The sequence below is a fragment of the Lepidochelys kempii genome, chromosome 24 (genome assembly GCF_965140285.1).
Source record: "Lepidochelys kempii isolate rLepKem1 chromosome 24, rLepKem1.hap1, whole genome shotgun sequence".
NCBI lineage: Eukaryota > Metazoa > Chordata > Testudines > Cheloniidae > Lepidochelys > Lepidochelys kempii.
The window spans coordinates 9,722,133-9,865,552 of record NC_136403.1 but is presented as its reverse complement, the minus strand read 5'-3'; the positions used below and the strand labels follow the sequence as shown (position 1 = coordinate 9,865,552).

At 48.8% G+C, this 143,420-nt stretch overlaps 3 protein-coding genes and 1 pseudogene across 7 annotated transcripts in view; 1 reads left to right on the top strand and 3 right to left on the bottom strand.

Annotated features, from left to right (window-relative positions):
- Positions 1 to 49,918, top strand: part of KCNJ10 (potassium inwardly rectifying channel subfamily J member 10) — a 68,349-nt gene extending 18,431 nt beyond the window's left edge. The window contains exons 2-3 of one of the 3 annotated variants that reach the window (XM_073323463.2): positions 37,305 to 38,269; positions 48,528 to 49,918. In XM_073323463.2, coding sequence (XP_073179564.1) covers positions 37,305 to 38,269; positions 48,528 to 48,537 — 975 coding nt within the window. In that variant the 3' untranslated portion in view covers positions 48,538 to 49,918. Of the gene's footprint in view, positions 1 to 37,304; positions 38,531 to 46,537 lie in introns of those variants that run through there. The other 2 variants (XR_012156135.2, XM_078850542.1) reach the window with 2 other exon arrangements.
- A 6,884-nt stretch (positions 49,919 to 56,802) lies between these two features.
- LOC140902915 (intelectin-like protein) lies at positions 56,803 to 76,680 on the bottom strand (annotated as a pseudogene). The gene is made up of 8 exons (XR_013635005.1): positions 76,531 to 76,680; positions 68,454 to 68,515; positions 67,530 to 67,688; positions 64,581 to 64,828; positions 64,021 to 64,179; positions 63,130 to 63,250; positions 59,062 to 59,165; positions 56,803 to 57,056 (listed from the first exon to the last, which is right to left on the bottom strand). The product of XR_013635005.1 is annotated as an intelectin-like protein (transcript).
- An 8,402-nt stretch (positions 76,681 to 85,082) lies between these two features.
- LOC140902765 (interferon-inducible GTPase 5) lies at positions 85,083 to 87,309 on the bottom strand. Its single transcript, XM_073323206.2, has one exon. It carries the CDS (start codon positions 86,649 to 86,651, stop codon positions 85,344 to 85,346), a length of 1,308 nt encoding a protein of 435 aa, XP_073179307.1. The 5' UTR covers positions 86,652 to 87,309; the 3' UTR covers positions 85,083 to 85,343.
- A 4,007-nt stretch (positions 87,310 to 91,316) lies between these two features.
- F11R (F11 receptor) lies at positions 91,317 to 140,377 on the bottom strand. Of its 2 annotated transcripts, XM_073323465.2 has the most exons (10): positions 140,007 to 140,159; positions 113,714 to 113,773; positions 104,706 to 104,819; positions 101,355 to 101,510; positions 98,516 to 98,718; positions 98,328 to 98,430; positions 96,911 to 97,018; positions 96,196 to 96,205; positions 94,839 to 94,887; positions 91,317 to 92,538 (listed from the first exon to the last, which is right to left on the bottom strand). In XM_073323465.2, exons 1-10 carry the CDS (start codon positions 140,062 to 140,064, stop codon positions 92,503 to 92,505), a joined length of 897 nt encoding a protein of 298 aa, XP_073179566.1. In that variant the 5' UTR covers positions 140,065 to 140,159; the 3' UTR covers positions 91,317 to 92,502. The 2 variants fall into 2 exon arrangements, with proteins under 2 accessions (XP_073179566.1, XP_073179565.1); XM_073323464.2 differs by lacking the exons at positions 91,317 to 92,538; positions 140,007 to 140,159 and adding an exon at positions 140,219 to 140,377 and having other exon boundaries at positions 94,840 to 96,205.
- Between the last annotated feature and the right edge of the window lie 3,043 nt (positions 140,378 to 143,420).

The window sequence follows — 143,420 nt, the reverse complement described above, 5'->3', positions numbered from 1 at the left end:
CCTGCCAACCCTCAAAGTAGTAACTGGGAATGCTTAAGCAATCGATATAATTAGGACATAATCTAAAGACTGGGCAACAACACACACAGAAAGCTCCCACCATACACACCACACACTCCCAAACATACAGAGCTCCCCCACCACACACACACCACACCACACCCAGAGAGAGCTCCTACCACCCAGCGCTCCCATCACACGCACCATCCAGCTTCCACCAAACACACTCACACACACAGAGCTCCCACCACACACACTGTAGCCCAGTGGGCTAGCTTGCCTTTCTTAGATTCACTGCTTTGCATTATATTCAGCTTTGCATTATATTCAGCAGTAACACAAGGAACCTACAGGCCTGTATCCTGTAAAACACTAGCTTAACAAGTTAGCATAAGGCTTGAGGTTTATCAACTTTGCACAGGTTAACCGCCCAACGGAAAACCCCGAGTATTGGGGAGCTGAAAATAAAGTGTTCAAGGGGAAGTTTTAACCACAGTTACATTATTCAGCCACAAAAGTGTTATGGCAAGAAACTGACGTACATCACAGGTTCATAAGATACCTTCATAGATACCTAAGCACAAAAGGGCCATAGTAACAAATTAATGTATATGAGTTAAAATCATTGATATGCTAACCTATAAAAGAAAGACACCCCAAAATTAGTAAGGTAAGAATATACAAATAAGAAAAAGGGGGGAAATCCCCTACTAAACACTCATCAAACACAGTAACGTCAGTGTAACATATTATAAAAGTTGCATCCCTGCCTATGGGCGGGAGGAAAAGGAAACGTGGTTCTTGGAAGGAGCCAAAATGATATCCCCTGGTAATGATGGGGAAGGTGATGGTGAGGAGGAAGATGATGGCTAACATTTCTGGTTGTTCTACAAGGGATGGGGTGAGGAGATGGACGTGCAGATATACATTCTGTAGTCTCTCTATCTACCTTACTAAGCTGGGGTGTTTGTGACTGTGCTAAATGTACTAATAAACTATACTTGTAAATATAAAAGAGTTCCCCTAGTGTGAGTGTTGCCAATGTGCAATCGCAGTTCCCAACTATATAATAATTTAAATAATACTGGGCCTGATCTTGGAACAAGAACCTGCCAACCCTCAAAGTGATAACTGGGAATTCTTAGGTAATTGATATAATTAGGACATAATCTAAAGACTGGGCAACAACACACACACAGAGCTCCCACCATACACACCACACACTCCCAAACATACAGAGCTCCCCCACCACACACACACCACCACACAGCTCTCACCATACACACACACACCACACCACACAGCTCTCACCATATACACACAAACAGTTCCTATCACACAACAGAGCTCCCATCACACACACCATCCAGCTCCCTCCACACAACCCACTACTCCCACCACATGCACCCCAGTAGCTACACACACCACACACTGCTCTCACCACACACACACCCCTACTCAGGCCACACACACTCCAGTGGCTACACACCCCACACTGCTCATGCTTCACATGCACCACGCTGTTCACACCTTGCACACAATGCTGGGTGTGAGGATTTTGTATGTGTGGTGGGAGCAGTCACTCCCCATGCACAAAATCCTCACACCCAGCATTCCACACACACACAAAACCCTCACACCACATGCCTGCACGCCCCATGACCTTTACACAATCCTCACACCATATATACACCCAACAACTCCATGCACTACATGCTTCTCCCCTGTATACCACATTCATCCCTCTCCATCACACAAATCACACAAAGCTGGCCCGCCACCCTCTCCACCCGCACACCACCCCTAGCTCTCTGGAATCCCAAAGGCCCAGTGCCATGGGGCTCTTGTGCCAGACACCCCCGTCCCATCCCCCAGAGGCTGCCTTGCTCCCTTTGGATGCTCCAGTATCTGTTCCCCTGCTGCAGCCTGGCTGGCTGGCTCTTGGGTATAGTACGTCTCCTCTCCGTGGGCATCAGCTGTGCCCTTCGTCCCCTGACAGCCGAACACAGGGTTTAACAAGCTGGCTCTTGTTGCCGATACCAGAATGTTGCCCTGGAGGCGGAAACATGTTTTCGACCTGGTCGTTTTAATCATCACTCGGGTTACAGTTTAACCCTGCTCCCCGCAGGCTAGGAAGACTGTGTGTCACCGGTACAAACATGCAGCCAGAGCTCCCAGCTCCCGCAGCAGAGAAGCGTTCACCCAGACGGTACCTCTCCACCGCGGGCCAAGGGCTCACTAGGAGCAGGGTGCTGGCGCTTCACAGACCAGGGCTTAAATTCTCATAAAGTATTTCCCAGAAGCCCCTGCCTCCCAACACACTGTGAAAACTCCAGGGGGGGGTTGAAAAGCTGGTTGAATTTAAGCCCTGGCCCACAAGACAGTCCCTGGCCCAAAGAGCTCCTGATCTAAACAAAGACTGGGAGGAGGAGCAGAGAGGAAAAGTGTTTTTGCCCAGGGTCACACAGCAGATTTGTAGCAGAGCTGGGAAGAGAACCCCGGAGTCCCGAGTCTCATTCCAGGACACTAAAACCACAAGGTGCTGGAAAGCACCCCCACATGTGAGAGAGAAGCCTTATAAGGTATGTATACACTGCACACTAAGTCCAAGCTCTCAGTCAGGTTTAAGCCCAACCCCCCCACCCTTCACACCCAAATCAGTGACTTGGGTCAACAGGCACTCGGGACCCAGGCCCTACTAGGCAGGTGGGTCAGAGTCCAAGTCCAGCTGTGACTCATAATTTTGCAGTGAGGACGCAGCTCAAGCCACAGACCTGAGTCAGAAGGCCTATGAAGTGCAGTATGGATGCATTAGCACAGCTGTCAGATGCGGGTACAGCAATTGTAAGCCCAGGTTTACAGTGCAATGTGGATGCACAAGGGTGGTCTTAGAAATGGCGAGTCCACAAGCTCAGGTCCCACTGGATTTACAATGCAACGTAGACACACCCTAATAGTGGGCAACTGGTCCTTAATACAAATCACTTCCTTTGCCTGGAGAGCTGCTTGCAAAGCTATATGAGGCAGTGCGCTGGGACTATGAGGTCGCCAGTCCAGTGCTGACAATGTTCAAGGAGGGACAGGGATGCCAGAGATCAGGTCTCACAGCCGATCTGCAGAGGAGAAAAAAAAAGCTGGAGGTTTGTGCCTTTGTTTGCTTCTCTGTGACGACTAATGAGGGTGAGACGAGGTTGGGAAAGGGGTTTCCTCCTGCTTGTTTTTACGTTATAAATATCTGCAATATCCAGGCTTATCTCCACGGCGAAACTTATTGGCAGTCTCAGAGATGTGGCTTGAGAGCTTCCTCCCACCTTTAAGTGAAGGGGTTGAATCTTTAACAGTCATCTGCTTTCCCATGTGTTTATTCGGCATTGGAGTTAAATAGTTGCTAACAAAACAAAGGGTTTTAAAAGGCTGATGGAAAATTGCTTCCCCTCTGGACTGGTCAGGAGGGTGAGTGAGGTCATAGTTTCACTGGGTCTTTAGTCACCCATTGGGCCGGAGTATGTACAAAGATTGCGTTTCTAATGTGAAAAAACAGTAGGAAAAAAATCTCTCTGTGACATTCGCCAGGGTACAGACTGGACAGTTGAACAGCTGGGCCCTCTCAACCCTCCAACCTGGGGTGCCTTTCACACTGCTTTACTGTGAGAACAACCACTGTTCACCTGGTCACACACAGCCTCCAGCATGCAAAATCACTCCCACCTGAATGATATGAGTCAGTCGCTCCTGAGTTCTATTGCAGGATGACACCAGCAAATTCTCAGTCCAGACTTGTACCCAGAAATGTGCATCTTGCACTGCCCAGCACCGTCTTGGACAACACAAGTTCATGGAAACTCTCAGATGAAGGTTATCTCAAATGAAGGTTCCCAAACACTTCAATCCAAACACACTGGTTTAGATCAAACAATAAAACAAGTTTATTAACTACAGAAAGATGGATTTTAAGTGATTACAAGTAATGAGGCATAAAAGTCAGAATTGGTTAAAAAGAAATAAAAAGTAAAAGGCAAACTAATGCCTAACTTAACCAGCTAAGTGTACTTAAAGCAACAGGATTTCTATCACCTCACAGCAGCCTGGCTGGATATTTCAGCCAGGAGTCCTCCCCCAGTTCAATGATGCTCCTTTTGTCTTTCAAAGGTTGTTGATGGTGTGAGTAGAGGTGAGGGGAGAGAGGTGATTTGTATCTTCTGTTCTCCTTTCTTATAATATTTCTCTACTTTGAGAATCATCTCCAGCTGGGGTTCACGGGACAGTGAAGCCTGTCTGCCGAGGTATAAATTTCTCACTCACAGCCTTGTTCCTGCCAAAGAATGGCCACTTAACCACTAAACCATTTGATTATATTGACACCTGGCTGAGGTGCTGGCTTTTGTCTCTGCAGAACTGGTTTGAAGCTGTTTCTCCAGACTTGGAACATGTCTTATACAGTAGAATTTTATAACTTTACATACAATGTTGCCACAAATATTTCACAAGGACAATAATGATCAGCAAATTATGAGTTTTCAAAGGCTACCTCTTAAGGAATACTTTGTACAAGATTTATCATAGTCTTGTAAAAGTGGTGAACATAAGGTTACAGTCTGTCACACCCTCCTAGTTCTTCCCTTATTAGAAAGGGCATGTGCCTATTAGCCCTGCCCAGAGCAGGTCACCTTGAAATCAGCATAGAACTGTGGTCTAGTGAACAGGGGACAGGACATCAAAACATCTGGGTTCTTTTCCTGCCTGTGCCATCAACCTGCAGGGTGGACCTTGGGCAAGTCACTTCCACGCTCTGTGTCTCAGTTTCCCCATCTTTAAAACTGAGCTATTTATTATTTGTTTTACAGCAGCACCTACCAGTTGCATTTCCCAGACATATAGAGAGACAGGCCTTGTCTTGAAGAGATTATAAACTGAATAGATAAGACAATAGGTGGAAGGGGAAACTGAGGCACAGATAGGCAAACCAACTTGCCCAAGATGATACAGCAGAGCTGAGAATAGATCTCATGTTTCCTGACTACCAGGCCAGCAGGTTGTCTATTGACTCAGTACAGTGCCTCTTAATCTAGTGATACTGCCTGGCACTATAATGCCAAGGTAGGCTGGGTGATCTGCTGGGTTTAACTCTTCCAGCTGCACAAGGAATTAAATAGCATTCTCCGCTTCCTCCAAATCCGTAATACACCGAGTGCTGTCACACCAGCCAGCAAAAGCAAGGGAGAGACAGAGACACAGAGTGCACTTTGAAGACCCCCACTAAGGAAATGAAAAGGGGACAGATCCTGTTGCCCAGGTCTCTGGGGCTTCCCTGCCCATGTAAAAACATTAGAATGGCCCTACTTGATCAGCTAGCCCAGTGTCCTGTCCTTCCGTAGCGGCTGGTGCCAGCAGCTTCAGAGGGAATGAACAGATCAGGTCAATTATCAGGTGATCCATCCCCCATCGTCCAGTCCCAGCTTCTGACAGTCAGAGGTTTAGAGACACCCAGAGCATGGGTTGCTTCCCTGACCATCTTGGCTCATGGGCCTCTCCTCCAGGAACTTGGCTAATTCTTTTTTGACCCCAGTTATAGTTTTAGCTTCCACAGCATCCCCTGGCAACAAGCTCCTCAGGCTGACTGTGCGGTATGTGAAGAAGTATTTCCTTCTGTTCCTTTTAAACCTGCTGCCTGTTGTGTATTGTGTGCGATTCAAATTCCACCAAGATCCCAGGTACCTTCATTTCACTTTCCAGCCCTCAGGTAGCAGGATGGCTGCTAGCAAGTGGCATGCAGCTTCCCCTAGCCTGAATCCACAGGCGACGCGTGAACCACCAGCTGGGGAAGGCTAGTCCCCAACCCTGCCCCTTCTGCCCGAGGCCCCGCCACTTCTGCCTGAGGCAACCCCCTTCTGCAGCCCCCCCGCAGAGCCCAGAGCCCCCCCCCCTCACTGCGGCCACCGGCCCCTACTCCAGGCCCCTACTCCCCCCAACCCCGGAGCTCCAGGAGGGCGGGCAGCCCAGCCCCAGCCGGGGCCAGCACTGGGGGACTGGAGCCACACACAGAGCGGGAAGCAGGAGCAGGAGGCTGGAGGTGGAGCGTGGGTGGGGCCACACCTGGCCTTTTAGGGAGGCACGGCTTCCCCCAGCCTATGGTACCCAGCGCCCGTGCCTGGATCACTCCATTCAGGTCCGTTCAGAGCCGGGGTCTGGAATGAACCTCACCCAGCGTCTCTGGGAGAAAGGGGGGATTGTCCGTCACACCAGAGAGCCGAGGGGTTACATTTTCCATGCCAGCCCTTTAAGGGTTCGGTAAGAGGCACAGTCCTATATGGGGAAGGCATTCTCCGGTGCAGGCAGTCAGGCTGATACCAGTTTCTTTCTCCAGGCCACATAGCAGCGCTGTGGCTTGATGCGCTGGGGCTATGGCAGCTGTCTAGGCATTGCAGCCAGCCATAGGCACTCACTATGCCCTCTGGACTGGTCAGGAGCGTGAGTCTATGGCACACTATGCCAGCAGCGTGAGTCTCCCGTGTCCCAAAGCTCTGTTGTCATTTACAGCCGGGTACAGTGGGTGTAAAAACACAACCAAAGCCACAGATCTCTATTCGCTGTCGCTAGCATTTGACACAATGCCCACACATCAGACAGGGCCAGTCTATGTGGGATTCAGGGCTTTGTTACAGCTGAGTGGAGAGGAAGGATTACCCAATAGTTTGGACACTGACCCGGGATTTGGGAGACCTGGGTTCAAGCCCTTGCTCCACCACAGACTCTTTGTATGACCTTGGCAAGTCCCTTAGTCTCTCTGTGCCTTGGTTCCCCATCTGCACAATGTGGACAGCAGCACCTAGAGGCTATCAGTCGAGGCCCTGTTGTGCCAGGTGCTGCACACACATATAATGAGACTTCCAAGCAGCTGAGACATCAGATGCGGAGAACAGTGAGGCCGCTGGAGTTAGTCTCATAATCAGGGGGGACAGTTCAGCCATTTTTGGTCATCCCAGATGATCCTCATGGGTGGAGTGGAGCTGGGGGTGATGCCTGGATCCTCTGTATGAAATAGAAGGTGGTGCGGGGCTAGAGCAGGAAGGGTTAAAAGAGAAGTGACTTGGGTTCCCTCTACAAAGCTGTTATGTTGCGAAAGAAACCCTGTGAGCCAAACTCAGGCCACTGGGCTGGTGAGTGAATCTCCTGCAACTGGGAGCAGAGCCGATCAAATGTCATGTAAAACAGATCCACTGAACGACCTATGGCTGCTACTGAGGGGATAGGGTGACCAGATGTCCCGATTTTATAGGGACAGTCCTGATATTTGGGGCTTTTTCTTATTCTGTCTCCTATTACCCCCCACCCCCACCCCCTGTCCCGATTTTTCAAACGTTCTATCTGGTCACCCTATGAGGGGACGATTTATTCAGCGAATAGTTATTCCACCAGCAGCTGAGTAGATCAAATCCCTCCCGAAGAGGCAGCTTCTCCATCTTTCCATGTCTTCCGGTCCAGGCTGGCTGCCTTTTTGGAAGATGCGTTTGTCGAACACTAAGTATTGGGCTCTATACAGATGCAGCTGGGTGACACTGACTGATCTGTGTTATGCAGGGCGTCAGACTAGAGGCTCTAATGGTTCCTTCTGGCCTTAAACTCTATGGTTTAGAATACAGTATGAGTCAAAGTGTGAAATACACTGAATGATCATAGAGTCATAGCAACGTAGGGCTGGAAGGGACCTCAAGAAGTCATCAGATCCAGCCCCCTGCACTGAGGCAGGACCAAGTAAACCTAGAACATCCCTGACAGGGGTTTGTCCAACCTGTTCTTGACAACCTCCAATGAAGGGGAGCCCACAACCTCCCTCGGAAGCCTGTCCCAGAGCTGAACTCCCCAAACCTAGATCTCCCTTGCTACAGAGGAAGCCCATTACTTCTTGTCCTGCTTTCAATGGCCCTGGAGAACAATTGATCCCCATCCTCTTTGTAACAGCCCTTAAAATCTCTGAAGACTGTTCTCAGGTCCCCCCCAGTCATATTCTCTCAAGACTAACCATACCCAGCTATTTTATCTTTTCCTGATAGGTCAGGTTTTCTAAACCTTTTATCATCTTTGCTGCTCTCCTCTGGATTCTCTCCAATTTGTCTAGCTCTTTCCTAAAGTGCATTGCCAAGCATAGGACACAGTATCTAGCTGAGATCTCACTAGGGCTGAGTAGAGCAGGACAGTTACCTCCCGTGTCTTACGTACAACGCTCCTGTTATTACACCCCAGAGTGATGTTAGCCTTGTTTGCAGCTGCATCCCGTTGTTGACTCATATTCAATTTGTGATCCACTCCAGCCCCTGGATGTTTTTCAGCAGTCCTGCCGCCTTGCCAGTTATTCCCCATTTTGCAGTTCTGCACTGGGTTTTTTTCCCTTCTTAGGGGCAGTGCTTTGCACTTGTCTTTGTTGAATTTCACCTGGTTGATTTCAGAGCAATTCTTTAATTTGTCACGGTCGTTTTGAATCCTAGTCCTGTCCTCCAAACTCCTTGCAACCCCCCCAGCTTGGTGTCCTCTGCAAATTTGATTAGCTCCACTGGATCTTGCAGACAATAACCTTCCTTCCTGTCCAGGTGGCTCTGCCCCATCCCTGACCATTATACCTATTACAGTAATGATGTTTTTACTGGAGAGGAACCAACACCAGAGCATGATCCCCTCACAGGCCTGTTGAGAGAAATGTGGAGTCCCAGTATATCACCTTCACAGAGGCCTCACTCGCCCCCTCCCATTTCACCCCAGTTACAAACATTTGGGGGGCCCTGAGCCAAACCGCAGGAGACTTACTGAGCTCAGTCACTTCAGAGGCCTCCATGCCACTGCTCACTACCCAGTTTACTGGGCTGGTTTTACAACTGGACTGGGCCACCCCTTGTGACCCCTGCTCAGAGGGGGCGGTGCAGCCGCTCTGCCACTCCTTAGCAGGATGCAGGGGGCACCACCCGCCGACGCCAGCTAGCTCCTTGCTCACGCCCCCTCTTCTGCCCCTGTCTACAGGCCAGGCCCAGAGTCCATCGCTCCCACCTGCCTCCCATTAGTAATAATTTGCACTTCCACAGACCTCACTAGGGCAGGACCTCATGGCATTTTGTAGAGGTTAATAACAGGGGATGTAGATATGTACCACAAGGCATAACAGCACTGAGTTCACGTGGGTAACCAAGGCGCAGAGAGGGGAAGTCACTTCCCAAAGGCAAAATAGTGAGTCAGGACCAGAACGCAGGAGGCCTTGCACCTGGCCACTAGCCCACACGTCTTCCCAAAGCCGGCACTAGAGTCTGGATTCTGACTGGCATCCCTTCTGCTCTAACCACTAGGACTTCCCAGAGGTGTGACTAGAGCCCTGGAGTCCTGACTCCCGGGTGCCTTACACTACAGCATACTCCCTTCCCAGAACCAGGAATAGAACCCAGAGTCCTGATTCCCAGCCCCCCACTCTACCCCACTAAACCCCACTTCCCTGCCTGCTCCTTTCCAAGCTAGGCTTAGAGACAGCTCCCTTTGAACAAGGCACCGCTGATCTCATTTCAGAGCCCAATTTTCCTCTGCCCCACACCAGCCTGCTTCTCTCCCTGCTTGTCCCTCCCTGTAAATTATTGACACGACTAATGCAAATTCCTGGAGTTGAGGTTAGAGCAAATATTCCAAGCACAGCTGTTGTGTGCAGGATCCCCTGCAGTCTGTCTGGGGACTGAATAGTACTGGGGTTGGCCGCTGCTCAGACACAAAGTGAGAGACAGTCTCTGCCTCAGCTCATATCTGGCTTCGGTTGTGCTGGGCGCTGCAGACACAGACAGTCCCTGCCCAACAAGCTCACAAGCTAAACAGACAAAAGGCAGGAGGGGAAATGGGCACAGGGAAGCAAAGTGATTTGCCCAAGATCACCCAGGAGTCAGTGGCAGAGCGGGGAATACAGTATCGCCAGCCCTGAGCCCTTGCAAATCATGAGTCGTGCCCAAAAAATCATGAGATTTTTTTAAATTATAAACGTGGTTTCTTTGCCTCCTGGTTTCTGACCTGTCAGGGGGCACCTGGGTGCCATTCTCAAGCTTTTTCCTGCAAGCAAGATAGCTAGAACCGTCCTTCTGTTTTTAAATGGAAGCTGAGACTCTCACATCTTCCCGTGACTCCAGGAGCTGAGGATTTAAGAAATAAAATGATCCCTGGAGCTGGCAGCTCCAGGCATAGAACCCGGTGCTCTCTAGAGCCCTCCCCACTGGGCCCCCCCAAGGGCAGATGTTATATCTTATCTTGTTGAGCATCCAGGAGTGCTGGAAGCTTTGGGAATGTGTGCTTGCTGCCGTCACCCTCACTGACCTGGCTTGGCAGCCTGAACTAGGAGGCCAAGGACTGACCCAACTCCCTCCTCACCCCCTGCCCATTGACCCTGGGGAGCGCATGAGAAAAGGGGAGCGCTCGCTACCAGTGACTGGGCTGGCTGTGGGACTGAGGCCTTCCCCTTGCAAGGCTGGAGGGGGCTGTGGCTCAGACACTAGATTACAGTGAAGTGCATTAAACCAAACGTCAGTTGGCAGCAGAGTCTGTATGTACGCCTCGCGCCCCCACCCTCAATGGCCATCCCTGCCTTGATGCTCTACCGGCCATTGGGTATTACCCAGACAGACTGGGTTTTGGCTTCTGTGTCCAGGTGCCATTTAGGGTTGCCAGGTGCCCGGTTTACAGCCAGAAAATCCGGTGAAAAACGGGGACAGCCCAGCAAGTGACAGCGGGTGGGGAGGAGAGGAGCAAGCAACAGGGGCGGGACCTTGGGGAAGGGGCAGGGCCTCAGGGGAAGAGGCAGAGCAGGGTGTGGCCCTGAGGGAAAGAGGTGTGTCAGGGGGCGGGGCCTCGGGGGTCCGGTTACCAGCAATTAGAAAGGTGGCAACCCCAACTGTCCATCCCCTTCTACCAATAGTCCTCTGCCCATAAAGCTCTCCATTGCTCAGCCCCTTAAGCATTCAGGAACAAGGCTGCCTTTGGTCCCTTCATGTCCCCCAGCCACCAGTCTAGCAGCTCTCCAAGTCCCTTCCCCATGCCCATTTCTCCACCCCCTCCCCAACTCTCCCCCTTTCGGACTCTCTGGGAAAAGGGAAAATAACCTTTGGCCTCATTTCCAGTCTCACACAGTTTGGCCCTTTTTCCTTGGCACAAGCATTCCCATTGTGCTGGCCAGTCCCGCCCACCAGGCCGCATGCCAGTGCATCCCCTTCTTCCTCCCAGCTTGGTGTGCAGCAGGGCATCCCAGAACACACTGCCCTGCATCCTGCTGGTGCCGCTCTGTGCACATGTCCCTGGGTTCTTCATCCCCGAGGCGCTTTGGGAGAGGGGTGTGGATTTTTCCCATGATGCACCGCTCAGGCAGCATGATCAGTGTTGGCGCGCAAAGGCAGGCAAGACGGGGATGTGTCATGCCAGAACTTGCCCTGTGCAGCCAACACAACAGCATCTGTTGTCATGAGGTTGGAGGAAGGTATCACCAAATGAAACATGAGGACAAAACAAGGGAGGCCTTTCCACTTATTGTACATGCATGTAAAATGTGTGTGTCACACCCCCATCTAGTGGCTTACACATGCAGAGGATAACAACCTACTACTTCAGCATCCAGCATCCTCTTTGGAGCAGGGACTGTCTTTTTGTTCTGTGTTCGTACAGGGTCCTGAGCCATAATGGAGGTCATACAGTCTTTGGTCATACAGTCTTGCAAATAATAAATATTAATGACGTTGCAGCTACCGGTTAAGGAGGTCGCTCCTTTAGCTCTGTGTTTACCGCTGAAGGTCCCAGATTAAGCCCTGCCCCTACCAGCAAGTCATAACCCTAGCAATAGTAATTCAAGTTCTGCTTTCAGGCAGGTACCGGTATACAGGTCAACCATGGCACGAACTGGGCAGGGTGCCAGCCCTTTTACAAACCCCGCCAGCATCTGTAGGTCCCAAGCGTCCAACCCGCAGCCACCCAGAGCACCCAGAGCAGAAGACACAGACCTGCTGCTTGGCTGCTCATTGCATAATAGCCCCCTGTGCTTATCTCCAGGCAGTTACAGGGGCCTGGTGTTGTCTATTGCCCACGCTGGGGCACCTCGAAGGTGGGAGCAGCAATTAGCACTTTGTTAGGCAGGCTGCGTGCCTGGCTCCCGAAGCCGCCGTCAGGGCTGTTTTCACCCAGGTAGAATTCCTAGCATAGCAACAGTGTATTTCAATAGCAGCCCTGCGTGCCAGTCTCTGGCTGGCTGCTCCAAAGCTCACCTTCCTGTCACAGCCTCCAGCATAGACACCGACCCACGGTCCCCTGCCCCATTGCCCCAGTGGTAGGGTGACCAGATGTCCCAGTTTTATAGGGACAGTCCTGATAGTCGGAGCTTTTTCTTATATAGGCACCTATTACCCCCCTCCCCTGTCCTGATTTTTCACACTTGCTATCTGGTCACCCTACCCAGTGGCAGCAGGAAGGGAGGGGACCCAGATCTGTCTATGGGTCTTACACAGCCCCAAGCATAGCCTGTGAGTGCCTCACAATCTTCAGCCCTGCCTCCCACCCCCATGACAGAGGGCAGCGCTATTATCATAGCTCAGTGCTTTGAGCATTGGCCTTCTAAACCCAGGGTTGTGAGTTCAATCCTTGAGCAGGCCATTTGGGATCTGGGGCAAAAATTGGGGATTGGTCCTGCTTTGAGCAGGGGGTTGGACTAGATGACCTCCTGAGATCTCTTCCAACCCTGATATTCTATGATTTGACAGAGTCTATCTGCACTGGCGACATAATTTCCAGCTAGGACGGGCATCCCTGCACTAGCTCTGGGCAAGCTGGTGTGCTAAATACAGAAGTGTAGCCATGGCAGGACGGGCGGGTGGGATGGGCTGAAAAAAAACAAAACAAACATATTTTTAAAAAAGTTAACATGTCCCATCTTGATTTTTCACTTTGAAATGGTGTTTTGGTTTCCAATCTGGCTATTGAAACACACACGCTGAAAAACACCCTGAAAACAGCTGAATCAAAAAAAAAAGAAAAACTTTTAAAAAGTTTTGTTTTGAGTCAACCCAAAATGTTCTGATCAATTCAAAAAGTTTTCCCGTGTTTTTCGATTTGATGCAAATTGTTGGAAAAATTGGTTTAGCTTCAAATTGAACTGGATCTTTTTTTTCCCCAGATTTTTTGGTTTGGCCCCTGAACTAAAAAATCCATTATTCGCTCCGCTGCAGTCAAGTCTCATTAACTCCGTTCAAAAGAAGGAGAAACTGAGGCACAGACTGAGTGCCGCAAAGCAGCAAGGGAGGGGGTGGCAGCGCGAGGATCAGCACGCTAAGGGCTGGCTCTGAATGGGGGTCATTTAAATTCTCTTTGTAGGGGTGTAAGAGATTGCATGAGGGGCAGGACACTGGCCCTCGAGGCCCTAGTCTGGTTGCTACACCATCAGCCCACCCCTCCACCTGCTAAAAATGGTAAGGGAGAGCTCTCGCCCGTCGGCTTACAGCATCATTAAAGTGCTACTGTGGCAGTGCGGCTGTGCCGATCCCAGGTTTTAAGTGTAGACATGCCCTTATCTGGCTCCTGTTAATATCTCAGGGCCGGTCTGCGCTACAGAGTTCAGCTGACGCAGGGAAGCTGATGCCGACCTAACTATGGAAGTGTCCACCTTAAAATTTCACTCCTGCCAATGTAGCTGCCCCAGCCTAGGCCGATTTCATAACTCCCCCGCCCTGAGCAGCGTAGAGTCCCGGGCGATGTAGTTAAGTCGGCGCAGCGTCTGTGTAGACGCTGCATTGCCTACATCGACTGTTACTGGCTTCCAGAAGCCATCCCACAATGCCCCACACTGGCAGTACAATTGATATGAGCACTCCTGCTGAGGACGCACACTGCTGACACAAGGAGCAAAGGGTAGACCCGCACCTGCGCTGGAATTGCTGCGGCGGCTGTATGCCAAAGTAAGGTAGGTCGACTTAATTTTGCAGAGTAGACATGACCTAAGTGACTTGCCCAGGTGTGCGGTAGAACAGGGACTTGACCTGGGTGCCAGGGGTCCTCTATTTCCAAAGGCTAGGCTAGTGGGCAGTCATCTCCAGAAGGAAGGGCTGGGAGCACCCTGGCCGGAGACATTTAAAACAGCACCTGGGTCCGTGCTCTGCACACAGACTTTTTGTCCCAGAATCACGACGCAGGGTTATTTTTTAACGCTACAATTATAGCAGTTCACCCCCTAGTGTATTATCCTGGTACATACCGGTGTGTTCTATTGGTACAGAAAGGGACCATGTACCAGTCTCATTTATTCCCCTTTTCACAGTGAAGTTGCTATAGCAGGATAAACACTTTTCTACTGATATGACAGTGCCCCTCTTACACTATGTCTGCACTTTAAAACGCTGCAGCTCTAAAATGTAGACATGACCTATGCCGATGGGAGGGGTTCTCCCCTGGGTGTTACCACATCCCTGAGAGGCGGTGGCTAGGTCAACGGAAGAATTCTTCCAGCGATCTAGCACTGTCTATGCCAGGGACTTAGGTCAGCTTAACTATACTGCTCAGGGATGTGGCTTTTTCACACCCCCAAGTGACATAGTAGGGTCAGTCTAATTTTCTGGCATTAACCAGCACTTAGGAATGTTGCTTTGCTTTATCTAGACCAGCACAGTTAAATCAGTACAACTTGTGTGTGTAGACAAGGAACAATGCTGCCCTGCCCTTGGGGGTATGGGGCTGGAGGAGTCTAGCTGGAATCTACCAGGCCTTTTTCCAGCTCTCGTTTCCATGAGCCTGTTTTTTGTTTGGGTTTTGTGACACTTTTTATTAAACCAAAGTTACAATAAACCATTAACATCCTACATTTATGTTACTTATTCAGGATCAAGTTAATATTCAAAGAACCTGGCTAGATTCTGGTTTGCTGGCTGGGGAGCCCTTCTCCTCTGACAACGCTCGACAGGGCGACCAAACTTCTAAATACCTATCTTCTCTTTGGAGCTTCTCTTGTGCCCGTTCTTGGGGTGAAAGATCTTCCATTACAAGGCCAATCCATATTTTATTATGCCCCAGTTCCATAGGAGAGTCACATTTTTCCAACCCAGAGTCTAGCTGCTAACAATAAAAAAAAAAGAAATGAATGTGTTGTTCTGTTTACACTGCAGATCCTTCCCTGGATCATTAAGTAAGCAGATCAGGAGACGGTGAGGAAGCCGGTATTTTGTCATAAAAATCAATCTCTTTAATAATTTCCTCTCAAAACGGTCTAATTCCTCTGTTCCCCTTTCCCCACAACCGCTCCAAAGAAGCACCTTCCTAGTAGCAAAAACAGCTGGAGTCAAATGCCATCTAGACAGTAATAAATACAAATGTTCTTCAGGAGCATGTATTTAAGAGGCAGCTCTGTGTGCAGCTCAGTAACAATCAAAGAAATCCCCCAGGCCTGCACCCACCCATTACTTTTGATCTCTTTAGGGTTTTATTCTCCAAGATTTAGTGGAACAATGGCCCATTAAGATAGTGCCAGGAGCACTGGGACGTTAAACTGCAGGCAAGCACGCTGAATGCCATCACAGGGGTGTGTGTGGCTCTGTGCCACTAGAGGGTGTGTGTGTGTGTGTGTGTGAGTGAGTGTTTGTGGGATTTAACCCTTCGAATGCTGACATTTTCCACACTCCTACACCAAATCAGCGCTTAGGAAAGAGAGACCAAACAAAGGTGGTCAGGGTGCTTACGGCCTGGTGTTTTTGGCAGTCAGGGTGTTACAAAACCTTTGGGGGAAGCAGGAGCGGCTCTACCAATTTTGCCGCCCCAAGCAGTCGCCGCCAAATTGCTTCCGCCCCCAGAAGAGCAGCGGAGCTGCCGCCGAATGGCCACTGCGGGACACGGCCTGCCGCCCCATTCTCATTGCCGCCCCAAGCACCTGCTTTGAAAGCTGGTGCCTGCAGCCGGCCCTGGCGGGAAGGGGGATTCATAGATTCCAAAGCCAGAAGGGACCATTGTGATCATCTGTCTGACCTCCTGTGGAGCAGACACCAGAAAACCTGCCCAAATGAATTCCCGAGGGCAGAGCTTTTAGAAAAACATCCCGTCTTGATTTTAAAATGGTCAGTGGTGGAGAATCCACCACAATCCCTTAGCAGGTTTTCCAACGATTAATTACTCTCGCTGTTAAAAATGTACACCTTAGTTCAGGTCTGAATTTGTCTAGCTTCAACTTCCAGCCATTGGATCATGTTCGACTTTTCCTGCCTAGACTGAAGAGCCCATTATTAAATATTCTTTCCCCACATAGGTACTTATACTCTGTGATCATGCCTTTATTATTCCATGTTTCCGAACCACAAGCAGGGGCCCCTTGGGCTAGGCCCCGACACTGCTACTCAAAGAGTTTATAATCTAAAGGGACAAGAGAAGGATTTTTAGCCCCACTTTTACAGCAGGCAGCTGAAGCACCAAGGGTCTGTCTACGCAACAACTAGACACCCGCAGCTGGCTCGTGCCAGCTGACTCGGGCTCACCGGGCTGTTCCATTGCTGTGTAGACTTCCAGGCTCAGGCTGGAGTCCGAGCTTTAGGGCCCTGCGAGGTGGGAGGATCCCAGAGCTTGGGGTCCGGCCTGAGCCCGAAAGTCTATACAGCAATGAAACAGTCCCACAGTCCGAGCCCCACGAGCAGGAGTCGGCTGGCACAGGCCAGCCGCAGGTGTCTAGTTGCTGTGGAAACATACCCATAGTGACTCGCCAAGGGGAGCGACGCTGGAGTTGGGAATTGAACCTAGCTCCTCTAGCACTCCCTAACCCGAAGGTCTGGCACCCTTCCTTGTGCGCATCTCTACAATCCTGCCTCCAGCCTCAGTTCTGCAAACACCATCTTTTCCTCCCCTATGCTTCGGAGGTCATCATGGCTGTTCCCTGGCCGTCCCAGCTCCCAGAACTATCGGAGAGGGGCCCCTGCTGCCCGGCGCGCACACTCACCTTTTGTGACTCCAAAAGCTCCGAGGCCCTTCCAGAAAATTGCTTGGAGAAGGTCCCGGGAGTGAGGTTACATGGAACCAGATCTGCTGGCTATTCACCGCGGCGGCAGATTGTCAGCTCAGATTTTGCACCGTCTGCTTTTGGATGAATGATGGCGGGCAGCGTGGGGCTGCTGCCTGGGGAGGGGAGCCCAGTTCCTGCCATTTCAGCTCCAACCAAGGGCACCTGCGGGGCTGTGTTACCTGAAGTGTGGAGGAGGGGGGCCCATCCTCTGATGGGCTCAGACAAGCCTCTCGATTGTTCTCCAGAGTCTCCACAGTCATTTAAAAAAAGAACAAGCCAAGTGTCTAACTGCTGTGGTAATGAAGGACCCCTGGAAAATGGGCTCCGAGTGGAACTGGTGCACGGGCGCCTGCCTGAGCTTGCAGAGAGCCTGAAACAATCCCTCCAAGGTGAGAGTTACCCCGTGAGTCTCCATGGGGGCAGACTCAGATGCCCTTGAGGGTGCTTTTAATGTCACCATTGTTAACTATTTCACTGCACACCATGAGAGAAACCAGAGGGGAGCCCGGCTCCTGGTGCATGCCAGCCTTTCCCTTTCTGTGTTGGCAGGGGAATGTAGCGGCCTAGCCGTGCAAAGGGACTGAAGAAGTATGTATTAAGATGTACAGGACTTCAACAACACATGGCAGGGCACTGGGGGTAACCGCTGGTTTCATGTTCCTGACGTGGGGGCCAGCTTCCAAAGGTCAGAGTAATGCTGCTTTAGGTGAGCAGTTACTGTTGGGAGCTCCCAGCTACTCCAGTCCTGGTGTGACCCAGCAGGGGGCACTGTGGGAAGCAGGGCAGGAGCACTGCCCATGGGGGAAGAAGGGGGCGGCATTCCTGGCTACTCCAGCCCCAGCCTCTCCCAGCAGGAGGTGCCGTAGGGAGCGGGGTAGGAGCACTCTGTGTGGGGGGAGTTCCCAGCTACTTCAGTCCCAGTCTCTCCCAGCAGGGGACGCTGTGGGGAGTGGGGCAGGAGCGCTGGCTGTGCAGGGAGCTCCCGGCTACTCTGGTCCCAGCCTTTCCCAGCAGAGGCCGCTGCGGGAAGCGGGGCAGGAGCGCTCGCTGTGGGAGCGTGCCGGGCTAATCCAGTCCTGGCCTTTCCCAGGAGCACATATGTTGGGCAATAGTATGTTAGGCCACTCCTATCATGTGATTTGCCACCACTATTTTAACAAGGGGCTCCTACACAAATAGCCACCCTTATGCCACAACAAGCCCTGTGTCTCAGAGGTGTGTGCACAGCAGAGGGTGTTGATTCCTCTCTGGATGCCCCTCGCCCCCAGCTCACAACCTCCTAAGTAGAGGGATGTGGCCAGAGGAATGGAGGTGCTCCCCAACCCTGGGGCTCTGTGCTGGACCTAACAGTCAGGGCCATAGGGGCGGGTGAGAGCATAGCACAGGGAGATGGGTGTAACAGGAGGAAGGATAACCTCGGGTGGCATAGTGGTTAGGGACATGGGGCTGCAATGGGGGCGACCTGGGTTCAAGTCCCCCGTGTGTTGGTGATTGTGGGTGACTTTGGACAAGTTGCTTATTTCCTCTGTGCCACATCTTCCAAGTCTATAAAATCGTGATAATACTTTGCTAGCTCATTAGGTGCTGGGCAGATGACTGTGGAGTCACATAACTACTGTAAATCATGTACTGCCCTCGCCAAGTATTCAAAAACTATGAGCAAGCCCTGTCAGAAATTCTGAGGTTGTGTTAAAAATCAGGGGGTGATAATAGTGCGGTCTCCAGGGCTCACATTTTCCAGCTTCTCTCTTCAACCTGGAGGCACATAATTCCATGGCTCCAGGAGCTGGTGCTTGAAAGAAAAATAGCAAATATTGCGGGTCTCACAATAAGACCACAATAACTGGCGATGCTGGAAGAGGGGGCTTGGGAGGAGGCCCTGGGGGGAAGATTTTTTCCAAAAAACCTGTCACTGTGAGTGCAATCTGATCCACTCAGAAGGCCAAAAATAAAGGTCATCTGCTTGTCAGCATCCTTCTTGGTGAGGGGGTGGGAGAGATGTCAGGCAGGATGAAAGGCACCGGTGACAGGGAATGCAGCCTAACCCTTTGTACACTGCAGCCAGGTAGCAGAATATTAACACAGGGCTTCCCTGGGGCATGGCCAGCTGATCAATGCTCCAGCCTCTCTCTTTCTTGGATGGCCACATGCATTGGTGATTTGAGGGGACCCTCAAAGGAAAGAGACGCCGTCCTTTGAGGAGAGTGTAACAAAGGGGAAGCATGGACATTTTGATGACTCAGCCAAAGACGGGGGCCAACTCTGACAAAAGAGACCCAAAATGCCACCTAGGGTCCCCCACCCTCAGATCCATCTTAGATCTGCACCCCATCTGAATTATAACGAAGGGAGATTTATCCTGGCACCTCTCCTCCTACCCAGGCCTGAGGAGAGAAGCCCGGTGTTGCCAACAGCTGGCATATTAAGGGCAAGGAACGTTCTGCCTTCTTTCTAGCAGCCGGAGAGATGGACAGGCGCACAAAGCCTGTCTGGAGCGAGATGGGCGATCAAGCGAATGGGGTGGATACATAGAATGACACTTCCTGGCCCTTTTGCCCCACAACACCTCACTGTCGCCCCCCCCTTTCCCCAGCCACCGGAAACGCCAATGAAACAAGAAAGGGCGGTGCAGGGGCCATGTGACTCCAGTGGGGGGAGGATGAGGATGAGCCAAGCTCTTCGCTTCCAGGACAAGTTTCCAAACATTGACGCGAAGATGAAAAGGGCCTTTCTTGTTCCCTCCCGGCTTGTTTTCTGTTTGCAGGGAAGGAGACCGGGGCTGGGGGAAGCAAAGGGTTGGGGCGGGGGGAGCCTGGCCGTGACTCAGTCAGAAACACACATCGCTTTCTTCCCCGGCGGGTTTTGTCTCTGTCTGGTTCCATTTATCTCCCAGGCTGGGGATTAGCAAGGGGAGAGAAAGCCCTGCTTTTGGGGCCTTATGTAAGATGGCAGGGCCCCCTCTCCTGCCACCTTCCAGCCCCACTTTCTCCCTTCATGCATTTGCATCCCATCCTGCCCCAGTCTCTGGAGTGGAAAGACTTGCTCCTTCAGTGCAGCCCTCCAGCCACACCGAGGCAAGCAGGGGGCAGATGGGGGCCTCCCCAGAGCATGAGGTTGTAGTCACACTCAAGCAAGTACCCCCATTTCTATGGGGACAACAGGGGGGAGGGAAGTGGCTTCTAGTCACGTAACGGGTAGGTCTGTTATATTTGGACCAAGTAGAGCAGCAGTTAGACCCAGACCCAGAGGGAGCTGATAGAGACTCAGCTATCTGCATTATTCAGGCAGCAAAACAACAGGAAAATGGGGCTTTTCACTGGGTTGGGGGAATATGCTGACATTTAAAGGGACAGGACTTCACATTCCTCCATCCTACTTTAAAAGACTTACCAAGCATACATTATGCTTTACATGGCTATCGTAAAACACTAACAAGAAGTTGTGGGTGGACCGAGGGATTATTCTGCCCTGGAATAGCAAAATATTAATTATACAATTTATAAGTGCAGGCATACCCCTGGTTTTCACGCTGTGTCCTGAACAACAGGTGCAGTCAGTGGTAAGCAATCAGCTGGCTCTGGTATGGGATCAACTGGATCTGGTACCAAAGTTTCTGCCAACAAGTCACCAAAATTAGGAGTTGTAATGGAAGAAGGTTTGACTGGAAGAGCAGAAAGTCCTGCTGAAACATCACCAGACTCTGGTACTTATTGAGGCCACAATTGGTCCATATGTTGTTTCCGTAAAATACTGTTGGCTAGTTTCACCACAAATAAAACTGGACTCATGCATCTCACAAGTTCTCCAGGAATCCATTTCACTCCACTGCAATAGATGCGAGTCCAGACTAAGTCTCCTACTTGAAAAGAATGATTATGCGTCTCATGTCGTCAATCAATTTGCAGAGCTTGGGATTTGGCTACGCATGAGAGGCAACATCAGGAGGAAGCCGGTCCCAATAGCTATGCAAAGATGGCTTCAAGAAAAGAGTTGCAGGTGACTTCAGGGTAGTAGTGTGTGGTGTGTTCCTCCAGACAAACAAGAAATTGTCCAATTTCTGCTGAGGACTCAAAATAGACTTGTTAGCTTTTAAGACGTGCTTGAGCATCTGTACAAAGCATTCCACTAGTCTGTCTGTAGCAGGATGGATGGAGCAGAGCGTACCTCTGAAATTCTTCAGAGCAGAACTGAAGTCCATTGTCCAACTGTAACAATAAACAAAATTGGCTAAACAAGGTATGAAGAGTCCCAGTTGTCTTGGTAGAATCATAGAATCATAGAATATTAGGGTTGGAAGAGACCTCAGGAGGTCATCTTGTCCAATCCCCTGCTCAAAGCAGGACGAACACTGTAGTAGAAGTCATTCTGAGAACTTCTGACCATTTCCAATGGGCATTGACTACAACCAAGAACATATAACATTCTAATGGTCCAGCAAAGTCCATGTGAATATGTGTCCATGGAGCCTGAGGCCACAACCATGGGTGTATCTGAGCTGGGCCAGGATCATGCTGAATTTGCTGGCACATAATACAGCACTTTGCCTTCCTCTCAATATCATCGTCATTCACTGGCCACCAGACACGACTCCGAGCTATGGCCTTCCTCCATACAATGCTCAAATGACCTTTGTGAAGAGCTTCCATAATCTGAGATTGAAGTGATTTCAAAATGATCACTCACTTTCCCTATAAGATGCCACCATGATTCACAGATAATTCATGTTGATGTGACCTGTGGTGTGTAAACTGAGGATTCTTTTGATCCTTATGATACCATTCCCTTCACAAGAGAAATAACAGCATCCTCAGTGGATTCTTTGTTGATGTCTGTGCTTATGAAGGGCAACCTATCCGTCAAACTGAGATAGAACACTTTGTCCAAGTTTCTTTGCATTGACGGGAGCTTGAGCATGGTAAGCATGACAGCCAAATTGAATAGTATGGAAATGAGCTGAAAGTTGTAATGTCCCTCACTGCATACGAGCAGCAACTAATGATGGAATTCCACATTTCAATCCAAAATTGAAGGTAACAGGTGATGCTACAAAAAAGAGGCTTACAAGAAGTGGAAGATTGGACAAATGACCAGGGATGAGTATAAAAATATTGCTCAGGCATGCAGGAGTGAAATCAGGAAGGCTAAATCACACCTGGAGTTGCAGCTAGCGAGAGATGTTAAGAGTAACAAGAAGGCTTTCTTCAGATATGTTAGAAACAAGAAGAAAGCCAAGGAAAGTGTGGGCCCCCTACTGAATGAGGGAGGCAACCTAGTGACAGAGGATGTGGAAAAAGCTAATGTACTCAATGCTTTTTTTGCCTCTGTCTTCACGAACAAGGTCAGCTCCCAGACTACTGCACTGGGCAGCACAGCATGGGGAGGAGGTGGCCAGCCCTCTGTGTAGAAAGAAGTGGTTTAGGACTATTTAGAAAAGCTGGATGTGCACAAGTCCATGGGGCCGGATGCATTGCATGCGAGAGTGCTAAAGGAATTGGCAGATGTGATTGCAGAGCCATTGGCCATTATCTTTGAAAACTCATGGTGATCGGGGGAAGTCCCGGAAGACTGGAAAAAGGCTAATGTAGTGCCCATCTTTCAAAAAGGGAAGAAGGAGGATCCTGGGAACTACAGGCCAGTCAGCCTCACCTCAGTCCCTGGAAAAATCATGGAGCATGTCCTCAAGGAATCAATTCTGAAGCACTTAGAGGAGAGGAAAGTGATCAGGAACAGTCAGCATGGATTCACCAAGGGAAAGTCATGCCTGACTAATCTAATTGCCTTCTATGATGAGATAACTGGTTCTGTGGATGAAGGGAAAGCAGTGGACGTGTTATTCCTTGACTTTAGCAAAGCTTTTGACATGGTCTCCCACAGTATTCTTGTCAGCAAGTTAAAGAAGTATGGGCTGGATGGATGCACTACAAAATGGGTAGAAAGTTGGCTAGATTGTTGGGCTCAACGGGTAGTGATCAATGGCTCCATGTCTAGTTGGCAGCCGGTATCTAGCGGAGTGCCCCAAGGGTCGGTCCTGGGGCTGATTTTGTTCAATATCTTCATTAATGATCTGGAGGATGGTGTGGATTGCACCCTCAGCAAGTTTGCTGATAACACTAAACTGGGAGGAGTGGTAGATACGCTGGAGGGTAGGGATAGGATACAGAGGGACCTAGAAAAATTGGAGGATTGGGCCAAAAGAAATCTGATGAGGTTCAGCAAGGACAAGAGCAGAATCCTGCACTTAGGACGGAAGTATCCAATGTACCTAGACCGAATGGCTCGGCAGCAGTTCTTCAGAGAAGGACCTAGGGGTGACAGTGGACGAGAAGCTGGATATGAGTCAACAGTGTGCCTTTGTTGCCAAGAAGGCCAATGGCATTTTGGGGTGTATAAGTAGGGGCATTGCCATCAGATCGAGGGATATGATTGTTCCCCTCTATTTGACATTGGTGAGACCTCATCTAGAGTACTGTGTCCAGTTTTGTTTAGTCTATGGAAGAGAAGAATGAGGGGGGATTTGATAGCTGCTTTTAACTACCTGAAAGGTGGATCCAAAGAGGATGGATCTAGACTATTCTCAGTGATAGCAGATGACAGGACAAGGAGTAATGGTCTCAAGTTGCAGTGGGGGAGATTTAGGTTGGATATTAGGAAAAACTTTTTCACTAGGAGGGTGGTGAAACACTGGAATGCGTTACCTAGGGAGGTGGTGGAATCTCCTTCCTTAGAAGTTTTTAAGGTCAGGCTTGACAAAGCCCTGGCTGGGATGATTTAGTCGGGGATTGGTCCTGCTCTGGGCAGGGGGTTGGACTAGATGACCTCCAGAGGTCCCTTCCAACTCTGATATTCTATGATTCTATGATCCGTCAGCAAGGTAAAATGTCCACAATGGAGATAGACATGGAATTTCCAAATTCTGAAGATAATGTTGAGAGCTTCTTTCTCTATTTTCACATAGTTCTTCTCAGGCATGGCAAGTGTTTGTGATGCAAAGGCAATTGGTTTCTCCATGCCATTAGGAAAAATGTGCATGGAAAGAACTGCAATCGCTCCATTTTGGTGAAGCTTCACAATCCAGCTGCAATGGTCGCAAAGCACGAAAGTGCGTAAGAACTTTGGCTGATGTCAACAGGTTCTTTGCTTCCTAAATACACACTTACATTCTTTAGTCCATTTCCATTTTTTCTTTGCTTGTAATGTTTCATGTAAAGGTGCCAGTACCGTCACCAGATTGAGCAGAAATTTACTGTATTAGTTAAGCAGTCTGAGGAATGAACATGACCGTGACATGTTCTCTAGCGGTGGCACTTCAAAAACTGTCTTCTCTTTCCCCGTAACGTCAATTACATGTCCAAGGGATTCAGCTGAAGGTTTGAAAAACTCATATTTGTCTTCACGTACTCTCAGTCCATCGTCTTCCAAACATTGCAAAACAGCATCCAAATTTTGAAGATGAGCCTCTTACTCCTTTCCTGTAATAAGGATGTCATCCAAATAGCACTGAACTCTATTCAGTCCCTTCAGAATCTCATCCATGGCTTTCTGGAACAGGGCAGGTACCAGTGTGATACCAAAAGGCATCATGTTGTAACAAAATGCACCTTTTTGTGTGTTGATTGTGAGATATTTGCGAGATGCCGTCTCAATCTCCATTTTTGGCATGCGCAGAGCAAATTCAATTTACTGAAACCCTGTCCACCACGAATAGTAGCAAACAAATCTTCAATACGAGGTTGTGGACATAGTCTGCATGTAAAACTGGATTCAGCGTCACTTTGAATCTCTGCAAATTCGGACTGAGCTATTCTTGATCACTGGTCTGATGGGTGGGGTCCACTCACTGTGTGAAACTGGTGACAGGACTCCAATGTTCACTAAACAATCCAAATCAGCTTCTACCAGAGGCTTCAGAACATAAGGCACAACTCTGGGCTTGCAATATTTTGACTGGTTGTCATACTTAAGAGTGACCTTCATTAACATGTTTCTTACCTGTCCAAGCTCTTTTTAAAACATTGTGGAGTGTCTGTCCAGTATTTCTTGACGATTTCAAGGTGCTTTCATGATCACCTTGATCTCCATCCAATCCATCTTGAGCTTCTCAAGCCAAGATCTGCCAAATAATAATGGATACTTTCCTTCAATCACATACAAGGGTAAAACAACTGGTTGTCCCTCTAGTTGAACTTCTACCTGGAGTATCCCTTTTGGGAACAACTTTTCTCCAATTTAAGTCTTCAAAACTGTGGAGGTCTCTTCCAGAGGAACTTGTGACAAAGTCTGGTGATAGGTAGATGCAAGAATCAGTGAAACAGCAGCTCCAATATCAAGCTCCATTCTTATAGAAACTCCTTCAATCAAGGGCATGATCCAGAGTCTGGTGATAGGTAGATGCAAGAATCAGTGAAACAGCAGCTCCAGTATCAAGCACCATTCTTATAGAAACTCCTTCAATCAAGGGCATGATCCAGATGCCATCTCTCACTCCAGCTTCTGATAACATGTGTAGTGCTAGATTTTGGTCAATGTCACTAGAGCTCTTGTTTTTTCCCACATTATGAAGTCCTGACTTTCCTCCTTTCTTAGGTTCAATCTTCAGAGGTGTCGTCTTCGCTGGACGGTTACTCTCTGTTGCTCATCAATGAACTGTGTGACAGGTCACGGTGATGTGTCCTTTCTTCTGGCACATTCTGCAAATAATTTGGCATGTCCAGCAATCCTCTCAGCATGCGTAGTTTGTGCACAACGGCCTCACAGAAGTTCTTTACGTTCCCATAATCCTCTTTCTCACCAATGCAGGAAGTGAACTTCTTGGTGCACACTAAAGTCCAGAGAACCCTTCTCTACAATCTTCAGGGCAACTGATACTTCAACAGCCTTCTTGAAAGTAAGTGCTGATACAGTTGATAACTTCTTCTGGGTCGGGTCACTGTGTAGTCCAGAGACAAATTGCTCATGCAGGACATCACTTAATGGCTGTCTGAACTGACAGTGCTCTGACAGCTTCCTTAGAGCTTCAGCGAACGGTGCTACTGACTCTCCACTTCCCTGGTGTCACTCATGGAACCAATATCATTCTGCTACCATTGCTGCAGTAATCGCAGTGTATGTGGCCGTTCTGGGCACAGCTGGAGACACTAGGTCACGCAGCAGTCCATGTGCCTTCAGACCCATCGCTGTCGGCAAGGCTGAAACTCGTTGTCCGTCTGGAATGGGGTCGCAAGTTACAAATTACTCAAAACGTTCAAGGTACGCTACTCAAGAGCTGCAATTGTCATCAGCTTCACCGACACGCTCCAGAAAAGTTGCCATTTTCTCTCCTCTGCTGTTGGACTTCACAGCTCCTGGACGTCCCTCGCCCCAAAGAAACTGTCTTTTTTGGCCCGGCACAATCTGCACTTGACCTGCCTCTTCTGGCTGTGTGCCATCGCAGCTGTCCGCAGTATTCTTCCTTCAGCTGTGCTTGGGCTCCCTCTGCTAGCTATAGACCCTCCGTGCAGGCTGAGCTGTTTCTCTTTCTCTGCCTGCTTGCACGAGGGCAACCAAAGGGCTGCTTACTTCCCCCTCACTGTTATGTTTGCAGGAGCTCCAGGCAGCAGCTTGTTCCTGTGGTCTGTTGTTAATTGCCAATTCCCCGTCGCTAGCTGGCTGGTTCTCACTGTCCCAGCAGCAAAAGCAGCAGTTGGCCACCTTGTACCTCTAGGTGAACTTTCCCCCTCTTTTCATAGTATTATTAGCGTACATTTTCCTCTTCTTCTTCAGGCAGAGGCAGCGCTGGGCACTCATGGGCTAGAAATCTTTTTCACCAAATGTTATATCTGGACCCAGCAGAGAAGGGCTTAGACACAGACCCAGAGGGAGCTGGTAAAGAGACCCAGCTCTCTGCTCTGGTGGTAGCTTTATTGTTCGGGCAGCAAAGCTGAAAACAACACGAAACTGAGGCTTTTCACTGGGGTGGGAGGAAGTATTCAAACGTTTACAGGGACAGGACATCTCAGGGTAGATGGCAGTAAAAGGTCCGGTGGCACCAGGGTCCCATGGGATTGTGGGATGCCAACAAAGACACAGCCACCCTCAGTTGCTGTGTAGCGGTGCTGGCTTTCAGCTGCATGGCAGAGAGGTCGGGTTAGCAGCTCTGGAGGGAAGCGCTCTCAAGGTCTGTGCTTCAGGGGTGTCCCCAGAAATTTGTCACGTGATACGCAAAACTGACCCTCTCTTGTATCCACCTCCTCCCCGCTGGCTGCCCCAGGTGGGCAATCACCCTAGCTCCCCGGACTTGTAACTGGTCTTGAGGCTGGCACTGAGAGCATCCTGCAGGCAAAGCAGAGAGGACACGGACTGCTGGAAGTGGGGCTAGACCAGGCAGGAGCCCTAGGGCAGGAACCAGCCCTATGGCAGAGGTGAGAAGGAAAGGCACTGGGCACCCCACGGCCCCCTATCGTTTGGGCCCCATGGTTCCTCTGTCAAGAGATAGAGTGGGGGGGAGGGCGGGGGCTGGGAATCAGGCCTTCTGGGTTCTGTTCCCAGTTCTAGGGATGTATCTACTAGAGGGAAGCTGGCCTTGGTGAGTCTCATGATTTATAATGGTGGGTTTTGAAGCCCCAAATGCTAGACCCAAGAAGGTGCAGGAGAATCTCAGTCTGCACTAAAGGAAGGGTACGTGTCTAGCCCTCGTGGCTGTGGAGAAAAATTTGAAAATGTGATGGGAGGCTCAGAAACCAGGAAGTAAATAGATAGTCCTCAGCATTTATTAGTTTTAAAAAAAATCATGATTTTTAAGCCAATCTCGTGATTTTGGAGGGGAGGGGGAACTGGCTCACATGCTTTGAAAAACTCAGGGTTGGAATAGAACCCAGGAGTCCTGGCTCATAGCCCCCTACTTTAACCACTGCCCTCCCCAACCTGGGACAAGAATCCTAGAGTTCTGACTCATAGCCCCCGTCTCACTTTAACCACTAATCCCCACTGCCCTCCCCAAGCAGGGAATAGAACCCAAGAGTCCTGACTCCTAGCCCCTTACTTTAACCACTAGACACGAGCTGTGGGGTACAGGAGGCAACAGGGGGGCAGAGTGCCTGGGTTCTGTTCCCAGCTCTGGGATTTTACCTGTGGAGTTAAAGCAGGGGAGTTGGAGCCAGGATGCCTGGGTTCTGTTCTAATCTGGGATGAGAGTGGGTTTTTTGCATGGACTTAAGTGAGTCACTTCTCTTCTCCATCCCTCAGTTTCCCCTTCTGTAAAACTGTGGGTGCTGATGCTGCCCTTATTTGGCAAAGTGTTTTGAGGTCAATAGCTGAAACATGTGAACATGTGCCCCATGTGCCCGGCAGCCTGGTAAGTAGCTGGTGATGGCACCAGGCGAGGGGCATGGGCCTGTTGTTTTGCACATCACAGCCAGATATTTCCTCTTGCTAATTACATGTGCCCTATGCCGTCAATCATTACCCCCAACCCTTTTCACCGGAGGATCCCAAAGCACTTTATAGACACCTGTCAGCCTCACAGCAGCCCTGGGAAACTGGTCTCCCGTGGTGCTGATGGGGAAGGCAAGGCCCAGAGTGGTTACAGTAGTGGAGCCAGGAACAGAACCCAAGCATCCAACCCCCCAGTCCTGTGCTTTAGCTACAAGATCAGCTGTAAACTCCTCTACAGTAAATTCTGGAGCTGCCTTTGTGCCCGGCCTACTCTTCCGTTCCAGTGACTGGAGCTGTCTTCCCCGGTTACTCCTCAGCCGTGCAGTGAGACAGGATTTTAGTATGCAAGGCGTTCTGGGTGACAGGCCGGTGCACCTGCGGGGGATTCGTGCTCCCGCATTCTCATGGCCCAGCTCCTCCTCTGGAGCACTGAGGACAAGTGACGGTAATGAAAGGAGAGAGAGAGAGGGAGAGGGAGGGAGGGAGAGGTCCTAGGCTGCCCGCCCTGGCGAGGGGAGGCCTGATCTAGTTAGGGCATCTTGCAGGCCGGTGCTTTATGGGTCCTGGTATCGGAGGGTCCCAGAGCATGTGACAAACCGAAAGGCACCCAAGGCTCTCTGGGGAGGAGGGTAATTAGCAAGTAACTGATGTGGCCCATCAGACACACCCACCCCCCTTCCAAAAGGGGCTCGGACATGGCAGGAGGGATGGAGAGGGAGAGAGAGAGAGGTGTGTATGGGGATAGTTAGAGGGACAAATAGATAGATGGGGGAAGTGTCTGGGGATAGATCGATAGGTTTTTGCAGGCTGCACAACGCTGCATGCAAATCCTAGTCCTTCTCCCAGAGGCGAAAGGAATGACCAGGCCTGGGCAGTGGGCACGTGAAGGAGAGGGAGGCTGTTGTGGCCAGTTGCAGGTGGCAGGAGTTGCAGAGGAGAAGACATGTGTGCCCCCAGCAGAGAGGTTGTGGGGAAGCACAGGGAGGAGGCTGGGTGCAGCCAGGAAGAGCAAGAGAGAGATAAGGTCGAGAGGGCCACAAGCACATCCGTGGCAGGGGTGGTTTAAGATCAGGGGAGGCCTTTATAGCTGTTGGGTGGTCCCCGGGGGTGAAACAAGTTTGTCGGGTCTCAGGCTGGCTCCTAGTGGGCGAATGGCTCCACCACAAAAATCATCTTCCCAGGCAGAAACCAGGTTTGCTCCCTCAGCAGGGACGGCAAGAGCCAACCAGGTCAGAGGGACTGAGCTCCCCCTTCAACCCTGGGGCTGGTCTCTCCAGCTCATGGTCAAGGTTCACTGGCGGAGGGGGGTGAGTGGCAGCTGCTGCGGTTGGGGAAGATATCGTCACCTCTAGGAGGAGAGATCAGGGCTCCAGAGACTGAGGACTTTTTAGAGTAACTCATTCATTTACACTACATGCACCAGTCCTGGAACAGCAGTGTCCCAGCCAGCAGGCCAGCAACCCCCCTCTCAGGCATCTCAGGCCACGCCCGGTCCCCAAGGCGCAGCTCTGCCCCAAGCGCCGAATGTAGTTAGAGAGATTCCACCAAACTGCCTGTTGCTTGCAACAGCTCCCCCAGAATACAACATCACCCCAAACTAACACCACTCCTATGACTGTGCAAGAGCGCCACCTGGTGACCCCTGCCAAAACAACATCAATCTCGTTAAAACCAGGCCCTAGACCAGAGCAGTGGAGTGGAGCAAACACTGTACTTGAGCCTGATTCCCCATCACCCTGCACCTGTGTACCTCAGGTCTGTGTTTACACCAGTGCAATATGGGGGGTAAATCAGAAGAGCAGTGATCTGCACTCATGTAAATGATGACAGTGATGGAGAGTAAGGCCCACTATCTTTCAGGATGCCCCTAAGAGTGATTCTGGGAACTGCAGGCTTCAGTACGGATACACTGGTCGGAACAATAATTAAAGAGACATAACAAAGAATCCAAAATAGTTCACAGGCTGAAAAGCCAATGGGAAATTTTGTGATCGCTGCCCCTGACTGGCTAAGAACTGCATGCAGCTAATGGTTATCTTTGGTTCTCCATGTGCCTTCCTGCCCCCTGCATCCTCTCTCCAGCCGCTTCCTGGTTGTGCCCACCTGTTTTGCCTTGTCTTAGACTGTAAACTTCTTGGGGTGTTACTATGTGTTTGTACCAAAATATTGCGGTTTTCATAGAAAAAAAATTTAAAAACCGGTTTTCCATGGCTGAAAACTGAAAAAAATTGCAGGGTGGTTTTATTTGGTTTTGTTTTTTTGCTTTTCAATGAAAACCTGGAATTTTTATAGGGGGGAAAAAATCATCTGCCAGCCAAGCTATCGTTTCCAAACTGATTTAGTTTGAGTCCCTTGTGTGGATGCTGTTAAATGAGTTTGAGTGGCTTATTGCTATCCAGAAACTTGGGTTTGAACTGGCAATTTAGGGATGAAAGGTTCAATGGGCCAGATTAAAGCCCTGGTGTAACCCCTTGAGTTCTACAGCATGATAGTAGGGATGGGATTGCCTCTGTATCACCTCACATCCATCCTGTTTTATTGGTCGCCTCCACTGATCACCCAGGTCATGCTGTTCACATGGATCCCAGTGATCATGTCAATTACAAGTGGTCACGTGGATTTCTGTGAAGCTCTGCCTAGTACACGAAACCGGACATAGGCGGGGTAGAGTTTTGCCAAGCAATTCTCCCCACCAGCAGGAAATGAGCATTGATGTGGATTAGCGAGGGTGAGGGCGAGAGGAAAAAGCAAAACATTTTCTTTTCACTGCAAATTTCCGTGCCGGCAAAATGGCATCGAGCCCCGGCTGGGAATCTGTCAGCTCTTCCCAGCCAAGCAGCTGCTTTTCCTGCAAAGAAACCTCCCTGACAAACTTCCACTGGGGTGGGGGGAATTCGGAGCGGGCCGAATTCAGCGTGGAAAAAGGCAGGGCCTGGGTTCTGCACTGGACTCACCAATTTTGGGGGGATGGCTATAAAGCTGCAGACTTTGGCTTGAGAATGCTCACGGTGGCAGGGTGGAAATTCACCCTGTGCAACGTAGTTTAGTTCCCACTTAAACTGCTAGTGCGTAAGTGGCGAATAGTCCAGGTGACTCCGGGAGCACACTTGCTCTCTGGTCACACTAATCCTAACTGAAACGGCTGCCAAATGACCCTCTCCTGATATTCATGGGGAGTGTTTAATCACCTTGAAAGTCCTTCTGGCTCAGGGCCCAATCCACAGCAAGCTGAAGTCAGTGGAAAGACTCGTATTGACTGCAAAGAGCTTAGGATCAGCTCCATAGCGTGTTCAGTCACATCACCCATTAGGGTGCCTCCCTAAGGGTAGGCAGCCTTGTTTAACAAACTGGGAATTGCACTGGGGCTCAAGAAACCTGGGTTAAATTCCTGCCTGAGCCATAGGCAGCCACGGAGTTTAGGCCAGTCACTTCACCTGCCGTGTCCATCTGTAACATGGGGGTGACACTCCCCTACCACCCAGAGTGCTGAGAATATAAACCCCATTAGTTGTGGTAAGGTGCCAAGCCCCTTGAGTGATGACAACAGCCTGGAGTCACCTCTAGCAGGCAGCCACCCATGGCCAGGTGAAAAGGTGTCCTCCATCAGGGTTGGGGCCAGTGCTTACGCAGCTCCAGGAGTCAGGGTTCCCGTCCACCTGCCGACTGCGGTGTGTGAATGTATGTGTTAGAACCTGGCCGCCCCAGTGGGACTCAAACCCCAAGAGGCGTCCGCTGGCTGGGAGGGGCTCATTCAACCACGTAACGCACACGGAGAGCTACTGCATCGGTTCCCTGCTGACAGCTGTGCGGTGTGTGATGCGTAACCAGGGTGGGAGAGACAGCTGAGAAGCGGGACTGCCCTGTGCATTTCTGGTGATGGCAGCCCCACCGTCAGAGGAAGGAAGAGTTAGAGAGCCAGCTGGTGGCCTGGGCTCAATTCCCTGCTCCGCCGCAGAACTCCCAGATGACCTGGGGCAAGTCACTCCGGGCTTGACCCACAAGGATATTTAGGCGCCTAACTCCCTCTGGCGGCTCTGGGGACAATGGGGATTACAGCACTGCCATGCTGGTAATGAGCACCATCAATGTACTAGATGGAGGTAGGGTCAGAGACGTCCACCCCTGCTGGCCTGGCGTGCAGCCAGCATTATCCCTCTACAGGTGTCCACGAAAGTGAGCAGGGGTCAGAGGGGTCACATGATCCTTTTATCTTCCCTTCCCCCGCCCCCCCCCCGTAAAAGCGGCACCATCACCCTCCTTCTCATCCTAACTCCCTGAGCTCCCCCTCCTGTTCATCACTGTGTACTGCACGTACTGCTCTATGTTATCCCTGGGAATTAGCTGAAAATTTTTTGCCCATAGTTAAGGGAGAACTCATTTGCTGGTGAACATAATCTCGTGGTGACTTGAACTTCGGAGAGATACAGGACCAGGGCAAAGCCTTCCCTAAGCCAGTCTAAATTAAAGAGGGGCTCTGGGTAAAGTCTTAGGGCAGCTACTAATGAGGTCTGCTGAATAGCGGGCTAGACTGGGAATCAGGGGACCTAGGACCTTGGACAGGTCCTATCCCACAACTTGTCTTAAATGCTTTGAGGCAGGGACTGCCTCTGTGTCTGTACAACACCCAGAGCCATAGAGTCCTGGGCTCTGGCTACAATAATAAAAATACAAACATACCTGCTCAAGTGCCCAGCTGATATGGGGGTAGGAAATCCATGACTGGTGAGAGCTTTCACAGCTATGCTGGGCCACTGACATGTGGGTCAATCACTATCACGCCACTGATCTACTTATCCACGGTGGTTATTGAGCTTTCTACACTGCCTAGTTAACCAATAATAGCAAATCCATGTACGGGATCATGCCCCCTGTGCTCCGGGCAGCGGTGGGGTTAGAGTGACACTTTCTGGGGAAAATGGGGAAAGGAGGTTTGGCTTATCTATTACTATTGAAGGGATCAGGACATGAGAACGACCTGATTTGTTCCCTAGCCCTTCGTGAATTCACAGCGTTTAAAGTACCATTAGATTGTCTCCTGTGATTGCCTGTATACCACAGTCCTTACCTTTCACCCATTGCCCCTGAGCTGAGCCCAGTAACTTGTGTTTGGCTAAGGCGTATCTTCCAGAACGGCAGCCAGGCTTGAGCTGAAGACCAAGAGATGGAGAACCCATCACTGCTCTTGTTCCAGAACTTCATTACCTGAACTGTTAAAAACCACGTGCCTTATTTCTAATTTGAATTTGTCTGGCAGCAGCTTATTGGGTCATGTCATGCTTTGCTAGCTGAAAGAGCCTTTTAGTACCCGAGATTTTCTCCGCATGAAGATACACGCTGTAATCAAGTCACCTCTCAGTCTTCTTTTTGACAAGCTAAACAAGTCCTTGCTCAGGAAGAGGCTGAAGTAACTCACCATCGAAGCGTCCGGTTACCTCATGCCTCCCTTGCTGCAAGCACGGTGGAGCAGAACTGATAGTAGCAACAAATAAAACGTGTAAGGGGGGAGACTAGGAATGAAACGGTAGAGGAAGGCTGGTCCTGGGGTCTGTCATGGGGCCCACTCACCACAGCAGCGCCTCCTGCTGGCTGTCACGGGGATTAGCTCTGCCAGCCCACGTGCCCTCTCCTGGTGGTGCCTCTCCCATCGTCATCTCCGCCTGCAGACCCGCCTCAAGCCAAGTACTACAGTGTCCTTTTCAGGACTCAGCCCTCCAGTCATGCCACCATCAGTATTTCCCCGTTTCCAGGATGCGTGTGTGTGTGTGTGTTTGTGTGTGTACGGGGAATTACTACCCTTGTCCAAATCCTGCCACTTTCCCAGTGGTGGAGGAGGAGTACCCAGGCCCACCCATTACTCTGGGTCCCTGCCCAGGGACCCTGTGCATTGCAGCCTGCTTCTGAGCTTCTTTAACTTCTGTCTCTGCTGCTTCAATACCCTGCACCACTTCCCCAAGGCCCCAGCACCATCTTCACTCTCTTCTCCAGGCATTCAGCCCACTAGTCCCAGCAGCCAGCCAGGAGCTGCCTCACACTCCCCCTGGTCTCTGCTAGCAGCTGCTCTGTCCAAGGTACTGCTAATCCTCTCAGCTCCTCAGGGATACCTTGCTCACTCGCTGAACCACTAACTGTCTCTGGCCCTGCAGCTCCTTTTATGTGAGCCCCCCGGGCCCTGATTGGCTATTCCATGCAGCCTCCCTCCAATTGGCTGCTTCCTGTGCAGCCTCCCTAAGCTTCTTGGAGGACTCACCTCCACTGCTCCTTTCTGGGACAGGGTGTGGCAGGCCCATGAAGCCTCCATTAACCCCTTCCTCTCCGGTACAGATGAATACCCCATCACAGGGTCAAAGCCCTGATCTAAACTAGCCCTTGGATGACAGCGGTTCTATTTCCTTCTCTACTATACACTCTCCATGCGGCCTTGGGCAACTTATTTGGGCCCAGAGTCTCAGAGATGCTTACAGCACCTACCTCAATGTGAGTTAGATGCCTGCATTTCTTTGGGGATCTGGCCCTTAATCTCTCTGCCTCAGTTCCTCCTCTGTAAAACAGGGAGTGGGGGAAAGTAACGTTTGCTTTCCCCCTACCCATCATCTGTTTAGACTCTGAGCTCTGTGCGGGGCCAGGCCTCTCACACACTATATGTTTGTGCAGCACCTGGCCCCATGGGACCCTGATCTCAGCTGGAGCCTCTCGGAGCCACTGTCGTACAAAGAAGTAAGAATAGGCCTAGCGTCAAAAGGGCCAATTTCTAAGGTTTGAAAGGATCTGATGCATTGGCTTTGGGGTCCTTTTCCGGGTCTCTAGAGAGTCTTCAGGCTGAAAAAAATACAATCTGAGGACTTTTGAGGACCAGTTTAGCAGCCTTGGGAAGTTCCTTGGGGTGAGATTAGAGTCATAACTATAACATCCTCTCCTGGTAATGACACCTGCCCCGATCCCAGGACACGCCCCCAGCCTGTAAGCGCTCAGGCTGCTTCAAGGATCTAGGGAGTCGGGTCACATCTGGGTCATTTCCAAATAAGATCAGGCTCCTTGCTCAGTTCCAACTCAGGCTAGAGCCCAGTGGTCTCAGGGATTCACATGCTACTGTAGAGAACTGCCCAGATGTGTGTCATAGGCCCTCTACTGCTAATGGCTAATGGATATGCCCATTAGTTCAGGTTGCACGGGCATGTACTGGTAGAGAAGGAAGTTCACATCTGGCTTCCTTCCCATCTTGAAAGGGATGATCAGCCACTTCCATCCCTCCCCAGCTGCAACCCTTTGCTGGACCAGAAAGCTATGTGTCAGGCAGGAGTAGGCTGTGTGTGGTGGTGGCGGGGGAGGAGGATTTGTAAAGTCCACTGCACATATTGCCCACCCCCCTCCTGCACCAGACTGTGGAAAAATTAATTTCACCCAAGAATACTTTGCTGCTCCACACCCTTAACCTGTGGAACCCCCTCGACACACATACCTTGAGAGTGATCCTATTGGCAAAACAGGGGAAGGCTCCAATGATAGATAGATAGATAGATAGATTAGATATAAATGACAATCGTTTGCTAGCTAGATAGATTCATATGGCAAGAGACAGGCAGTGTCTGCTGGTTCGTATACACTGCAATAAAAGACCCATGGCATCACGTCTCAGAGCAGGGTCAAATGACTTGGGTTTGTGGGGCTATAAATAGCAGCGGAGACGTTGGGACTGGAGCCTGGGTTCTGGGACCCTCCCCCAGCCAGGTTTTAGAGCCCAGGCTCCAGCCCCAGCCCCAACATCTGCGCTGCTGTTTTTAGCCCCATGGCCTGAGCCCCATGAGCCTGAGTCAATTGACCTGGGCTCCGAGACTCAGTGTGGCAGTGTAGATGTACCCTTTGGGTGAAATGTTGGCCCTAGTGAAGTCAGCAGGAGTTTTACCATTGACTTCAATGGGTCAGGATTTCCCCTCTCTGTCAGGTAGGTAGCTGGATTGTTTGGTCTGTCTGTCTCTGTCTGTCTGACCGGCAGATTAGATCCAGTGCTACTGAGAGAGTGGTTGACTTTCTACTTCACCCACAGGCCTTGTAGAATTACAATCATGGCCCATCTGCTTCCAATTACAGCACTTAATAGCTGACAATGAAATGAAGGAGATCACATCCATGCCTGGGTATTTAATACCTGTGTCGATCCCCATTTGAAAAGCTGGCACATTCGGTTTCATGACAGTACACAGTGGGAACGAAAGAGGTCTGTGCATTGAGTTTATCAGTGTAAGTCATTTCAGTTCTTGCAAATCTACAAGGAACTGGTAGGGTTGTCGAAGAAGAAGAAAAAAAGAAGAAGGATTGGATTCTTGTTGCGCTAGGTGCTGTACAAACATAAAAGACTGCCCCTGCCCAGAAGCAGCGTAGAATCTAAAAGATATTGTATTACTAAGTCATTTATTATTAAAACTAATAGAATCCTGCCCCCTCATGGTTAATTAGCAATTTTCTCTTCCAGGCTTCTCCAGTATTTGAAGTGCGCGGGGGAGAAAGACTGATAAGTGAGCCCAGGAATCAGAAGGGCTAATAAACACACTATGGTGTCCCTGGTGGAGATAGAGGGCAGGATCTCAATCACAAAAATCCTATGGTGATCATTGAATGAAACATTAAACATTCCTAGACCTAACAGCAAATAGAAACTGCCCCTTGTCTCCCTTCCGTACAGTCGGCTAAAGTGGCAAACATTCATTAACTTTAATAATAAATTACTGAGTAATACATTATCCAACCCAGCAATCCTCATACAGGCTGTCTGTCTGCCTGTCTCATTCAGCTGCTGTCCATGCTCAGCCCCTCGTTGTGTCTGAGCTCAGCCCACCCTGAGGTGGCTCCTAACCATGTCCATCCCTTTTGCCCTTTCCTCCAGATGACTTCCGCCCCCAAGGTGTACTACAGCCAGACCACCCAGACCGACAGCCGCCCCCTCATCGGCTCTGGCCTGCGCAAGCGGCGCGTGATGACCAAGGACGGCCGGAGCAATGTGCGGATGGAGCACATCGCTGACAAGCGGTTCCTCTATCTCAAGGACCTGTGGACCACCTTCATCGACATGCAGTGGCGCTACAAGCTGTTGCTCTTCTCCGCCACATTTGCCGGCACCTGGTTTATCTTCGGGGTGATCTGGTACCTGGTGGCCTTGCTGCACGGGGACCTACTGGAGTTCGACCCCCCGGCCAACCACACCCCGTGCGTCATGCAGGTGCACACACTGACTGGAGCATTCCTCTTCTCCCTGGAGTCCCAGACCACCATTGGCTACGGCTTCCGCTACATCAGCGAGGAATGCCCCTTGGCCATTGTACTGCTCATCAGCCAGCTGGTTCTCACCACCATCATGGAGATCTTCATCACTGGCACTTTCCTGGCCAAGATCGCCCGTCCCAAGAAGAGAGCTGAGACGATCAAGTTCAGCCAGAACGCGGTGGTAGCCCAACACAATGGCAAGACCTGCCTGATGATCCGGGTGGCCAACATGCGCAAGAGCCTGCTGATTGGCTGCCAGGTGACTGGCAAGCTGCTCAACACCTACCTCACCAAGGAAGGGGAGTGTGTCCGACTTAACCAGGTCAATGTGGACTTCCACGTGGACACGGCTTCTGACAGCCCCTTCCTCATCCTACCCCTCACCTTCTACCATGTGGTGGATGACTCCAGCCCCTTGCGGGACACGGCCCTGCGCACGGGCGAAGGAGACTTCGAGCTGGTGGTGATCCTCAGCGGCACGGTGGAGTCGACCAGCGCCACCTGCCAGGTGCGCACCTCCTACCTGCCTGAGGAGATCCTGTGGGGCTACGAGTTCAGCCCAGTCATCTCCCTCTCAGCCAGCGGCAAGTACGTGGCTGACTTCAGCCTGTTTGACCAGGTGGTCAAGGTGTCGCCTTTGTGCTGCGTCCACGAGACAGTGCGGTTCGGGGACCCCGAGAAGCTGAAGCTGGAGGAGTCCTTCCGGGAGAAATCAGAGCGGGAGGGCAGCCCCCTGAGCGTCCGCATCAGCAACGTCTGATCCTGCCCACCGCACACTGAGCTCCAAGGAGATTCGCTTCACCCTTTCTTTTTAGCTGTTTTTTTCCCCTGGTCTCTTTCTTTCTTTCTTTCTTTCTTTCTTTCTTTCTTTCTTTCTTTCTTTCTTTCTTTCTTTCTTTTCCTTCCATGTCTCACGGGGCAACTCCAGTGCTCCACTCTTTTTGGGAACGCACCGGAGGATGGCAGCTTTAGTTCCCCCAAAAGTGCCACTCCTGTCCTCGCTGGGCCCGGGAGGCCCTGGGCCCAAGGGAGCAGCTGGGATGCAACTCTTCCATTCTCCATGCCAAAGCATTTTCCAATCCCTCCTTTTCAGTGGCGTGGTGGCGGCAGCATGACTGTCTGGGAGCACCGGGGCCCCCTGGGGGACAGCTGGTCACCAGCCAGGAGGACTGCATCCTCCCGCCACAGAACACAGATTCTGTAGGGTGTGGGGGGGTAACTATTCTGCCTTTGATCTGACCCCGTCCTCACCATGCAGACTCAAGCCTAATGCCCAGCTAACCTGCCAGCGAGAGACAGTGCCAGGTGGCCCCAAGAGAAGCTGGCACCTCCCTCCCCTGCCCAGGACCTAGGAACATAGCAATGGCTACACTGGATCCAGCCAAGGACCCATCTAGCTGCCCATCTCCAACAGTGGCCAGCACCAGCATCCTCAGAGGCTGAAACTCTGTAGCAATGGAATAAGCTGCCCATGGGGAAGTTTTCCTCCTGACCCCCACTGGCCCTGAAGCAGTCCGGTGGATAGCCCCTTCCAAAGCTCTTGGTTGTTTTCTTAGATCCTTACTCTTCTAACTCTGGATCGTCTTGTTACACAGAAAAAGGCCCAGTCCTTTTGCAAATCCTGCTAAGCTTCTGGCCTCTATGACCCTTGTGGCAGTGAGTTCCACCGGCTCACTGTGGGAAAAAACATTTGTTTAAATTTGCTGTGGGGAGCTTTGGGGGGAGGATTTTGCCAACAGAAACAATGGATCTCTGAGAGCCCCCAAACTGTCTCCATGGGAATGAAGAGAGGGCAGCATGAAGCTTTGAAAAGAGAAATGGTCCCAGTTCAAAACACCTTCTGCCATCCACAGGCCTTCATGTGGTCCATGGTGCTGGTCTATTTTCCTGGGATGTTGTGCATACAGTCTAGGGGCCTGACGGGAGATTAATCCCCTTTGCTTGCTTCTCAGCACCAGGGACAGCTGGACCCAGGGCTGGCAGAGCTACACACAGTCCTCAGAGCCAGCAATTAGAGAGACTGCACACTGGGTTTGTGTCCCTGCTGTCAAGCAGCACCAGCATCCAGTGCTCATCACCCTGGGTTCCTCTCTCAGACCTCTCTGGGGATTTTCGTCACACCTGAAGGAAGCTGCACTTCAACCGGAACCAGGTGCAGCTTTTGCATCATCAGCTTGGGTTGGCTCTTGTCCACACAATGGTTATAACACTGTGACAAATCGGACTTGGATTTCACTGCTGTTATCACCATGCTGCAGGCTTGGGAGTGTACGGCGGTAGTCGCTCCCAGCCACTGCAGCCTGCGCTCAAGGAGAACCCTCATCAACTCTTAGCAATACAGGGCCTGTGATGGGTGGTCAAGCAGTTCTGATTCCATCCAGAAGAGAGCAGTGGTGACAGACCCACTGTGACAGTGGTGACAGCCAGTATGACAGCAGTGGTGACAGCCAGTATGAATCCCCTGCATTCAAGCCGGAAACCAGCAATACCCCAGAGAAGTTAAAACGAAGGTGGACACTTACCTCTCCTTTGTACCCGAGCCCCAGGTACAGGCATGCAGCTTAGACCCAGCCTTACCTCCACTGTCCCAAACAGACCTGCTGTGATCTCGTTCTTTATTACTGTAAATTACTGACATCAGAAATGCTGAATCCAGAAGCTGAGGCTATGGGAAACCTGATCGGTGTTAAAGAAATGTTTGATCCCACTTCATCCCAGGCTCTCTGATCTGCCGGCTATCGCATCCGATCTCTGTCACACATTTCAAGGATCAGTGTCTTGGAAGTCTGGGAACTGAGCAGGGACATTATACACTGATCTGCAGTACTGTGTCTGTGTTTAAGGTGCCATTTGAAATTGATTTTCTGCCTGCCACATGGTCCCTGTAACAGTTTACTCATGGGTCAGTTTCTTTCATTTAAGGGTTTTGGAGAGTTTTTTATTATAGTTTTAAAAAGAAAAAAACTTCATAAAATATACATTGACAAACATTCACAATGGAGAAGCTCTAGATTGAACAGTATTTATAAATCTTCTAACTTTTTAAAAGGCAAAGGACTATTCAGGGAACTACATGTTGGCTGAATTGTTCTCTGCTGTGTGAAAACAAAGTGAAACCATGTTTAATTTTCTGTCTCCCTAGAAACATGGTATCGTGTAAAAATGTAGACAGACTAGTTTAGTTTATTAACTGGAGTGATGATAATAGCTTCCACAGAGAGTTCTTTTTAACGAGTAAAGAGTTTAAAAAAAAAAAGCCCAGAAAAACAAAAGATTAATATTTACACAGCAGCCAGTAACAGGTCAGAGCTATTTTGACATTGCTTTTAAAATGGCACACATTGTGCGTTACAAAATCCCTAGTGGATAACTGCTGCAGAGGCATTTTCCAAAGCTGAATATCAGAGTTGTTCTGCTATTTCCCTTTGCAAAATGCCAGCAAAGATTGGATCACATGATGGAAATGTCCCACAGAAAACACCACAGTCTGATAGATTATCTCTGGGTTGGTTCAAAAAACCCAAAGGTAGGCTCAGATTCTCTATTAAATTCTAAAGAACCCTATAATTTCTATCTCCCCCTGTTCTGTTTCTAGAGCTCATTGTTGGTTTCATCCCTACAAAACCATACAGAATTTTTCCCATCAGGGATATTAAAGTAGAATTACTATGCCCTGAACTAGCTGCCGGTCAGTTTCAGCGCTGATATTCCCTGAATGCAGAAAAAAATTGTTTGTTTATAACCATGTAACTTACAAATGTCAGTTTCACATCCACTCCTATCCCTTTAGACAGTGAGGATAATCACAACACGCCTGAGATATTGCCAGGCCAGGGGACTGAAGAGAGCATATCCTGATGGAGAAGGGAGGGCCCTGGATTGAGATTAAGGCTACGACTTTGCCATGCCAATTTTTAGTTAATTCCATGGTGGAGGTGTGGGAAAAAAAACCCATAGTCATGGAAAGGTCATGGCTTAGTTGTGGGGGCATTGAGAACGAGCCTGGCCCGCACTCACTCCGGAACAGCGGCTCCTGTCCCTTGGGGCAGGGGCTGACTCCCCGTTCCGGACCATCGCAGCACTACTCAGGTTTGGTGCATCCACCTCTCCACGGAGGCGGACACACCGTATTTGAGTGGTGGAGCGACCGTGTGGTCCACGTCGCAATGCCCAGTGCGGGGGGGGCAGGCCCACAGGAGCTGCCTTTACCAGGGTCATGGACCTTATTAAAATTCACGCCTACCATGAACACTGTGATGCGTATAAAGGGAGATTATTTTTGGAGGATGCAGGACATAGACACACCCTATGGTTCTCTTTGGCTCTTCAGCTGTCAGTCTATGTCAGGGTCTCTTTGAATTCTGGCCTGGGTTATATGTAGGCATGCATCCAGCATGCATCTTCCTGCTGCAATACTGGCTCACCCTGTAGCATCAGAGCAGAGCTGTGATTACAGATGCTGCTGAACGATATAGCTTAATGTCCAGCTTCAGGCCAGCACAAAGAGCTTTTATTATTAGTGTTATGTTAGCACCTATAGGCCCCATCTGCTAGGTGCTGTACATACCCATAGTGAGAGACAGTCCCTGCCCCAAGAGCCAGCAATCTACGTAGACAAAGGGGAAACAGAGAGGAAAAATGACAGGGTCAAGGTCATACATCATGCCACTAGCAGAGCCAGGGATAGACACCAGGTCTCCTGCAGCCCAGGCTGGTGCCTTTCCCACTTTAAATATCCCCGTGGTGCTGCCTTCCAGCAGCCCTGAGCCTGCCCCTGCTTCAGGAGGTAGGAGCTTTGCCATATGCTGCAGCGGGCAGCCCAGAATTCAGGCACATTCCACACACAATTAACTGCTCTGAAGACAGTGCCATGGGCTCCTATGAGATGGAGCCAGCACCCCACTTGGGAGCAAAAGTTTCTATTAAAAAAAGGAGTACTTGTGGCACCTTAGATACTAATCAATTTATTTGAGCATAAGCTTTCGTGAGCTACAGCTCAGGTCATCGGTTTCTGTTGTAATCAGTAATACGGCCTTCATTGTGATTGGCAATCAGCTTCCTCCTTCACCTGGGTTCTTTCCCAGCATTGTAGCCTTGATGTAAACCCAGCTGCTTCCCTTCATTTTCCCTCAGGACTGATGACAAAGGTCATTAATGGCTTGTCTCTCCCCCGCAATAGGGAACAGGACACTGCCATCAGCCCAGCTGGCATCTGAGTGCTTGTTTTCATCCAACGTCCCCAAGAGCTCCGCCAGTTTTACAGAACGATTACAAACCGAGATTGTTTCACTCACCACTGAAATGCGGCCACCTCTGGGCCAGCACTCGGCAGCTGTTTAACAGCTGCATGTCCACGCTGCACAGAAGTTTAACGCAGGAAGTGAAGAAGGATTTTTTATCCACTTGTGACAGGAGAATTTAGCTTGGCCAAATGTTTTACCCAAGGTGGGATCTGGCAATTAGTGCAACACCTGCCATGGGATTTTAAATTCTTATTCTGTATTGTGGTAATTATGGACAGGACCCCATGGAGCTAAGCACTGTACAAACATGGAACAAAGAGATGGTCTCTGCCCCAAGGAGCTGACAGTCTAAGCAAATGACTGCACGTGATTGGGACCTCACTGTTATCTCTCGTCTGCCAAATCAACCACTGGGTCAGGCTCCCAGGTGCTGTAAAGCAGATGTAGCACCATCCAGGGGGAGCCAAGCCAGTCTGCACCAGCTGAGTGCCTGGCCCACTGTGTGTCAGGGGATGAAAATAGAATTGTTTGAAAAAGAAACAGAGAGCATCACAAATTCATCATTTTGCCTGGAGTTAGGCTGTGATTAAGATCCAACCTCCTCTCCCCACCTCCAACTTTTTCCTGAGTTAGAATCTGAAAGCTCTTTACTTTGTGGTGCTGAAACTTTGGTTACTGGCTGGGAGGAGAATCCCTGGATCATTTCATTTAGAATGTTAGAGCTCCTGGATTCTAGAATCTGGAGCCTTGTAGCACTTCCTGGGTTCTACCATTCCAAGTCTTGCAGAATTTTAAGGGCTACGTTCCATTTAGGAGAAAGAAAAAGAGAATTTTTTTTAAAGCTCTTTGATGATTAAAGAATTTCCATGGGATTTTTTAACAGGTTGACAGTTAAATTTAGCAACTATAAAAAATTCTTGTGGAGAAATAGCCCCCGGGGTAGGGAGGCAGATGTCACGGGGTGGACTTTTCCCATTGCCCCAGACATGTCTCTCTCCTATCTCTGAGTCCTGGCTGCTGTGTATGTGTGCCCCTGCCTTCTACCTGAGAGAGTCAGAATAGGCCTTTTCTACTTCACAAACCAGGTCACATCGTGCGGCATAAAATCGAGGCCTTGACTTCACGTGGTCATTAAAACAATGGCTTGCCCTTCTCTACCATCTTTCTTCCAAGGATCTCAAACATTCTATAACGAAGTCTGACAACTGTCTTGTGAGGCAGGCAAGGGAAAGCTTCACCAACCACTGAAATGCAGCCACCTCTGGAGTGGAACGCAGCAGCTAGTCAACAATGCATAACAACACTGTGTAACAGCTTCGCATATAAAGTGAAGAAGAATAGAGTAAATTATGGCCATGATACAGGGGTATGACCAGAGTTCAGGTTTGATCAGGATACCAGAGTTACTCTTAGGAAGAGCACCATGAGATTTTTCATGACAAGACGAGGTCAGGAGGACATCGATTTCACCTGTACAGGCTGGAGCACACAATAAATACTCCCACACCTCCAGCCACACAGTACCTCTAGCCCCACGCTGGGGCCTTCATTCCATTCCTATCCAAAGGGAAAAGCACGTGCCACGTAACTGCAAATGCCACTCCAGTGAGCTATCTACAGATCTCCCCCCTAAGTAGAATGTAGGATCAACCTGGCATCTTCAGCACCAAAGGCACAGCCGCATCCTAGTCAGTTAAAGGAGTCACTGGCTTAACTGCTAGTATGAGCGGTCTCAGTATATATTTATATGGACCAGTCATGAGAGGGGAACATGACACACTTAGCCAGAGGGCTAGATCCAGGCCACACCAGCTGTAGTCCTGGGCCTGATTTTCAGTCATGTTAAGTCCTCTTTACACTGGCGGGGCAGGCGGGGGAGCGGGGGGGACCAGGTGTGGGGGCTGAAAGTCGGTGTAGCATAATTTGCAGCCCCTCTGTGCTGCCAGAGCTGTGCAAAGGTGCCAGACAGCATAACGGAGCGAATCCAGCCCAGATAAATTACACGAGGTTACAACAAACAGGCAGGACCTGATTCCCCATGGCACAGCCTCTCATGCCATCACTTACCCCTGGGCAAAGTGGGTGTTGCACTACAGAAATAAGAGTATTTTATGCCCACTTTGGCCCTGGTGTAAAGGATGTCACACTGGAAATCTGGCCCACAGGTGCCATATGAAGATACAATTACAACCCCCTCCCCCGGCCCATAACTCCCCAGAGTGTCATTCTGGTGTAAATGTTTGAAGAATCCAATTACAAAAACTCCAGACTAGCGTTGTCAGAAGAACCTGGGTCTCACATGGTCACATCCTACTGAATGTCCTATCTCCCATTGCCCTCTTTGAGACACCCAATTGCCCTGCCCCTGGCATGGCCTTGGCATTCTAGGTCTTGTGCCAACAAGTGAAGCCAACAGGTTCTTTAAAGGTGGAGCCATTGGGTTTAGGCGTCACATCTGGATTTTTGCAGCACTGATATTTTAAAGGTGTACTAGAGACTGAGATGAAGGACCCACTGTGGAGAGGTCGATAAGACAGCAAGAGTTCCCAACTCTGCCACTGTTGCCAATGCATGTGATTTTATCGTGATTCTCGTGATAGCTGGTGCTTTTCTTAATGCCCCAGCTCCTGGAGTCCTGGGATAATATAGGCATCTCAGCTTTTGTTTTGTTTTAGAGGACATTTTCTAGCCCTTGTGGGTGGAGGGGCTAGAAGGTCAAAGTCGCCCCAATGCGTCCCTAGAAGCTCAGTGGCCAGAAGGCAAATAGAAAGGACCCAACTTTTATTTATTTTTTTAAAGTCAATGTCATGAGTTGTAAGCCAACTTCATGATTTTAGGGACCTGCCTCATGATTCCTGAATGCTCAGGGCTGGCAATGCTGTATCCCTCCTGGTTCTGAATGGTCAGCACTGGCTTAGATGCATTTGGGGCCTGAGTCTCATTTACACTAAGGCCCCTTTGCACCACTCTGGCTGCCGAAAAGAGTCTTAACGTGGCTGTAGCTGCAAGTTGCACTTTACACTGCCAGGGCAGAGTGAGAGAGAATCCAGGCCCCGTGTCTGTGATGCTCATAGGCAGAGCCTTGCTGCCTCCTGAGCTGAGCTCCTGCCTGGCTTTGTCACAGAGGTTGAGTTGCTCGAGGGCTTCTTTTCTTCTTTTCAAACGCTTGTCACATGAAACAAAAGGAAAGGAAACAATCAAACCCACATCATGCTCAAACCGAGGGCTTCTCACTGTCTGGAACCCCGTGCTAAGAGAGGCAGCTTGCTAAGCTTTGAATGGGACTGACCTTCCTGTTTCTTAGGACTGTTTGCAAAAGTCCACCCCCATTCTGCATGTGTCGCTCCCCAAGACAAATGCTTCAGAGCTGTTTGCTTCTAAAAGAAAAGCAATGTTACCCACCCAGCAGTTAAGAGAAACCCTACAATAACAGCCCATTGCATGCACCCCGGCACTGACAAGCAAACCACAGCGAACAGCCCAGCATTCACAAGCAACCCTATGAAAATAAGCCACAGTGTGCAACCCAGCGCTCATGAGCATCCCTACAATAACATTTGCAACAGAGGTGGATAGTGTCCTTTAACCTGCTTTGCTGTGCTTGTGTCTGCAGCTCCCATCCATCGATCAGGCACTCCCGTGGTTATGTCCTTTGGAAAGAGGGAAGCAGGAGTATCGGATATTCTCCTGATCCATGTGACTCCTGGGGACACTACTCTCATTTCCACAGACTATGGAAGTGTCTCAGAGCCGCCCCCCCCCATGCCCTCAGGACCCCATGCTGACCTGGATCTGCAGAAGGAGGGGGATGGAGCAGAACGGTGTCTCCATCACTTGGAATCGGAGCAGACTGGGGCCACTGCTGTTCTGCCAGGCAGGGGTCCAGTCCACAGGACAGGGGGCTGGGAGAGCTTTCTGCTGTGTCTGCAATCATGGATGTCTTGCCACATGTACTGTGTGTCTGCCATCATCCTGCTAATCCTAACAGCCTCGTGACAGTGCAGGGAAAAAATCCGTGGGTAGGGACGTAACATATGGGCATGCATGGAAACAAGCCTGGCACTCTGACCGATAGCACGCCATCTCTCAGTGTATTCACGTGGGTGGGCGCATGCATACATGCATTCACGGATGTTCAGATGCTTCCAAAGACAGGGGGTGTCTTATCTTCTTTTAAACTGCTATCAATAAACAAAAGGGAATTAAATAATCCCATCTGCTCCTACGCAAAATGGAGAGCATTGGCACATGCATACACACTCATACACGCATTGACACATATACACGCATGTACACACCCATATACATGCATGCTTATATATATATATATATATATATATATATATATATATATATATATATATATATATATATATATATATATGCATGCATATCCAGACACACAGAAACTCCACTGGTTTCTTACAAGAACAGGGATTGAGGAGGCCATGTAAGGAGTGAAAAAGAGAGAGGTAATAACATGCTTTATAATGACACAGAAACTCCACACACACACACACACACATTCTTTATAGTGTTTCTGTCTTACGGTAAAGCACCATCAAATATACAGGAATGGTGCTGTATATATTATTATTAACAGCACGTATTAATCTAGCATACGTGCTGTTAATAATAATATATACAGCACCATTCCTGCATACTTCTACAGAGATATAGCACCTCTCTTTGTATATATACTAAGGTGTATCTAGGCAGATTTTATAATGTTACATATCTCTGTATAAATATTGTGTTCTTTATTAATAGCTATATTATATATAAGAGGGAGAGAGATTGTATGTAGTTAGATCCATAGATAATGCTTCTGCCTCACTCGTACAGCTTTAGAGACGTGTAAAAGTATTGCAGTGAGGCTTTGGGTTTAGTTCAGATATCCCAGGACTCAGCCCTGGTTCACAAACGGGGGCCAAATTTCAAGCCAGCCTGGGGTTTGTGGTGGAAGCCACATTAGTGTTGAGTTTGGGGTTTTCCAATCACATGACTCCAGAAGGCCAGGTGAAGCATGTGGAGAAGATGTTTTTGAGAAGCCCCGGGAGACCCCACATTTTGGCGCTTCCCATAGCTCCGCTGCACATATTTCTTGAGCCACCGTAGACACACAGACTCATGCTGTCTGTATATTGGAGGTGACGAGGTGGCGGAGTTGAGTGACACAATCAGACGCTGTTGCCATGTTATCTATTTAGCCCAAGCCTAGCTAGGTAACCCTTCCACCTGGAATCAGAACCTTTCCACCCCTACTGAGATTCTGAAGGGCTAAAGGCCAATGGTTTCTACCTTTGTGATGCCTTGGAAGCCAAGCCCACTTGGAGATAGATGGGCTCCAGCATGAGGGAGCCCATGTGCTAAGTGGCCAATGATGCTGGTGACTGCTAAGGCAGAACAGGGGTTGGGGAGTAGTTTTCGGCTCCCTCTCGGAGCCACATTGTTGTAGAAATGGGCTGGTTTCTTGCAGAAAAGGTGTCCAAAGTGATGTAATGTAAAGATAGAAAGATGGAGAATGTCTCTGCTCTCTGTATAAAATATCTATTGAAATATATAAATCTCTATAAATGAAATATAAATCTTTATTTTATTAGGGAGATCTAACAGAACTACTGAGCACTTTGTTGTCGGAGGGTTGAGAAGTGGGCACAAGACTCCATCAAGGTCACGGGAGAAATTCAGGGGAGCCAAGGCGAAAATTTCAATGAGAAATGTTATCCAAATTTGAAACATGCACAAAAACCTGTTGAAATGTTGGCAAAAACATTCATTGAAATGCTGACAACATTTTATTGAAATATGAAATCTTGATTTTAAAAAATTGTTGCAATTTAGATGGAAATTTTCATTGATATCTGAAATTTTGACAAAAAATTAATTAAAATGTCAAAATTTTGATTAAAATGCTGACATTTCAATGGAGATTTTAATTGAAATCTGGAATTTTGATGAAAATAATTGTTGAAATTTTTATTAAAATGTCATTGAAATTTTGATGGAAAATTTCACTGAAATATGAAATGTTGACAAAAATTGTCATCGGAAGTTGAAATGTTGACCAAATAAAACAGGGAAAAATGCAACATTTTCACAAGAGTTTTCACCTGTTCTCAGACCAGCTCGAGAGCTCGGAGGCAGCTCATAACAAAATGTGAGAGGGAAAAACTACTACTGTTACTAACAGAGAACAGTAACCCCAGATCTGAGCAAAATGATGGGGTGTAAGAAATCTGCACCTAGTTGAGAATTTTACAATGAGAATGTATAATGGACATGCAATCTGGGGCCTGATATACAGATATGAGCATGGATTTATCTCGATTTACCAACATTTCCCCCACTTCTGAGCTGGCTTGAATTCTGGGCGAAGTGTCCCTCGTCCCTTGATAAACCCATCTGCACAGCCACTGATGGAAACTGCTTTATGAACGGCACAGAGCACGTTCCTTTGAGGAGGTAAAAGAAAGAGGGGACTTGCCCACTTAAGTTCGATATGATAATCAAACATAAAACCTTGAGACACTGCTAATTTTTTTCTATCACTATTCTCAGCTGTCAGTAGCCCCTCGGAGTCAGGGTGAGCTGTGATGTTTTAACAAGGAGTTTAATCCAAGATTACCAGCAGCAGCAACAAAGCTGATTTAGTGGCATGACAAACTGATATCTGTACTTTGTATATGGACCTGCCGACATACAGGCATGTACGTACACCGGCTTAGTGTTAAAGTAAACCTGCTACTGTTCATTTAGTTCATCTGGGTATTAACATATTTGGTTTAAAAAGAAAAAAATCTATGTTCATTTTTGCCTGTTAATTACGTACTGTACTGAAAAAAATATAATATATATATAATTAGGGAAGACGTGTTTTTATCCACTGGAAAGACTTCATATGAAAAGTCTGATTTTATTGTGGGGGGGAGAATATTCTATTTTTTTCTCTGTTTGGGAAAGAAAGTTACTAAATAAAAATATTCAGATTTTAGCATCGCTTTTGAACATGTCTCATTCATTTGCCCTGGTGAATGAAAGGCAAATATATTGAGCCAGATTCTTATTGACACTCAGGCCCCTGAACTTCTCTGGCAGTTCATTGTTTGTAGCACGGCTGCGCTAGTGCTCCTGATGGAGAACATAGACACACAGTCAGCTAGAGACAGTCCCAGCCTCAAAGAACTCATGATCTAAATAGACAAGACAGAGGAAGGGTGGAAGGACAGAAAGGATAACATTTCCACAAGCGCCTGAGTGATGTAACCACCTCATGCAGCTATATGGGTTTTGCTACGCTGGCAGAACGGCCTAGTGCAGACACAGCATGTGCGGACAGGAGTGTTGCCACTCTAGTAACACCTCCCCACCCCAAATGGCTGTCATAGAATCACAGAATATCAGGGTTGGAAGGGACCTCAGGAGGTCGTCTAGTCTAACCCCCTGCTCAAAGCAGGACCAATCCCCAATTAAATCATCCCAGCCAGGGCTTTGTCAAGCCTGACCTTAAAAACTTCTAAGGAAGGAGATTCTACCACCTCCCTAGGCAACGCATTCCAGTGTTTCACCACCCTCCTAGTGAAAAAGTTTTTCCTAATATCCAACCTAAATCTCCCGCACTGCAACTTGAGACCATTACTCCTTGTCCTGTCCTCTTCTACCACTGAGAATAGTCTAGAACCATCCTCTTTGGAACCACCTCTCAGGTAGTTGAAAGCAGCTATCAAATCCCCCCTCATTCTTCTCTTCTGCAGACTAAACAATCCCAGTTCCCTCAGCCTCTCCTCATAAGTCATGTGTTCCAGACCCCTAATCATTTTTGTTGCCCTCCGCTGGACTCTCTCCAATTTATCCACATCCTTCTTGTAATGCGGGGCCCAAAACTGGACACAGTACTCCAGATGAGGCCTCACCAATGTCGAATAGAGGGGAACAATCAAGTCCCTCGATCTGCTGGCTATGCCCCTACTTATACATCCCAAAATGCCATTGGCCTTCTTGGCAACAAGGGCACACTGTTGACTAATATCCAGCTTCTCATCCACTGTCACCCCTAGGTCCTTTTCCGCAGAACTGCTGCCTAGCCATTCGGTCCCTAGTCTGTAGCGGTGCATTGGGTTCTTCCGTCCTAAGTGCAGGACCCTGCACTTATCCTTGTTGAACCTCATCAGATTTCTTTTGGCCCAATCCTCCAATTTGTCTAGGTCCCTCTGTATGCTATCCCTGCCCTCCAGCGTATCTACCACTCCTCCTAGTTTAGTATCATCCGCAAATTTGCTGAGAGTGCAATCCACACCATCCTCCAGATCATTTATGAAGATATTGAACAAAACCGGCCCCAGGACCGACCCTTGGGGCACTCCACTTGATACCAGCTGCCAACTAGACATGGAGCCATTGATCACTACCCGTTGAGCCCGACAATCTAGCCAACTTTCTACCCACCTTATAGTGCGTTCATCCAGCCCATACTTCTTTAACTTGCTGACAAGAATACTGTGGGAGACCGTGTCAAAAGCTTTGCTAAAGTCAAGAAACAATACATCCACTGCTTTCCCTCCATCCACAGAACCAGTAATCTCATCATAGAAGGCAATTAGATTAGTCAGGCATGACCTTCCCTTGGTGAATCCACGCTGACTGTTCCTGATCACTTTCCTCTCCTCTAAGTGCTTCAGAATTGATTCCTTGAGGACCTGCTCCATGATTTTTCCAGGGACTGAGGTGAGGCTGACTGGCCTGTAGTTCCCAGGATCCTCCTTCTTCCCTTGTTTAAAGATTGGCAGTACATTAGCCTTTTTCCAGTCATCCAGGACTTCCCCCATTCGCCACGAGTTTTCAAAGATAATGGCCAATGGCTCTGTAATCACAGCCGCCAATTCCTTTAGCATCGAATCATAGACTAGCATCGAATCATAGACTATCAGGGTGGGAAGGGACCTCAGGAGGTCACCTAGCCCAACCCCCTGCTCAAAGCAGGACCAACACCTGACAGACCAACACCTATCTTGACAGACATCCTTTTCTACATCTACACTGGGGGTTTTGCAAGCAAAGTGCAGCCGTTAGGGGCTCTGGGTTTTTCCCAGCCCTGACAGACATAGCTATTCCAACAACACATTGCAGAGCAGACCTGGCTCCTAGGTTGCTTTGGAAGATGGGACTGAGGTTCCTAAATGACCTGGGCTTTTTTGGAAATTCCACCCATGACAGCAGCAGAGCCAGGAATAGTCTCCAGGTCTCTTGATGGCCAACCCAGGGCTCTATCCACTAGACCACACTGCTTCTCCAAGTCAGGCCCCCTTTAAAGTCTCTTTTCACTGCTAAAGGGATCTGATTATGAATGAGACTCTGACCAGAATCAGTAACTTAGGGTATGTCTACATTGCAAAGAAAAATCTATGGTGCCAAATCTCAGAATCTAGGTCCAATGACTCAGGCTCGCAACCCGCAAAAAATTTCAGGAGGAGGGGGCTAGCCTTTATACCCAATAGTCCCATGGTTAGGGCTCTCCCCTAAAAGGTGTGGAACCTAGGTTCAAATCCCCACAAAGGATTTTTTTTAGCCAAAAATTTTGCCCAGCTCTACTCATTGGACAACTGTAACCAATGAAGTTAGTGGACCCCCGCCTTCTGACCCATATAACCCTAAAGTAGATCAGGTGCCTGGGGATGGAGAATAAAATTTACACACTTTTCAGCACTCTTGTGTGTCACATCCCGGGCCGGGGCCAGGAGTGGAGCTGGGTGGTGCTGCCTTCCTACCATGGGGGCTGGCCCGGGCCCCAGCTGCGCCCCCCTGAATTTTCCTCCGTGTTCTGCTAGGGGGCCACACCATACAGTTTGGGGATCTCTGGGTTACAAGGATGTATTTAGGGCCACTGGGCAGAGTCACCACCAGCCATGTGCTCCCTCCTAGGCAGGGAACGGCGCCCAAGGGAACTATTCTGGTCCTGGGATGATTCAAGATGGCATCTGCTCATGCCACAGATCCTCCTGGATGTCAGCTCACATCTCTCTTGGGTCATCCAGGGAGGTGATGAGGGAGGAAACAATGCTACTTATCCAACCCAACTTGGAGAATGTTGTTGGTAGCTAAGGGAAGCAGCTGCCTCTCCCACACGCCCCTGCTAGAAATCACCACCCAGCAACAAAGATATGGGCTGTGAACCCAGTTAGAAGTGTAGCTCAGGATATGAAAAAGCCACTGGTGCAATGGGTGGGATGCAGAGGAGAATTGCCTCAGCACACCGAGGCAAGAGAAAGGCTGTAGAGATTACCTGAGCAGTATTGTCTCGGGATGAGAGAACTGGGAGCCAGGACTCCTGGGTTCTAATCCCAACTCTGATGTGGTGTAATCTTTGGCCTAATACCTGGATAATCTTTCCTGTATAGCTGAACCTGGCTGTTTATTCGGATCAGCCTTCAGTGCCCTTATACTATTGTTTTCTGTCATTTAAACCACATTCTTTATTATTTAATTCAATTTTAATGACGCACAAAAGCTTGCAGCCATCATCAGCTGCTGTCATCAGCTTCTGCGTAATTATCTCACCCTAATCTGAAGCAGTCTGGGGCCCAGTTTGCATGAGGGAAAGATGCTCTGTGTAATAAAGGGCTGGTTTTGCAGGCCTCGCTCAGGCAACCCTGCTTCGGACCTGTCTCAGGGCTGAGGGTAGATTCAGTGGGTGAAATCCTGGCCCCACTGAAGTCAATGGCAAAACTCTCACTGACTTCAATGGGGCCAGAATTTCATCCAGATTGTCATCCTTATTTAACACATGGGGAAACTAAGGCAGGCTGAGATAGTGGGAAGGACTTGCCTAGAGTCACAGAGGGAATCAAGGACAGAACTAATTCAGTAATTTACTAACAGAGAAGTTATCAGACTAAATAAGAGCTGAGGCTTTTCCAATCCAGCCCCATCTCTAACAGTGGCCAGCACCAGATGCTGCAAAGGAAGGTGTCAGAAACGGGCCAGAGGCAGCTGGGAGATAATCTGCCCCCTACATTAAGTCTCATGAACCAAGAAGGTTCTATTCCTTCCAGAATATTTGTTTGCATGAACTAGGATCACTCTAGATATTCTAGCTGTCCGTAGATATAGTCAATCCCTCTTTTAATCCATGCTGAATTCTTGGCCTCAACAACTTCCTGTGTCAGTGAGTTCCACAGGCTTATCACTCACATTTCCTTTTGTCAATTTTGAATTAACACAAGCTAACCCAATTTAAGTAAAGGTTAAGCCAGTTCAAGTGCATCTACATAGGATGTTTGTACCACTTTAACTAGCCCAGGTAATCACATATTGGCCAGGGCCGACACATGAGCACAATCCACAGTGTCACAGTGTTTTGAAGTGTTTTGTCCAAGGAGAGACTGCAGGATCTGACCCCAAAGCTGCACTGTACGCAGCATAATATTAAAATACACTGTGTTTATGATGTTTGTATACATATATCTCAAACCCAAAGTGGGACTTAAAACCCAGTTGGAATTTTATTTATGTGTATTTTTTTTAGTTGATATTGTTGGGGACACTGGGGCATGGCCACTAGGTAACTCGAGAGGATGGAAGACCACGAGTGTCGATGAAGCCCCCTCGCACTAGGCCCAGGTGTCCTTGGCTCCCCCCCTCCCCGCCTGGAGGCACTCGCAGCAGTTATGCTGAGGATCTGCAACAATATGTTGCAGAGTCAGACTGCCTGAAACTAAACAAGGCCAAACAGGGCAGATATGGAAGAATAATGCTGAATAAAGCAGCTTTATGTTAGTTTAACAAATGATACAAAAAAAACAAGGGAACTAGCTGGTAACTGGTTTGGCTGGCTATATGGATACTTAGGGCAGCTTGCTATTGGGTAAGTATGCTGAAGAAAGGATGTATAAAATCCTGTGTAATATCCTGCTCTGGGTGCAGGATTTGAGATTCTATTCTCCCTGTACCTTTTTGCAGCTGCAAATAAACTTTTCTGCTTCTCCACCCCGTTGTGATTATTGGGTGACGCACACCAGGTAACAAACCCCCGCTGTTGTTTTGCCTCTCGGCACTGAGTGCCGGCAACAATATGATCATTTTAAAAGACTAGTTTTATTTTTCACAGTGAAACACTCTTTATACAGTCCCTATAGCTTTAACACTCCTTGCTCCCTCCGTCTGGCTGTGCTGGGATCACACACAGGACATTGCTAATGTCTCCTTTTTTTCTACTACTTTACATGGAGATTTTGCAAATTGTCTGTTAACTAACACAGTCAATAGAGCAATTGGTGGCTCAGATACCATGGTGATGGGCACCGATGCAGAGATCAGAGGGGGATTCGTATCCCACTGATTCAGAGTTGCCATAGCACAGAATTTCTTTTCAGCTGATTGCAAGGGGCCCCCGCTGAGTAACTGGGGCCATGGAATGGGGACCTGCAGAGGTAAGAGGGGAGGGGAACCTGCCACCAGCCTGAAGGGCAGCCACCCAGGAGGGATCCCTGAAGTCACAGATCCACCTGTCACTGCCCCACCTCCATGCCCTCCCTCCCCACTCCTGGACACCCAGCCCCCCCGCACCAGCCCCTGCAGCCCCTGCCACCCTTGCTCAGCAGAACCCCCCCCCCCCCCAGTCCCACTGGCAGGGGAGGCCTCTGAAGCAGGATTCGCCCCCAACTCTTTGGTTTCACATTCCAGCCTTAAAGCCATAGAAGCAGAAAAGGAAAATTGGGGGCAGCGTCAATTTATTTCTGTGAGGCCTGGGGAGAGTTAGGCACCTAAGGGCAAGAGCCGCCAGGGGGACCAGCCAGACCCTGATGAGACAGGAGGAGCCCCTCCCTGGCTGGGGCCTAAGTGTAAGGACCTCTGGACCCCTCACTGAAACTCAGTGGGGTTTTTCGTTTGGCCCTCTACCAGTCCCAAAAGATAGGGGAATGAGGAAATCAAGACCCTGCGACTGACAGTCCCCAGGGCCAATGGGGAGAGGACAACGCTCTAGGGGCGGCTGATTGACAGGGGAGGCAGGCCAACGGGGAGAGGACAATGCTCTGGGGAGCCTGATTGACAGGGCAGGCAGGCCAATGAAGGAGTCAGGAGCCTGAAGTCCCGTCCTCCGTGTGAGCTGGAGCTGCCCGAGGCAAAGCGGGCCGAGCTCAGGGGAGAGCAGCGGCCTGAGGTGGGCTGGGAGAACAGAGCCAGAGGGGCCAGGGGACCAGCCCAGGGCGCCGGGGCCGTCCAGAGCCGGGTGCGGTGAGCAGCTGGGGCGAGCGAGGGGGACCCTGGGCAGCAGGCCCAGCCTGGGGAGACGCCCCCAGCCAAGGGGCCCTGCAGGCCGGACTGGGAGGGGATCATAACCCCGAGGGGTGGGGGCGACGCTGCGGGGAAGGGCCCTGCCACCCGCGGGCGCGTGGCCACCGCCAGAGCAGGTGCCCGGCCCGCAGCACAGCCAGGGCCTGGGCCGTGGGAGGCGGTGACTGTGCACTTCCCTCCCCTTCCCCCGGGGCAGGGTTGCCGGTTTGCCTTTCACCTTTCCGGTCCTTCTTTTTGTGTTGGTAGCTGTTTAATGAATTGTATTTGCTTTGAACTATAAGCAGCAGGGAAGCGGCCGGTGCGGAGAGAGCACCCTAGGGTGGGGACACCCTCACCCCTGCCCTAAGTGATCACGACAAGGCTGGGGGTCGAACCCCCCAGGAATCCTGGGTCCAGCCTTGGTGGGGTTACGAGGACTCTGCCACACAGGCGGGAGGCATAATAATAACCCAGTGCTCCGATTATTGCTAACAGTAAATAATTACAAATAATGACAGAAGTGCCTCATTCTGACTGGTGCTGAGAGCCCTGCAACTCTCTCTGGGTCGCAAGGGGAGCAAATCACACCGACACCCCAGCCCACTTCAGATTCTTTATTTGCATGGCAGATGTCCGCGTTCAAAGCCAGGGAATAGCTCTGGCTGGAGTAAAGCAGCGTCGTTCACTGGGGCACGTCAGCCTTTCCGGACTCAGCGGTAGAACAGCAGCACTGCGGATTCAATCATCTCCTTGGATATGCTCCAGTGCTGATGGGTTCCATAGCTATTCCAATCAAAGGAAGCGAAATCACCGCACTGAACCGGGTTTCCTTCTGGGAAGAACCCTCCTCCACCTACGCAGTGCTGGGGAGAGAACAGAGGAATTGCCAGACCGGAGCAGAGCTGGGGCCCATCTAGCCACTCTCCTGTCTCCAGGCCAGTGCCAGCTGCTTCAGAGGAAACCGCAAGAAACCCTGCAATGGCCAGTCGGCGAATAGTCTGTCCACATAGAATCATAGGTCCCTTCCAAACCTGATGTTCTAAGGAGGTCATCTAGTCCAACCCCCTGCTCAAAGCAGGACCAATCCCCAATTTTTGCCCCAGATCCCTAAAAGGCCCCCTCAAGGATTGAACTCACAACCCTGGGTTTAGCAGGCCAGTGTTCAAACCACTGAGCTATCCCTCCCCCCAAAAACTATTTCTGAAGTAAGGTTCAATTTAGCAAATACTTCCAAGTGAGTGTGTGTGTGAGAGAGAGAGGATATTTGGTTTGAATATTTAGCTATTTTATTCATTTTAAAAATGGGGGGAAATACACACAAAAAGAAACAACAAAAATAAAAAATACCAGGTTGTTTTGAGTCAAACAAAACATTTTGTTTGACCCACCACAACTATTTTGGGTTTTTATCCATTTTGGGTTGACACAAAAAAACTGTGGTTGTTTTTTTCAGATTACAGTGGAGTCGCATCATACGCACATTTAATTTACACGAATTCAACTATACACGAAAGAAAAAGAAAAATAACTTGCAGTGGTGGAGTACTGTACAGGAGTCGACGGGAGAGCGCTCGGGGGTCGATTTATCGCATCTAGACTAGATGCGATAAATCGACCCCCACTGGATTGATTGCTGCCCACCAATCCAGTGAGCATCTCGCCACGCTGAGTGTGATTCTAGTGTTTAAAGATACGTATTTTTCGTACAACATGGCCCCTAAACACAAGCTAACTACTTCTTCTGGTGCTCAGCCGAAGAAACAGCGATCTATTCCAACGCTGGAGGAAAAACTGGCTGTGTTAGAGTTATTGAGAGACAGTATGTTGGTCTCCAACATGGCGTGTAAATATGAACTCAATGAATCTAGCATCCATGCCATCAAGATTCGAGAGAGAAATTCATCAAGCCGTGGCATCAAGTGCTCCAATAACTGCTAAGGTGACGAGCCAGGTGCGTGATAAGACGTTAGTGAAGTCTGAAAAGGCATTAAACTTATGGCTGGAAGACATGAACCATAAATGTGTGCTTATCAAAGGCAACATGTTGCGAGAAAAGGCTCTTAGCCTCTACGCGCTGTTCAAACCCCCCGTTGAAGAGGGACAGCCTTCTGATGAGAAGGAATTCAAAGCCAGCCAAGGTTGACTTAACAATTTTAGGAACCGCTTCAACCTCAAAAACGTGCAGACTACTGGTGAAGCTGCATCTGCCAATGAAGAGGGAGCAAAAGCCTACCCTGAACAATTAAAGAAAATCATAGAAGAAAAGGGCTATCTTCCGGAACAAGTTTTTAATGCTGACGAGACTGGGCTCTTCTGGAAAAAAATGCCCAACCGCACTTACACTTCGAAATCAGAAAGACAAGCCCCTGACTTAAAAGCAGCTAAAGACCATATGACTGTGTTGTTTTGTGGCAATGCGGCTGGACATTTAATAAAGCAGGGCTTGCTCTACAGGGCTGCAAATCCCCTTGCCCTAAAAGGCAAGAACAAAAATCTCCTGCCTGTGTTCTGGCAATCAAATAAAAAGGCTTGTGTGACGGCAGCATTATTTCTGGATTGGTTCCACAAGCGTTTCATTCCGGAGGTCAAGCGGTACCTCGAAGAGAAAGGACTTAACTTTAAATTGTTGCTGATCGTAGACAATGCTCCTGGCCATCCTGAGGCACTCCGGTTTGCACATAATGACGCTGAAGTCGTCTTTCTCCTTTTTTATTCTTTCATTCTTCTGTCTCTCGTGACTATACGTGATTTTCGCCTTACACACTGACTTTAGAATGTAACCCCCGCGTAAGATGCAACTCCGCTGTATTCGCTCCACTCCAGCTTGTCTCTGCTCCAACCCTAACCCCACTCTGGTCAGATACTCACATGCTCAGTGTTACAGCCGGTGACTTTCACCCCAGCACACAGAGCCATGGCCGCCTTCTCAGAATTAAATACGCAGAACTGGATGTAGCGGGGAACGAATTCAGCTGGTGACAGAAAAGGGGAGGTCAGAACCATTGTTTGCCATGGACAGGTGGAGAGAAATGACTTAGCTCTAATCTTAGCCAAGCCCCTTCGTTAAGTCCCTGTGTGTAAACTGGGAATGATTAAGAATCTGGAACTCCTGACTAGGCCACTGCAGAGAAACTAAATGATTTCTTTGCATCGGTCTTCACAGCTGAGGATATGAGGGAGATTCTCAAATCTGAACCACTCTTTTTAGGTGACAAATCTGAGGAACTGTCCCAGATTTATGTGTCATTAGGGAGGTTTTGGAACAAATTGATAAATTAAACAGTAAGAAGTCACTAGGACCAGATGGTATCACCCAAGAGTTCTGAAGGAACTCACATGTGAAATTGCAGAACTACTAACTGTGGTATGTAACCTATCACTTAAATCAGCCTCTGTATGAGATGACTGGAGGATAGCTGATATGACGCCATATTTTTTTTAAAAAAGACTCCATAGGTGATCCTGGAAGTTACAGGCTGGTAAGCCTAATTTCAGTACCAGGCAAATTGGTTACAACTATAGTAAAGAATGGAATTATCATAGATGAACACAATTTGTTGGGAAGAGTCAACATGGTTTTTGTAAAAGGAAATCATGCCTCTCTGATCTACTAGAATTCTTTGAAGGGGTTAACAAGCATGTGGACAAGGGGAATCCAGTGGATATAGTGTACTTAGATTTCCAGAAAGCCTTTGACAAGTTCTCTCACCAAAGGCTCTTAAGCAAAGTCTTGGGATAAGAGGGAAGGTCCTCTCATGGCTCAGTAATTAGTTAAAAGATAGGAAACAAAGGGTAGGAATAAATGGTCAGTTTTCAGACTGGTAAATTGTAAACAGAGGTAACTAGTGGCATCTCCCAGGGGTCTGTACTAGGACCAGTGTTGTTCAACATATTCATAAATGATCTCGACAAAGGGGTAAAACAGTGAGGTGGCAAAATTTACAGATGATACAAAACTATTCAAGATACTTAAGTCCAAAGCAGACTGTGAAGAGTTACAAAGGGACCTCACAAAACTGGGTGACTGGGCAACAAAATGGCAGATGAAATTCAGTGTTCATAAATGCAAAGTAATGCACATTGGAAAACAATCTCAATTATACATATAAAACGATGGAGTTTAAATTAGCTGTTACGACTCAAGAAAGAGATCTTGGAGTCATTGTGGATAGTTCTCTGAAAACATCCACACACAATGTGCAGCGGCAGTCAAAAAAGTGAACAGAATGTTGGGAATCATTGGGAAGGGGATAAATAATAAGACAGAAAATATATTGCCTCTATATAAATCCATAGTATGCCCACATCTTGAATACTGTGTGCAGATGTGATTGCCCCATCTCAAAAAATATATTCTGGAATTGGAAAAGGTTCAGAAAAGGGCAACAAAAATGATTAGGGGGTATGGAACAACTTCCGTGTGAGAGATTAATAAGACTGGGACTTTTCAGCTTGGAAAAGAGACAACTCAGGGGGGATATGATAGAGGTCTATAAAATCATGACTGGTGTGGAGAAAGGAAATAAGGAAGTATTATTTACTCCTCATAACACAAGAGCTAGAGGTCACCAAATGAAATTAATAGGCAACAGGTTTAAAACAAACAAAAGGAAGTATTTCTTCACACAGTGCAGAGTCAACCTTTGGAACCCTTTGCCAGAGGATGTGAAGGCCAAGATTATAACAGGGTTAAAAAAAGAGCTAGATAAGTTCATGGAGGATAGATCCATCAATGGCTATTCGCCAGGATGGACATGGAAATATCATGGAGAAGGTCCTCAAGGAATCCATTTTGAAGCACTTGGAGGAGAGGAAGGTGATCAGCAACAGTCAACATGGATTCACCAAGGGCAAATCATGCCTGACCAACCTGATTGCCTTCTGTGATGAGATAACTGGCTCTGTGCATATGAGGAAAGCAGTGGACGTGATATACCTTGACTTTAGCAAAGCTTTTGTTATGGTCTCCCACAATATTCTTGCCAGCAAGTTAAAAAAGTATGGATTGGATGAATGGACTGTAAGGAGGATAGAAAGCTGGCTAGATCATCGGGATCAACGGGTAGTGATCAATGGCTCAATGTCCTAGTTGGCAGCTAGTATCAAGCGGAGTGCCCTAGGGGTCGGTCGTGGGGCTGGTTTTGTTCAACATCTCCATTAATGATCTGGATGATGAGATGGATTGCACCCTCAGCAAGTTTGCAGATGACACTAAGATGAGGGGAGAGGTAGTTATGCTGGAGAGTAGGGATAGGGTCCAGAGTGACCTAGACAAATCGGAGGATTGAGCCAAAAGAAATCTGAGGCGGTTCAACAAGGACAAGGACAAGGAAGAATTCCATGCACGACCACAGGTTGGGGACCGACTGCCTAAGCAACAGTTCTGCAGAAAAGGACCCGGGGATTAGAGTGGACGAGAAGCTGGATACAAGTCAACAGTGTGCCCTTGTTGCCAAGAAGGCTAACGGCATATTGGGCTCCCTTAGTAGGAGCATTGCCAGCAGATCAAGGGAAGTGATTATTCCCCTCTATTCAGCACTGGTGAAGCCACATCTGGAGAATTGCGTCTAGTTTTGGGGCCCCCACTACAGAAAGGATGTGGACAAATAGAGAGTCCTGCGGAGGGCAACGAAAACAATTTGTGGGCTGGGGAACATGACTTATGAGGAGAGACTGAGGGAACTGGGCTTATTTAGTCTGCAGAAGAGAAGAGTGAGGGGGGATTTGATAGCAGCCTTCAACTACCTAAAGTGGGTTCCAAAGAGGATGGAGCTTGGCTGTTCTCAGTGGTGGCAGATGATAGAACAAGAAGTAATGGTCTCAAGTTGCAGTGGGGAAGGTCTAGATTGGATATTAGGAAAAACTATTTCACTAGGAGGGTGATGAAACACTGGAATGCGTTACCTAGGGAGGTGGTAGAATCTCCATCCTTAGAGGTTTTTAAGGCCTCCCTTGACAAAGCCCTGGCTGGGATGATTTAGTTGGTGTTGGTCCTGTTTTGAGCAGGGGGTTGGACTAGATGACCTCCTGAGGTCTCTTCCAACCCTAATCGTCTATGACTCTATGGGATGGTATCCCTAGCCTCTGTTTGCCAGAAGCTGGGAATGGGTGACAGGGAATGGATCACTGGTGATAACCTGTTCTGTTCATTCCTTCTGAGGCACATGGCATTGGCCTCTGTCTGAAGACAGGATTCTGGGCTAGATGGAACATTGGTCTGACCCAGTATAGCCATTGTTATGTTCTAATTCCAGTCCCACACAGGAGCTGGGCAGTTGTCCCGTCACAGCTGGGCTGACCATAGCTCTGTCACTGTTCTGCGTGTGTCTTTAGTGCACTGCACCTTTCAGTTCCCAGGAGCTCTGGGTAGTGCTACGATCTCAAAACACCCCTCCTGGCATGAGCTGCCAGTGCAGCCACTGCCTCATTCTCCAGCTGGAGATTTCTGCAGTCTGGACTGTGGAGCAGCTCTTTCTGTCACCCTGCTGACACTCAGGGCTTGCCCTGGTCTGGGTCTCCCCAGGCTGCGTCTTTATCCCTGGTCTGTCTGTCATGGGGGAAGGGAAGGTCCTTCTCGCAGCATCTCCTCAACCCTTGCTGCCGCCTCCTTTCAGGGCCAGCTTTAGGGCATAAGGCCCCTCCTGCCTTTTCTCCTTGGCTCCTTTCCCAGAGATTGGAAACTCCAGATCACCTCTCTCCTCAGTCTCCTCTTCTGGCCACACCCTCACCAGGTATCACAGACCCTTTTGTGTTCAGTTGCCATGTAGCATGTTAAATGGAGAAAACACACTGCGCGCTCTCCTGGAGATTTTCCATATCCTCTCTCTCATTTAATCGTTTGCCCTTTCTCTAAAACAAAGGTAATTCGGTCTGGAAGGACAGGGCTGGTCTGTGCAGGTGGAGAGGCAGAACCCGCACACCCACTACCAGACTTACTTCGGCCATTTGGAGAGTAATAGCTGGCAGTTTGCTGGGCATCGCCATAGTCGTAGAGGACGGGCACGGCGTGGCCATTGTTGGTCTTTCAGACACCAGCGCCGTATTTCACTGGGTATTTCTGGGAGACACAAACGCAGCGAGCATCCAGTGTTAGTTTCTGTCCCTGTGGCAGGGCAGCTCCAGCACAGACAAGGAAGCATTGATTAAAACTTACTGGGTGATTTGTTCAGTCAGTGCCTCTGCTCACACAGGTCAGCCCTAGGGCACAGCAGTGACTCCACCAGTGGGCCAAGAATATGACATGTCAAGGTGCCCCTTGGGGTGGATTTATCACAGACTATTTTGGGCAGGGACTGTTGTTCTGCTCTGGGTCCGTGCTGCACCTAGCACTGTGGGGCCCTGGTCTGCGGGGGGTCCGCTAGGAGCTGCCACAATGCGGGCAGTAAATGATAATAGGTGAGAATCAGCATGTGTCCAGCATTGTTGCCCCTGCACCCCCAGCCCTGCGGAGATGCCCCTGCTAAGATGCCTGAACCCCAAAGCCGGGGCTCAAGGGTGAGTCAAGGGCTTGGCCTAGCACCAAAGCACCTGTGTCCACTGGCCCCCCATCTCCAGGGTGTGAGGTGGGGTTGGTATTCATGGGCCATTCAGCCTCTCTGCTGAGTCTGTCAGCACATCGGTGCCAAGGCGGTGGTTGGTTTGGGATGTAAATACCAGCAATGTTGAGAGGTCCTTGTCCCATTATCAGCCCCTGACCCCCCAGCATGGAGCGCTTTTAGCATGTTGAGAATTTGCCCAACCAAGCTCCTCCATCTACACTGGGGCCAGCAGAGCCACCTAGCCCCTCCTGCACATGCCCCTCCAAAGCCCCCAGCTCAGCGCCATCACCTGGTAGAGTCTGAGGAGGTTCCCCCCCTCTCAGGACAGGAAGCCAGTCTCGGTGTGGTACCTCAGGATGGACCTGTTCTTCCATTCTTTCAGGGGCATCTTGTTGGTTACATGCCACACGGACAGGTCCTGGGATTGCAGATCGTAATAACCAGGGTTCTGAAAAGCAAGGACCCAGCTGAAACCTCTCAGCCACATCCCTGGTACTTACCCACTCCCTCTGCCCCCCATCACTGGGGCATCTGGGCACCTCACCACCTGTGGTATATGTATCCTGACACTCACCCCGCAAGGCAGAGAAGCACGATCACCATTGTACGGGGGAGAACTGAGGCGCAGAGACTAGGTGACTTGCGCTAGGTCACACAGGGGGCCTGTGGCAGGGCAGGGAATGGAGCCCAGGGCTGCCAAGCCCTTCGCTAGCACCTTGACCACTGGACCATCCCTCCCATCTAACCCCCATGCCGGTGTCCCCCACCTCCCCATGTGCATTCAACCACATTCTAACACACCGTCTCTCCCCAGCAGGTAGCTATTGGCCATGGAGAAGGGAACCCCACCTTGTAGTCGTCACTGGTGGAGCCCGCTGCGGAGCCAAAGGTGTAGTAATTGGCCCAGTTGCCCTCTCCCTCTGGGTAGTTAATGCTGCTCCCCTGCTGGCTGGACCAGCGATCTCCTGCTGTGCACTTGCCATAGACATTGTTCTCATGCACGCTGGCCACCAGGGTCCAGCCACCCCCCTTGGTGGTCATGTCGCAGAAGGTCTGGTAGGTCTCGCCATTCTCGGTGCGCAGGGCGTAAATCCCGTCTGCAGGGGTGGGAAGCGGGGAGCACCTGGTCAGCCAGAGCCAGGGAAAGGCCCTCTCGGAGCCAGACATTAAATGGGAAACACGCCCAGGTGAGGAGCTTCTAGTGCACTGCAGCAGGACGCAAACCCGTAGTCACTGGAGCAGGACATGCCCCTGCATCTGGGAGCAGACGGGCCCGATTCCCAGGAGCACTATAGTCCCCTTGGCAGCGGAGAGTGAGTACAAATTACAGGGACTCCCAGAGCGTGACAAGGCCTGAGCCTTTCCACACACAAGCTGTAGCACTTTCATGATACCGGTGTAGTTACAGCGCTACAACTCCTTAGTGTGGACACCATTTATACTGATTTAAAGGGGCTTTATACTGGGATAGCCATTCCCATATGGAAAGTGGAATACGCTGTCCCTGTCTAAGGAATTACACTTTCCCCCAGCATAATTGTGTTCACACTGAGGCTGGACTAGTATCAATATGTCAAGAAAAACCCATCCCCCAACCCAACACAGTGACACCAGGACAGGCGCCATGCGCAGACCAGGCCTAAGTGTAACTGAGAAACAGGCCAGGGACAATTTGTGCTAAGGAAAAGCCCCAGACCTTGTTTTGAGCCCCCTGCTGTGTGTCTCCCCACACTGTGTCCCTCTTTTGGGCCTAAGCCTGTGGTGACTCGATCTGGGGGCTGCACGATGGGTGGAACTGAGCCAGGCAAAGAATCTACCGCGCACTGGCTACCCTCAGACTGTCAAAGGGGCTGAGCACCTGCCCTGGACTGGACGTCACCTGGCGCTGGAGGGGCTCAGCCTTGGGTTGCCAACCCTGCGGGATTGACCTGGAGTCTCCAGGAATTAAAGACTAAGTCACATGATAAAACTTCCAGGAATACATCCAACCAAAATTGGCAACCCTAGTTCAGCCCCAAGAGCAGGGCTTGCACCCTCTGACCTCCCTGTCGGAGTCCTGCACGCCATTCCTTCAGCTGAGACTTACGCCAGGGTCCGTGGAGGAGGGTGGAGATTTTCAGAGGCATATGCTGGGCAATGGGAGTTGGGCGCCTCTGTGCCACTTGTGTCTCTGAAATTCTCTGCTGGGGGAGACCAGCCAGACACGAGGCAGCAGGATCCCCGACAAGGTTTTCTCCGCCGGCAGCTCCTGTGCATGGCGGAGGCCTAAGCAGCAGGGCACTGGCAGAGAGCTGAGGTCTCATGTCGCTCCAGCAGCAGGGAATGTAAGGATAAAGCCTTTTCTAGTAATCACATTGTAAGGCCTTTGTTTGCAGACATATTAAGAGAGCAGCAGCCATGAGCTAAGAAGCAGGAAGTCACATCCTCACATTCCATCTAAATTATATTAAAACAACTTAATATCGGGCTGTTAATGGCACCGACTATCACCAGGTAAAGAAATAGATCTTATGATGGTTAAAGAAAACTTAGTTTGATAGCATCCTGTCTGGCAAGGAATCACTTATCAAGTGTTGTGGTTGTGAAATCCTCATTTCTTTATTGTTTTATCTTTATACACTTCTCTATTGTTTTTCTGTATGATCTCTGTCAGGTTCTTTGATTGTTTCTGTCTGTTACATAATTAATTTTGCTAGGTGTAAATTAAGTAAGGTGGTGGGATGATTAGGTTAGAGAATTGTTACAATATGTTAGGATTGATTAATCAAATTTTAGTAAAATGATTGGTTAAGGTACAGCTAAGTCAGATTCAGGTTTCACTATATAAACTGGGGTCCAAAAGGAAGTTCTTTGGGAACCAACTCCAGGACACAGCCCCAAGATCAGAGCGGCCAGACCTCAACACTCTGCCAATGACACCCTGAAGAAACTGTAGGCCCCCAGATGACCTGATCCTGACTGGCCAGCAGGGAAAAGTTCATCTGTCTCATTGGGAGTGGTGAGCACAGTATGTGTACCATGTGCAGTCTGTTTTGGTGATTGTTAGTGAATAGAGGTTAAATAGGACATTACTGTGTAAGGCTCTTTCACTGGTAAAGGACCCAGTAAACCCACAAAAGATTAATTCTTGAGTCCACGGGGTATGGGTGTTTGCTTGGAGTTCACAAGGAAAGTGTGTTTACCCGGAGGAGTAGATCCCAGAGCCCACAGAGGGGTAAAGTTAGGTGCTCTTTGCCTGGAGCCCTAAGAACTGGAAAAGGGTAGGGGGTGCCTAAATTAACTGGGTTACGCCTTGAGCCCTAGGAACTAGGTAGAGGTGGGATGTCCTAGAGTGGTGAAGTGACAGAGAATTTTGTTTCAGAGTAACAGCCGTGTTAGTCTGTATTCTCAAAAAGAAAAGGAGTTCTTGTGGCACCTTAGAGACTAACCAAATTTATGTGAGCATAAGCTTTCGTGAGCTACAGCTCACTTCATCGGATGCTGTAGCTCACGAAAGCTTATGCTTATGCTTAGCACACAGCGCTCCCCCTAGTTTGCACCAGTCAAAGGGCCCCTGCTCATCGTCAGTCCCAGCCCTGCTGGAATCAGCCCCTGGATGTATTCAGAATGAGCCAGCCCTGGTAATGCGATTGCCCACAGTGGCCACGGATGGGCAGGTGTCCCCGCTGCCAGCCCAGAGATGCCCGGGTGCATCTGAACCGACTTTACCCAGCTCTAGTCTTTACATTGGTCTGGAGCAGGCACCCAGCGGAAGCAAAGCAGCTTCTGAAGATCCAGGGACGCCCCCTCTGCACTCACCTCTAGCCCCAATCTGGGTGGCTTTAATTTGCTTGCAGCTGCGGGGCAGGCTCTGGTAGGTCTGGTTACTCTGGGGGCTCTGGCTGACATGCGTGTCCTCCCACGTTTCCAGCAGGTCATGGATGGCGAGCTTTAGCGCAGCAGCACCCCCGCTCCCATCTGCATAGCAGGGTGAGGAGTTTCCATCTGTTACCATTTATGTGGCCAGGATGGCAGAGCCCTCAGTCCCCTCAGTGCGGAGATCCCCAGTCCTGGGAAAGCCACTGGGGGAGTGACATTACGTACAAGCACCACCACACACACACACAAGCACACAGACACACAATCAGTCACACACAACTGAACACATACAGCCCCCCCATCATACACAACACAGAAACACACACAGCCACACATACAACCATAGACAACCAGCCACAGAATCACATGCAGCCAGAGAGAAACACAAACTCAGTCATACACAAACATGCAAAACCTCCCCCTACACACAATCGCACAAAGACACAGACACACACCTGTCTATATATAAAGTAGAACTGATGCTTTTAGTAAGAGGTACATCTAAGAACTATTTCACATCCCTGAATCAGTAGCGGAAGATCTTTATAAGTTTGAAAATTACGAATAGGGGCTAGGTTGTAGAACTGGCTTGAGTGGGAGCACCTAGGCACTACCGTAATACACCTAATAGATAATATACAACGCCTAACACCATGGGGTCTTGGTCCAGAACTGGGGCACCTAGGCGCTATCACAGTAATTAATAACACCACCCTTGGCACCCATCTTTGAAAACCTTGGCCCTGGAACATGGACGGAAGAAAATGGTTGCAGCTAATTCAGGGTGAGTTCTGGTTGGCAGGAGGCTGCCTTAGGGTTTGGGAGAATTATTTCCAGGAAGGGAAAGGAAAAAAAGCCACTTACTGCAAGGGTGGACCCTGGTCACTTGGATGAGGAGCAGCAGGAGAGCGTTGTTTCATTGTTGACTTTGCAGCAGGGAAAACAGTAGATCAGCTGGTTAATAGCCAGGCTGGAGGGTGGGAGGGCTCTACCCCAAATCTTCCTGATCCCAGGGCTGCGCTGACTCTCTGCATAACCTGCCTATAACACTAACACCCCAGAGGAAAGTTTGAGACCCTGCAGCCCTTGAGTTCAATGGGAGTTTGCTGGAGTGGGGATGCCTTGCTGTGACATCCTTAGAGCAGTTTCCTTCTTCAGAGATGGCTCAGTGACAGGCTTATGGGGTGGGAAGCTGAGGTGATCCGGGCTGGGAGGGGAGCACCGGGGACCATGGTGCTGTACGGGGCACTGGGAGGAATTCAAGTAGCGTCATGTGCACAGAGCAAGCCCTCCCCCTGCACTCCCTCTGCTAACTAGGGTGACCAGATGCCCCAAAAATCAGGACTGTCCCTATAAAATCGGGACTTTTTCTTATATAGGCACCTATTACCCCCACCCCCGTCCTGATTTTTCACACTTGCTATCTTGTCACCCTAACTGAGCCTCGCATCACCCCTGTAGGGTGGACAGATCTCATTATACCCATTTTGCAGGTGGGGAAACTGAGGCAGAGAGGGCCTGACTTGAAGTCAATGGAATGCCTCACGATGGAATGGCTTCAGTCAGCGCTGGGATCAGGTCCAGAGAAAGGAAGCGAGAGGATCAGAACCCAAGTCCCAGCTCAGACTTTTTTCTAGGAGTCTCTCTCCTTGCTTTGCAGAAGAACTGACTCATGCCATGGGATCTGCCTGCACACTGCATGGCCACACCATCACGAGCCCAGCCGAGGGGCCCTGCAGCACAGCTACCCAGTACTAAAGGCAGGCGGAGTGGGGCTTGTGGTTAAGGCTCTGATTCAGGAGAGCTGGGTTCAATTCCCCCCCAGTCACTGACTCCTCGGGCAGGTGATGTGCTCTCTCTGGGCTCAACTCCCCACCTGTAAAATAGGGGTGATAACTGTTCCTACTTCACTGGGTGCTCTGAGGATAAGTCCATTGAGGCTCATGTGTACTCTGGTGCTGGGCAGCCAGACGGGCTGATGCTGTGTAATAATAATGCCTAGTTCTGTTCATGAGTACATCTCAAAGCACTTTACAAAGCAGCTCAATAGCATTAGCCTCATTTTACAGATATAGAGAAACCAACAAGGTCTTGGGCTTTCTAAAGCTACTATTTGCCAAGTTAACATATATATACAATTTCCACATTAACTCACAATGTAACACACTGAAGAGAGGGTCAGGACTCACCTGGTCCGTGGTTCCAATGTCTGAGGTTTTCAGATGCAGATTTCAGTATCAGAAACTTCTTCACACGGAGAGACAGAGCTATTCCTCTGAGGCACCAACCCCTCTGCCTTAAATAAAGCACCAATAGTGAAAGTGACCTTTTAAAAGCAAACACAAGCATTATCTGTACACGTGGGGGTTGGGGAGAAGGTTTCAAGTGAACACCTAGACCAAGTCAAATCTAGTTCGTCTTTCATCTTCACGCCCCAGTCCAGCCAGGGAACTCCATGTTTACACACGAGCACGTGGCAGGCCTGGCCTTATCAACTTATCAACTGACTATTTGCATGCTGCTGCTGAATATTGGTTCAGGCGGTGGAGATGAATTGTCCCAATGAAGCCACAAAGGATGTCGGAGCTCTCTAGATCTTTCACCGCTATAGAATCATAGAATATCAGGGTTGGAAGGGACCTCAGGAGGTCATCTAGTCCAACCCCCTGCTCAAAGCAGGACCAATCCCCAATTTTTGCCCCAGATCCCAAACGGCCCCCTCAAGGATTGAACTCACAACCTTGGGTTTAGCAGGCCAATGCTCAAACCACTGAGCTATCCCTCCCCCCATATAATAAAGAAGCAGATTAAATCAGGAACTTTGTTATTTCATTGAAACAGCACCTCAGCTCTTGGAATTCAGAAATAACTCCAGCCACTAAAGACAATCAAGGGGTCAGAACAATTCATTTAATTTTTTTCCTGTCTCTCAAGAATGGTTCGCTCTTGCAGAGCATTTTTTATCCACAGATCTCCTTGTGCTTTCCAAAAGGGATCAACATTGTTATCTCAATTTACCAGAAAAAAAAAAGATGCACCAAGAAGGGAAGAAACTTTCCTCTGTCTCCAGCAGAGCTGGGAATAACCCAGCTCTCCTGTTTCCCACTCCCCACTGGATCGCACAGCCTCCTCTTTGCAGCACAATACCCTTTCTGCTTTAGTCCTCCAGCTACTCACCAACATCCTTTAGTTCAGTGTTTCTCAATGCGTGGGGTGTGTCAGTGCCCCACTGTGACAGAATATACCCTTGTGTTCACACTCTACATGGTACTGTAACAATTTTGTACATGGCATGTCTTGAACAATTTGAAAACTCATAATTTGCTAGTCAGCATCGTCCTGATAAAATATGTGTGGCAACACTGTATATGAAGTTATAAGATTCCCCTGTTGTGACGCTCTGTACCTTGGGGGAACACCCAGCGCCCCCATGTTCATCCTCGTAAAATGATTGTGTGGTATCCAATGCAAAGTTTGTCATGTCGGGTGTCTTCGGAGGGCTCATGATGCACTGAGCATTGTTGTTACAGTAATGTTATAGTAAGGTTATAAGGTTATAATTTCATGTATATAGTTATGAGGCTGAAAATTTATCCTCATGGCTTAAAATAAGCCCAGGCAAAAACTCTCCAAGAGCTGAGAGGCAGTATGGGATAAACTCAGCCCATCCTCACAGGAACAAAGGACACTGGCCTAGGCAGCAACAAAAGAATCTGTTAGACTCTCGAGGAAGTCACCCCCTTCCTTTGGGCAGTTTGGAACTGCGATGAGGTAATGCTCACCTGACTCTGAAGTGGGGGGGGGGGGCAAAGCCAAAAGGGAAGAAAGAACATGATAAAAGGGAGAGACATTTGCCATGCTCTCTCTCTTTCTTCCACTTACATCTACAGACAACACACCAAGTGACTGAAGTGCTGATCAAAGGGGAGAGCCTGGATGAAGAGCATGGCTGAGAAGCATGTAAGTTTGTAAGGGCACTGAAAGTGTTAAGATCAGCTTAGAATGTGTTTTGCTTTTATTTCATCTAACCAAATCTGACTCGTTGTGCTTTGACTTACAATCACTTAAAATCTCTCTTTCTAGTTAATAAATCTGTTTGTTTATTCTACCTAAAGCAGTGAGTTTGGTTTGAGGTGTGTCAGAGACTCCCCTTGGGATAACAAGCCTGGTACATATCAATTTCTTTGTTAAATTGACGAACTCATGTAAGCTTGCAGCATCCAGCGGGCATAACTGGACACTACAGGATGAAGGTTCCAAGGGTTGTGTCTGGACCGGAGATATTGGCTAGTGTCATTCAGTTGCACAATCCAAGGAGCAGCTTACATGCCAGAGGCTGTGCGTGAACAGCCCAGGAGTGGGGGTTCTCACAGTAGAACGGAGTAAGGCTGGCTCCAGAGTGAAGGATTGGAGTGACCTAGCAGATCACCAGTCCAGATAACACCAGAGGGGAACGTCACACCTGTATGATATTATTAACCTGTTTTCAAAACCCCACAGCCCTGCTCAAGCAGAAGTAGGCAAAACAAAGGACTGTGTGTTCTGCTTAATTGCATTTAAGCAGTAAACAGAGTAATCAAACAGGAAGGGAAAACAAAGTAAGATCAAACAAGTGAAAAAGGCAGCCAGGACCATCCTTCTGCTTAGACTGTCTCCTAGTGCTCAGCTGGAACAGGAGGGGGACTGAAACTATAACAAGGATGGACAAACACCGCCAAGGAACCCTGTCTCCCCCTTTCTCTGGCTAATACATTCACTGTACCTGAAGAGAAAAAGGAAACAAGTGTTGGACTCTGGTGGAGGATTCCTGACCTGAGAGTTTGATAACACTGCTGAAAACATGTGGTGAGATGCTTTGCTCACTCTGAAATAGTTTGTTAAGTTAGGCATTAGTCAGCAATTTCTTTATTTTTCGTGTAACCATTTCTGACTTTTATACCTCATTACTAGTCACCTCACCTTTGTCCGGCTTGTCCTCTTCCATCCCTCCACGAATGAAAGTCAACACTACACCATTCTGTTTTGTTGCGAGCACGTTCTTCACATTTCTGGCCAAAGAGTTTTGTCATGGGATCGGCCCCACACATTTTTAGTCTTCCCAGCGGTCGCATGTGGTCTCTGGGGATCCAGTCACTGATGCGGGTTCATAGAATCATAGAATATCAGGGTTGGAAGGGACCCCAGAAGGTCATCTAGTCCAACCCCCTGCTCAAAGCAGGACCAATTCCCAGTTAAATCATCCCAGCCAGGGCTTTGTCAAGCCTGACCTTAAAAACCTCTAAGGAAGGAGATTCTACCACCTCCCTAGGTAACGCATTCCAGTGTTTCACCACCCTCTTAGTGAAAAAGTTTTTCCTAATATCCAATCTAAACCTCCCCCACTGCAACTTGAGACCATTACTCCTCGTTCTGTCATCTGCTACCATTGAGAACAGTCTAGAGCCATCCTCTTTGGAACCCCCTTTCAGGTAGTTGAAAGCAGCTATCAAATCCCCCCTCATTCTTCTCTTCTGCAGGCTAAACAATCCCAGCTCCCTCAGCCTCTCCTCATAACTCATGTGTTCCAGTCCCCTAATCATTTTTGTTGCCCTTCGCTGGACTCTCTCCAATTTATCCACATCCTTCTTGAAGTGTGGGGCCCAAAACTGGACACAATACTCCAGATGAGGCCTCACCAATGTCGAATAGAGGGGAACGATCACGTCCCTCGATCTGCTCGCTATGCCCCTACTTATACATCCCAAAATGCCATTGGCCTTCTTGGCAACAAGGGCACACTGCTGACTCATATCCAGCTTCTCGTCCACTGTCACCCCTAGGTCCTTTTCTGCAGAACTGCTGCCTAGCCATTCGGTCCCTAGTCTGTAGCTGTGCATTGGGTTCTTCCGTCCTAAGTGCAGGACCCTGCACTTATCCTTATTGAACCTCATCAGATTCCTTTTGGCCCAATCTTCCAATTGGTCTAGGTCCTTCTGTATCCTATCCCTCCCCTCCAGCGTATCTACCACTCCTCCCAGTTTAGTATCATCCGCAAATTTGCTGAGAGTGCAATCCACACCATCCTCCAGATCATTTATGAAGATATTGAATAAAACTGGCCCCAGGACCGACCCTTGGGGCACTCCACTTGATACCGGCTGCCAACTAGACATGGAGCCATTGATCACTACCCGTTGAGCCCGACAATTTAGCCAGCTTTCTACCCACCTTATAGTGCATTCATCCAGCCCATACTTCCTTAACTTGCTGACAAGAATACTATGGGAGACCGTGTCAAAAGCTTTGCTAAAGTCAAGAAATAGTTGTCCACCTATTGCCTTGCCTGCGGACTACATGACCCACCCGTCTCCACTTTGCATTGTACGTCGCCTGCACTACATCGGTCACCTCTGTATGCCTTCTGATCTCCTCGTTCGGTATGTGATCACTGAGCATTACACATTCGCTGTCATGGGTTTGGGCTTTTTGGGGTGTCACCTGATGTGCTGGGGTGCCACTGAGTCAGCCTATTCAGTCAGCCTGGATCCCCTTTACTTGGCCTTGCTGGGTTAGGCTCACAAACCTCTTCCAGCCAAGCACACAGGCAGGGCCACACCCAGCTGCACAGAGAGACAGAGATCCGCTCTGGAAGGATTCAGCCTTAGGGGCTTGCCTCAACACCCTGGTGCCCACTCCCTTTAAGGGATACAAAAACCCCAAAGGTTTTATGAAATTCGCCCCCTCCCTCAATGTGGAGGGAGATATGCACAACTTCTCCCCCCCCCCCCCCCGTTAGAAATTACATAAACTGGGTTATATGACAAACAAGCAATACATTTATGAACTACAAAAGGTGAATTTTAAGTGAATATAAGAGATAACAGTGCAAAGCAGATTACTGACCAAATAAAGCAAAATACACCAGCTAAACTCAATATACTTAAGAAACAGGTTACAAAATGTAAATTCTCACCCTAAATGTTATTTTAGGCAAGTTGCAAAGTTTCTGTGGTTCAGAGTTCCAGTTATATTCCTTTTCAGACTGGACCCCTGTTTCAGTCTGGACTCCCCCCTTGCCCTCCCTGCAGTCTTTGTTCTTGGGCAGACAGTCCATGGAGAGGAGAAGTCCCGTTTGCCTTACTCCCCACCCTTAAATAGGATTTACATAAGGTGGGAATCCTTTGTTTCCCAAACTTGACTCCCACTTTCCCTTACGGTGGAAAGTTACAAGAAGTCCCAGGTAATGTTTAGTATCAGGTGGCAAGACCACCTGACTCTGTAGTATCACGGCATCCATGAGTCAGTGGCAGTATGGAGCATGCCCAGGAAGGCCAAGCTTTTTCACAGTCCATTGTCCTTGTTGATGGGCCATCCGGTCTGTCTGGCTTTTCCATTGTTGTACCTGAAGTGTTAGCAGTGGGTGTCACCCAAAGTAGCATAGCTGAAATACAGATACATAGTCAATATTCCTAACTTCAGATACAGAAATGATACAGGCATACAAATTGGATAAATCACATTCAGTAAATTAGAACCTTTCCAATGATCTCTTACAAGACCTATCTTGCATAAAGTACATCTCAGTTATGTCATATTCATATCATAAGCATATTTTCATAAAGAATATGGAGTGAAACATCACATTCTCCTTTCCATTGGTCTCTGGGTGACAGCGAATTTTTCTTCCTCAGCTTTCGTTGTTGACCAGCTTTCCGCTCCATATAACATTGCTGGCAGAACAGTGGAGTTAAACAGTTCTTTCCTTTCTTCATGGGCAGTTCATCATCCGTTAGAGACGTCTTTATTTTACTGAAACTTGCCCACCCTGCCTTTTTCCTCCTACTGCATTCCCTTTCAAATAGATTGTCGCTGTTCAGCTGCTGACCCAGGTAAATATATTTGTCGACCTCCTTGATTATTTTCCCATTTACAGTGATGATTCCTTCTGCACAATGCTCCTTCCACATCCACTTAGTCTTTGACGTGTTCACTTCCAACCCGATATCATGCGAAAGTGTTTGCAGTTGCTGCAATTTGTTCTCCAGTTCTACTGTGTCCTTTGCCAATATTACACAGTCAGTGAAGAAAAAGATGTGTTAACTGTTCTCCATCAATTTGGATTCCTTCTTCCCAGTTCAATTTCTTGAACAGCAACTCCAGGACTGCTGCAAACAGCTTCGGAGAAATTGTGTTGCCTTGTCTGAGTCCTCTACGTATAGTAATAATGCAGGGGGCATAGAATAATGTTATCTCTGTGAGCAGTTTGCGGTTAATTTCTTCCAGCATGTTGACGTACCTTGGGTCAATCCCAGTTTTGTTGAGCACATTGAGTACAGCATTAATCTCCACCTAGTCTAATGCCTTTTTGTAGTCGACGAATGCAATACACAACGATACTTTGTATTCCTTGCATTTTTTGATTGCTGCTGAATTGAGTGGATGTGATCAATTGTCGAATACCCTGAGTGGAAACCAGCTTGTTCTCTGCTTTCTTGCATTTCAAGATCCTTCTTAATCCGACTGAATATGACGCGGGTGAAAACCGTATACACTTGTGAGAGGAGTGTAATTAGACGGTAGTTGCTCAATTCTTTAAGATCCCCTTTCTTCATTAATAGTATTGTTTTCGATTTCTTCCGTGCATCTGGAACACACTTGCTATTGATGTAGATGGTGAACTGTTGCGCCAATGCTTTGGAGAGAGTATCTTTCCCTGTTTTGAGATATTCTAGCCAAATATCGTCTACTCTCGGGCTCTTCCCTCTCTTTATGTTATGAGCTGCATATTCGATTTCTTCCCACATAATGTCTGGAACTTCTTCTATAACCTGCTGCCTCGATGGTGTACACTGGACATTGACATGCAAGGAGTAGAGATCGTAGAATTTTGTACATATTTCGTTCATCTTGCTCCTTTCCAATGTCCTTTCACCATTTTCGCAATAATCTGTTTCAGCCTCACATCTCTTTCTACCTTCTTCAGACTCTCGTTCTTTTTGGCCACCTCTCTCAATTTCTTCTTTCTAAAGTCTTCGTAGTCTTCTTTGATCTTCACACAAATTTCTTTGCACAGTGTTCTGTAGTCTTCACCCTTTTTTCCTTCTAATTTCATGCATGCCCTCCTTGCCATTAGATTCAGTTTCCTTGCTGATCCTCTGCTTGCGTCCCAGCATTTTCAATGCCTTTGCCTTCTTAGCTGCTGAGATTATCTGCAAGATAAACTCTTCATAATCCTCATCAACATCCTTGTTGACTTTATATTCGAGGTGCATTTCACTCAGTTCCTGTGCAAAAAGTGCCACTTTTGCTTCAGTTTCTGGCTTCTCTTGGCTCAGTCTTTGTAGGCATCGTCAACACATAGTTTTGAGCGCAACATATGATGGTCTGAGGCTGTGCAAATGATTCATTCTCCTATTGTCGCTACATCATTGAAGATTCTTCTGGCATCCATCAATACATAATCAACCTGATTCAGTGTGACTCCATCCGGACTTTCCTATGTCCACTGCTGACGTTGTTCTTTCTAAAATATCGTGTTCATTATGTGGAGATGGTCTTCCTCTGCAAATGCAACCAGACGTGCTCTGTGATCATTTCTTATACCTTTACCAAATTTTCCCACGTACTTTTCATTCTCACTCTCCTTTTCACCTACTATTGCAGTGAAGTCCCCTTGGATGATTGTGTAGTTGGCTCTGCATTGCCTCCTCCAGCTCTTCATAGAAATGTTCTATTTCTTCGTCTTCTGCTTGTTGCATGGGAGCATACACCTGAATAATTTTAATCATTCTCCTTTGTTTTATCTGAAGCATAAGAACTGCTGTTCAGGATGATATGATGTTGCAGCTGACTATCCTTGAACTGTTTCTTTCCTGACAAATGAATCAACACCTCCAGTCCTTACTCTGTTGTTGAATGATATTCCTAGGAATACTTGCTCTCTGCTTTTCTATTGTGCAACGAGATCTTTTGTTCTTCTTATTTGGCATATCCTGATGACATCAGTTTTTATTGATTTTGTGAATTCAATGTAAGTATCAATGTACAGATCAGATGATAGTGTTCTTGTGTTGTGACTTGCAACAAATAGTTGGACTATTCTTTTACTCATTTTCCGTTTTTCATCCTGTGCTACCCTGGGTTGTGAGCGTTGGTGAGACCGATGCATGAGTCTGTGCTCAGTTTCCTGGTTTATTCTGCTTTGTGTGGCTTATTTGGCAGGAGAGTTTTGCAGCAGTGCATTCGGGGTGCCAGCCCTTGTGCCTTATAGCTGCAGTACCCCCTCCACTTTGGCCGGGTTGCCCTAGAGTAATAGAGGTATGGTCAGACTCCCTACTACTCTGGATGCTAGCTCATTACTTGTACTCACTTAAAATCCACCTCTTTGTAGTTAATAAACTTGTTTTACTGTTTTATCTGATTGAATTATGTTTAAATTGAAATGTCTGAATACCTATTTCAAATGATAAACCAGCATATTATTCCCTTTAAGGAATAATAGACTTAAAATATTTTGCACTTTCCAGGAGAGGGCTGGGTAGTACAGGACATCCATTGGCTTGCTGTTGCCAAGAAGGCCAATGGCATTTTGGGCTGTATAAGTAGGGGCATTGCCAGCAGATCGAGGGACGTGATTGTTCCCCTCTATTCAACATTGGTGAGGCCTCATCTGGAGTACTGTGTCCAGTTTTGGGCCCCACACTACAAGAAGGATGTGGAGAAATTGGAGGGAGTCTAACGAAGGGGAACAAAAATGATTAGGGGTCTGTAACACATGACTTATGAGGAGAGGCTGGGGGAACTGGGATTGTTTAGTCTACGGAAGAGAAGAATGAGGGGGGATTTGATAGCTGCTTTTAACTACCTGAAAGGTGGATCCAAAGAGGATGGATCTACACTATTCTTAGTGATAGCAGATGACAGGACAAGGAGTAATGGTCTCAAGTTGCAGTGGGGGAGATTTAGGTTGGATATTAGGAAAAACTTTTTCACTAGGAGGGTGGTGAAACAGTGGAATGCGTTACCTAGGGAGTGGTAGAATCCCCTTCATTAGAAGTTTTTAAGGTCAGGCTTGACAAAGCCCTGGCTGGGATGATTTAGTTGGGGATTGGTCCTGCTCTGGGCAGGGGGTTGGACTAGATGACGTCCAGAGGTCCCTTCCAACTCTGATATTCTATGATTCTATGATTCATTTCTGGGAAGAAATCGGGGAGTGTGTTGGGGTCACTCTGCAGTATAACTGAGGCTGGTGAGAGCCAGAGTGTAACCCGAGTGTGGCTGGTAGGCTGCAGTTGCAGAACTTTCTTCCCTTCTTGATGCGTTTTTTTTTTTTTTCCTGTAAATTGGGATGACAACACTGATCCCTTTTGGGAAGTGCGGGGAGATCTGCGGATAAGACATGCTGTGCAAGAGCGAACCGGTTCTTATTGAAAGACAGAAAAAGTTGACACTCAGGGCATGGCTTGCATGCTGGAAGGCTGTTTGTGAGCAGCCCAGGTGGGAGCTACTTCAGCAAGGCATTAGAAGAGGCACCGAGAGTTTCAGGGCAGGGGTGACACAGCTACTCATTAGTCTAGATTGTACCCTGGTATATCACACCCACCTAGGGATCTTGGAGGCTGGAGGTGCAGAGAACCCTCATAATTGTTCTGCAGAGTCTCAGTTTGTATTTAAATAAACAGCTTCCTGCTGTTCCAACTGTGCTGAAAACCTAGACAATGTGACCCAAGTTTACCCAGTGCGGGGACATCTGCTTGGGTCTGCAGAGAGCCTGAAACAGTAACTAAGGGAGGAACTGCCCCATGCATTTCAATGGGTGCTAATTCCGAGCATACCAATCTTTGTGACTATTTCATCAAAGTGTGTGAGGAAGCAGGAGAGGGGGTCAGGGCATGAAGAATTACAGGATCATTTACTAAAGCGAGGGGCATGTCCAAAGGGCTAGGGCAGAAGGGGTAAGGGTAATGTATGAATGCACAGTATATGGCGCAGGGGATGGGAGAGGGGCAGGAGTGTTCTCGTTTTCCGAAATGGAAGCTCAGCTGCCAAATATTTGCAGCTTCACGAACCCCAGTCACTCAAGACTCTCGCATCAGACCTTTGAAAAGAAAAATCATGAGACTGGCTGAAAAACCATGAGATTTGTTTGAACAGGCGACATGGGAATCTCTCTCTAGGCCTGCTGGTTTCTGAGCCTTTAGGGCACGCACAGGCCGCAGTAGAAGGTTTTCTCTGCAACTGTGAAGGCTGGAGACTGGAGCTGGTGGGGATTTCCCACTGGGATGACATTCAGACCAAACAGTCACTTTCCGCAAAACCAACTTCTTCCATGAGAAATTTTCATCAGAAAATTGTTCCCTGCTTCGGACTCCCTGCTTCTCAGCAGCCTGCCTGGCTCCCCACCTCTGGGGCAGCCCACCTGGCTGGCTGCTCCATTACAGGAGACCCCAGGCCTTCCACATTCCCAGATCCTCAGTAGCCTGGAAGCCCTAGGAATTCCAGCTCCCAGGCTCTTGCCTTGCAGGCTGCTGGGGCACATGGTGGCTGTGACCAGGCCCAGTGGTTAGAGAGGACAGAGGCATTAGAAACAGGAGCCCAGGGTCATAGGCAGAGGCCAAACACCAGAGCAAGGGTCAGGGCCAGGTTACCTGGAGCAAAGGAAGGCAGGATTAAGGCTAGGAACAAGCAGGGGTAGGAGCTATCACAGCTGTGGGTGAATGCACTGAACAGCTGCTGCTGGGTTTAAGAGCCAGTCTGCGGACTCTTCCCAGCAATCAATCAGGCAGCCTACTACAGGCCAGCTGCACTTGTTAGATTGCCCAGAGGCAGACTCAGCCGCAGGCCCACATTCCTGATGCCAGGACGCCTTGGGAGCTTCGGAAACAATATGAAAGAATCAGAACAAAATGTCATTTTGACTTTTTCTGAACAAAATTTTGGAATTCCTGTTCCACAGGAAATTTTAGTTTCAATTGTTTTGGTTACGTTTTGGGATTAATTTTTGTGGTGTGAATTTTCAGAATTTCCTGCAGGATAGAGCTGACTGGAAACTGGAATCCCTATCTATTTTTAATGAGAGCTGAGATTCACACCTAATGAGCTGACTCGGGGAGCTAGAGCTTTATGAAGAATGACAAAAATGCCATGAGGCCCATGCTAAAATCGTTAGAGCTGGCAACACTGAATTTGGGAAACATTGACTTGGCCCTTAGGATCTGCAGCAATAATCTGCCATGCATTACATCTCGGCTGTCTACAGGCCTAGCGCTCACCGGGGATAAAGCAGCCTAGAGATGAAAAATCTAATGTTATTTCTATGGGAATTCGAATGAGACAATTTTATCTGAAATTTGTCACAGGAATTTTCTATTTTTGATGGAAAAAACATTGAAACAAAAATGGTTTTGTTTTATTTTTAATTTTTTCATTACCTCTCCCCTCCACCCCCCCGTACACATACCAAATGGCATCAAAAATCAACTAAGGGACTTCTCTGTTCCTAATCTATTGCCCATCCAGCTGAATGGGGTCAAAATAATATCCCTAAACTACAACTTCCACCGTGCACCCTGGCACCATTGGCAGCTGATGTTCAATATTGAACTGACTCCAAATGAATCCCCGCGATTCAGTTCAACAAACAGAGATGAATCATTTTGATCTGGGAACGTTGAGACATTTATTTTTCCTGGAAAATGTCAATATTTTGATTTTTCAGGACAAAAGGTTGAAAGATCAGAATTTCACATGGGATGTGAAATTCTGATTTTCACGAAGCTCTAGCTCTAACTGTGATGTGGCAATTTTCTGCACTGTCTTTGGGAGATCTTATTTTGTGTATCATTGCAGGCCACAGACTGTGTGTAGTTCTGTGGGGGAGGGTGACCACAGCTCCTCCAGGAACTAAGAAAAGTAGGGGGGAGGTGATGGGGTGCCTACCCCACACTGGGCTCTAAGGGGTTAATAGAGCCCTAGGGACACTGTGCAGGAGGCAGCCAATCAGAGAAGGGCTGAAGGGAGGAGCCAAGAAGGCCCATATAAAAAGGGAGCTGCAGGGTAGAGGAAGGCAGTTCTCTGCTGGGTCCCCAGGAAGGAAGAACTGTGTCTCTGGAAGGCTGAGAGAACTGCCAGCACCCTGGACAGAGCAGTGCCGCTAGCAGGGACTGGGGGAGCGACAGATAGCTCCTGGCTGGCTGCTGGGGTTTGCAGGTTGCAGTCCTGAGGCAAGGGCAAGGAGGATACTGGGGCCACGAGGAAGTGGCCAGACAATTCGCTGCAGTAGCCACTAGGGGAAGTGGCTGACCAGCGGACTCCCGGAAGAGGGAGCACAGTGCGTGGCACAGCCGGAGGGCTGTGTCACTGAAGAGGACACTGTGGTCCTTGGAGAGACCTGGGTCCTAGAGCAGGAGTGATGGCAGCAAGGCACCACCCAAAGATTGCGCACTAACATGCAGAGCTAATTCCCAAGACAACCAGCAGGAAGCTCCAGAGTGGTGAGTGAACCCCGTTACAGGGCGTGATTAGGCAAATTCATTCAGATTAACGCCTCTAGAGAGGTACCATCACCTGGGGAGGCTCCAGATACTAGTTCAAACTGGATTCTCCAGAGACCAACAGACAAAGAAAGGACTGGTGGATAAATAATCTGAGTTTCAACTGGCTCAGGACCTTCTTTCTGATCCAGCAAACAGACAAGACCTTCTGTCCAAGAGGGGCCCCAATCCTTCCTGCAAAGGGTTGAAAGGACTTTGGCCTACTGATGTCCCATAAGCCTGACAGGTGGCTGGAAATTTTTCTGCACGCTGTCCTGAAGTTTACAAACCCCAGACAGGACACAGGCAGAAGAGAGCCTTCCCTGTTCCCAGGCAACCAGGCTGACCACACCCCAGTACCGCTGCCAGAACTGCCACTCATGGAGACAAACCCACAGCTGGGCCCCGTAAGGAAAACAAGCCCAGCTATGAAAGAACAGAAAGGTCTGCAGTGATGAAGAGGAAACAGCCGCAGGCCTAGCTGACTCCAGGGAACTGATAGGGGGACACAAGAAGACTGCAGGCCCTGGAGCTTAAGGGCTGATTGGTTCATTTCATGTTAAAGTGATGGACTGAGCCCACTGAAGTTGAATAGAGGAAAGCTGGTTTAATGAAAATTGGGCCACAGAAATGGGGTGTACACACAACAACTGACACATACATATAGGAACTTGTGTTGGTTTGATACGTCTTTCTCTGCAATGCTTTCATCTTACCAATAAATGTACTTGCTTGTAAAGAGCAATCTGATAACATGTGACTGCTGGCAATTACAGTTGTTCATAGCCCTCGAAGAGAAAACAAAGCAAAGACGCTGGCCTGGTTAGGCAGTCTGGCATGCTGGGGATATCACAGTGTAAGCAGGGAATGGAGCAGCCTGGAAATACCCTGGTCAGGACAGAGAGAGATGCAGGTCTCTGACCAAGAGAGGTGGTGGCTGAGGATGCAGAATGCTAGAGCAGTTGCCCTCGAGGGACCATCGAGGGAGAATCCAGGTGCAGTTGCCCTGAAATGTGACAATAACCTTCTCTGTAATTGTTGAGAAAGCAAATGAAGAGGAGTTGTCAAACTGAGTCTGCAAAGCGATTACACAGGAGAAAATTCATAGCTAGCAGTTTTGCTGAGTACATGCTTTGGGAATGTGCGTAGACAGTACAACCCTGATTGACCTGGCCCAGCCTCTGGTAGGCTTACACAACGTAAGGCATTCGTACTGCCTCCCATCACCATTATTAATGATTTGTATTATGCTACCACCTAGGAGCTTCAGTCATAGAGCAGGACCCCACTGTGCTAGGGGCTGTACAAACAAAGAACAAATACTAGTCCCTGCCCCGTAGCACCTGAGCACCTTCCATGGCAAACAGATGACTTATGAGGGAAGATTGAAAAAATTGGGTTTGTTTAGTCTGGAAAATAGAAGATTGAGAGGGGACATAACAGTTTTCAAGCACGTAAAAGGTTGTTACAAGGAGGAGGGGAAAAGGTTGTTTTTCTTAATCTCTGAGGCTGGGACAAGAGGCAATGGGCTTAAATTGCAGCAAGGGAGGTTTAGGTTGGACATTAGGAAAAAATTCTTAACTGTCAGGGTGATTAAGCACTGGAATAAATTGCCTAGGTAGGTTGTTTCAAAATCTCAGAATTTCCCCACAGGAGGGGAAAGTCCATTTCTCGACCAACTCTGATCCCAAGTGAATGTCTGGGGTTAAACTCATACAGATCCTCCCAGGGTGGCTGGGCCAAAGCCCTAGGCAGGAACTAACTAAGGGGACTTTCATTGCATGGTATATATTAACAACACGGACGTTCCTCTGACGATCTTAAAACACATTAGAGAGCTGGGTAAATATGAAAATTATCCCCATTTCTCCTAAAGAGTTAAACAGGGCACAAAGAGATAGAGTGACTCTCCTACATGAGGAAGTGGTAGAGTGGGGAAGGAAGCAAACCCAGGAGTCCTGAATCCCACTTTCTTGCACTAATCACTAACCCTCACTACCTCCCAGGGCTGAGAGTAGAACCCCAGAGTCCTGATAATCAATCTATCTACCCTAACCCTTAGACCACACTCCTACCTCTACACTGTAGACTGGACTTTGCTTCGATACTGTTCATTACAGCAATATGAAAGCTAAGGACATATTTAAGTTTTGCTAATTAATTGTGGGGTCACAGAACTTTACTTCATTTTCACCCACTCTCCTGTCCCCAAAAGAAAGGACTGCCTTGATTCTGACATACTGTACTCTGGCTTTACTGCCATTTCAGAGTGGTTACTACTCATTTACACTGGAGTTACTCCTGGTTTACAATGCCTGACCAGATCCTCACTTCTTGTTATTTTCTATGCTAGTAATCACTAGCTCTTACATCAGTAGATCTCAAAAAGTTCCTTACAAAGGAGGTCAGCATCATTATTCCCATTCTACAGGTTGGGAAACAGACACTGGGAGGGGAAGTGACTTGCCCATGGTCACGCCGCAGCAGAGCTGGGAATAAAACTCTAGTTTTCAGTCCACTAGGCCACACAGCCCAGTGACTTCAGTAGAGCTTTCCCCCAATTTGCCCCAGCTGAGGTTTTGGCCCAGAATATTTACAGCTTCTGGTTTACAACAGAGTTACATCCCGTTTACAATGGAGTAGTTACAGTAAAATCACATCCAGTTTACAATAAACCATTTAGTTATAATGGGGTTACCCCAGGTTATAACAATATACTGTATGTACAAGAGTTACTCCTGGTTCATACCAGCATTACTCCTGGTATACAGTAGATTTACCCTTGGTTTGCAACAGAGTATTGACATCTGTGTTACTCTTGGTTTACAGTCGTGTATTTACAACAGAGTTATGACTAGTTTACAATGAAGTATCTATTTATAATGGAATTACCCACAGTTTATGATGACACATTTAAGACTGACTTACTTTTGGTTTACAGTGAAGTATTTACAACAGAGTTACTCCTGGTATACCCCACACACACACACACACCCTTGATTTGCACCAGTGTCAGTGACAGCAGAATCAGCTCTGATATTTGACATTTAAATAGCAAAGTAACAAATGCAGCAGAAACTTTAGAAATTCAATCATGGATTTTATATCCAGCTCAGGAATGAAATTCTGACATCAGGTAGGAAGCTCAGGGGATTTCCAGGAGATGCCAGGATCCTGTCTGCACCTGGCATGAGATTTTGATCATAGAAGGTGTTTCAATCTCTCTCTCCTCCTCTTTTCTGGCTCACTTCTTAGCATCCAAGTTGAAGGCTTTAATAAGCACCCTCTGGGCATCAGCAGCCACCGCATTCACAAAGCTCCTCAGCATCTTGTATGTGGTGGCAAAAGACAGTGCTCCGGATGCAAGCGAGCCCAGCAGCGGGACAGAGCTCAGCACCTCTTTGGCTAGCTTAGGTGCCTCACTGCCTGCCTGTAGCAACAACTGCACCACCAGGATGTTGGAGATCTCCTTGGCCAATGGAGACTTGATCACGGCCTTCATCTGCTCTACCGGCTGCCCCATTTGTGCTGCCAGCTTCTCCAGAGAGTCATCGTCCAGGCCAAAGCCCTTGCAGTAACCTTGCAAGGTCCTGGCCAGGACATCCACATCGCAGGAGATCAGGAGCCCTGGGATGGGCGTGGCATGGATACCGCAGGCCACGGTGGAGACCAGCCACATGTGTTCCAACATTGCTGCCTTTTTCTTCTCCAGGATGTGCAAGGAGATGTTGGGCAGGGCCATCAGGAAGGCATGCCGCTTGTGGTAGCTCAGCTCCCTCTCCAGCGTCTCCCCCAGGAGATGGAAGTCGTATTTGCTGAGATCAAAGGCCGAGAGGAGGAAGACCTGGGGTGAGCGGATGCCTTGGGCCTGCAGACCCTCCAGGCAGTTCTGCCGGATCTCCTGCAGCACCCCAACCTCGCTGTAGCTGGATGGCCGGCGCTTGAGGGAGGAATCCAGGTCCACGTCCACCTTAGAGCGGACAAAGTAGAAGCTCTTGTCCATGGCTTGGATGTGGCGGGCCAGAGCAGCATGGTTGGCGGTGAAGCAGTGCGAGGCGATGATAAAGAAGATGTCGTAGTGCGAGAAGCCGACCTGCTCCAGGTAGCTGTCAGGGTGGAAATCGGGTGTGCCGATCCCTGGCAGGTCCCAGATAGTCACGTTGGGGTACCGGGGATGCTGGTATGGAGTCGGCTCCCTGGTGGTCTCCACCACACCGGTGCGGGCAGCACCTACATCCTCATCGCCCAGGCCCCGCAGGGCATTGACAAAGGATGACTTCCCAGCGCCAGTCTCGCCCGTGATGCCCATGTCCAGCTGGATGCTCTCCAGCGACTCCAGCATCTCCTGCAGCCTGGAGGCCACGCCAGTGAGGTTCCCCTCCTCAAAGGCAGCTTTCAGGGCCTCCAGCTCCTCCCTCGACAGCTTGATGATGCCCTCACTGCTCTGTGAGGCCATGTCAGCTCCAGCAAGCTGCTGCAGCCCCTGCCTTAAAGAGGGAAAGGCCAGTTCTTGTGTGAGTTCCTGGGAATGCTGAACCGCTGAAACCCTCATCTAGGTCTTTGTCTCTGGGTAGCTCCTCCCAGAGACCCAGCCCCATCCTAGCCTCCATCTTCTCTGGCCCAGCCAATGGCAGCTCCTTCCCCTCTGACCTCCAGCTTCCCCTCAGCTGAGATTCTCACCCTGGCCTCCATCTCCTCCGGCCTAGGCTATCACAGCTCCTGCCTCTCCCCAGCTCCCAGACCTCCACTCTGCTGGGATCCCCGCTCCCAGCCTCCATCTCCTCTGGCCTGGCCTATGGCAACTCCTGCCCCTCTGGCTTCCCAGAGCATCAGACACCAGCATGGGCTGGCTGGGAGGGGGAGCGTGGGCTCGAAGCAGGAGCAGAAGTGGAGCCAAAGGGTAGGAGATTGTATGGGTAGGGCCCTATCAAATTCACAGCCATGAAAAATGTCATTGACCGTGACATCTGCTCTCCCTCCCCCTGAAATCTGGTCTTTTGTGTCCTTTTACCCTATACTATACAGATTTCACAGGGGAGACCAGTGTTTCTCAAACTGGAGGTTCCAACCCAAAAGGACCAACTTGGGGGAAGGGGGGTGTTGCAAGGCTATTGTGGGAGGGCGCAGTATTGCCACCCTTACATCTACACTGCCTTCAGAGCTGGGTGGCCGGGGAGCAGTGGCTGCTGACAAGGCGCCCAACGCTGAAGACATTGCCCCACCAGCAGCAATACGCTACCAAGCCACCCTTACTTCTGTGCTGCTGCTGGCGGCAGCGCTGACTTCAGAGATGGGTGCCCGGCTAGCAGCCGTGGCTCTCCGGCTGCCCAGCTCTGAAGACAATGCCGTTGCCAGCAGCAGCACAGAAGTAAGGGTGGCAATACCATGAGCCCACTCTTACAAAAGCCTTGCAACCCCCCCCCCCACCTCCTGTTGGGGTCAGGACCCCCTTGGTTACACCACCATGAAATTTCAGATGTAAATATCTGAAATGGTGAGATTTATGATTTTTAAAATCCTATGACCATGAATTTGGCAGGGCCTCTTACATGTGAGGTAATGAGCAACTAGGAACCTTTCACCAAGACCAGCTCCACGGAACCGGGAAGGGTCATCAGGGAAAGTGGGTGACTCCCAGTGGGGCTGAGAGAAGATGAAAGCCAAGGGTCAGACTGAGGGATGATTCCTTACTCTTGACAGTTACAGTGCTGAAGGCAAGAGTCCAGCCCCTCTAACCACTAGACTCCCACTCACCTCCCAGAGCTTAGTATAGACCCAGGAGTCCAGCATCCCAGATCCCTGTGCTCTAACCACTAGACCCCACTCTGCTCCCAGAGCTGTACATCGAACCCAGGTGTCCTCACTCCCAGTCCCTCAGTTCCCTCACCCACCTGCCCTCCCAAGGGAGCTCTGGGTGCAGAGATGGTTCTGACTAGGGTTGTTTAATACACCAGCAGGGAACAGGCTTCTGCCTGCACCTCAGAGCGGGTTACTCCATTCACAGCGGGCTGGCCTCTGTGCCTGGCTCTGCCCCAGCATCTTATCCCCAGGGGTGTCTGCAGCACCATCCATGACTGCCATGGAAACACGCTCACATCTTATAGCCCATGCTGATTGGCTGGCTGAGCCTTCATGTGTGATGTCAAAGGCTGCGTGGTGAGCCACTGTGTTCATTGCTCATTTGCATCAAGGGGCTCAGTGACAGCTGTAGAAAAACAGCCCATGCAGGGTGGGGCTAAGCAGTTGCTGTGGGCTGGGGTGCCCAGCCCCACTGGCTCTCCAGGTCTGGGACTGTTCCTCAGAGAGGACCAGGAATGAGGCCCTTTATTAGAGACTTTCCAAAGGGAAAATAAGAATCCATAAGAGAAGATCCCGATTGCAATCCCCAAGCTCTCCACCAGTCTGACCCTCAGTGCCCACTGGCAAAGGGCCCACTCGCCTGTAATTCACCCTAGGCCTAACACACTCACTACCCCCAATACACTATTGTCCTAATATGTATCAAAGGTGTCATGGAAAGTATCATCCAAAAACAGGTGACAGGCTGGTCCTGAAAATCACGTGATGCATGCAGAGTGTGGATATAAAGAATGATGTATGAGTGCTGGCAATATGTTCTTACACTGTGTTTGGGAGGCAGTGCCTATAGCAAGGCTGCCCCAGACCAGGGAATATGGGTTCCCCTCTGAGCGGCTTGATGACAGGCAGAGCCCAATGAAAGGGCATTTACATATAAGATAAACAAAGCCATCAAGCAGCAGAGAAAACTACTTGCTGAGCTTGCTCCAGGTCTGAGTTTGTTCCCCCTCCCCCAAAGGCTTCCTGGCTCGAGACAAAGACAAGGAGGCAAAAAGCCCTTTTGGTTATTCACCACTCAGAGGACATAGGATGGCGCCTGTGAATGGCAGATCCTCTTGGCCTGAAAGGCAGGAGCTAAGAGAAAACTGCTTAGGCAAAGATCATAACTTGCTAAAATTAAGTTTTAGGCAGCAGACAGTGAGCTTTGTTTGTAACCAGTCACCTCTTTTCCTCAAATCTTGTTCTTTGTGAAACTTCTGAGTTTTCCTATCAACCATCTCTGAGCCGGTCTATTGAATCATAGAATATCAGGGTTGGAAGGGGCCTCAGGAGGTCATCTAGTCCAACCCCCTACTCAAAGCAGGGCCAACACCAACTAAATCAAAGCATAAAGTGAGCCCTCAGACGGCCGAGCAGGCTGGTGTGGGCCTAGTCTCTTTGGAAACAGCGAACTTAATTTCTGTGAGCATCCCGGGAGAGGGACTGGATGCAGAGACGTCTCTGGGGACCTGCAGTTCACTGAATGTTACCTGCAAGGCAAGGAGAAGGCTGGCATTCTCGAGGCGTTTGCTGGTGAGACAGACAGCCTGGCAGAGCAGGGAGCTGAGACACCGTATAATCTCCAGCAAAGCTCACTCTTGCTAAGGCAGAAGGGTAACACCATGGCTTGTGGTTCTGGGAGTCCTGACCAGAATGGCACAACAGGGACACAATCCTTACCCTCTCACCTCCTGCATAGGGATCCCCCAAACCCCCAGCTTCACTGCAACCTTGTTTGGATCAAAGTAGAGCCGACTTGCTCTGATTCAAGCACCTATGGCAGCAGGAAAGGCGACATGCAGCCCCAGGTCAAGCCAAGGACTCCAGCACAGAGCTGTGTGTGAGGGTCGTGTCTAAGGGCCAGTAGAGAACAGGGCCCTGTTGTGCACCCCAAACACCTCATCCTCAGCCCCACCCAGAGTCCTCATCCCCCCCGCCCCAACCCTCTGCTCTAGCCCTGAGCCTCCTCCCACATCCTAAACCCCTCATCCCCAGCGCCGCCCCCCCTTCCCCCAGCTGGAGCCCACATCCCCTCCCGCACTCCGAAGCCCTCCCCCCACACACACACCCTAACCCTCTGCCCCAGCCTGGAGCCCCCTCCCACACTCCGAGCCCCTCAGCCCCACATCACCTCCATATTGGTACACACAAATTCATTCCACACATGGATGTAAATTTCAGGGAACATGCTGAAGCTCACCTACTACTAAAGCCATGTCTACCCTTACAAGCTCACAGCTGTGCTGCTGTAAGATTGATGGTGTAGCCGCATTATGCCAACAGGAGAGAGCTCTCCTGTGGAAATCAGGCCAACGAGCGGCGGTAGCTCTGTCAGCAGGAGAGCATGTCCCACTGACAGAGTGCTGGGCACATGAGTGCTTATGCCAGCAAAACTTGTGTCACTCAGGGGTGTTTTTTCACACCCCCGAGTGACAAAAGTTTTGCTGACATAAGTGCTAGTGTAGACATGGCCTGACGTCTGCCAGAACAGTCCCAGCCAGAGACCTCCAGTTCTCCCCGCCAGGCTTCCATTAGCACCTGTGTGAACAGAGGGGTGGGGAGAGTGCTGCTAACTAGAGTTCAGCAAATAATGGATGTTTTTATTTGGGGACTGAACCAAATATTCTGGGGAAGAATCAGGTTGGAGTCAAACCAAATCCAATTTTTTTAAAAAAATGTTGTCCAAGTGAAAAATTCTTGCTCTGGATTAACAAACATTTTGGTTGGCTCAAGTGAAATTTGAGTTTTCCTTTTCAATTCAGCCACGTTCTGGTGTTTTTTACATAGGAAGTATTTTGGTTTCTAATTCAGCCAAAATAAACACTTCCTAAATAAAAAACTGAAACATTGACTTTAAAAAACCCCAACCCTCTTTTCAGCCAAAACTATGCTGAATTCAACCTGAATCCGTCAAGAGTCCCAGTGCCCCCAGTTCAGGTGCCAACACAACTGCTAGATCTCAATGATCCTCAGACAGGTTCACGAGAGGCTCGTTACTGGGTCTCCTGCAGCTCTGTGCAGCACAGGACGTTAAAACTCCGTGTGATGAACCACCAACCAATCAGGATGCTTTTACTAGGTTAACCACCAATTGTAGTTGATAAAATACTTGGTCCGTCATCTTGCTGTGAGAAGAATATATGAAAACTCAACATTTCCCGTCATACCGTTTAAACATGAAGAGTACTATTGTCGATTGCTAATTTGGTTCCTGAACCACTGAGGTCTGAGTGTCACCACTGTGTTAGATGCAGAGAACTACTGTGCAGTCCCCCCACTTCCACCACAGACCAGCAGGGGGCAGGAGAGCTGCAGTCCACTCCACATCCTAGCAAGCCAGCCCCACCTTCCTCCTTCCAAATGTTCGGGGAGACTGAACTCAAACCAAAGGGTTTATTTCCAGTTACAAATAGATAAAATTACACAAGTATTTTAAAGTGGTTTTAAAAGTGACTATTACAGTGTCGCAGGCTTTCAAGTTAAGGTCTGGGAAGGTTTCTCTTGCTGAACTGTAATAAAAAGCAGCCGCACAGTTAAATCTGTCCAGCTGCTGGGAGAGGAGTCTGGCCCTACAGCCTCTGCTTGCAGGACAGCCTCCTGAAGAGCTCTTGCCAGGGTAGTTACACACTGTGACCCAACAAAGTGAAGGATTTGATTCCAACCTCCATTATTCCTGGTAACCGATCCAGTCTGCTTTGGAGCCCCGCAAGAGAAAAATACAGATTCCACGGATGAGGCACCATCTACCGCAGCCTTGCAGCAGCCCCTTTCCCGCTTCCTGCAACAGGCTCGTTCCCTACAAGTATTTCTCAGTGGATCCAGATGCGTGGTGGTTCAAGACTCCTGCCATTCATACTGAGGTTGGGGTGACCAGATAGTGGAAAAATGGGGACACTTTTTCGGTGGGGGATGGGGGGGGACACAGACAGCAGGGGGGATATAGTTGAGTTGTAGAATTCAGCCAGTTCAGACACCACAAAGATGACATCCTGACACACTAGTATAGCAGTGACGGTGGGGACCACACAACAATCTTCTACAGTCACAAAAATATACTTGCATTCCCTACATTCAGTGCTTTAGCATAACCAGGGCTCCCCAGCCTGCCACCTCTGGCAGCATAAAACCCTCCGATAGGCTTAAGTGGCACTACGGTGCTGCAAAGGCCTCACGCTGGCCTGCTGCATGGGCTGAATTTCACCCTCCTTGGGAAAGCCTGGTGCTAGCAGACATCCCCAAAGCAGGGTGAGCAATCTGCAACGCCAGCAAGCAGCAGGGGAGCCCCTCTGCTGGGTGTGCTCAGCAGCTGGGTTTGTTATCTGTCGTTTAGGAAAATAACGCTGGTTTATGCGAAGTTGCCTGCAGCGCAGAGGGCAAGACTCCAGCCCCACAGATCTACAGGACAGGGAGAGTCTAGAAGAGGACTAAAAAGGCACTAGGTGTAACTTAAAAAAAAAAAACTTAAAATCTCAGTGTTACAGTAGTTCACACAGAACATTTACAGCAGTTCATGGGGCAAGGGGCAGGACGTCGGCAGGAGAGGGGGATCCAAGCCTGGGCCAATGTCACACCAGGAAGGACGAGGTCTGTTTGAATTCTCCCTGGGGGAGTGAAAGAAAGACACAGTGAATTCCCATGTACATGAATTACAGTGAATCCTTCAAAACAAACCTGCTCCCTTTGCCCCCGTCCCTGAGCCCCTTGGAGAGAAAAGCTCATGGCACTGGGTAGCCAAGGAGAAACAGTGAGTTCCAGCAACGAGGACACTGGGCTGGGAATCAGGAGACCTGGATCCCAGTCCCTGCTCTGCCTCCCACCTTGAGCAAGTCACCTCTGCTTTCAGTGCCTGTTTCCTCTCCCACCCTATTTGTCGAGCCTGTCTACCTAGACTGAGCTCTTGGGGGCAGGTCTAAAGCTGCAGTTACCACCAAGTGGCTCAGCAGGAGAGCACTGGGTTTCCTGGGTAGAAGCACAGACTAGGTTGCAGGTGAAGTTATGTTTATGGGCTCAACCTCTCTCATTGCAAAGCTGCCATGTGTCAGGGAAGAGCTGGCTGTTCACTTAGGAGAAAGCTGGCCTGGCAACACCCCCTGTTATTCCAGTCCTGTGTGAGAATCAACTTTGCAACTCCTCCCGCAGCCCATCTCCAGCATCAGTCCGTGTCACCAGCACACAGGGTTTGGGTCTTGTCACGCACACGTCCCTCTGTGCCTTGTGTGGAGCCCATGGGAGATCTACCTGTACTCTGGGGAAGCGGCCCGAGTGGCTGCACTGCTTTACAGAGCAGAACGCACCAACTGCACGTATGTCATACCTGAGCCAAGGATCTCAGGCTGTTAAACAACTGAATCACCATGATGACGTATTACACCCATTTAACAAATGCCCGAGTGGAGGCACAGTAGGTGTAAGGGACCAAGTTGGGCACAGAACCCTTTAACTCCCAGATCCTGACTCTGACTTTTACCACTAGCAATAACTCCTGTTTTCCCTACCCCAGACCAGCAAATGGTGCTGGGCTCTCAGCAAAGACATGATTTTCCTTTCATTTTTGTGCAAAAACTCCTGTTTAAGAGGCTCCTAAGTCCCATTTTCAAGAGTGATGAGGTGCTTGGGGCCAGGTTTTTAATGGCATTTAGGTGCCTGAACATGCAGATAGGCACCGAGGGAGATTTCCGAAAGCACCCAAGCACCTATCTGCATCTTTCGGCACCTACATCCCTTAGGGATCTGGCGCGTGGGGCATTTAAGTACCTACGTCACTTTTGAAAATAGAACTTTGGTGCTTTTGGAAGTGTTACCCCCAGTCTGATGACAGACAAAGGACTCAGCGTGCAGACACCACTTCCCGCGTCCCAGTCTCCATCTGACTCTCAGAATGGCCTCCGGCTGATTGTTTAATTAAATTCCAGACACTAAAATTAGTTGTTTATTTCTCACTGCAATGATTAGTCATTCAATTTCACTCTTGCGTTGGAGTTTCACTTTGATGGCCTTTGCCTATTTACCACATGAGTAAGGTTAGTCGGGAGCTTGGCATAGCATTACTGAAAGGTCCTTGATTTAATGGCTTGCATGGCCAAGCAATGCACTGGAGCTACCTTACCCCAACTTACGTGTCTGTGGGAATGGTTTTCATTCTAAAAATCGGGGGCTGTTGCTCTTTAATTCCACACAACATTGATAAGCTGCACCACAGCTGCCAGACCGACCGGTTCTCTAACTGGGGGGGAAGAAAACTAATTCTCCCTCAGCTAGTGGCATCAAGGATGCCCCTGGCCCGATGCTTTCGCTCAGCCAGAAGGAATGGGCTTGACTCAGGGTTCACTATCCCCATTGCACAAGGAACTGGGTACTTGAGGCACAGATCCACAGAAGTATTTAGGCTCTATTTCAGTGGAAGTTAGGAGCCTCAATACCTTGGTGGGTCTGGGCCATAGAGACTAAGGCCAGGTCCACTCCAAACGTTAAGTTGACCCAGCTATGTTGCTTGGGGGTGTGAAAAATCCACACCCGGAACCATGTAGCTAAGCTGACCTAACCCCCAGTGTAGACAGTGCTAGGTCGATGGAAGAACAGCAGCTAGCTGTTTAAGTGTAGACACAGCCTCAGTGACATGCTCAAGGTCATACAGGTGAGCGTGATAGGGCGGTTTTGGGCGAGGTGCGTCTCGGACACTCCATAAAGCCCACAAGTCATGGGTAGGTCACTGCTGTAACCCAGCTCTGCGGCTGGGTTACACCCTGCCTCTCTAAGGTGTGGCCAAAACACCAGTCCCAGCCTGCAGGCCATTTGATCGCACACCTCACACTCAAGAAGCCAGGAACAAAGTTATTTCTTTGGGGACAAGACACTTTCTGGGCTGCCAGAGCAAAGCCGCCTGGCTGGCAGTTCTACTTACGTCACTCCGATTGGAGGGTTGGCTGTAGATAACTTGCTTATTAGTGCTGCTAAAAAGAGAAAGAATTAAACTAAGACACTTCACAAGGGTTGATCACTCCTCGGACCCCACCCCAACCACCAGCTGTGCCACTGTGCCCCGCCAGTATTGGACCAGACAGCCAGCAACGATGGGGAAGCAAGTTAGCAGGCAGCTGCTGTTAATTACCAGGCTATGTCAAACTTCTCACAAAAGATACATGGGAGGTGCCTGATTCGCCCCTTCTCTCCCAACCCCCACCAGGCAAGACACAGCCTCCCCCCAGCTCTGGTAGGAGAGATGCTTTACAGACTGGTCTCTTCCTTCCATCCTTATTTCCCCATCCGATATCCAGCACACAACTAAGAGGCCTCATCCTGATACCCAGCCTGCTTTGGGTGCCAAGTAGATTTTGGGATCTACTCAGTCCCCATGTTAGAACCAGCTTGTAACTTGGTATAATCAGGCCAGGAGCAGAATGGCACAGAAGTGAGGGCTGAGGAGGGTCAGGACTGAGGGGTATTGGCAGAACTGGAAGGGGAGTCCAGGGCCAAATAAGTGGGGGGCTGTGGATCGGGTACATGAGCAGAGCTGTGCAGGGGGGAATTTTCAAGCTCATGACAATGCTATTTGCTCCTGAGATGTTGACTTCTTTTGGGTAAAGGGAAGGAGACTATGCCTGGCATGGTCTGGAGGCAACACACTGCCCTGCTCTGACCCTTCTGCAGCCTTTTGCTCACCAGGCCAGCAAGAGGTGGGGACACAAGACAACACTGCCATCTGGAGAACAGGGGAAGACAGTGCTCCACCCAGATGCCACCTGCTGACCCATTCGGGTGGGGAAAACTGCATTGATGGAGGCTTGGTTCCTGTCTTCAGCTGGAAGATGCGGATGGAATAGAGCTAGGACAGGGGAGTGTGGACCTGAGAGGGTAGGAGCGACCCATGGTGGGGACAGCAGAAACATGTGCCCTCGTCCAAGAGGAAAGGTCAAAGTCTCCCCACTGTTCCAGACTCAGAGATCCCACCTGGCGGGGGGGCCAGCAACGTGTCACACAGCAGCTACTCTGGGGCACAGCGGGGTAGGAGGAGGAGCTTGGGGTACACTCTGGCACCTTGCACTCTAACTGCTGCACGGAAGAGATTCCAGGCTGCATTTAAACTGCCACGGAGGAGGTGGCAGAGTCTGGCTAGTCCTGGCTCCCTAGGGGAATACTCTACCCACTCCACAGCGCTAGAAGGATCTCCGCAGGCCAGGAGCACAAGAGGGATGGAAGAGGCTTGGAGGACGGACAAAGAACAAGGCGCACACTTGAACAGAGTGCGAGGTTCCACTTACCCTCTTCTCTCTGGAAGGAAAAAAGAAAAAACGAGACGGTTAAATGTTGGCAGCTGAGCGACACGTCCCATCTCCAAGGGGTGGCACCCTGGCACTGCTACAGCGGGCAGCAACACAGGCTTCCGGGGGGCCACGCTGCTTTTAGAGTGCACTCAATTGGCTGGGCCAAGAGCAGACAGGCCACACGTGCATGGGGATGAGAGACAGATTCACAGAAGGGGGGACCACAGGCCTGACCATGACACAGCCAAGCAAGCTCTGCACCACAGCCTGGGGGACCCCAGGAACTACAGTTCCCAGCATGCAGTGCTCCATCTTGAGTCAAAGGGGGCTTGATGGAGGGCTGCCCAATAGGGTCAAGAACTCCGCAGGCAGCCCCTCCTCATTGAAAGGCAGCCGAGGTTTGCTGCATCACAGGTAGCCTTCAAGCTCCTGGCAAGCAGGAGACTCTGCCCACTGCGTAGATGCCCCTTCGCAGAGACACCTTGCCATGCAATGGCTCCTCCCAATAGTTTCTTCAGCAGCAGTAGCAGCCAGCGCTCATTAGCCTGCAGCAGTCTGCCCGGCACCCTGCCCGGCGGCGTGTGCCTTAGCTTCTGCAGGGGAATTGATGGGGGCTCAGAGGAACTACCTATGTCATGGGAGTGGCTGAGTGCAAGTGGAAGGGGGCAGGGAGAGGTACGTTCGCAGCCCACGCGGGTAGCTTAATACTTACTGCTGAAAAAGCCACGTCTGTAGGCGAACCAGATGCCGAAGGCAACCAGAGCCAGCACGATTAGCAGCACGACCACAGCTGCCACAATACCGCCCACGTTGACTTCAGCTGGGTGAGAGAAAGACGTCAGTGCGGCATGCAGAGACCTTATGTGGACAGATCCCCCTGCATGCCACAGGATCCCAAATGCTTTTGCATGTGGAACTGCCCCCGTGGGAGAGTGACACCAGCAAAGGATTTAACCTGTCTAGTTGCAGTCCCCAGGGGGGACTGGGCCCCACCTTCCTTCAAGGTGGAATCACCCTGTCTCAGGTACCTTTAATGGTTTAAGCAGCTAGAGGTGAGAAGCCTGCCCTGGGGAACCCGCCAGCTTCCCAGCCAGCACTGTGCGGGGCACAGATTGAGAAGCTCTGGGCTAGTTATCTCAAGTGGGGGTTCTGTAATTATAACCCTGCTGCTGTCCCACTCACAGGTCTGAGCCAGGCCCCCTTCACACTACGACAGCTCCCAGCCTGCTCCACCTCCATTTCTTCTTGCCTAGCTGTCACCAGCCCCTTGCCACACAGCTGGGTTCAGAGCTAGCTGCTTCCACCTATCTGCAAGTGGCAGCAGGAAGAGCAGAGTTTGAGAACGGCAATATTCCCTGGCCAGCCTAGCCTGGGACGAGCCTGCGAGCACGTCTGCTGCTTTGCTATGTGGTTCCAGTGAGCTCAGCCCTGCCCTGATACAAAGTCTTCAGGCATTCGGAGGGGAACTGGCTGTGGCCTGGGAAGGCAGCACCAGCATGGACCTGGCACCCGAAGATCTGCAGTCTTCTGAGCGCCACTGTATGGGCCTAATGTTACAAAGGGCTAAAACCAGACCAAAAGGTGGAAAACAGGATGGTTTGGGCAGCTCCAGGGAACAGGGGCTGATGGCACGGTAGCTTTTCAGAGGAGGGGACAGTTGGAATGCTTGTCACCAGAGCTGGGCCCAGCAAACACCCATCCCCAACCTCAGTCACTCCCAATCCCAGGGTGCACTAGGCTAGGGCGGGAGCCTCCTCTGGGTCTGTCTCTATGGCGGCCCAGCTCCAGAGGTCATGTAGGAGGTGGGACACGCCAAGAACCACTTGTCAGCTCTCAGGAGACTCCGTTCTCTGCGAAGTGTGCTCTTTTAGCAGGGCAGCCCAATGGGCTTCTGGTTCCAGGCTCTCCCCCACCCCCTCCAGCGGAGCACATGCCTCTTTTCCCATCAAGACACTTGGGCACTGTCCAACCTTTAATCTACCGCAGCCAGTACAGGAAGTAGCTGCAGGAGGCCGGGAAGGGGCAGTGACAGTACTGGCTATTGTAAGCTTGCAAGTGACTTCCAAAGAGCCCAGTGTGGACGTCCGCACACACCCACCCACCGGCTCTGCAAGCCCCCATTTCCTTACTGGCTTCCAAGTGGATGGCTTCAGATTTCTGAGCGGTCCCGACGTTGTTCTGAGCCTCGCAAAAATAATCCCCCGTGTCGAAGCTGGTTACGGGCTCAATCGTCTGGAGTGGGAAAGAAGGCGTGAGGGAGGCATGGACAGAGGCATAAACTCCCCATGAGTCAGGCAGCCCCCTCCCCCATGCGTACCAGCACTCCAGTCTTGGTGTCAATCGTGTAGGAGGAGTTCCTGAATTTCTCATTGATCTTGGGGTTGGAGGGCATCAGGATGTTGTCCCTGTACCATTGGAAGGTAGGAGGTGGAGACCCATCTGTTTCCACACATTTCAGCACAGCTTTGTTTCCGATTGTCACCGAGGTGGGCCCCTTGGCAACGGGCTTGGAGGGAGGCACTGCCAGCGGAGAAGGCAAAGAGGCACATGTTACAGATGACCTTACAGAGCTTTGAACCCACCACTATGACCCCCCCGTCCTAAACACACCCAAGACGCGGTCACTCGCATTTGTTAAATTGCGCTTATTAACCCATGACCGACTGGATTAGACTAGAGGACCTGCTCAGTGACACGAAGGCAAACAAATGGCCAGATCATTTTAAGTGAAGTAAACAGAAAGCAGAATCCATGTCTAGCTTGATTGGCTCATGAGCCAACGGACTAAGTCAGTGGCTGGGCCCTCTTCCATTGGCAGGGCTTTCTTGGCACTGCTCCAGGGTTGATCAGTGAAGTTCCAGAGCTCAGGCCAGTGTAACTGTCATTCCCCGATAATGCACCTTTAATTGAGATGGGGAAGGAGTGAAAAGTGGTTCCTTCCTGACCCATGCAGAGATTCTGTGCTGCCCTAAAGCTTGATTATACTTTCATAGACTTTCATAGAATATCAGGGCTGGAAGGGACCTCAGGAGGTCATCTAGTCCAACCCCCTGCTCAAAGCAGGACCAATCCCCAATTTTTGCCCTAGATCCCTAAATGGCCCCCTCAAGGATTGAACTCACAACCCTGGGTTTAGCAGGCCAATGCTCAAACCCCTGAACTATCCCGCCCACCCCCCATTTGGCCATACTAAAATGCATGTTTGTTTGTGTCCAGTTTACCAGAGATTACTCAGGATCTGTGCCCCGTCTTCAATTTTATCACTTCACCCATTCACTTCTGTGTCATCTGCTGACTGTATCAGCAGTGATTTACTTTCTTTGAGAACTGATAATAATGGTTGTATTGAACTTTTGAGGAAGTTTTTATCTTGTAGTGATAGATCTACAGGAGCAATCTGAACATCCCCATTTGATTGACTTCTACATTTAGTTCGGTAATTGTAGAATTGTAATACTCATGGTAATTGTAATACTCATGTCAGCATAGCTACAGATAGTAGCGGACTTTGCTTTAAAAACCAGCCACACTATTGTCTTCATCTCCTGGACACATTCCACAGAGAGCAGCATTTCCTTGCGTGGATTCTGAACTAGCTGCACTTTAATTCAATAGAGGATTAATGGCACTCGCTGAGCTGGAGCTTCCATTGCCCAGCTCCCTGGGCAGTCATTTACGGCACTGCAGAATGGGTGTGGAATGCAACTAAATCAGAGCAGCTCACTGTGTTCTGGTGCAAACGACCGTACGAGGAGCAGGGAGATGGAGAATCGGGTGCACAGCGTTCAACGTAAGTGGCAAATGCATGTGGCGAGAAGGGTCACTGACCAGAAATTAATGCTTTGCCAAGGAGCCCCACTGCTGGCAGGAGCCCCCCCGCTGACAGGTGAAAGGTGCGATGCTGGCTGTGTGGGCGAAGCCAGTGTCCATCCCACTTTGATGGAGCAACTTGTCAAAACAAAATGTTTGACCAAAACTGCTGCGATCCTGAAGGAAGGAAACAGAGTTTGGTCCAAAACTGGGCTCCCATTCGGTGATGATTTTGCAGCGCTGGTGAAAGGTGCTAGACTGACAGCATTTGTGAGTGAGGCGCTGGGTACGGCCACAGAGCAGGCATGGTAAATGTAGTGCAATCTCCCCCGCCTAATCTTTTGCCAGGCGCCTCAGCCCAGTCATGAAGGGACCATTTCCGGGGTGAGGACTGGTCAGTCTCCATTGGTCTCTGCAGACAATACACCCAAGGTTCAGACTGGTGCTGACAGGGAGTCTTCAAGGTGTGAAGAAGTGCACTGACAGCACATATGTATGAAGGGGATCTCTGCTTAAAAGCCATTAGTATGGAATGCAACATAAGCACAGGCCCGCCCATGTCAGCAGGGGGAACAGTTACAGTGTCAGACTTCCTGAGTGCGTGTTACAGAAATAATGGTGCCCCCGTGTAGCTAGGATTGTTTCTTCATGGCCACCTAATGGACTATGCATTGACCCGTGGGAGACATTCCTCGACAACCAGTTGTGTTTAACAGTTCTGAAGATGCAGAGCCAACAGAACCGGAGTCTTTTGAAACCATTGGATAATCCGGGCATTAGGCTTTCCCCAGGGCACCTCTTCAAACCTGGCTAGCCTGATTTGATTACAGGATACTTGCCACTGCCCAAAGCAGCCTTATTTCATGGCTGTATTCCAGCAGGACTGACGCTGCTCTCAGGAAGGCCCTAGAGCTCCAATAGCATGCCGCTGTGGCCCTGCAGGTCCATGGTCAACGGACATGGGTGAGAATTTCAGATAGTCAGGTTCAGACAATTGAGGCTTCCCTAGAGTCTAAGTCCAATGTGGAAAGTGTCTTGTTTCAGTGACCTCAGGCTAGTTTGCTATCCACTGACGATGCCACGTTGTGCAGAGAGCAACTCTGTTCAAATGAGCCATTGGGCTCAATGGCATCTCTTAGCAGGGAAAAATAACCTCCTTAAGGCAGAAGTCACTGGCAAGGTTCCCCAGTCTGTACCACGCAGGTTAGAAGTTCATAATGCTCCCTTCTGATCTTAAACTCCATGAAAACACACTCGTTGCCCACAGGCCCCAAGGGCCCCCCCTCACCGAGACTAGAAGCCATGGCAACCGGTCCCAAGTGGTAATTACAGGAAGGCATTAGTACCTTGGACAATGAGGTCAACTTCTGACTTGCTCAGTTCACCACTGCCACCGCTCCCGGTCGAGAGGACCTCGCAGATATACTTCCCTGTGTCCTTCCGAGTCACCGAAGTGAAACGAATGCCTGTGGGTGTGTACTGAGCACGGCCTTTGTAGGGGTCTGCAGAGAAAGGGGAAACAGCAAGAGCCTGAGAGCGCTTGGAAGTAGAGGAATACAGATGAGAGCCAGAACAGGCTGCTGGTGTGGAGAAGCGGAGAGCCCCAAAAACCAGCCTCAGAGCAGAGAGAAGGGTAAGGAGAAGAGCTGATTAAATGGGGTTCGGTTCAGTTCAAATACAACAAGAGGTCTCCCCATTGCAGGAGGAAGCTACAAGCCCCTATGTCCAATAGCTAAGCCAGCCCAATCACAGCTGGCCAGGGGATAGAGGGGTTTGTTGCAGGGTTTAAGGGATGGGTTCTGTTATGCTATGCTGCTGGCAGATATGAACTAGTTAGTTAGTGAGGAGGTTATTCCACCCCATTTCTTTCCTCATAGTTCTTCCCACGAGTGCTCAGTGCTTTTAAGAAATTAGTTAGCAGTGGTAAAGCCGATTCCAGGCAGAGCAATCTAGAACGCGGTGTGAGGTTACACCAGTCACATTAAAAGACTGTTCTCAAACTGTTCAGCTGACATGGCTGAGCAACAAAGGGGTCTACAGAAGGTGATGAAGCCATCACTAGGACAGAGGATGGTTCTCACCTGTCTTCGTAACACCTTAGCACATGTGTACAGCATAGCTCAGCCATGGTACCATCAGTGCATGCTGGGATTCTTGAAACACCTACCCCATTGGGTCCAGCTTTGTTACTAGGAAAAGGAGCTTCTGGCTAATTTCCAGATGTGAAGCACTGCACTGCGGGAAAGAGTAGCTGAATCGGGGTAACTGCTGCCAATCCCTGTGGCTTCCTGCCCATATTGGGAAGTTACAGACTGAACTGGTTCAGAAGGACCCAAGCTAAAGACCTCACTTTGGATCAGGGCGGATAAAAATCAATGATTAAAAGAAGTGTAATTTAAATTGTATTTTAAATTGGATAAACCTATTTAAAAATTAAATTTGAAATTACTACAACCAGTATTAAGGCCAAAAACTTACTATTGTCTATCATTTAAATTAATTTTTTTTTAAAAAAATGAACAGTATGTTCACTGATGAAGTTTTATAGAAAATCAGATCACTCAACTGGTGGAAGTCACGGGCTAAAGTCTTGAAACCAGAGTTCACTGACTTGCAGAACCAGCAGTAGCCTCTTCTGCACGTGCAGAGAGAATATTTTTTTCCTATTTCCATTTATTAACCGATTCATCTGAATGATTAGTTCATTCATTAAACTGACTGGGAGCTGAAAAAGCAGAAAAACTTTTCTTCTTCTTCCAGTCTATGAATAAAAAGCAGGTGTGAGGGAATGAGATTACTAGCTCTAAAAATCTTGCCGTGGTCACCAGAAACAAATCAGTTCAATTCACTAAACTAGAGATAATACTTTAGCATTTAAAACTGATTTGTTAAACAAATGTTAAACTTTTCTCATTTATTCAGTGCATGTAAGATAGTTTCATTTAGTGGGGGAGGTTTAGGTTGGATATTAGGAAACACTATTTCACTAGGAGGGTGGTGAAGCACTGGAATGCGTTACCTAGGGAGGTGGTAAAATCTCCTTCCTTAGAAGTTTTTACAGTCAGGCTTGACAAAGCCCTGGCTGGGATGATTTAGTTGGGGATCGGTCCTGCTTTGAGCAGGGGGTTGGACTAGATGACCTCCTGACATCCCTTCCAACCCTGATAGTCTATGATTCTATGAACTGCTTAAAAAATGTTTAAATGCTGATTGTGCCTTATTTGAATTCCGATCTCCATCCAAACAGAGCTTGACACAAACCCCCCACACACAAAAAAAAGGTAATCAAGTAAATAAGAAATGCCTAATTTCCCATTTTCAAACAAAAAAAATGTATGTTAAGCTATATAATTGCTTAACAAAATGTGGAGCCACCTGCTTAGCAAAGAGCACCAGCAAACTTAGGGTAAAGCTATATTTAGTTGCAAATGAACATATTTTAATGAATACCAATTACTAAAAATCAATGCTTCTTTAGGAAAATAACCATGGGGTGGAGGCAGCCTCCTGATTCAATAGGTGAACTATACTAAGCTACTGGGGGGGCACCGACCACCTGCAGCAGCACTCCTTGACCCAGCACTGAAACCTTAATCCCGGCCCTGGTGTGGTGAAGCAGGCTGGAGAGTGAGTCTGCCCCACACTCATCCCTACAGCTAGGGTTGTCAACTTTCGCAGAAAACCGAACATCCTTGCCCCACCCCTGCTCACTCCATCCCCCTCCCTCCCTCATTTTCACTGGGCTGGGGCAGGGGGTTGGAGTGCAGGAGGGGGTGCGAATGGGGTGGGGGGATTTGGGGTACTTGAGGGGGCTCTGGGATGGGGCCAAGGGGTGGGGTGAGGGCTCTGGCTGGGGGGTGCAGGCTCTGGGATGGGGCCAGGGATGAGGGGTCCACAGGTTGCGAGAGGGGGCTCAGACTGGGGCATGGGGGGCAGGGGGATGAGGAAGAGTGTGCAGGCTCTGGGCGGTGCTTACCTCAGGCAGCTCCCGGGAAGTGGCAACATGTCCCTCGAGCTTGGGGGTGGCCAGGTGGCTCTGTGAGCTGCCCCCGCCAGCAGACACCGCCCCTGCCGGAGCCAGCACTTGTGGTGGGGACAGTGCATGGAGCCCCCTTGGCCAGCCCCGAGCCAGAGGGACATACCAGCCGCTTCCCAGGAGCCATGCCATGGAGCCTGCTAGCCCCAATGCATTGACAACTGGATTTTTAATGGCCCGGTCAGCACCGCCAGGGTCCCTTTTCCATTGGGTGTTCTCGTCGAAAACCAGACACTTGGAAACCCTAACTACAGCGGTGGCTCTTGTCTCGCAAGGCTGGGCCTGGCTTCCTACACCAGACATTGTGACCCGATGCATGGAGTTGCTGATGTTCCAGGATGGGTGCAGGGCAGGCTCCACCCACTGGGGCCTGCCATTCACATACGGCTGGGAAACAATGTATTTCTGGTTTTGCACCCTTTGTTTCATGACATCTGTGGGTGCAAGTGAAGCCATCCACCCTGCTAAAGCCACCATTGAAAATAACTAAAAAGTACAAATGCAAAACAGGATAAAAATCGATCATTTAAAGCGCTCTGATTTAAAATAATCCACCCTGCCTCAGATACTGCAACCAGCTGGTATAACCTGTGCTTATCCAACACCTGGACCAGAAACCGTAAAGGGGCCCTCAGACACTCCGTACAATGGACTCACGTACCTGTGAATTTGGAATCATAATAGAAGAGCACTATTGAAGAGCCCTTTTCAAACTTCCACTCGACCCTGGGTGTTCCGCTTTTCGACATGTACGCAGCACAGGGTATTTCAATTGCTGGAAAGACACAGCAATAAGTCAGCATTGGCACTGCATCCCAAACGTAGTAAGATCCTATCTGTAAACACCTGGCAGAGCTAAGCCAACAACATTTGTTTTAAAAGGGACTGGGAGCCAGATTTTCATTTATACCCAGGACCAATTACCACGTAGCGTGAAGGGATCATCCTTCCTGAATCCCAAGAGTTGGAAAAAATGCCTAACAGTGAGAAGCTTAAAGACCTGTTTAGTTCATTGAAAAGAAGATTGCAAGATCACATGATTATGGCATATATGTATGCTCTCAGGGAAAAAAATACCAGGTATTAAAGGGCTCTTGGGCACAGAAAGGCAGAAGAAGAACCAATGGCTGGAAAAAGTCAGATCTGTTCACAATATTGTATTGTTTTTAAAAGAGTGATTAACCATTGGAACCATCCAGGGAAGTGATGGATTCCTCAACTCTTGATGCCTTCAAATCCGTCCCGGCTGCCTTGCTGGAAGAGATGCTTTAACCAAACAAGTGACTGGGCTCAATATAGGGGTAAGTGGGTGAAATTCTCTGGCCTGTCAGATGCAGGAGGTCAGAATAGATGATCTAATGGTCCCTTCTGGCCTTAAAAAAAAATCTACCATTTCCTGAGGGCCACCATGTTAACGTCACATGGGTCTGAAAATGCAGCCTACTGCTGACATGCAATACTAAAATCACTGGAACAAAAACATTAACAAGCTTTTTCGTTCACTTCGTGCATTTGGCAGCACTTTGGGTATAGTCCGTTTCAATGCTGCTTTGTGTGGTCAGTTTATGTGGGTCTTTCCATCAGCGAAAGGGCAGAAATTCAGTTAGGAAAACTTAAAACAGGAAATTGATTGTGAAGCTGCAGAAACTAACAGGGACAAGTATTGTATCTGAAACTACTGGGAACTCACTGAGATTTACTAGATTACAAATCAGTGTTCTTGTAAGTGTGAATCCAATATTAATAAATTAGAAAACGGACATCATATTGGCAGCCCGAAGCAGAGTGGAGCTAAGTTCCGCTCCTTCTTGAATGCCTGGGAAATTAGAGATGGAGTTGTCACTGGCAACTGACATTAACAAAAAAAACCTAGGGTTAACATTTTCAAAACATGCCTGAATGATTTAGGAGTCACTTTTAAGTCACTCAGGGCCAGTTTTTCCAAAGGTATTTAGGTACCTAAAGATGCAGGGATGCACCTTTTGGGATTTGTAAAAGTGAAACCAATGGGAGTTACATTTCTAGCCCACCTAGGTGCTTTTGAACACCCACTAGGCACCTATCTACATCAATAAGCACCTAAATATATTTGAGAATCTGGCCGCTTAGGCACTTCGTTTGAAAGTTTTACCCTAGATTTAGCAGTTCAACTTGCCAGAGGCCATTCCAGATTCTGTACTAATGCATCCGATGAAGTGAGCTGTAGCTCACAAAAGCTTATGCTCAAATAAATTTGTTAGTCTCTAAGGTGCCACACGTCCTCCTTTTCTTTTTGTACTAATTCAGTCATCTTGTTTGCGCTCAGGCATCATCTCCACCCTGAAACTCACCAATATGCTCCGATACAACAGCTATTGAGCCCCAAACGTTCATCTACATTTCGTCTGAGACATGGACACTGGAATCTCTAGAGCAAGGAGTACTTGAATTTCAAAGATTCAGTACTCACCAAAACTACTGTAGTATTGCTTTGAGTGCAGAGAGACTCCGCGTGTCTTTACCGCTGGAGAGAACAGTTTCTTACCCTACAGCAGTCGTGCGTGTTTGAGATGTCGTCAGTGTGGGTCCCACAGAAGGTGCACGTGTCTCATATGCATGAGTTCAGATATTTTGAACAGCAGTATCTGTTCAGGGCTCTAGCAGACAGAGAGCCTGGAGCACTCAGCCTGGTGCAAGATCTGTGTCCTGAACCAGAGGCTGTGAGCCAAAATCAGGCCGTGTATTAAAGCAGATACTTACAAGTTCACTATTCAGTGCATGAACTTGTCAAAGTTGTTGCCAGTGTACTAGGCACTAGATATTTACGTAAATATATTCCAGCTACTACAGATAAACCATCTGATCTTGTACTAGATTGGGGGGTGACAGAATACTGAATAGGGATGTTTTTTTCCAAGATATCAGGAACAACGGGAGGTAAAAAGCAGATGTCATGGAACACGTAAGGTGGTACGCAAGTTATTTATCTCAGCCTACAAGTGTCGGGGTAACTCGGGGCAACTCGCCTTAACCCTTTGTGTGACCTCGGGGACAGCAGAGACTCCGGCTACTGACTGGGCACTCGTGTCAGTGTGCCTGCAACCACAGAGCCAGGGCGCTAGGACTGCCCGGAGGACAATAAACCTGGCCGAGTGCCTTTGTCGCCCTACCGATGGCCGTTCTTTACGAGTAACAGAGGTTTGCTGAATGAGCAGGCTGCCTTAGTTGCTGTTAGTACTGATAACACTGAAGCTCCAAGGACAGAAGCACTGAGCTGCAGCCTGAATGTTCCGAAGGGAACGACATTTCAGCCTCCAACATCATTTAACAAGGGCCACGCACGTCCTTCGGCTCCCTCACAACTCAAAGCCCGCATTAGCGGATGACTCCGAAACTGGTGGTGGAAGGTGGCTTGTGGGATCCATCCTGACTGCAACATCTTGAAGAACCACAGTTACTGCAGGGTAGGAACCAGTCTGTTTTCTGAAAGTATCAGTGTCGATTCCACTGTAGGTGGCTGGCCATCAGTGTCCCCTCTGGACAGCGGGAACGAAGAGAGCCAACTGCATCAGTTGAATAGGGATTGTAATACTGCTCTCCCAAACTTTACATCTGCCCTGGCAGCTAAGTCCAGTGCGTAAAAGCTAATGGTCTGTATAAGGATCTCCTGGACTTGTCTCAGCAGTCCATCTGTGTCATTCACCCAAACAACATCTGGGCAGTCAGGTACAGAGACTTCAGGTCTGGATAGAGTATCTGGCCAGGATGCTGGGAGATCAGGTCTGGACAGGATTGGTGGCTGAATGGACACTGGCAGAAGATCCATTGGCCAAAACTGCCTGGGCCAGCTGGGAGCTCCAGGAACAACTGGGGCTTGGTCTCTTGATTTTGGAAATCATGCTGGGACCAGGGGAATTGGAGGAAAGGCAAACAGGATACCTGGACTCCATTGCAGAAGGACAGTGTTGGGAAATAATGCCACACTCCTGCCCCCTTTGGAACAGAAATGCTGACTCTGTGTTTTCCTGGGTGGCAAACAGGCCTACCACAGGAGCTCCCCAGTAGTGGGATCTTGGCTCTATCATGCATCTCTCCAGGGACCACTCCCGACTAGCCATGGATTTTCTGCTCAGCAAGTCCACCAGGTCGTTGCCAACTCCTGGGAGATGGAGAGCTATTGGGGTTATCCGGTGTCAGCAGCACCACGTCCAGAGCTTGAAGGCATCCCAATAGGGGAGACACATGTGCACCTCTTTGCTTGTTGAGGTAGTGTGTCGCAAGTGTTGTCAGTCAGGATGTGCACTGTGGAGTTCGAGAGAGCAGGTAGGAAGGTGGCGTGCAGGGTAGCCTGATGGCCCTGAGCTCCAGGGCACTGATGTGGAGCCCCGAGTTTCCTGGGTAACAAGTTCCTTGCATCTGTAGATGATATAGGTAGGCTTCCAAACATGTTTCTGATACATCTGTGATTAAAGTCCTTACCAGGGCGGGGGCAGAGCAGAGCACTGGGGTTCGTACCATTTCTCAGTTCTGTTATGTCTTGTGGCGGAACCACAACCTTCTTGTTTTATTGGGGAAAAAGACCAACTTGAGCAGGAGCTGGAGTAGCCGCAGGTGAAACCTGGCAAGCGGTGTTATGTATGTGTACATCAGCCTATGGCCCCACAGCCCCAGACACATCTGCACTGTCAGCCTGGTTTGATTTGGTCCCAGGACTATACCTGTCTCCAGGAAGGCTCGCTCTGACCGATCCAGAGTCAGTCAAAACTCCTGGGAACTCTATTGCCTGTGGTGGGATAAGAGATTTTTTCCCTCGCTCAGCTGGGCCCCCTGGTGAGCTAAAATAGGGATAGTGTGTAGTCCAGGCTTTCCGCCATTTCCTCCTGGGATTTGCCCACCAATCATCCAGCTGTCGAGGTGAGGGTAAACGTGAATGGGCTGTTGCTACCGCGAGGCACTTTGTGAAGACTCAGTGCCATGGAGAGTCCAAAAGGCAGAATGTTGCACTGATAACAATGGGGCCCCACTGTGAGTCCTAGGTGCTTCCTGTGAGCCGGATGGATGGCTATGTCGAAGTACGTGTCTTGTCAGCAGAGTGCCACAAACCAGCCTTGAGACTGAAGAGATGGGATGATGAAGGCAAGCGTTACCATCCTGAATTGGGCTTATATGTGTCCAATCTTCTCAGGTCTAGGATGAAGCCTGGATAGGACAAAAACTCCTTTCTTCTTCAGAATAAGGTATATAAACTGTAGTATAATCCTCTTCCCCAGTACATCTCTTCTATGGCTTGAAGCAACTAGTACACTTCTGTCTGTAATAGGTTCTCATGACAAGGATCTCTGAAGGAGGATGGGGCAGGCGGTAATGTGTGGAAATGGATTGGAGAGCCATGGGCAATTTCTAGCACCCATTTGTTGGCTCTCATGGCTGCCCAGGCCTAGTGGAAAGGGGCAAGGCGGTTCCTGAAGGTGGATGCAGGCTCCACGCTGACTCCAATGCAACTCCCAATGCTCCTGTCAAATCTGCTGCCTCATAGGGAGTCTGGTGCACTGAGGTGATGGAAGATGGGGGCCCCCAGGAGTATCTGGGATTCTTTCTTTGTGTGTACTCTGGCTGTCGAGCCCACTAGTAGGATGGTGACCTGTCTCTCCGCTTGGGCTGCTACTTGTAAGGGTTCCTTTAGGTGTGTAAATCCCTAAGAACCACAGAGCTTTCCTTGAGGGACTGGAATACTTTGTTTTCTGGTTGAAGAGCTCCATCCCATTAAAGGGCAGGCCCTTTATCATGGCCTGTACCCACGAGGCCCATCTCGTAGTGATGACAGTGGCCATCTGAGATGCATTCTTGGTTGCCTGTAGGGATGCTCTCATTACCATCTGGCCTTCCTTGATTTCTTCTTTCAACTTGTCCTTGTTATCTTGAGGGATCTTGGATAGGAACGGAGTGACCCTCTCCCAAATGAGAAAGGTGTATTTGGTGAACAGGGCCTGGTAATTTGCCAGCTGGAGGGAGGCTGATGAGTATGCCTTGTGTCCATGGAGATCCAACTTTTGGGGTCTTTGTCATTAGGCATGCCTTTTGTGGACTGTGATTTCTCCTGTTCCTGACGCAACAGCCAGGAACTCTGCATTTGGATGGACATGTGTGTGTTCAAAGCCCTTTGGGGGCACTGGTATCTGTTCTCCACCCTTGTCAAAGAGGGAGGAAAAGTGCCCAGCATTTGCCACAGTCCTTTAGCCGGTTCCAGAAGCCCCTTGTTAATAGGAAGGGTGATTCTGGCCAGCATCATGGTGTTCAAAATAAAGACTTCTCTTGTATAAATGTAGTCTCGGTATCCAAGGTCTCTGCAATGCAGGAAAGGAGGTCTTGAAAAGCTTTAAACTCAATTGCTGGGACTGGGGCTGGTGTCACTGCCTTGTCCTTGAGTGGAGACGGGTGTCGTTGTGATCCCTCCCTTGCTTCCTGCTCTTGTGGGCCCATGTTTGGTTCTGATGTGGGTGGCTTGGTTAATGATGCCACTGGGGAACAGGATTGCTTCCTTTCTGGAAACATGGGAGAGGGATCTTGCTCCCAGACATAAGAGCTGATGGTCCCCAGTAAAGATAAAGTGACTTCATATGGGTACTAGGCTCCCCAGCAACCTCCTTGGGATCTGACATTGTCTGATTAAAATAGGACCATGCAAACCATTGTTGTTACCACTGTTATATAATTGCAGCAAATCTTATACAAAGTATGACATATGGCCAGAAAGGGTTAAGCAGCTTGCAGGCTATATAACCCAAAGCCAACCTTTAGGGACATGTTAGAAGATTTGAATGGTAATTAGGGCCATTCCATGGTAGATAGGTTTGCATTTCAAAGTTCTAGCCTATGTTGTTAGAAATTAAAGGCAATACAAATTGTATGTTTACTTGTATCTTGTTTAATGTTAGTCATGTAAACAGTCAGTTCCTGTCTGTCACTACAGCTGTTGATTCAGAGATCAAAAGGGAATATTAACATTTAGATGGGTCTTGGGTGAAATAATGTCACTGGCTATATGTCACTTTAAAGTTTGTGATAGACTGCCTAACGGATAACTGCCTTATGTAAAACTGTGTAGTTAATTAGAATCATAGAATATCAGGGTTGGAAGGGACCTCAGGAGGTCATCTAGTCCAACCCCCTGCTCAAAGCAGGACCAACACCAACTAAATCAAAGCGTTACCAGTAATGCTTAGGAAATAGGTCCACTTCAAAGTATCCGTGATTGCCTATTGTTCACCTAAGGACTCCTAACTGCAAAAAGATGCCTTGGGTCCTAATCCTTTTTATCTCAGATCTGATTGATGCTTCATGCAGGGGAAGCTTAAACCCAAGATTGAGATCCTAGTCCTGACTGGACCACCCTGAATGTAAACATTGGACTATAACCTGTGCACAAATTCTGAAAACTCTTGGGAGGTAGGTGTCAGAGTAGCAGCCGTGTTAGTCTGTATCTGCAAAAAGAAAAGGAGGACTTGTGGCACCTTAGAGACTAACAAATTTATTTGAGCATAAGCTTTCAGTAGAAATTTATATGATGAATAAGATTTTCAGTAATCCTCATTATATTTGACTTGCGTGTCTGGGTGGAGGCCTAAGGCTGGGTTGCTTTACGGGAACTGTGTTGTTGGCTTCTGGGTAACCAGTGAGGTGTTATAGAAGCTGTTTTGTGCTAGTTTGGTAAATGTAGGTATTGTAATATCCACCAGCTTTGGGGCTGTCTGCCCCATTCTCTGGGGTTCACCCTAACTGAGTGACCTCAGGTGGCCCCCCTGCGACTCCGGTTACAGGTTCTCTCTCCTAAGGAAGAGGGGGCTCTTTACTCAATTTGAGCAAAGAAGAGTACATGGTTTAGGTGAGGAGGAGTATCTCTTCCAACAGCAGTGTCATCAGGCAATGTGCCATTGGGGCCGCACAGGGAACATGTCTGGAGGGGATCCAGATTACCCCAGAGCAGAGAACTGTGCCAAGATTGGTGCTGGGTCCCTCATAGCCTGTGTCAAGGATTCAGATGCTCTGGCCTTTGAATAGAGGTTTTGTTTCCTCCTTCTGGGACCTTCCTTCAAGTTTGGTGCTATATATGGGCTCTGTCCAGTCCCACGAGTGCGTCTCATCTTTATGTACGGGCACGCATGCCAGCTTTACTGCCTGGGAGGCCAGCGCCAGAGTGACCGATGCGGACACCAGGGCTGTCCTTGTCAAGAGTGTCAGTACCGCGGCTTTCAGTGCAGAGGCCTTTGCCAATATGGAAGTGATTGGCATCGTAGTCACTTGTGCCAGCTCTGCCAATATTCTCTTTGCTTTCTTCTCAGCGCTCGATCCTGGAGCATGCCCTATGCTCAAGAGAGCGCTGGCCGATAACTGCTTAACTAGCCTCACAGTGGTAGTGGCCATCACTTGTGTCTTAAGTGACACATGTGAACTGCTCCAGCATATGCAGCCTGAGCAGAATGACCCTGGATGAAAAGGACTTGACCACAGAGCACCCATCCAGGAGGTGGCTCTCCCACAGGCAGAAGCTGCCTTGACTGCGTCCATCCTTGATAGGCAGATTTTGAAGTCTGCCATGAGATGTGGCAGGGGGAGGGGTTCCTCAGTAACTTTTTTTTAAATATCCACATGAAAGGAGCGTGAAGATGAAGATTTTTTTTACAAATTTGATTAAAAAGTAACCGTGTTCACAGTTAGATCAGACACTCGCTCAGTCCTGTCTTGCTGCCATGGGCATCAAAGGGAAGTGAGGGAGGATTGCGTCTGCTCTGCCTTTTATGCCCTCAAACAGGAGCACGAAGGGGCCAGGAAAGAGCGGGGAGAAGATAAGCGGTTCCAACAAGCACAACTATTCAAAAGAAACCGAACTCATGCCAACGAGATGCACATGCAGCTGCAGTGGAATCCACATGGACACCAAGCTGAAGAACTGACCTTACAGCATCTCAGGAACAAGTGGTCATGACTAGATCACGTTCAATACGTGCAAACAGAATCACATCTAAACCAGTTTTTATATATATTAGCTGGTGCTTTACAAGGGCCCGTTTCACAAAGCTGAAAACAACTGAACTAAACCAGCTGGCAGGAACCAATCCAGGGATAATCTTTGCAGTTTGTGAGCTAAGAGCTATCAGTGCTCCTAAAGATCACTGCACTGACTTTTGCTCGAAGGAAGCAAGGCCACAGTAGCAGTTTGAGAGCTTGAGCATAGACACGACAGCGACAGGAGGGATTCTCATGTCACTGTAGTTAACCCAACTTCCCAAAAGGCAGTAGCTAGGTCAACAGAATAATTCTTCATTCACCTAGTGCTGTCTACACCGGGGCTTAGGCTGGCATAGCTATCTCTCAGGGGGGTGGATTTTTCATACCTCTCAGAGATGTTGCTCTGCCAATGTAAGTTTTCAGTGTAGACCAGCCCTGAGAGATCATTCCCCAGCTGGGAAAGGCCAGTGGGTGGAACTACACCTTGACTGCACAGGGCAGCAATCAATATAACTTCTCCATCACTGGCAATTTTTAAATCAATTGTTTTTTCAGAAGATCTGCTCTAGTTCAAACAGCAATTAATTCAGGGAAGACCTATGGCCTGTGTTACCAAGGGAGTCTGACTAGATCACAGTGGCCCTTCCGGCCTTTGAATCTATTAATTTAGCACTCCACACTTACGGTCGTTCTCAGGCACTTGAATGGTTTTTTTGTCCATCACCTGGGCAGATATCAAGGACCCTATGGGAAGGAGAAAAAATACGATTAGGATAGATGTTTGTTTACAAACCACAGAACCCAAGTGATCCCAGAGCCAGCAGAACAGCTGCCAAGCTCAACCCCACAGAGATTCAGCTCTCTTATGAAGGATCAACACCTTAAGAACATTCTTTTCTACCTCATTTTCTTGGAGAACTCTTAGTCTTATAGTAGTTGCCAAGGGGTTTTTAGTCAGACTGCTTCAAGCTTTGCTTCTGGTTGGTGTTTGTTAAGACAAAGTTAAATGTTTGTATTCGGTAAGGCCTTACAGCCCTGAACAAGGATCAGGGCCCCACTAGGCTAGACACTGCATGTGTACAGAAGACAGTCCCTGCCCCAAAGCGCTTACAATCTGAAGACAAGACAGATACAAATTTCTTCCCCACTTCCTCTTTAAACAATTGCGCGTACCCCACCCACCCCCTGCCGATTGCCTCCCCAGTCTCAGCAGCACTCCTCCTCCCCACACAAAACCACTCAGCTTATCTCTGATCCACCAAGAAAGAGCCAAAACTGACTGAAGTGTGCACAGGCTGGTTCCTCTTCCCCAGGGAGGGAGAGGCAAGTTCCCAAAGGGTGGGGCAGGCAAACCACACAGCCCAAGGCATCTATGACTAATATTTTGGACAAAGGAAGCCTCTGTTAAAAAGTTCCACACTCACTCCTGCAGTTAATGCAAAGCTCACAGCAAACACCTGAGACCTCCTAGAAGGCCTGCAGCAAAACCAGGGGAGTCCTGACTTGACATCCCTGATGTTAAGGTAAAAGCACAAAGCAGGGTTTTTTGGGTGGGAAAAAGGTCTTTCCAGGCCTCCTTCATATGTCGTATGGACTGAAGAACTTGTGGATCTAAAGGCGGAGAAGGCCTGGAATTACTTCAAGTCAAAGTTGCAGAAACTATCAGAAGCCTGCATCCCAAGAAAGGGGAAAAAATTCATAGGCAGGAGTTGTAGACCAAGCATCTCAGACAGGTGATGAAGAAAAAGCAGAAAGCCTACAAGGAGTGGAAGATGGGAGGGATCAGCAAGGAAAGCTACCTTATTGAGGTCAGAACATGTAGGGATAAAGTGAGAAAGGCCAAAAGCCATGTAGAGTTGGCAATGTGTCAACTAGTAGCTCTTAATCTTTCCTCTGCTCATCCCTTTGGACCACTGATAATTTCTCACTCATCTCCGAGAACTCTAGGTGTTACACCTTCCAGGAAGTGTTACACCTTCCAAAGTGAAAACAGTATTCCAGATACGGTAACACCACCGAGTTAGAGAGAGCAGAAAAGTGAGAGCTTCTAAGGCCTGGTCTACACCTAAAACCTCAATTCGACCAAGTTATGTTGCAGAAAGACATAGTTAAGCCAACTTAAACCCTGGTATAGACACTGTAGACTCAGCTACTGCCTCATGAAAGCATGGATTTACTACAGCAAACTGTCACTGTTGTAAATGTCTATGCTACAACAGCATAACTTCAGCATTGCAGCTGTGCCGCTGAAGTGCTTGTAGTGTAGACATAGCCTGAGACTAGATGCTTCCACACATCCAGCTTAAAACAACATTAGCCTTTTTAGCTGCATGCCTATTTCACTGTTTGCTAGGAACTTTGGATCTCTCAACATTACTGCTCTCTAGGTTTCTAGCTCCTAGTGAATATGTTTAACCTCAGATTAGATTGCAGTTTTATAAGATTATTCTCCTTTTGTTTTTAAATCTCTTTGGGTCCCCCTATGCTATTTCTCTGCCCTCGCTACTGTTTGCTACTTCTCCTGATTTAGCATCATATGAGTGTCATTAACATACTTTTTCTCTCATACAGAAGACAATTGCAGAGCTTTAATTTGTAAGATCTACAGCATTTTCTGCTTTACAAACATGAGAGTTTAGACTAAGATGCTCAAAGCTGCCTAAGGGACTAACTGGAATGGGCACTGGGCATCCAAAATCCCCTCGACATGGCTTGGCAAGTCTCTGCCTCCAAGTCTCTCCAAACCCCATGGGATGGGGTAAGCAAGTGGCCCTGTTTTATAAAGCAGCAATGGAAGCACACAGAGGTACTTGAACTGTCAGGTGTTTGGGGCAGGAATAGTCTTTGTTCCATGTCTGTACAGTGCTTAGCACGTTGGGGCTCCTAGATGCTACCAAAACACAAATCCCCAATACCCCAGACCAATACGTGACTTACCTAGGCTTGTCACAATCTTGTTGTGTAAAGCCAGGGACACAACCCAAATCGTAGGCCACCAGTCCTGTGCAATTCTCTAGAGATAAGACCCAACCCTGTGGCACCCAACTAGACAGTTATCTAGGTATCTGGCTGTGTCACTATTACCCAGGAGTCAATCCCACCACATTGTCATTTATTACCCTGCTAATTTTCAATCCATAGCACAGGCGGCATAGACAAGATAATCTGAATTAATTGCAGTAGAAGATTGAGACAGGCTAACGAAGTTTGACATCTTAAATTTCCCCAACAGTTGCTCTGTCAGAAGAAAATAATCAAGCAAAGCTGTTACCAAAATGGAGGAAAGGAGTAGGCCAGTAAAGTGATGTGAAAGATACTGTGTCCCCAACTAAAGGGCAATAACAGTGTATCAGAACCAAAACCAGCCAAGAGATAGCTGTACATTAAACAGGGAGGGGGTGGAGTGGAACAAGGGAGAGAAAGGCTGCCTGGTGGAATTTCCTGTTCTGTATCCTCTCCTCCCACGCAGCCCCCACTTTGTTCAGGAGTTTCACAGGGAACCTAGCCCATATCTGTCAAATGAAACTTAGCTTGGCATTTTTCAAACACCTCCCCCCACCAATCCCCAGTCTTTAGTCATCAGGCTCTGCATTTCCAGCTCTGTTCGGAACAGATTACACAGGACAGGACTTTATACAGGGCCCCATATCTGGGAACTCATGCTGCTTTGGCATGGGTGTCCTCACTCCCCAGCAGTGTGGCAGGTTTTTAATGATTTTTATGGTACCTGCTTCCCCACTTGTTTTACGTTTCCTTGTGGGGCTGTTTCCTCCAGATGCCTACAACTTGCAGACAAGTTACCACCCCCCACCAGCATGAGTATTCAAGACTTGCTAGTGATCTCGTGTGCTTCTGAAGCTTGACACATTTAGTGTGTGCCTCAAGTGGACGGGCTGCTTCTACAGTGGCAGTCGTCTTGGATGCCTGATTGCTAAGTGCTAGTCTTGGCTCTGCCTTGGGCAACTCACACAAGTTCCTCAGTTTCCCCATCTGTAAGTATTCTTATACTTAAATCCCTTCTCACAAGGGGTGGCTTTCTACAGTGTCATAAGTGTGGGGGTGGTTTACAAGACAGGGTTCCTCCCTAGGAAGTTCGCAATCTAAAGCCCAACTGATTCCACAACCATACCAGGGTGACAGCTAAATCATGGCTCCGCTTTGTAGTAGAGACAGGTCTTGGGAGGATTCAGCCCTGTCTGCGAAGGCTCTTACACAGTCCATTGGGAACAGCCAAGATCCAGTCAACGCCACCAAATGTAAACCATGCTTTGATTATTCTGAGGAAAAGCTATGTTGTAACCGGGAACAGTGACAGGGCTGCTCTGTAGATGGGGCCTTATAACCAATTTAAATGGTCACAAAACCTGCCCATGAGCCACCCATGATTATAGAAAAGGAATACTTTGGCACCTTAGAGACTAACCAATCTATTTGAGCATAAGCGTTCGTGAGCTACAGCTCACTTCATCGAATGCATCGGAAAGCTTATGCTCAAATAAATTGGTTAGTCTCTAAGGTGCCACAAGTACTCCTTTTCTTTTTGCGAATACAGACTTACACGGCTGTTACTCTGAAACCCGGGTTTATGACATTTCCTTCTATGTCGCAATGCTAGGAAACTATGACTTAGCCTAGTATCTACCAGGATAGAAACAGTTCCCTAACAGCTGTATCCTGTTATTTTTCCTGACCACAAAGTTAAGCTATACATTTCACAGCTGCCTCTAAATATGGTTCTTGCAGTGTTCAGGCCTGTGACACAATGACGATTAGGGTAAGCAGAAGACAGTTTTAAAGTCCCATGATCAGGTTTCACTACATTTTGGCTCTTTGGTATACCTTAAGTTAAATGATTTTAACTGTACCAGTATTGCCGGCCCACCAGGGACAAAGAGCGGGGGCGGGGGGGGCAGCAAGTCAGGAGAGAAATGACAGAGGTGTAAAATGAAGTGTTAATGGACATTATGGCTGTAAACTGAACCAGGCAGAAAAAAAAACCTAAGCGGCAGTCTGAAAAAATGGCTAAGTGGCAGCAAAAGGCTGGAAATGGGGCAAATCAAATTAGTCATTGATTAAAGTCAGTTAAGTAACTAGAGAGTGAAAACCAGTAATATGCAGTACTAATCACATGGAAAACTGAATCAGCTAGATGACAATCAACGGAATTCACACACAAAGTAGGGGTTCTTTGAGTCAGCGAGTTTCAGCCTGAGCAGTAGTCTGGAGTCTACACAACAACATGAAGACACCATTTCACAATTAAACAGATATAACCCATAAAGACATGCCACGGTGCCTAGGTCCAAATTATAGCACATAGCACACCCTCCAAGGACTGCTGTACCAGTGGCCTTGCCCCACAGTTCCCTAAGAGAAACATTTGTGGGAGTAAATCCATCACTGGTTGGTCCTGCACCAATGTTTCAGAATGTGAACCACAGAAGTGGCATTTTTCAGTGTACACAAAAGGAGATATCTTACTACATTAATAGCAACCTGTGTGGCATAAGGGACTCTTTATTCTTTGGAAGACAAGACACAGGACCATAGATTTTTAAGTGCTGGAAGGGCCAGTGTGGCCATCTAGTCTGACCTCCTGCAGAGCACAGGCCTTAGAATTTCACCCAGCAATTCCTGTCTCAAGTCCAAGACCTTGTAACTGAGCTACAGCATATATTTTCAGAGTAACAGCCGTGTTAGTCTGTATTCGCAAAAAGAAAAGGAGTTTCCACAATATGCATCTGATGAAGTGAGCTGTAGCTCACGAAAGCTTATGCTCAAATAAATGTGTTAGTGTCTAAGGTGCCACAAGTCCTCCTTTTCTTTTAGCATATATTTTAAGACACTCCATCATCATGATTTAAAGATTTCAAGTGACGGAGAACCCACCAAACTTCTTGGTTCACTGTCCCAGTGGGCGATATGCCCTCTCACTGTTAAAAATGTGCCCCTTGTTTCCAGTTTGAATTTTTCAAGTTTCACTTTCTAGTCCTCAAATCTGGCATTCTGCCTTTGCCTGCTACATTAAAGAGCATCTGCCTGTTATTCCTGAGGGCAATCTGTGCCAAAAAATTAAATTCTGCACACAATATTTTAAAATTCTGCAAGCTTTATCAATAAATAAATGCAGAGGCTTCAGCATGGCACTGGGGAGCAGAGGCCACTGGTTGTACGAAGGTGGGAGATCATCGTACAGCCTCTCCACCTCACACCCACAGGGCACAGACTCAGTGGTGAGGCTGCACCCGACCCTGACACAGCACAAGGTCTGGGCCTACCCCAGAAACACCCTAGGACCCTGCCCCTCTGCGCCAGGTGTGGGGCAGGCAGGCTCAACCAAGTGTGGAGGGGCTCAATGTGGGGTGATCCTGTAGTCCGATGAGAGGATTCTGTGTGGGACAATCTGGGGTCAGGCTGCTCAGTCGGGGGGATCCCAGGTACAGGGGCAATGGGACTCTGCAGGGGCTTCTAGGTGAAAGTGGTTGGGGATCTGGGTGCGATGGTCTCAGCAGGAAGGTCTGGGTGCTGAGGATGTGGGGGTCTGGGTGCAGCTAGTGGGGGGATCAGTGGCATAGGGGTCTGGATGTGGGGGCTCAAGGTGGTGCAGAGGGGGAGGGCTTGTCAGGGTGAGGGGTTGAGTGCAGGGAGCTCAGTGGGGGGTGGTCTGGGAGCAGGTGAGCTCCAGATGCAGGGATCGAGGTTCAGTGGAGTGGGGTTTGGGTATGGAGGGCTTGGGGGGTTCTGGGAGGTCCAGATGCACTGGAGTTGGGCAGATGGGGGAACACCTTCCTGTACAGTGACAGACCTGCCCCGCACTCACCAGGCGACAGGAAGTGGAGCGACCCGGCCCCAACCCACTCGGCCGGCTCGTGCTGGGGGGCAGTTACCCCCCAAGCCTGCTCCTGCCCCCTCACCCCCCACAGAGGCCTGGGGATGCCTCCTGCAGAGGGGCTGCGTAGGACACCAAAATGTCTAGGGACAGCCCTGTGTACGGCAGCTAGCCTTGATCAAAGCAAACGCAACAGTGCTGGATGCATTCAAGCATCGATTTGAGCATTCCTGGGGGGGGGGGGGGGAAATATCCTGGTAGCACAGGCTGGTGGACTCAGCTGGTGGAGCAACTCCTAGTGAACTAGGAGATGCAGCAACTCTCTCTCTCGGGGACAGGAAATGACCTCACTGAGTAAGGTACCATGACAAATTACTTCCATCAGCTCCCTGCAGCTTCTGCTTTACCCCCAACCACAGTATACCTACAATTCATCTTTAAAAGTGAGCTGTGAAACAGAACAAGCAATTTGCTTTTGCTCCTTGCAAGAAGAGGTTACAGCTTTTCAGAATAGCGGGTTGGGGTTTTTTTATTATTGAAATACCAAAGACCTCAGGTCTCCCTGAGCCTTGATCTGCTAAAGGGCTTTGCTAGACCTGAATAGTGATGGCACACCAGACCATAGCCTAGGCAGCATCTGTCCCTTCTCTTGCACTAAGAGGGAAGAAATACCAGGTCCAAGTGAAAATCTAAGATTCTTGGAAGGACAAGTGGCTGCATTGACCCCCATGAGGATTTGAACCTGGAGTTCCAAGGAGTAGGTATTTTAAACCCCAGGGCTTAGCCCACTAAGGGAGCCCCTCCAGCACAAGAGAACTAAGAGGCACCTAAAAAGTCACTCAAGGAAGAAAATGAAAGTCTGCCCCTGTGCTTTATAACCCTTCAAGTATGAAGATCTTGCGGGGCAAACTTTCAAAGGGGCCTCAACCAATCTGCCCCGTAAGAAACAGGATTGAGACCATTAACACTCTCAATATGCAGGCACACATTTCCACCCAGGCAGCTGCCATCTCAGCTGTGCCAGGAATCGATTGTGGATGTAAAACAAGAGGCTGTTAATTAAAAGTAAGATGTTACCATGAACTGACTAATCAGTAGAGTGAGAATCCTGCTGCAAGCTGAGGAGAGGGAGGACAAAGGAGTTGAGATTTTACTTGGTATTTTTCAGAGTTCCTGCATCCAGATTCCAGCTGATAACAAAGGTAGAGAGCAAAGCCCTGTTTTGTAATTAATCTGTCTCCCCTCAGGCACTTCCCAGGAAGACCCAAACCTCTCCATCACACAAATGATAGGCATCTCTCAGCAATCAAGGGTAACCCAGTTTATAAGAGGCCTCCCGCTGAGACAGCACAATTCAAGAGGCCACTGTTTGGAAGTGTAAAGGAAGGAGGCCTGGAAGTCTTATTGTTTGTCTGCTCAGCAAACTGGGAGATTTTGTTTTTTTTCTTTGAAACAAACAGGCTAGCTGAACCAGGAAATGCCAAACTAACCCTATGGCTTTTACAGATCATCAGCAGTGACATAAATAGGTTTGGAAAGGAGGGGGTTCAAGATACCCAGTCTGTTTTGGTTTCAGCATGTCTACACAACAGCATATGTTGATGCACTAGTTCTGAGAGGTAGTGCGGACTAGCAGATTGGTCTAAACTGGAAATCAGGACTCCTGGGTTATACCAGGCTGTGTTGCTGACCTGCTCTAACCTCAAGAGAATCACCTTTCTTCAGTGCCTCTACTTCCCTTCCCACCCCTCTGTCCTATTAGATTTTAAGTTTTTCAGGGCAGAGACTGTGTGTACATACACTGCCTAGCACAACAAGAGCCCAGTTTTGGTTGGGACCTCTAGGCATTTCAGCAGTACCAAAAAAAAAAAGAAGTTACTGTTTTTCCATGTTTCAGAGTAACAGCCGTGTTAGTCTGTATTTGCAAAAAGAAAAGGAGTACTTGTGGCATCTTAGAGACTAACCAATTTATTTGAGCACAAGCTTTCGTGAGCTATGCATCAGATGAAGTGAGCTGTAGCTCACGAAAGCTTATGCTCAAATAAATTGGTTAGTCTCTAAGGTGCCACAAGTACTCCTTTTGTTTTTCCATGCAGTTTCCTCACCACATTCCAATGTTAGATCCATAAAGAGTTCAACTCTACAGGCAAGAGAATCAATACAACTGAACTTGAAAGGGCTCCTAGTGGCCAGCTCCCAGAGACCCATCCATTCGTACTGCATCATAAACCACTGCCCTGTTTCCAGTCCCACTTCTCGGGACTAGAAAGTCAGAGCTGCTCCTGAAAAGCAGAAGTTCCCTTGAGCCGATTGACCTTTAAATACCAGGCAGTCACAGTCTAGTCTGTAAGAGTAGGTTATGTGCCAGCCCTGAATTTCATTCAGCCCAACAGGATAAGATGGTTTAGGGTTTCTGAAAGGCAAATATTGAGCCTATTCCCCAGGGTTTACACATAGCTGCCGGGAAATAACCTCTGAAGCCTGCTGGGCATGTTTGTAATACAGCACAATGGCTACAACTCTGAATCGGTGATTAGGACATCATTTAATCTCTGTATGATAAATGCCTGGCTGCTCCCACACTTGCCTAAGCCTGATCCAGTACATTTAAATCTGGCACCACAGTGCCATCTCAACTCACTAGAGACACTTCTAAGCTCTTTCACTAGTAGGGATGCCATTCTTATGCTGTTTGTGCAGCACCCAGCACATTGAGGCTCCAATCCAGCTTAGAATCTGTGGGTGTTACCACAGTACACTTAAAAATTAAGATGCCAGCTGCCCCTTCCCACATAGCCACCTATTTATATTATGGTAACATTTAAATGACACCACCAGGACAGGCCCCACTGGAATAGGGACTGTATGAACACATAGTAAATGACAATCCTTACAAACTGGTTCCTGGGAGTTGGAGAGTACTTACTAGTTCACAGGCAGTGCCAATAGCTGATGTAGAACCAGGGTGGGGACAGACAGACACACATAATTGACCCAAGAAGGGTCAAATGAGTCATTCTGCTCTAAAACTACAAACAGCACATGATGGAACAGGCATGCCGAAAAAATTAAAGTAGCCATGGTTTCAGGTCACCCAGTCTTTTAATTTTTCACCCCGAACGGTTGCTAAGCAGAAGCAAGGATAAAGACCTGCATAATGCAGCTTCACTTGCCCAGCAAGGGCAGGTCAATGACATTCCTGGGACCTTTTCAGACCCATGTCCAATTCATTACTAGGCAGGCAGAGGTGGGTATCCAGGGAACCAGATCCATTGCCATTCTGCTTTATGAAATGCTGGAGAAAAACTGTGAAGGACTCTGAGCACAAAGAAATTGAGTGAAATTTCCCTTCAGATGAGGTGCTGGATAACCACCAATACAGCACTTCGTACCTGTACCTTAGGTACCTTCCATCCAAGGACTCCAAAGCTCTTTACATAAAATTTGATTCAAAAGATGGCATGTTTATTCTACCCAAATATATTTAAGCTCCTAATCTCGCTCAATATAACAGCACCTCAAAGTATTTATTAGGCTGGTAGGAGGGAGAGTATACCACTGCAGAGGTACAGCCAGCACTCAGGACAGCATGGAGAGTGCTACCTAAACAGCCGTTGTGTTACCTGCATGTCATCACACCACCACTCCTATGCACTGACGTGCTATTTAGCGTACCAGGGATAGTAGATAACTCCCCACTGAGTGTGCCAGCCTTCCCATCAATCACTGCTGCATAACAAACGCCAGCATCCAACATGTTTACACTCCAGCCAACCACTGCTGCTCTCGCAACATCCTAGAGATACCCCTGCCTGGAAGGAAAGAGCAAACTGTACATGGGGCCTTAAAGGCTGTAGGACAACCTCTAGAGATTTGAAAAGGGGGCTCTTGCCAAACCCATACCCGGATTGCATGGCACAAGAAGTTCCTGTGGATGCTCTGAACCAGCCAGTGATATCACAGCTCAGTTTGTTTCCCTGCACAAAGGGCAACAGTCTGAAACAGAATAGACTCCCCATGGACTGAACTGTGGGAGCTGCCCTTGGATTAAGGGGTCTGTACTTCTAACTCTTGCAATTTTACTAGTCTCATGATATTTGGTATTTTTCTTAAAGCCCCAACTCCTGCAACCAGGTGGTTACAAGAGAACCTCCACTTTCAGTTCTTAACAATGGTCACTGAGAAGAGCTCAAGGCTAAAAAACCAGAAGGCCAATAAAGATCACTCAAATTATTTAAAATTTCACTAATTTTAAAACAATCTTGTGGTCTGGGGGGACCTGGTCCATGGCTTTTGAATGGTTGGGGCTGGCAATGCTGAGAACTCAAGTGCCAGAGGACGGTCTTAGTTACCGTTGCTTGAAAGTGTTTAGAGGATCATGATTGCTCCAGTGGGTGCCTCTGAACAGCTCAGCTAGAATAGTCCAATATTGCATGACCACAAGACATCATGACTGCATAGTCTCCACTCATCTTGGGCTGGATTAACAGCACACCATGGAAAGACTCCCACACCCTCCTGCAGTTGTCACTCATTCTGTTCCCAGTACAGAGTCAAACTGGAAACCCTCCCCACCAAAATTGTCAGGCTGCACATTCCCAGGGCTTGAGCGTGTGGATTTGACACATCAGAGCATCAACATGTGTCATTCAAGAGCCATATTTCATTCAGGACACTAACCAAAGGATTCTGAAGAGTGTTGGCGGATTGGTGTACAATTCAGATCTGAATTAGGGACTCCTTACCTTCTCTGGGGACCAGCAATTTAGCACTTAAAACCACTTTATCTGTAGACATTAAGACACTTTATAAAGATGGGGTGGGGAGGTCATTATCTTCCCCATTTACCGACACAGGAAAAGATTTGCCCAAGATTACACAGCGGACCAGTAGCAGAGTCAGGATTAGAACCCAGGAATGTTGACTTCCAGTCGAGAAGATAAGGGAGACAGCTTTGTCCAGTGCCCTAATAGCAGCTGAAGAGCTACAGCTCTTCATGCTCCCCTTTGCGGATCCACCGACAAGGGACCCCCTCATCTGTCCCATGATGATGGGGCTCTATTCAAACGTGCAGAGTCTGAAGGAATACGCATCTGGTTAATTCAGAGAGGAGGTATTTCTGCTTATATGTCACAGATAGGGTGACCAGAGGTACCGATAAAAATCGGGACTGTCCCGATTTTTAGGTCTTTGTCGCGCATCCCAACCAATGCATGGTCAGGACGCCGTTTGTCCCGATATTTTTTTTTTTTTGCTTCCCCCATGTGTCCCGATACTTTCTCAGTTTAATCTGGTGACCCTAGTCACAGAGCAGCCTGGCACATGGCTGTTTTGCTCGTCTCTGGTAATGACTCATCCTGCCCTGACATGCTTTACTCAGTGTTTGATTGAATTTACCAGTCAGGTGAGATGGATGGGGCATGGCACAGATTCAACTGGCTGATAACTCCTAGCTTGAAGCCATGGAGCCAGCAGAGGGTGAATGACTCACTACTCGATTTGCCTTGGTCAAATCACAACAGTGAGGAGAAAAACCCCAAGGAACTTAGCAACTCAGTTCAAATCACATGACAAAGGGCAACAAATTGCTCCCGACAGTGGGTTTGTCAGGAGAAATGCTTCCTTTTAGAAGCCAGACACAGGCGGGGGAGGCAGTATCTTTTACTGGACCAACTTCTGTTGGTGAGAGAGACAGGCTTCAGAGCTTACACAGAGCTCTTCTTCAGGGAGGCAGTTTTGTCCAGCCCCTCTTCCTACCTCCTGTTTTCTAAAAGGAAACCAGTGGGTTTTCCTTTGAGAAAGATCTCAGCAGGAAGAAGAGGTGAGCCGTTTCTACCAAGAAGAGAATTCTCTCTCACGCTCTCCACCGAAGAATTTTGGGAGGAGGAGGAGGAAGTTTCCAGATATACCCTTAGCTAAGCAAGGCCAGAACATCCCACCAGTGGAACAAGATCCTGTGATTTTAGGGTTTCTCTGCAATTAACTTCATTCACATTCAAAAGGGAGCATAAAGGCTGCATCTTTGCAACAGAAAAGCAGCACAATGCACACTGATATCTAGCCCTGCCCTGCCTCCAGCCAAATAGCAACCAAAGTGTGAACCCACCTTTCCCTCCCCGAGTAAGGTGTTCAACTGAATGGCCAGATGGCCCAGTTAAATGCTATGTTAGCAAAGGAGTGTACAAAATAAATTGTCAGAGGCACAATCAAGCCCTGGGACTTCCTAGTTCACACATTGGAGAAGTGATGGCAGCTGCATTGTAGATAATATACCTACACTACAATTCCTGCTACTGCTATCACCACTGGAGTTGCACCAGAGGTGACCCTCATTTTTGCCAACATAGTCACAGCCCTCAGGAAGAGGTTTCCTATCACAGTGCCTGGGCTCAGGATTCTCTGCCTCTCTGCATTCGCTTCAAGCTCAGTTTTCACCACTAACCCTGATTAAATGTGACTGTGGCCACAGCATGTTGCACCATGGTTGTGTTGTGTCTTTGCAGACAGAAGCAGCACGTTCTGGGATTATTTTTGCATCCTGGAAGACACCAATGCATTTCTTCTGCACGCTCACACACACACAAAATACTAAGCCATTTTCATTTCCCAGCCACCTCCTCCAGAGCAGCAACAAGGAGGAAGAACGTGATTTTTCATAACTGATGCACATTATTGTTTAACATGCAAGGGTGGGGTGAGTTAGTCACAAGGACTATATTTTACTACCAGTGAGCAACTCCCTCCCAGCTGATCTCCTTGCAATGGTCTATATGCAACATCACTCAGTTTCCAGAACAGGTTTAAGCCTTGTCCACAGTGTGAGAGGTAATCATTTAAACCAAGCCATTTTCAACAGACCTGAACTCTAGCAACTGCCTCTCATGCTGCCCTGCCTGCAGACAATCCTAAAACATGCCTGCTGAACAGTAGATGGGCAATGCTTTTAGCAGGCCTTCCTCTGGGTGGCCAGATTGTCAAAGAGAGGGAAACAAAACAAGGGAGGGGCCCCCCAGGAAACATTTTGGTGTGGCCCAGAAGTATATGCCAGCGGAGAGGGGGGACAGAAAAGGGAACTCATACCCCTCTTGGGTGTGGATTGCAGTGAGGCTCAAAGGGAGGCCTCAGAGGGCAGGGGAAGAAGGTGACAGTGCCAATATGCCACGGGCCTGATGGAAAATACCCTGGGGCATCTGGTGTACTCAGCCAGGCCGTCATCGTCTGTCCAGTTCAGCTGGCCAGCCTGGGAGGGGCAGTGCTGGTAGTAGCACTGGGAGTTTTCGTGTAGATGGGTTGCTCTTTATTGCTTCTCCAGGTGGGTTTTACTTACCCCAGCTAACATTGGCCGGGTTTTGTCTAACACAATAAAACAAGTGAAACTCAGCAGAAGATCCCTTTGTTACTGAAGGTGAGTGAAAGGGGCCAGAGTGAGAGGGGCCCACCTGGAATGATTAACCCTTTCAAAGGCAGCCTTCAGTTTTCAACCATAGCCTGGGACTTTCATGAGTTTAAGGGAATTTAGTAGCCCGAAAATACTTAACCTAGGCTCCCTTGATCAGTACCCCGAGCAAATTTATAAACCCTCCTCCCCTTCAGCAGGAAATTCCCTCCCCGGACATTTATGGGTAGTGTCACTGTATTGGGGGAAGGGTCACTGATCAAGTAACTATCCATTCCCACTCTTACCTGCTGCCAACAGCCAGGATTTCAAGACACAGCCAAGCTGCCTCTGCCCACTAGAGTCCTCAGTTTCACTCTGCTCAGCAGCAGCTGCTGCCCTGCTTGCCCTTTCTACATTAGGGATTTGTTTTACCAGATTGCTTCTCATTGCTAACACTGGTACAGCACATCTTGTTTTTGCAAATCCACTCAGAGCAAGTCCAGCCGATATGGTATTAAAAGCCTCAGCAACCTGTCTACACTAAAACTCCCAGTGCTACTACCAGTAGTGGAAAATGTTTCAAAATGTTTTTAATTAGTGTAGACAGGGCCCATCCATCCTTTGCTTTAGCTCAGTGGTTCTCAACTTCACTGCAGCACAACCCCTTCCTAACAACAAAAACACGGCCCCCCCATACAAGGCTGAAGTAGTGGCCTGAGCACCGCTGCCCTGGGTGTGGGAGATGAAGCCAAAGCCCAAGGGCTTCATTCCTGGGCAGCAGGGCTGTGGTCTGAACCCCACCGCCCAGGGCTGAAACCCTTGGGTTTTGGCTTCGGCCTGGGTGGCAGGGTTTTGGCATCTAACGTGGGCCCTGGTGACCCCATTAAAACTGGGTTGTGACCCACAGTTTGATAACAGCTGCTCTAGTTCATTCTCTGGAGCCTGATGATAAAGCAGTGTTTAAAGCCCTCAGAGGAACAATTTAACTTTGGCCTAGTGAGGTAAGGGGCAGCTACATATTAACCAGAGATGCTGAGATAAGCAGCTTACTAAATGTCACTGCTCCCTGCAGCTCTAGGATAGTCCCACTAAGGACAGTGTGTGTGGAGGGAGGGAAAGGCACAACAAGACCAGTGGTTCTCAAACTTTCGTACTGGTGACCCCTTTCACATAGCAAGTCTCTGAATGCAACCCCCACCCCCCATGAATTAAAAACACTTTTATGCATTAAACACCATTATAAATGCTGGAGGCAAAGTGGGATTTGGGATGGAGGCTGCCAGCTCACAACCCCCACCCCATAATAACCTAGCAACCCCTTGAGGGGTCCCGACCCCCAATTTGAGAATCCCTGAAGTAGACGGTCTTTTTGCCTTTTAGGTGTTCTGCATAAGGACTGTGTTGAATGGTGAAGTGCAGAGCCCTCAGTCTATAAAAACAGCAGTAACTCTAGGAAAGAAAAACTGGGCAAGATGCTGCTGATACAGATTTGAAAGCCAGGAACTTGTTTTTAAACACAGAAATTACCCATTAAGGTACCCTAAACAGCCCTTAATCCATGCTTACCCTGCCCAAGTGAAATAGATGTCTGGCATGTATTAGCAAAAAGGCATTTTAAATCCTGTATCACTGTTGCTTCAGCTATGGGTTTCAGCTCAGCTCCAGACCAAGGGCTTGCCTGTATGAGATAGCCACACTGGTTTACAAACAGATGTAATTAAAACAGTGCAAAACCCCATGTAGACACACTTATTCGGATTTAAGAATTGCTTTAACTCCGATGAATCCGATGAAGTGAGCTGTAGCTCACGAAAGCTTATGCGCAAATAAATTGGTTAGTCTCTAAGGTGCCACAAGTACTCCTTTTCTTATTGCTTTAACTCAGTTTAGCTGAAGTTAGGAAGGAATCGACTTTAGCTAAATTGACATAAGCCGCTCTAATTTTAGTTTGAGTATTTACCGTGGGGTTTGCACTGGTTCAACTAGATGAGTTAAGTTGTCCCACCAGGGTTAAGTGGAAGGGTATAAGTAATTGAGCCAACTCCTGCCCAGCATGGCAGGGATGTTTCTGTGCATTTGGGATTGAATAGCCACCAGCTTCTCAAAACCTTTCCAGAAGTGCAATCAAAGGCTAGTCATCAACACCAACGCATGGCTCTGAGTGTGTAACTTCTCTGTTCAAATCTCTGCATCAGCTTTTTATTCATGTCCAAGATGATGGTCACACTCCATGACCTGACTGTGGAACATGTTGGGACTCAGATCATGCTCCTCCCTCAGCTCTTTTGCTGTCAGTTTCTGGGACTGCTCTTCCCAGAAAAGGAGGGAGATCTCTTTCCAAACACATGGCCCCTGGCAACCAGCCAGAGCGCAGCATCCTTCAGGGCACAAGTGAAGATGCATTTATTTGGTTTGGCATTTGGGCCACTCTTTCATTCCTAGGAAGAAAGCTGCCAATACACTTGATAGGTTGGCTTATTTACAAAAGTATAAATTAGTACCTAGTTGCTACACCAGCAGGTGTTTTGTAAATCATTAATACCTGCCAGTTGTATATAAATATGACAGAGGCTGGGAGCAACATGGAAGTGTTTGGCTCACTGAAATGTTTCTAGTAGCCAGTGGAGAGCGATCCACCTCTAGCTGCACCATAAACAGTAAGTAGCATGCTGCTGAAAATAAACCCATAAAAGCAGCGTACAAGAAGAACATGAACAGAGCTGAGAGCGATTCAGAGCCACTCAAACACTGGAGTTGTCCCAGGAGCTACCAGGTCTTTTGCTGGGTGACTCATCAAGGTCTTCAACTGTTCAAGCAGACTCAGGTTGCTCCCCTGAAGCTTATGGAAGCAAACTCTCCTGTTCTCCCCTCCCATGTACATGAATAGCATTGCACAACTAGTGAGATGCATTAAGAAGCTTTTTCCTCCCTTTTCAGCGTCATATCCTGGCCACTGCCTGGAGCCACGTACCAGACCCTGGCCAGAGTTACACAACAAGCCGTCAGGCAGGGGCGTGAATAGGTGTGGTTTGTGACCAACACAGGTCTGTTAGCAAAAGCAGCTATACTGGTAAAAGTGCCCTTTATTGGTACAGCTTATTTCACTCAGGGAGGCTAGAAGCAGCTATGCCAGCAAAAGCACAGTTGTGCCAGTATAAGCTGTATGAACACAAGGTGCGCTTGCCAGCAGAGTACACCGACATAGCTACGCTGGCAAAGCCTTTTATGCATAGACCTGGCCAAAGCAGAGCAGATTATAGCCTCTCCTATGTGCCCCGAGCTAACAGAACTGGTCCTTCCCCATGTGCCGTGTCCATTTTAGAAAAATGCTCTCACCTACAATGAGTAGGAAGCATCCCTACTATGGGAGGGGCCAGTCCAGTCACGTTTGCAGAAGCTACTCTTTAGTTCTTAAGAAAATTAGGTTTCTATCCCTCAGAGCTGCAAACTAAACTTTCCAAAAAGGGCCCTGATACTGTGCTGCCTTCCTGCTACAGCTAACAGAGCCTGGAATAAGAGGAGCTCAGATCCCCTCCCACCCATAGCGACAGAGCAGTAACTCTGAAACTCTTTAAAACTGACACGTCAGGCACTTCCAAGAAGTTTAGAGCCTCCTTCCGCACCCACCCAAAACCCATCCACCCGCTCTGCAAGCGCCAGCAGGACATCTTATCTGGCTATGGCTGGCTGATTTGTCGGGGTCGCCTCTGCCCCACCTCTCCCTTCAGAGCAGTGCCATGTTTGCTGAATCTGTCACAGCCCATGATGCGCTCCACTTGCAAGACACTTGAACGTGTGAAGGAATTGAGGCACAGACCCCCAGCTACATGCCATGGGCCTCAGCTTCTATTTAATGGTGCTAGCCCTCTAGAAGACCCAGAAAATATGACCCAAGTGTAAGCAACGCTGCAACTTCTACCTGAGGCTGCAGACAGCCTTCAGCAGGAGCAGCAGCTATTAAGCCCCACACTCACCACTAGTGCAGCCCAGGCACTCACTGCTCTGGGGGAAGCCACTAGCGTGGGCCACACACATGGAGAACTCCTAAGCAAGGGTGGGGCACAGCCACAGCACAGGGCCAGAGCATGGTGGGAAGGGGACTGGCTAGAGCACAAGTCAAGCAGGGCCATGGAGTGCCTGACTCTGCTGGATTCTAATGAGATTCCAGTGATCATTACAATACCCAGACCTGGCTGGAAAGTAGCACAGGGTGATACCTCTTCTGGACAGCAATAGGCAGAGCTCAGAATAGCTCAGGAGTTGCAAAGCAGCATGAATGGTTTCTGAATTTGTTTGGCAGATGAGACTGAGTCATTTGGGAACCTGCGTAAACAAGACAGGCTGTTCTTTGCTCTGCTGGGGCAAGAAGCCTTTCACACAGGAGGCCTCTCCATAGTAACTTACACTTTTCAAATTGCAGGGTGCTCAGAGAAGAGCCACAGATGATGATGAGGGGGTATGGAAAGACTAGTTTATGGAATTGAGAGCAACAAGGGACTCAGTTTGCTTTTTCATATCAGTATACCTCACTCCCCTTACACTGGAAAAGGCAAATCCCACAGGAATAGTCCCTGGGACTGATCACCTCTTTTCCAACACCAACCTGTGTCTACGCCACACTTCTGGCTGCGTTCAGCAGCAGGTTAAAATCCATTAATAGATTTTTACCTGCACAGTTGCGCCAGGTTAATATAAGTGAGATATAACTGAGTTTACAGTTTCCAAAGGCAAACTGGGATTTAGGATTGGCTCTCGGGCACACCGTTTCCACCCAGGCACTGGAAGCAGCAGTGTGGTGCTCATTTCTCCAGTCTGAGCTACAGAAGTTTGCTTTTATGTATGATGAACCCAGATTGGCTATAAAAAGATTTTTTCCAAAATCCACACCCAGGAACACCAACATCCATAGAGCAAAAGCAGATCTAGGTAGTTATATCTGAGCTCCTCACAACCACCAATGGATTTTAACCTCACACTGCTGTATTATCCTCATTTTACAGATGGCGAACTGAGGCACAGGGTAGATTAAGTGATTTGCCAAGGTCACACCAGAAGCCTGTGGCAGAGTAAGAAACTGACCCCAAGTCTCCTGATTCCCAGTCCAGAGCCTTATCCAATAAGCTATCCTTCCACCCTGCATGAGACTAACTACTGAGATCTTTGCACTTCCAAAGGAGATTTCCCCTCCAACATCTGGATCAGCAATCTCTGTGTGACTATGTCCCCAACAGATGAAAAGTTCAGGTTTATAAAAGAGAGGCATGCGCCCTCTGGGGATTTTAAAGGCTCAGGGAGCGAAAGGCAAGATCTCTGTCCTAACAGGACCCCATCAATACTTGTTCAGCCTAGACCACCAGTTTCTCCAGAGGTTCTTACATCCTTTAGAAACTCCTGCCCTCTGTCTGCACTATTGAGACAACCCTGCTGATACCGCTACCATTAACAGTCAAGCATTTTGCCCTTATTACTAATGTTTTAAAGAGATTAAATCTGTAAATACATTTTATAGGAAAACAGGAAAAATTACTTTAAGTGCTTTTTAACGCACTTAAGAAACATCTTTATCAAGGAAGATGGGTCCATCAACGGCTATTAGACAGGATGAGCAAGAAGGATTGGGTGACAGGGCATGGATCACTTGAGGATAACCTGTCTGTTCATTCCCTTTGGGGCACCTGCCATTGGCCACTGTCAGAGGACAGGATACTGGTCTTGATGGACCTTTGGTCTGACCCAGTATGGCAGTTCTTAATTTTAATTTGGAGCCAACTTTACAAAAGTATTGATTCTTTGTGTGGACAGACTGCAGCCAGCATTTGTTATAAGCACCTCTATCAGGAATTAGAGCCCCATTCATTGTCCTAGGCAAGGTACAAACAAATCGGACATCCGATGAAGTGAGCTGTAGCTCACGAAAGCTTATGCTCAAATACATGTGTTAGTCTTTAAGGTGCCACAAGTGCTCCTTTTCTTTTTATAAATCAGACAGTCCCTTTCCCATAACGCTTAGTCTAAGACAAAAGATCTGACTTGTAAACAAGACAGGAGGGAGAATGAAGGGATGTTAGGTTAGTGGTAACGGCAATCTTAGTACTCACAAGCGATCACTATTTCTAGCCAGCATCACATGGTAGTTTCACAAAGATAGATTAAGGATGGATTTAAAAGAAATAAGGTGGTGACTTTTCAAATTTTAATGAGGCTTTGTTCTCACAAGTAAAGGGCAAACATGGGAGAAAGCATGATGGGAAAAGCAGACATGCAGGTTTATTAACCCATTATCACTAGCATGTCATTAATGGAGAGAAAGAGCCAGTGCTCACACATCATAAGAATGTCATTAAAACAGCATCATGTGCAAAGGAGACTGCAAGCCCCCATGATTTAATCAAAATGGATGGTTACAAGCAACTGGGAGGTTTTGGAACAGAGAAGTGGTCAATTTGTCTGACTTCATCAAGAATACCATCCAGAAGTTGAAAAAGGGGGGCAAAAGCCAAACCTGATTGCAGGAGCTACACATGCATTCTGGAATTATTTGAAGTTTTAATTCAAAGTTAAATTTACACACATGCAACATGCATTACGTAAGACTGAAAAGAGGGGGTTTTTTTTAATGGAAATAGAGGCTACCTTAAAAAGGAGGCTGGCAGGTCAGCTTTGACCCAGGAAATTAAACAAGCACAAATTGTTTTTCTTTAAAAAGTACGTTTTAAAAACTAAAATCACAAATTTCCATTGATTTTTAGAAATTCAGTGGAAACGAACAGGGTTTAATGTTTTTTAAGTGACCTACAAAAGGGTCAAATATGTGTTTGATTGTAAAGAAGAAACAATGCACAAAAAAGGCCTAAATTGATGTGTTTTAATAATAGCTTTTGTTACATGAGAGATTAGAGCTTAACACACTCACTGACTCACTAGAGAATTAACCGGATTTTGACATTAACCAGAGCTATTTAAAGGAAACTGATTGTTTTCCATGACTTTTCATCCCTCTCCTCTAGAATGGTTGTTGATTCCCTCCATTCTTCACTTATCCACCTTGACTTTTTTCACCCCCTTCCATCTGAAAGTCCTCCCTGCCAATTTATTGCTGCTCCCCTCCCCCCCACACACCGCACCCATGCTCATCCCCAACATCTGCTTCCTCCACTCCTGTTCTTGCATTGTGGTGCGTTCCTGGCAAAACCACCATGACCAGAGCTGGATTACCCAAATAGGCAGACTAAGCACATGCTTAGGGCACCAGCAAAGCAGGGGGCACCAAAAAAAATATTTTTTTTTTAAATTTGATTTGATATTTCAAAAAAAGCAGTTCTTAAAACATTTGGGCAATGATCGTGTGTTGAAATCTCTTTCTAATATTCACTAGGAGGCACATGCAGTGGCAACAAGTGCAATTCTGGAGTCCTACTCAAAGGCTGTGGATGCATTAGAAATTATAGCTGAAGACCAATCACAAAAGGGAGAAACTATACAAACATTGCGAACAAGATGCAAGAAATAGAGTTTGTATTCATGTTGACCATGTGGAATGAAATTTTACAACCCTTTTACCACACAAGTCAAGCTCTCCAAGAAAAAGAATTGGATTTGAAAACATGTGCAGACCTCTGTCAATCATTAGCAGACCACTTACACACTTTGAGGAATGATTTGGAAGATCTGAAGACCTATCAAAAGATATCTTGCCTGATACTAACTACAAAGAAGCCCAGTCCCACAAACGAATCAGGAAAAAACAAGCAAATGATAGCAGTGCAACAGAAACGGCATTGAATCCTAGAGACAAATTTCATGCATCTACTTACTACACTATAATCGATACACTTGAAGCTCATATGAAGAGGAGAGGTGAAGTGTACAAAGAAGTATCAAGTAGATTTTCTTTTCTAAACGACATGGACTTATCTGACGAACAATATTCACGAAGTTCCCAAAAGCTAGTTGACTCATACCCTGTTGACTTGAACATGAATCTCTGTGGAGAAGTATGGCAGTTCCACTGTTATATGCGCGCAAAGTTTAATGAAACAGGAAAAATGAAATTCAATCACATTGATCTTCATGACACAATATTGAAAGACTGAATACGATGTGTATTTCCAAATGTACAGATCACACTACGTATTTTTCTAACATTGATGATTACTAACTGCTCTGCAGAACACTTTTTCTCAGCTGAAAAGAATAAAAAACCCTCAGAGAACAACAATGTGTCAGGACAGACTTGGTTCACTTTCCCTATTGTGTATGGAAGTTGACATGCTTCAATGAGTCAGCTTCAGTGAACCTATCCAGAATTTTGCAACCAGAAAATCTAGAAAGAAGCTATTTTAATTCCAGCATACATGTACGTTGTGTCATTTCAAAAAATAAAATATTTTACGGAATAGTATTGTTTTTATTTTGAATTACTTATGAGGGGGCACCATAATCTTTTCAATGTTTAGGGCCTCTAAAGGTCTTAAACCGGCTCTGGCTATGATCAGGCTAATTGCACACACTACAAATTAATTCTCTCCTGTTCTACCATCTTCCTACATGAACCACTCTACTACTCCATCTTAAATGAATCCCATGCCTCTAATTCCAGCTGCCTTTTCACCACTTTCGGGTATGTCTACACTACAAACTAGAGGTGTATTCTTAACTCAGGTTAGCTAATTTACGATAACAAAGCAGTGAAAACACTACTACTAGGCATCGTGTTAGCATCTTGAGTTAAAGTCTATAGGGCAGACTCAGATGCACTGCTAATCCAAGCTAAAAGACAAGTGTCTTCATTATTATTTTAACCCAAATTAGTGAACCTGAATTAATACATTTTTTTTCCAGTAGTGTAGCCTACCCTTTGACTCACTTCTCAAACCTTCCCCTCCTCCCGCATCTCTGCTTCTCTCTTGACACAGGATCTTATCAATTTCTTCCCAGGAAAACAAAAAACAAAGATCTGACATGACCTTCCCTCTCCCATCTGCTTGCCTTTTCTTCACCTACACCTCCACCTCACAACTCTCTCCTCCTTCTCCCTGATCACAGACAGAAGTTTCTCATCTTCTTTCCTTCTCCAACACCTCCACTTGCCTCATTGACACCATCCCACACACCCATTACCATCCCATCTCCTCTCTCCCTTTTGTCTCTAATCTCATTGAATACATGATCTACAATCCCTGGCTGGAATTCCTCTCCTCCAATTCCATCCTAGACCAGGGCCAGTACTGGCAGGGAGGGGAGAAGGGCTTGCAGGGCCTATAGCCATCCTAAAATTTGTCTTAGCCCTCCCCAGCAGCTGCCATTCTCCAGCCACCCAGCTCTGAAGGCAGAGCAGAGGCTGCTGGCTGGGCATGCAGCTCCAGCAGCATTGGAGAAGTAAGGCCAAGCGGGGGGAAGGGGGGTGCAAGCCTGACAGTAGCCCCCGGCTGTGTCCCTGCTCGCTGGGACATGATGCCCAAGGCAGGTGAAAGGCTGGAGCTCTCCACAGCGGCCTGGACTGACCCACTCTGGCCCAGGCTCCTGGACTCTGACCCCCCACAATCACTGCTCCCCGAGGGCTCTGCTGGCCCTGGAGCCAGGTCCCCACACCCAGGCAGCTCCTGCCAGCTGCAAGCAGCCAGTGCCCCACATTGCCCAGCTCCAGCTTCAGACCTGGCTGGAGGTAGGGCCTCATGGCGAGCGGGGGCCCACCTCAGCCCCCCCCCCCCCACCAGGAAGAGGCTAGGGTTGCCAGGTGTCCAGTTTTCGACCAGAAAACCTGGTTGAAGAGAGACCCTGGCAGCTCCGGTCAGCACCATTAAAAGTCCAGTTGGTGCGGGGCTGGCAGGCTCACTACCTGGCTCCATGTGGCTCACCGGAAGCAGCAACATGTCCCTTGGCTCCTAGGCAGAAGAATGGCCAAGGGGGGTTCTATGTGCAGCCCCCGCCCTGAGCACCGACTCTGCAGCTCCTGGCTGCGCCTCCACCTAGGAGCCAAGGGACATGTCACCACTTCCAGAGAGCTGCCCAAGGTGAGTGCTGCCTGGAGCCCACACACCTCACCACGCCCCAACCCTGAGCCCCGTCCCACACCCAAACTCCCTCCCGAAGCCTCTCCTGTGCCCCAACCCCCTGCCCCAGATCGGAACCTCCTCCTACACGCCAAACCCCTAATCCCTGGCCCCACCCCAGAGCCCAGCCCTCAAACTTCACCTGCCTCCCGCACCCTGAACCTCTCATTTCTGGCCCCAACCCAGAGTCCATACCCCTTCCCACACTCCAACCCCCTGCCTCAGCCCAGAGCTCCTCTCTCCCACACTCCGAAGCCAGCCCGGAGCCTCCTCCAACACGCCGAACACCTTGGCCCCAGCCCAGAGCACCCTTCTGCACTCCAAACCCCTCATCCCCGGCCCCACCCCAGAGCCCAAACCCCAACCCTCTGCACCAGCCCAGTGAAAATGAACCAGTGAGAGAAGGTGGTAGTGGAGAGCGAGCGACAGAGGGAGGGGGGAATGGAGTGAGCAGGGGCGAGGCCTCGAAAGAGGCTGGCACCACCTGTCCTAGACCCTATCCAATCCAGCTTCCACCCCTTGCACTCAACTGAAACTGCTCCCGCCAAAGTCTCTAATAACCTCCTCTTAGCCAAAGCTCAGAATCAGTACTCCATCCTCATCCTCTCCTTGACCTATCAGCCACCTTTGACATAGCTGACCACGCTCCGCTTCTTGAATCTTGTCCCTCCTAGGCTTCCCTGACTGTCCTCTCCTGGTTCTCCTCCTACCTCTCTAATCACTCCTTCAGTAGGTTCCCCCCCCCAAGCTTTTTGGGGAGTTCTACAGGGCTCTGTCCTCAGTCCCCTTCTCTTCTTCTATACCTTATAACTGGCAAAAAGAAAAGGAGTACTTGTGGCATCTTAGAGACTAACAAATTTATTTGAGCATAAGCTTCCGTGAGCTACAGCTCACTTCATTGGATGCATCAAATGTTCAAATAAATTTGTTGGTCTCTAAGGTGCCACAAGTACTCCTTTTCTTTTTGAGAATACAGACTAACATGGCTGCTACTCTGAAACCTTATAACCGGTATTATTTGCAAACACAAGTTGGCAACTACCATCTCTACACTGACAGCTCAGACCTAGGTCTATTTCAGATCAGTCGCCTTCTGTCCAAATCTCAGCCTCTCTCTCTGATATTGCCTTGTGGAAGGCTCAAGCCGTCTTTTGGTTCTGTGTTTGTACACGGCTTACCACAATAGAGATCCTGGTCTGTGACTAAGGCTCCTAGATGCTCGGATAATAGTAATAGCTTGAGAACTTTCAAAATTAAACACCTATTTAAAGCAAATCCTGATAGATTTGAGTTAATAGCTCTTTCTAGAAGATTCAGACACCCTTTTGGTTGAAAAGACTCCAGCTCTCTCATCCTCCAGCAAGGACAGGGAAGACAAGACTTGATATTCCTAAATGTAAAGTTACAGAAAGAAAATGAAACTTTACGACATTCAGGCTGCTCTTATACATCATAAAAGCAGCATAAAGGGAACAACAGCTTTAAACAAACAAAGCTTTCCCAGCAGTATTTGCAATCCAAACATGCCAAGTGCATGAAAACACTGGAACAATGGCAGAAAGACTACCCAAAAAAATACAACTAATTTTCATTGTTTAAGTGCAAGAAGTGAATAGCCTCAATGGTGAAGACCGAACTGGATTTCTAGAGTGATTCCAGTTTCCAGAATTTGAGGTGTTCTTGTCAATACAGGAAAGGGTATTTGTTTAGCAGCATCTAGGATTTGTGACTTAACAGGTCTCCAACTGTGAGCATTGTGAAAACAGAGCCTCCTGCAATCAGTATGTCTGCACAGGCCCCTCTACATGCCGCTGATAATGAATCAACAGCATTTTACAAACAGTGTTTAACTCACAAGGAAAGAAACAACTTCTCCCATTTCAGACCAAGCAAAAATTCAGAATGAAGCATCGCTAAAATCCACCTCCACCCTCCCAGGCCTTTTATCTGCCCAGAAGGGGCCTGGTGAGGGCTCTACAGAGGTTCAAACTCAAAGCACCAAATGTTTAGCACAATCCTCAAACCCCAAAGGCAATACGGGCCAATGCAGGGTGGGGACTCAGCTGAGAAAAGGAGGCTCAGCAACAAAACGAGCAACCTGTGAAGCAAGGAGCAAGACCCGGGAGCAAAGGCAGCCCCAAGGTGCAGGGGTCTCAACATTTCAAAGAGAGAGAGACAGACACAGCCCCATGTAACATCACCACCCAACGTGATAAAAAGTGAAGCTCCTGAACTGCCTTCCTGCCCCCTCCTCTACCCTCCCCCCCCCGCCCCATTGCCCCCGCCCCCTCCTCCACCCGCCCGCCCGCCCCCAGGCCCCCTCCTTTGCCCGCCCGCCCCATTGCCCCTGCCCCCTCCTCTACCCTCCCCGCCCGCCCGCCCGCCCCCAAGGCCCCAGGCCCCCTCCTTTGCCCGCCCGCCCCATTGCCCCTGCCCCCTCCTCTACCCTCCCGCCCGCCCGCCCGCCCCCAAGGCCCCAGGCCCCCTCCTTTGGCCGCCCGCCCCCAAGGCCCCTGCCCCCTCCTCTACCCTTCCCCCCCGCCCGCCCCCAAGGCCCCAGGCCCCCTCCTTTGCCCGCCCGCCCCATTGCCCCTGCCCCCTCCTCTACCCTCCCCCCCGCCCGCCCGCCTCCTCTACCCTCCCCCCCCGCCCGCCTCCCGGCCCAACGCCCCCTTCCCCTCCCAGCCCCCTCACTCCTGCCCCCGGCGCGGCACTCACAGGAGCTGACGCTGAGGAGCACGAAGTGGAGCCGGCCCCACGCCCCGGGCCCAGCCATCGCCCCGCGACCCACGGAACTCCGAGAGGCGACGCCCGCCGCTGCCTGACTGAGCCCCACCCGGCCCGGCTCACCGTCCGCAGGTGAGGCCCCGCCCTTCCGCCAGGTGAGGCCCCGCCCTCTGTGCCCCCATTGGATCCCGGCCAACGCTCACCGCCCCGTGCACCCCGCCTCCAGGTGTTGATTGGATTCCTGTACGATGTCGTCGATGGCGTCAGCCCTGTGTCCTGACTGGCTATCACACCTACAGCTCCGCCCTGATTGGTTACCAGTGGGGGCCCTTCACCTCGCCCCCGTGAACTTAGTTACCGCCCCAAGGCCCTCCCCTCCCCCCGCCAGGCCGCTCAGGTTGTCATGGTGACGGAGGCCTTCCTCGGTTCCACGGGCCCGGACTGTTCCAAAGAACGCGAGCCCCGCTCGGCGCTGATGGGGGCGGGGCTGCACCCAGGGACTGGGCCCCCCCCCCCAAATCAGAGAGGCCGCTGGGAGAAAGCTGCCCCCCCCCCCGCGCTGCCCCAGCCCAGCTCACCCCCCCACCCGTGTCCTGCACGCAGCTTCCTCCCACTGGCCTAGCGCCCGGCCCAGCTCACCCCCCTCCTGCACCTCCCTGTGGCCCAAGGTCCCCCCCTTCCCCCGTCCCTGCACCCAGGCTTAACCTCCCCACCGCCCCGTGGCCAGGAGCCCCTCTGGCCAGGTCATCTCTCCCTCCTGCCCCGCCCAAGCCAGCCCTCCTCCCCAGCCCCTGCGGCCCAGCCCACTCCCCACCCCGTGGTTCCCTGGACCCAAGCCCAGCCCCTCTCCCTGCCCCTGGTGGCCCAGCGCCCCGCCCTGCCACCTGGTCTTAGTGTGACACGGCGGCCTGAGGCTGGGTGCTGGGGAGACGCTCCTCCCCCTCAGGCTCTGGCCCTGTCTCCATTCGGGGCCCCGCGGGCGGGTCTGAGCCAGCCGGAGAAACAGCATTTCCCTCCCACAGGGGAATCCAGACATTTGGGAAATGTTCTCCGCGGAACAGAAAGTCCGAACACATTCCATTCGGGGACCTCGAAACTTTTTGATCCTGCTGAACCATCATCATGTAATGTAACAAATGAAATACAGGTTTCAGAGTAACAGCCGTGTTAGTCTGTATTCGCAAAAAGAAAAGGAGTACTTGTGGCACCTTAGAGACTAACCAATTTATTAGAGCATAAGCTTTCGTGAGCTACAGCTCACTTCCTCAGATGCATATCGTGGAAACTGCAGCAGGCTTTATATATACACAGAGAATATGAAACAATACCTCCTCCCACCCCACTGTCCTGCTGGTAATAGCTTATTTAAAGTGATCATCAGGTGGGCCATTTCCAGCACAAATCCAGGTTTTCTCACCCTCCACCCCCCCACACAAATTCACTCTCCTGCTGGTGATAGCCCATCCAAAGTGACAACTCTTTACACAATGTGCATGACAATCAAGTTGGGCTATTTCCTGCACAAATCCAGGTTTTCTCACATCCCCCCCCACCCCCATACACACACAAACTCACTCTCCTGCTGGTAATAGCTCATCCAAACTGACCACTCTTCAAGTTTAAATCCAAGTTAAACCAGAACATCTGGGGGGGGGGGGGGGGGTTTAGGAAAAAACAAGAGGAAACAGGCTACCTTGCATAATGACTTAGCCACTCCCAGTCTCTATTTAAGCCTAAATTAATAGTATCCAATTTGCAAATGAATTCCAATTCAGCAGTTTCTCGCTGGAGTCTGGATTTGAAGTTTTTTTGTTTTAAGATAGCGACCTTCATGTCTGTGATTGCGTGACCAGAGAGATTGAAGTGTTCTCCGACTGGTTTATGAATGTTATAATTCTTGACATCTGATTTGTGTCCATTTATTCTTTTACGTAGAGACTGTCCAGTTTGACCAATGTACATGGCAGAGGGGCATTGCTGGCACATGATGGCATATATCACATTGGTGGATGTGCAGGTGAACGAGCCTCTGATAGTGTGGCTGATGTTATTAGGCCCTGTGATGGTGTCCCCTGAATAGATATGTGGGCACAATTGGCAATGGGCTTTGTTGCAAGGATAAGTTCCTGGGTTAGTGGTTCTGTTGTGTGGTATGTGGTTCACCAACAACCACATACCACACAACAGAACCACTAACCCAGGAACTTATCCTTGCAACAAAGCCCGTTGCCAATTATGCCCACATATCTATTCAGGGGACACCATCACAGGGCCTAATAACATCAACCACACTATCAGAGGCTCGTTCACCTGCACATCCACCAATGTGATATGTGCCAGCAATGCCCCTCTGCCATATACATTGGTCAAACTGGACAGTCTCTACGTAAAAGAATAAATGGACACAAATCAGATGTCAAGAATTATAACATTCATAAACCAGTCGGAGAACACTTCAATCTCTCTGGTCACGCAATCACAGACATGAAGGTCGCTATCTTAAAACAAAAAAACTTCAAATCCAGACTCCAGCGAGAAACTGCTGAATTGGAATTCATTTGCAAATTGGATACTATTAATTTAGGCTTAAATAGAGACTGGGAGTGGCTAAGTCATTATGCAAGGTAGCCTGTTTCCTCTTGTTTTTTCCTAACCCCCCCCCCCCCAGATGTTCTGGTTTAACTTGGATTTAAACTTGAAGAGTGGTCAGTTTGGATGAGCTATTACCAGCAGGAGAGTGAGTTTGTGTGTGTATGGGGGTGGGGGGGATGTGAGAAAACCTGGATTTGTGCAGGAAATAGCCCAACTTGATTGTCATGCACATTGTGTAAAGAGTTGTCACTTTGGATGGGCTATCACCAGCAGGAGAGTGAATTTGTGTGGGGGGGTGGAGGGTGAGAAAACCTGGATTTGTGCTGGAAATGGCCCACCTGATGATCACTTTAGATAAGCTATTACCAGCAGGACAGTGGGGTGGGAGGAGGTATTGTTTCATATTCTCTGTGTATATATAAAGCCTGCTGCAGTTTCCATGATATGCATCTGAGGAAGTGAGCTGTAGCTCACGAAAGCTTATGCTCTAATAAAATGAAATACAGTACCTCATATGCACAGATGCTATATAGACCACTGCAATCAGGTCATGGATTTATGGGCAGACTTTATAGGCGTGGGGGAATAAATTGGCAGGTTGGGTTGTAACTCCTTCCTGAGTGTGCCCTGCCCCCTCCCTTCTGCTTTCTTTGTTGTTTCTTTCCCTCTGTTTCTCTCCTTTCTAGCCATGTCTACACTACAGCTCCTTGGCTGGTTTTTAGTCTAGACGCAGCATTTGCCAACAGAACGAATTCTTCTTGGGCCATAGCTGCACCACCTCACCAAACCGCAGTCACTATTCCAATGGAAGCG

Excerpts from the sequence above, each read along its gene's own strand:
- F11R (XM_073323465.2), bottom strand. The coding sequence starts at position 140,064 with ATGGCTGGGCCCGGGGCGTGGGGCCGGCTCCACTTCGTGCTCCTCAGC. Across the intron at positions 113,774-140,006 it reads GCTCCTCAGCGTCAGCTCCT|GGTCCTTGATATCTGCCCAG; the intron begins GTGAGTGCCGCG and ends TCCTTCCCATAG. Across the intron at positions 92,539-94,838 it reads AACCCTCCAATCGGAGTGAC|GGAGAATTCAAACAGACCTC; the intron begins GTAAGTAGAACT and ends TCACTCCCCCAG.
- LOC140902765 (XM_073323206.2), bottom strand. The coding sequence starts at position 86,651 with ATGAGGGTTTCAGCGGTTCAGCATTCCCAGGAACTCACACAAGAACTG.